This window comes from Rhinolophus hipposideros (genome assembly GCF_964194185.1).
Source record: "Rhinolophus hipposideros genome assembly, contig: HAP1_SCAFFOLD_55, whole genome shotgun sequence".
Lineage (NCBI taxonomy): Eukaryota > Metazoa > Chordata > Mammalia > Chiroptera > Rhinolophidae > Rhinolophus > Rhinolophus hipposideros.
This window is the reverse complement of record NW_027669331.1, coordinates 264-144,442: the sequence shown is the minus strand read 5'-3', so window position 1 is coordinate 144,442 and position 144,179 is coordinate 264. Positions and strand designations below refer to the sequence as shown.

General features: G+C 43.2%; 2 protein-coding genes across 2 annotated transcripts; both read left to right on the top strand.

Moving 5' to 3' along the window:
* Positions 1-43,207: 43,207 nt before the first annotated feature.
* LOC308495628 (uncharacterized protein) lies at positions 43,208-88,486 on the top strand. The gene is made up of 9 exons (XM_081080596.1): positions 43,208-43,578; positions 47,013-47,127; positions 47,289-47,462; positions 52,568-52,674; positions 53,989-54,126; positions 56,470-56,540; positions 64,914-64,947; positions 67,394-67,466; positions 86,268-88,486. The coding sequence occupies exons 1-9, from the start codon at positions 43,328-43,330 to the stop codon at positions 86,433-86,435; spliced, it is 1,131 nt and encodes a 376-aa protein (XP_080936722.1). The 5' UTR covers positions 43,208-43,327; the 3' UTR covers positions 86,436-88,486.
* Positions 87,643-126,831, top strand: LOC308495627 (ankyrin repeat domain-containing protein 26-like; the record flags this gene model as incomplete). Its single annotated transcript, XM_081080595.1, has 12 exons — positions 87,643-88,851; positions 90,513-90,689; positions 91,353-91,386; positions 93,918-93,990; positions 98,725-98,809; positions 99,137-99,198; positions 102,071-102,143; positions 118,447-118,517; positions 119,690-119,827; positions 121,248-122,177; positions 123,517-123,666; positions 126,761-126,831. Coding segments are annotated over exons 1-12 (1,892 nt in total), but the record flags the coding sequence as incomplete, so codon positions are not given.
* Positions 126,832-144,179: the final 17,348 nt, after the last annotated feature.

Sequence of the window (144,179 nt, the reverse complement as noted above, 5' to 3'; positions counted from 1 at the left end):
CAGATCTTAAATATCATTGCCTAATATATGCTTTGAGATGCTTTGGCTTCTTAATTGGTTTTAGTTGGAGATGATTCATAAAAATTTTAAAGTTTTGTGCATCCCAGTTTTTCTTCCCCTAAGCGTAAGTGAATGATGGACGGCCAAACACCTAACCACAAATGGATGTTTATTATTAAATGAAACAGATATCATCCTTTTTAATAATTCGGCAAACTTATAATAGTGAAAAAAGATTAGTCTCTGTTTTTATGGTTAAAGTTATCTTCTAACAAGAGAGTATATCCTTAATTTTTATTTTATTCGTAGCACTATCTATTTCAGTGTTTTAAAATGAGTTGCTTCACAGTTGTACATATTCTAAGTAGGGACATTAAGCAAATAATTGAATTTTTAAAATGAAGTTCACTTATGTCTATATGTCTTGACAGCATTTGGGTAATTGATGAATAAGGTGGCAGTGCTAGGGAGTCTTTAAATCACAACTGGTTTTCTTCGTGTGACGTGGTTGTTAAAAATACTCATTCTTGAGTTCTTGACCAGCAGGAGTTCTGTTCGGTTCTGTTTCATAGTTTCCATCTCTTTGATAAAGTTCTCCTCCGGGTCATTAATTTTACTCCTGAACTCATTGAACTGCCTTGTGAGTGTTGTTACATCTCAGTGACATTCTTCATGCTGTTACTTTGTTTTGTTTTACTCTCCAAAATGTTTATTACATTTAAGCAACATGGAGAATACAGGAAGGAAAGCACAAATCATCTGCTCGGGTCAATTGGTCTAATTTATATGCAGCATACAATATAGAAAATTAGTTTAAACGGTTAGTAGAGGTCAAATTGAAGAGGGCTTTAAGTGAGTTTGACTTTTTTTTCTCTAGGCAGCAATAGGCATAAAAAGGATAATGAAATAATAATTCTTTCATGGGGGAATATATAATATGTGGCAGAGAGTCTGTTATCTCCTTTGTATTTGAAAAATTAAGTGAAGTATAATGTATGTAGTTAGTTTCAGGTGAACAGTTTTTCCTGGTTCGTGCTAGTCTTTGACCCTGGAAGTAAACACTGTATGTCTTTTGACTATTGACATATAGTATTTTATATAATATAGTATATAATATACTCAGCTTCTTGCTTGGGCTACAGCTGAAAATAGCTCAGCCCTGTTTCTCTTCGGCCATGACTAGACTATATTGAACTGGGTTATTTTAAGCTGAGGCCCAGATTGCTGATTGACAGGTGTTATATATGTGGCTGAAAGTCATCAAAAGTGCTATTTTTTTTGTTTGTTTTACTGTGCAGAAACTAGTTCTGGGTGTCTTTTTTTTCAGTTAATGAGTTTTATTATTTTTAACTCTTTTTTATTATTAGTTTCAGGTGTACAAAACAATGTAATAGTTACACATTTATAATTTGTATGCCTCACATAATGATGACCCCTCTCCCCTCATCGACCCCTCTGACATCACATACAGTCATTACATTTCCACTGCCTCTATCCCTCAGGCTGTACTCTACTTCTTGTAAACATATATATACATACATGTATATGTGTGTGTGTATAACAATTGTAGTTAACATTAACATTCATTATTGTTCAGCTTCAGCTTCCAGTGTACAGTGCAGTTGTCAGGCATCTACATCATCTCTGAGGTGCTCTCCCTAATGAGACAAGTGTAATCAGATACCCTACAAAATCTTTACATTATTGATTACATTCACCAAATTGACTTTCGTATCCCCATGGCAATCTTGTGGTTATTGACTGTGCTTTCTAATCCCCTCACCTTCCCCCTTGTCCCCACCCCTCTCCCATCTAGCACCCTTCAGTTTTTCCTCTGTCTCTGAGACTGTTTCTGATTAGTTCACTCGTTTATTGTTTTCTTTAGATTCCATATTAAGTGAGATCATAAGGTATTTGTCTTTCTCTGTCTGACTTATTTCACTTAACATAATGTTCTCTAGGTCCATCCATATTGTTGCAAATGGTAAGATTTCCTTCTTCTTTATGGCTGCGTAATACTCCATTGTATAAATGTACCACAGTTTCTTAATCCAGTCATCTACCGATGGGCATTTTGGTTGTTTCCATGTCTTGGCTATTGTGAATCGTGATGCAATAAACATAGGGGTGCATACATTTTTTTGAATTAGAGTTTTGGATATTTCCTGATTGATACCTAGGAGTGGAATTCATGGGTCATAAGGTAGTTCCATTTTCAGATTTTTGAGATACCTCCATACTGTTTTCCATAGTGGCTGCACCAGTCTCCAATCCTACCAACAGTGCACAAGGGTTCCCTTTTCTCCACATCCTTGCCAACACTTGTTGTTTGTTGATTTATTGATGATAGCCATTTTGACTGGGGTGAGTTGATATCTCATTGTGGTTTTTATTTGTATTTCTCTAATGATTAGTGAGGTTGAGCATTTTTTCATATGTCTGTTTGCCCTCTGTATGTCCTCTTTAGAATAATGTCTCATGTCCTCTGGCCATTTTTTAATTGGGTTGTTTTTTTGGAGTTGAATGAGTTTTTAAATAAAGTTTGGATATATCAATGGCAGATATCTTCTCCCATTCAGTAGGATCCTTTTTTGTTTTAATGATGGTTTCCTTTACTGTGAAAAAAAATTTTTAGTTAGATGTAATCCCACATGTTTATTTTTTCTCTTACTTACCTTGCCCAAGGGGATATATCAGTGAAAATCTTACTCTGGGTAATATATGTAAAGTTTCTTCCTCTATTTTCTTCTAGGAGTTTTATGGAATCAGATCTTACATTTAAGTCTTTAACCCATTTTTAATTTATTCTTGTATGTGGTATAAGGAGCTGGTACAGCTTCATTTTTTTGCATGTGTCTGTCTAGGTTTCCCAGCACCATTTATTGAATAGACTGTCTTTTCCTCACTATAAATTCTTGCTTCCATTGTCGTAGATTAAATGACCATATAGGCGTGGATTTATTTTTGTTCCGCTTGTGTGTTCACTGTTAACTTGTCTTCAAAGTCGCTGATTCGACTCTCTGACTCATCTAACCCACTGGTAATTCCTTCAAGTGTGTTCTTTATTTCAGTTGTATTATCTAGTTCTAACTGGTTGTTCATTATGATTTCTCTATCCTTCTTTATGTCGTCACTAAGATCTTTAAACATTCTTATCATCAGTGTTCTGAACTCTGTCTCTGATAGGATGGTTACCTCTATTTCATTTGGTTCCAATTCTGGAGGTTTCTTCTGTTCTTTTTTTTTTAATTAAATTTATTGGGGTGACAATTGTTAGTAAATTTACATAGATTTCAGGTGTACAATTCTTTATTACATCATCTATAAATCCCATTGTGTGTTCACCACCCAGAGTCAGTTCTCCTTCCATCACCATATATTTGATCCCCTTTACTTTCATCACCCACTCCCCACCCCCTTACCCTCTGGTAACCACTAAATTATTGTCTGTGTCTATGAGTTTTTCTTTCTCATTTGTTTGTCTTGTTGTTTTGTTGTTTTTGGTTTATATACCACATATCAGGGAAATCATAGAGTTCTCTGCTTTTTCTGTCTGACTTATTTCACTTAGCAGTATACTCTCAAGATCCATCCATGTTGTCACAAATGCTCCTATATCATCTTTCCTTAATGCCGAATAGTATTCCACAACTTCTTTATCCATTCATCTATCGAAGGACATTTAGGTTGTTTCCATGTCTTCGCCACCGTAAACAAAGCTGCAATGAACATTGGAGTACACTTGTCTCTATAGAGAAATGCTTTCAGATTTTTTGGGTAGATACCCAGGAGAGCGATTGCTGGGTCATATGGTAATTCTATTCGTAATTTCTTGAGAAACCTCCACACTGCCTTCCATACCAGCTGCACCACTCTGCATTCCCACCAACAGTGTATGAGGGTTCCTTTTTCTCCACAGCCTCTCCAACACTTGTTACTATTTGTCTTGTTGATGAAAGACATTCTGACTGGGGTGAGGTGATATCTCATTGTGGTTTTCATTTGCATTTCTCTGATGATTAGCAATGTTGAGCATTTTTTCATATGTCTATTTGCCATTTGTATATCCTCTTTGGAGAAATGTCTCTTCAGGTCCTCTGTCCATTTTTCAATTGGGTTGTTTGTTTTTTTGTTGTTGAGTTTCATGAGTTCCTTGCATATTTTGGATATTAGCCCCTTATCAGAGGCACTGTTTGCGAAAATCTTCTCCCATTCAGTTGGTTGCCTCATTATTTTGTCAATAGTTTCTTTTGCTGTGCAGAAGCTTTTCAGTTTCATATAATCCCATTCATTTATTTTAGGTTTTACTTCCATTGCCTTTGGAGTCAAATTCATAAAATGCTCTTTGAACCCAAGGTCCATAAGTTTAGTACCTATGTTTTCTTCGATGCAGTTGAAAGAAATTGAAGAAGACACAAAGAAATGGAAAGACATTCCGTGCTCATGGATTGGAAGAATCAACATAGTTAAAATGGCCATATTACCCAAAGCCATATACAGATTTAATGCAATCCCCATAAAAATCCCAATGGCATTTTTTAAAGAAATAGAACAAAAAATCATCAGATTTGTTTGGAACCACAAAAGACCCTGAATAGCCAAAGCAATATTTTTAAAAAAAGAACAATACTGGAGGTATCACACTCCCTGATTTTTGCTTGTACTACAGGGCTACAATAATCTTCTGTTCTTTTATTTGGGACATGTTTTTTTGTGTCCCCATTCTGACTGACTCTCTGTGTTTGCTTCAATGGATTAAGTAGATCCCCTAGAGTTCTTGGTTTTTGCTGGGTTATCTTACGTAGTATGTGTCCTTTATATTTGACTTGTGCCACTTCCCTATTCTCCTGTGCGTGTGCTCCAAAGGTGACCCTGGTGTTGTGTATATTGTCCTGCGTAAATTGAACTTTCATTGCTTTTGGCTGGTCAGTAGTTGGGATTGACTCCTAGGGTGACTAGTTGTGAGACTTGGCTCTGCCCACCGCAGGGTATTCTGTTGTGTGAGGGTTCACCACTCCAATTAGGCTTGGCCCTTATGGGCTCTTGTGCCTGTAGACAATTTCCTCTGGGGGTGTCACTTGTAGGTCAAACCCAATAATACTCTGGTTGGGTCTGGAGTTGGTGTCTGGGGGTGTTGAATCTTGTGACTCTTGGGCTGCGCCCTGGTTTAGGGCAATTTGGGAACAAAGCCAATCACCAAACACAACAGCAACAACAAAGTAAAAACCAAATACACTACATGTGTGAAAACAACCAATAATCCACTGTGACGGGCCAGCCGCCACAAGTCGAAAGGTACCTGAAAGGGGGAGTGGAAATGAAAGAAAGAGGCACACACAAATGATGATGCGGCCGGTCTCCAGGGATGCTGGAGCCCTGATTTATTTTTCCTTCACCAATATATACCCTTTGGGTACCTGCAGTTTAACAATCACATGTGCGCATTACCTCACAGAAGGTAAATTTCTAACTTCAAAGAAACTACAGAGTCACTACAAGACTCCCCAAAGTAATTAACATACGAAAGAGACTACCATTTGCCCTGATAGCCATCAGTTATCTGTGTCCTGGGATAACCGGCAACTCCCACCTCATTTCTCTGCAACTTGCAAGCTCCCCAGGTGCTCTGCAGAGATAATGTTTTAGAAGCTAGACCACAAGACTCCTGAGAAACAAGAAATCATGGCTCCCCACAATCCACACTCAACACAGACAAAAATATCAAAGATCCAAAAACAAAACAAAACAAAAAAAGCAGCGCAAGTCTTGGCTTAAGCCCACCAAGTAATCTCCAGGTCGTCGTCCGCTGTACCAAAGAGTCCTCTGTGTATTGTTTAGGCAGAGCCGGTCACCTGGTGCCCAGAGTGACCCTGGGACGGTAGTTGTAGATGAGTGGGGCTATGGGGTCTGGATGGTAGTTTCCACAAAGTCAGTGCAATGTCTGTTCTTGTCTGCACATATGAGCACTGAGAGTAACACAACCAGCCCTGTGCCCAGGTCTCCTGAGTCTTAGGTCACTTCTTCCGTGTGTGTGTGCGTGCGTGCATGTGTGCGTGTGTGGTGAGAGATTTCTGAGCTGCTGAAAGCCCAGAGCTGCGACTGCTGCCTACTGCTAACCCCTGGGCATGTCTCCACAGTTGTAATTGCCCTGCCCTGGGCAGGTCAGAGAAGGTGGGGACTGGGGATGGAGGAGTCTTCTCTCTCCCAGCCCAGCAGTGTCACACACTTCCCAGCTTCTTCCCTGGGTCACAGTAGCTACAAACCGGGTCCTCCCAGATCCTGAGCACTATGGGTCCTCTGTAATCTGACACTACACCTCAGTTCAGGGGCCAGCTTGAGTCTCTGGAAGGGTGGGGGTAGGATTGGGAGAGTCGGGGGAGGTGCCCAGGTATGGTGCTTACTTCCTTTGTCCTACCTAGGGCCCAGCTGGAGGTCTCAGCAGAGGTTACTGCCTCAAACTCTGGATATGCTGCTCTCTGGGCAGGGAGATGAGCTGTGGGACACAGGGAAAGAGCCCACCTCCTGGCTCTTGTGGTCTCTGTTCTGTCCTGGGACCACCTGCACCTCCGCAGCCATGGATGCGGGCCACGTCTCCCTTCCCACTTCCCCTGCTCGCCCAGTTTGCCCACCTTCAAGTAATCCTCCTACAAGTCTCTTAGCTGTTCTGTGTGATGAGCAGAGAGCATGACTGCTGTTTTGAAATCTCGGTCACAGAGATCACAATCTTCCGTAACTTTGACTTGGTTTCTGGAGAAGTGTCATCTTCTCTCAGTGTTAACCATGTCACCTTGCTTCTTCATGCTGCTGAGTGGCTTGTTCCTCTACAGGCCCATTTGAAGTAGTGAATACTTTCTTATGTAGGTACATTTCAATTTGAACAATTAAACAGGTATATAATTAGGGGTCTTTCTTTTGTTTTCAGTAGATGGTACAAGAGTGTAGTTTCTGTTTTCTCCCATAGGTGCTCCTTGAGTATGGGAGGTCCAGGGGCGGGGGCTTAGCTGTGGGTGTGGGAGTCCAAGCCTGGGTGACCAGGGAGATGGGTGTTGCAACTGCATCCAGGTCTCCAGGGTCTCTGGTCACCACCACCACTCAGGTGGGGGAAGTGGGTGGTTGAGGGGAGCCTGTTCTTGTGCCCGCTGAGCTGCTACCTGGTTCCCTATGTCTACTGGTAGCACTGTGTGTGGTCGTGAGACTGGAGAATTGTTTCTGCTGTTGCTACTGGTCCCTGGTGGTGCCAGCACTGCTGCATCTGGAGAGGGGTGGGGGGATGCTGCTGCTGCCCCACTTAGCCTCCCCTGGGCAGTGATGTGGGAGCTGCACCCCGTCCCCTCCACCGCCACTGCCTTTGCTGGGGCTTCAGGCTCAGCCTTGTCCCCCTGGAACTGCAGCTGTGGGCTGTCCCTGTGCTTTCCTCCATCCTGCCTCCCTTTCACATCCAGTGCACCCTCCTTCCCTTTTACAGATGCGTGGTCTTTTAAGGAATCGTAGTGTGCTGAGCAGAAGATCCTTTCTTGGGCTATAGATGCCCGATGAGTTGTAGATATCGTGGAGATAGAAACGGGTTGTCTCTCTTGACATGATGTTTACATCATTCCAAAGAATATCCATTTTGATCAATGCAGGGTGGTTTGTGGTTTTGATGGTGTTTTGTGGCCTTCTTAATGCAGAGAAACATAGCACAGGCCTGTGCTAAATGGGGCTCCAACCTTGTGTTTTCATTTAGCTTCCCCTTAATAAATCATAGGAGAACAAAGCCAAGGATTTTCGGACAGCCCTTCGGCTAAATGGAGTCCAAGTCCTTCAAAGAGGTGAACCTGGAGGAAGGACTGGGTACAAAAAGAAAGTGAATGGCCAACGCTTCTGTAAATTCTTAAGCATGATGCACAATTAAAATGTTCTCAGTGGTTTCACCACAGAAATCAGAAGATGAAAGAGTGTAAAGGCAGGAGCAATGAGAGAGAATATGCTTGTGGACATTTTTCCTTTAATTATTTTTTGGTAGGAAAGAGGTGTTTAGTTTTCAGTATTTCCTCATAAATTGGAAAATTGTTTATGTTAAAGTCAATGCCCTCATTCCAAGGCCAACGTTGTTCCCTTGTGAGGCGTTGGGTTGCCCAATCATGCAAGGCTGAATAAGAGATGGAAAAGCCCCACTCTGTCAAGATCCAGAGATAAGTGTCCCAAATCACTAGGGAACACTGGAAAGACTGATGATGCAGTTGTGATGATGTGAGGTTGGACACAAGTGCACTAGATGGTAAAGAGAAATCTGTTTTGTGTTTCCCATTTCGCTATACTTAACCCCCACCATGAATAATACCTGTGTTGGTTTATATTGGTCAGCCAAATTTGATTCTGAGGAAAAGACAAGTCATTTTAAGGAAGAATTTCCTCAACTTGAGTTTGCTTTCTTTAACTCATGATTTTTTCCTTCAAGTTCCCTTTTCTGTGTTTAGAAATGTTTATGCTTTATAAATTGAGTGTGTTTGACTTCTGTTAATAGGACTTGTGATATTAATCTGTCTTTATTTTTATTAATGACTTTAAAGCTAATACTTGAGTTAGAAAGCTACTATTTTGTTTCTCATGCTTTAACATTATTGAGCTACATGACAAAGTTTTACATATTCATTTTCTTTGAGTTGTACTCAGAAATTGATGGAATTTTCCGGAATATGAGGTAGTAGCTGGCATAGCACGCTCGCCTCAGTAGGGAGACTTATCCCATTCCTGGCCCGCAGCTCCTTGGTTTGGTGACCTCAGGTGACCTATATAATCTCTGTGAGTCTTGGTTGCCTCTTATGCAAAATTAGGGACTTTCACTAAATCAGTGACTTTCAGACCTAAAAAATATTCTTTTTATCAAAGAATAGTACCGTTCTTTGAGAAAATTTGTTTTGTTTAATGACTGTGTTTACCCAAAAATAAGACCTAGCCGGACAAGCAGCTCTAATGTGTCTTTTGGAACAAAAATTAATGTAAGATCCGGTCACATCACGTCACATCATATCATATATCATACGCGGTCTTATATCATAGTAAAATAAGACTGGGTCTTAATTAATTTTTGTTCCAAAATGCATTAGAGCTGATTGTCTAGCTAGGTCTTATTTTCGGGGAAACACGGTATATAAAAACAGAGACCAAGGGTGGCCACATGCCTCAGTTGGTTAGAGTGCAAGTTCTTAACAACAAGGTTGTGGGTTCGATTCCCACATGAGCCAGTGAACTGCACCCTCCACCGCTAGATTGAAAACAATGGCTTGAACTTGGAGATGAACCATGGTGGGCAGCCGGTTGGCCCAGTGGTTGGAGCACTGTGCTCATAACACCAAGGTTGACAGTTCGATTCCCACATAGACCCGTGAGAAGCAATGGGTTGAGCTTGGAATTGGGCTGCTGGTGGGGAGCCTGTTGGCTCAGTGGTTGGAGCGAGGTGCCCATAACACCAAGGTAACCGGTTCAAGTCCCACATTGGCAAGTGACATGCACCATCCACAACTAGATTGAAAAAGAGAACAATTTGACATCCTGGAAAAGAAAACTGTTCCTCAGTAGTCCCCAATTAACACAAAACAAACCAAAGCAGAGATGTGTAGAGCTACCTAGCTGAAGGAGGGATGCAGACTCCTAAGCGGTGCTATCCCGTGGGTGTCCCCAGTGGAACCTGAGCTTTCTCCGAGACGTAGTCTAGTGAGAACTGCCAGTAATGAGAAAATCCTTCTAGTTGAAATCCTTTGAATTAAAGTTTGCTGATACATTTTTTGTGTGTATAATTTTCTCATTTTTCTATATATATGATAAATAGAAAAGTATAAATAAGACTGCAGATGTGTTGTCCTTATTAATGTTGGACTTCAAGCTACTTCCACCATCTAAACACACTCCTCACCTAGAAATAAACATACTGTGTTTCCCCGAAAATAAGACACAGCTGGACCAAAAGCTCTAATGTGTCTTTTGGAGCAAAAATTAGTATAAGACCTGGTCTGATATTATTGTATATTGCATAAGACCCGTTCTTATATTATGTTAAAATAAGACCGGGTCTTATATTAATTTTTGCTCCAAAAGTCGCATTAGAGCTGATGATCCAGCTACATCTTATTTTCGGGGAAACTCGGTAGAAAGTGATGAAGTAAATATTTAGGAAAAGAGCTGTTTTGGGGGAAAATAATAATAATGCTACATTGGTAGTTCATTAATTCAAATTGTGTAAAAATGTGATTTACATTTTATATTGTTGATTAACAATAACTTAAAACTGTTTCATGAAAGTCCTCTCCCTTCCTATGGTATTTAGTTATTGATTTTACACGGCCTGTCTGGTGATGTTGTTGTCACATTATTCACGTTATAAACCCTGTCTATCAAGCCATTCACAAAAAAAAGTGTTATGCAAATATTGGAAAACATGATGGCTAACAAATTTGTCTTCCCCCCTAAATTTGTACAGGGATTGGGTGTCACATTGTTGTCACCACAGTGTCTATTAGATTCTGGATGTTATTTTAAGCACTGCTTTGGACATTTTGTGAGAGTATAGCTTTCAGAAGAAAGGTTTAAGTAAGACCACTCTAGACTGGGTCACTTGTAATATAGTTTGAAATATTCCCATGTGGGAATATTTCATAATTAAATAGACTATAACTACACCTACTTGAGTGTTTCGAAAATTGGACCTGATTTCTAAGGAACAAAGTCACATTTAAAGAATTATATATTATTTTTTGTTTCTAACTCTACAAAGTCATAAATGAGAAAGTAAATTTGAAAACTGGCTCTAGGTCATACTTTATTCAAGCAGCTTTTCGGAAATCTTTCTGTCTACGAATACAGTAATGTTTCAGTCATAGATGGCAAAATCGTTTTGGTTATTGTTTCTGTCAGTAGAATTTCCACATGACGTCACAGTACCACTTTCATCATTTTATGTCTTTAAGGTTCTATGCCGAAAAATGAATAGCCTAGAATACACCTTAAGATTACTTTTCTAGAAGTGCAAGAATGGAAAGCTCATTTTAAGGAAAAGTCCATTAAAGTAAAAACAAAAAACAAGAAACATTTATAAAGGACAATTTTTCTAAAAATTGCAAAGTAATGCATTCAGTGTAAAATATGACTTAATTTGTTTAAACTTCTTTATACCAAACAAATCAAACGTCACGCCTTTTGAGATTATGTATCTTAGGTAGACCAATATCAATTGCACTGTTGGTCAGATTAATCTAAATAGCATCTCATATAGATGGTCTCTATTATGTAAAATCAAAACAACCAGTAATTTATGTTATTCATTTTTTAACTTTTTTGTATTTATATAATCCATACGTTAAGTCTGGTCTCTAAAGGTATTATTTAAAGAGCACATTTCATAAGATATATATCATTTCTAAAATGAAGTCTCTTGTTTACCTTAAATGCTATAATAAGATTTGATTTATTTCAGTTGCAGGAGTACCACGAAAAAATAACTAGAGAACAACAGAAAGACGGTATGTTGCCAAAATGTATTAATTCAAGTTAGATATCACTGATTTCTGGAATAAAATGTAAATAGTAAATGGCATCCCTTTCCATGTTCTGATAATACGTACTACATTAAATATTTTCTTGGGCATAGCAAATAAAAAAGGTGAAAGCATAAACATTCATAGTGAAGACAAGGTCATATGAGTAATATCTCAAGAGTCTATGTATCTCTTTTTATTTCTGGCCTGTCCCCTTCCTTTCTTCTGCCATCCCTATAGAACTGTCCACCTGCACTTTGAAAACGGGGCTTCATCAACTTCTCATGTTTTTGCCAGTGATATGAGGCCCAATAACCAGACTTATCTAGTGATACTTAGGCAATTACTGTTCATATATGGTGTTTCCCCGAAAATAAGACCTAACTGGAAAATAAGCCCTACTGTGTCTTTTGGAGCAAAAATTAATATAAGACCCGGTCTTATTTTCGGGGAAATACGGTACCTCCTGGGAGGGCCAAGCTACCATATTTCCCTGAAAATAAGACCAGGTCTTATATTAATTATAGCTCCAAAAGCCGCATTAGGGCTTAATTGCCGGTTAGTCTTATTTTTGGAGGAAACACTGTAGCTGTCACCTGATGGGTGACATTTAAATCTCCAGTCATTTACTTTGTCATTAGTTTACCATGTACCCTCAGGAGAAACTCCACATTGCTTTGCATGGAATGAAAACACCCAAATCAATGTAGTTCTCACCAAACATCTCAGCCTACATCTTGCTACCAACCCTCGTTTGCCCCTTTGCTCTAGCATCTAGCTAAACCAGACTACTTCTCGTTCCGTAGTGTTCTCCCCCACACTAGTCTTCGCATCTGCGTCTTCCCTCTCTCTGGCATCCTCTGTCCTTGTCCTTCAGGCATCAACGTCCATGTCACCTCCACCAGAGAGCAGACAATCAATACTGGGATGTCCCTTCTGTGGGTCCCACTCGCGTCCTGTTGTGCATTTGTATGGTATAGGGGCCTCTGAATGGAAATTGCCTGTTCATCTGTTCCTTCAGCTTATAGTAGATGATGGGTCAGGGCTGGACCGTGTCATCTTCATCTTGTAACTTCAGTGCTTGTCGTACGACCTTGTTTATAAATGAATGAAGGATGAGACAACCAGAAGCTCTGATACTTGGCCACAATAGCAGTCAAGTCAGTGTGCAGCCGTGGGCAAACTGTATTGAATATGATCTCCTGTTGTGAGCTGTGGCCTCATCTAGAGGTTTTCTCATTCTTCTTAACACTTATACTTAGTTGTATTTTAAAGAACATAATTCTGTTTTTTCTTTCCAGGTGCAGCTGAATTTGAATCTGAATGCAATCGAAAATTTCCTCCATCACCTATTAATGATCTACTTGAGAATATAAAACTAGAAATTGTCCACAATGTGAAAAAAAAGTATAAGCTCTAAAATATAAATAGTCCAAGTGTATTTACTGGGCTGTTTAAACAACATGTTAATTGTATCCCAAAATATATGGCATGTGAAATCCTTATTACAGGAAAATATTTTTGTATCATATGTTGTGGGGACAGAGCCCCAGAGAGCAGTTTCCAGGCTCTCGCCTCACGTGGAGGGGTGCTGGCTCAGGTAGTAGATGGCCATCAACTGTGGTTGGATGGCCGTCAGCTGTGGCTAGTTGGCCGTCAGCTGTAACCAGTGAGCCACTGGCCACTAATATAACTGCTGTGGCTACACTAACTGTCGGTGCCTGCCGACAAGACGAACAGTCCCTGCAGTGGGGAGTGAGGATTGAGAAAAAAGAAGAGAGACAAAGATGGGATCGGGAGGGCAGGCAATTCTAAGTAGACTGCTGCAGTTCTAAGTAGAATGCCTCAGCCTAAGTTTATTTTTGCAGCTTACATACTCTGGGCATCAAAAAGTAACAGAACTGTCTGCAATCTAGTAGTTACAATAAAGATAATACACAAGGGTGTGTTTTTTGGCCAGCTCCACACTTCCTGACCTTGTCTGGTTCTGTGTTCTCAGAGTAGCAAGTTTTGCCTTGCTGGGAGCACAAACCACTCAAGGAAGTCAAAGGTTCAACATTTCACAAAACAACACCTGCTAGCACTTCAGCACGGTTTCCCACAGGTCCCCCTTTTATATATAAAATTAACACAAGGGTTGCGCCTGGCTTAGGTGGTTGGTACAGATATGTCCATTTACCCGTCATAGGAGACCATCCCTCTAGCGAACGGTTCCTGTCTTAGGTTATGTACATTCTTACCAAATCCTTACCAATCTTTGGCTGCCGACCCATTGTAGGGGCTTTATACACGGGTGTCAATGACACGGTGGACCTGGGCAGATAATCTCAACTCATGAACCTTTGTTTGGAGATCGATGTAGCCCTTGAGTATTACCTTTCTGAGCAACGGAGTAAACCACATGAATAGAGGAACACCAACAAACATTATTACAAAAGGCAGTAGCAAATGGAACAGAGCTAGAAAGGAGGGGAATTCTCCTCTGAGGTCCGAGTACCAAGGACCTGAAATGTTAACAGGTACCAAAATGAAAGATGGTCAATGGAGAACTACAGCTCTACTTTTGTCATTTGACCAAGTGATGCTATTACTTAGGATACACTGTATACAAGTGTCATGCAGGGGACCCTGCTCGCTGCGCCATTTGTCGTGCAGGGTCTCAGCTCCCACTCCCCACCCAAGAACGCAGGACACGGTAAGTCCAAAAAGGAACACCCACGGAGCCATAGATAGGGGAGTCAAACCAATATATTCTCGCTGGCGGCTGGGCTGGAGACACAGGAAGCAGGATCTACATAATCTGCCTAACAGCAGTCCGCGCTTGCCAGCCACCATCTTCTTGCTAGCCCCCATTCCTTTTTCCTGCTAGCGTAGCCACAGCCGTTATATTAGTGGCCAATGGCCTACGGGTTACAGCTGAAGGCCAACTAGCCACAGCTGCTGGCATCTGATCACAGTTGATGGCCATTTACTACCCGAGCCAGCACCTTTCTATGTGAGGCCGAGAGCCTGGAAACTGATTTTTGGGGTTTTGTCCCCACAACAAGATACATTAAACTGGACCCCGTCAATAGGGGTGATGTTAGAATTACCAATCATAAGCACATACTGAGCCTTGACACAAGCAGTGGCATTGCCTTCTGCCTTGCCTCGTCCCTCGTCCATATTCACAGTCATTGTATCCAATGCTCCCACTAGTTTCCAAATATGTCGATGGGGCCGGGAGGTATACCATAATCTCACAACCACTCCAGCCTTAGTCCCTTGTTGGATATCAGCACCTGTGTCATGGCCTCCGGACCATCTATAACAGCTTGATTAAACCCAGGGACACTATATTCCCAGGGTTCTTTATAACATTGTCTCCAAAGGATGGATCCGTTGTTTTTCCTGTTCTCCTCACCGCAAGGTTCATGGGCTTGTGGTGGAGGGATAAAAACATTATCCCTGATGTTTTTCCATCCTGCTGGCTGATGGGATGTGACAGTCTGTCCTTGGTTGTCTCAGTGAATTGTCTGGCTGCCCACATGGAAACATCCAGTAACGTTGACATTCTTCACGAAGCATATGGGGAGTCCTATGCCCAAGCCTCTATGATTGAATCCAACAGCTTGTAGGACGGCAGGAGCGAATGGATGTCCTAACAGCCTAGTGTCATTTGTCCCAACAATGACTTCAGGCCCGTTCCACACAGTGGGGTGTAGCACGGGAGGGTCAGGAACATATGCCCAGTATGCTGAGGCATCTGCGCAACCAGCAGGATCTCGAAGACGCTCATCAGCAACCCGCACCAACCTCTCAGGCAGCCACCGCGCACCTCCAATGTCCTGTGAATAAACACAAACATGCCCTCGTCCCCAGATTAGGACTGGGTCCCGCCCACGCCATTGGTTAGTAAGTGGATCCCGCCATCTCACTTGGGCATAATCTTGTTTAGTGTTAGGATGCCACAAGCGATCTGCGGCAGATCTGTCACGCGCATCCAGGTTTAAAAAATTTAGAACAGAGTGTGATTAAGGATTGTATGTGGGGAGACGGGGTAGACTCTAACGCTGCTGCCACACATTTTTGACATAGAGTAGGGCTATTAGCCATACCTTGAGGCAGCACCAGCCATTGATATCTCTTCATAGGTTCTTGTAAGTTAGTTGAAGCAAACCTTTTACAGTCCTTGGTGCACAATGGTATGGTATAAAAACAATCCTTTAAAGCCAGGATTCTCTTATATGTGTTTTTGGGTATAGCAGAAGGATTAGGCAATCCCGGTTGTAAAGCCCCCGTGAGCTCCATAGTCTCATTTATTTTTCTCAAATCTTATAACAACCTCCATTTACCTGATTTTTTCTTAATTACAAATATGGAGAGTTCCATGGAGAGTTAGAAAGTGCTATATGTCCCTTATCAAGTTGCTCCTGTACCAGCAACCTTGCAGCCTGTATCTTTTCTGATGATAGGGGCCACTGTTCTACCCAAACAGGTGCATCGCTTTTCCAAGTGATAGCATCTGCATGGGGTACAGGAGGAGTAGTGACCCCCGTTAAAAATATCCCAAGCCAGCTCTTTGTGGTAAGGGCGAGGGAAAGATAGGCTCTTTTCTTCCTTGTGCAGAAGGACCTAAGCCATCTCTAGGCAGAAGTCCTTGATTGAACATCATCTTAGTGACCTGTTGATTAGGGCTGTACAGGTAACCTCCCATCTGACTCATGACATGTCTGCCCCATAGATTGACAGGCAATCCTGCCACTATGTATGGTTGAAAGGATCCTTCATGTCCCTCTTGAACTTTCCACAACAATATATCACTGCTCTGTTGTGGTGACTGAGATTGTCCTATGCCTTGTAACTGGGTTACTGTTTGCTGCTTTGGCCAGTGGCTAGGCCACTGATCTGCAGTTAAAACAGAGACATCGGCCCCCGTGTCTAAAAGGCCCATGAAGGAACGGCCATTAATGGATAGTGGTAATTCTGGCCTGGTGGTGAATGGCCTGGACCCAATAAGCATCTGATGAACCAAGGCCCGCGTCGCCTCGGGATTTACGGCCTGCTGTTTTACCCGGTTTGACATGTGGAATTAACAATGAGTGTGCTGTGCGTGGGCCCTTATCGATCACTGAAATGCCTCCAGGCGAATGTGTCATAATCTTGATCTCTCCTGTATAATCCATATCCACAACTCCCGGAGCAACCAATATCCCTTTCATGGTAATACTACTCCTTCCTAGGATGAGTCCCACAGTCTGTGGAGGCAGAGGCCCAAAGACCCCTGTAGGAATAGCTCGCATTCCCATCTCAGGTGTTAGTACTGTGTAGGCGGCGCTACTGAGGTCCAATCCTGCGCTGCCTGGGGTTGCTGGGAAGAGTTCCTGAATGGATTTCCCTGGTGGGGGACCAACTGCGGCAGCGCCCCATAGCATTGTTGCGGGGCCACAGTAAGCTGGGAAGGCGGCCAGGCCGCTGTGCCAGGTGAGTGGCCGCAATAAGACTGCCACAACCACGCGTGCACCTGCCGGGAGTCCTCGCGGGTGCTCAGCTGCGCGGGTTTCTCCCGCGGCGCCGTGGCCTCTGGCCTCCAGCGTCTCGCAGCCCGCCGGCTCGGGCAGCCCTGTTCCGGAGCTGGATATCGCATCCCCGCGCTTCACAGGCTCGCACTGTGGCTCCCACTCCTCGGCGGTGGCCGTCGTGGAGGCGAGGCCCGCGGCTCGTCCCAGGGATGCGGGGTGGCGGCAGGAGGGCCCGTCAGAGAAGTGACGGGCTCTTGGTCTCCTCCACCTTCGCCCCGCCCGGGACGGTGGCCTCGGGCCTCGTCCGGCCCCTCTGCCATCTTCTCAGTCCCACTCTGCTGTCTTGTCACTGCACCGTCTACCACCCTCACTGGCCCCTCCCCATCTAGGCCCTCCTCATCCTGGGGGTCCAGTCCGTTTAGCACACTTTTTAACATTTGAGTAAAAGACATTCTGCTGTTACCCTTCCCATGATTTTTTACTCCTGACCGTGGTATCTCACCGTACCCCTTACCTTATGCGACGCGTCTCAGCTCCGTGCGGTGTCCTTCACTTTATCCCCAGTATTCAGGTCCCTGTTCGGGCGCCACTTGTCGGTGCCTGCCCACGAGAGGAACAGTCCCTGAAGTGGGGAGTGAGGATTGAGAGAAAAGAAGAGAGACAAAGATGGGATCGGGAGGGCAGGCAATTCTAAGTAGACTGCCGCAGTTCTAAGTAGACTGCTGGAGTTCTAAGTAGAATGCCTCAGCCCAAGTTTATTTTTGCAGCTTGTATCCTCTGGGCATCAAAAAGTAACAGAACTGTCTGCAATCTAGTAGTTACAATGTTTGGATACACAAGGGCTTGTTTTTTGTCCAGCTCCACACTTCCTGACCTTGTCTGGTTCTGTGTTCTCAGAGTAGCAAGTTTTGCCTTGCTGGGGGCACAAACCACTCAAGGAAGTCAAAGGTTCAACATTTCACAAAGCAACACCTGCTAGCACTTCAGCACGGTTTCCTACAGGTTCGGATTGTCCACGTTTGAGTTCGAGTTCGGGTTCGAGTTCAGAGATCAAAAATTCACGACCAAAACCATTGTCATCCTATGGTGACTGTAGTTACATGCAAAGCTGCACCTCCTTGGGGAGTAACAATAGAGGCTTAACAGTGGGGGAGGAAAAATAGGCTTCAGGAAAGTAATGTAAACATGTACTGAACACGCAAATAAGCCAATAACAATAGCAATACATCAATAGCAGGTTAGACATTCATTTCAGGTACCCAAGGAACATTCTCTAGGATAGACATTGTGCTAGGCCATAAAAAAATTAAAATAAATTTAAAAGAAAAGAAATAACACAAATTATGTTTTCTGACAATATGGAATAAAAGCAGAACTAGCAGCAGAACAACACACTAATATATACTAATCGGTCAAAATATAAATCACAAATCCTAAAAATAAAAAATATTTTGAAATGAATAAAAATAAAGACAAAATAAATAAAGTTTTCTGATGCATCTAAAACAGTACTTAGAGGAAAATATACAGCTATAAAATATGTATATTAAGAAAAAGAAATATCTCAAGTCAATAATCTAACCTTTCATCCTCAAATGCTGAAAAGAGAGGAACAAACTAAACCTAAAGAAATTGTGAAGGAAATAATATATATTAGGGCAGAAATTAGTGTAAGAGAGAAGAGAAAAATAATAGAGAAAAATCAATAAAAATGTCAGCAAAATTGATAAACATTTAGCTATATTGATCAAGAGAAAAAGAGAGAAGACTCAATTCCAGAATCATAATCCAAAAAGGGGGCATTACCTTACAGAAATAAAAAGATAATAAAGGAATACTATGAAAAACTGTACACCAACAAATAAGATAACTTGATGAAATAATAATTCCTAGACAGACACAAACTAACAAAGTTGACTCAAGAAGAAATAAACCGATTAAGTAAAGATATGAATAGGTAACGAAAAATGAGTCACAAAGAAATGCCCAGAAGTTCTCACTACTGAATTCTACCAAAGGTTAAAGAATTAATGCCAATTCTTCACAAACTATTCCAAAAGGTAGACGAGGGAACGTATCTCAACTCATTTTATGAGACCAGTGTTACACTGATTCCAAACCAAACACATCAAAAGAAAATATACCTAAAGGCTAATATTTCTTATGAAAGTGGATGTAAAAATCCTCAGCAAAATACTAGCAAATCATATTCAGCAAAATACAGAAAAAAAGCATATTCCATGACCATGTGAGATATCCCTGAAATACAAAGTTGATTTAAAACTCAAACATCACTTAATGTAACACATCATATTAATTAAACAAAAAACACTATCATGATCATTGCTACAACTTCAGTAAAAGCATTTAACAAAATTCAATGCCTTTTCATGAAAAACAAAACAAACAAAAAACAAAAACAATCAACAACAACAAAAAAAAAATACCTCAACCAACTAAGCATGTGAGATAATTCTCTAAACCTGAAAAGAGCATCTATAGAACAGCTATAACTTGCATAATATTTAAGAGTGAAAGCCTGGATGCTTTCTTCCTAAGACAGTGAACTCGAAAGGATGACAACTGTGGCCAGTTCTATTCAATATTGTACTGAATATTTTATCCAGAGCAATTAGGTAAGACATGGAAATAAAAGCCATTCATATTGGAAAGACAGAAGCAAAATGCTCTCTCTTCACAGATTACATAACCTGTAGTATACGACATTATGAGAATTCCGCTTAAGAACTACAGTAAGTCCTCACTTAACATCATGGGTAAGTTTTACGCTTTAAGTGAAACCACATATAAGGAAACCAATTTTACCACAGGCTGACTGCTATAAACAAGAGGTGCATTCCTGCCACAACTCATGCAAGTTATAAGGAAACAACTCTGAACAAGGCCCAGCTGTATTTGCATGTATAAGTCAGCAGATTTGCAGGATTCAAGATCAATATATAAAAACCAGTTGCATTTCTGTATACTTCAACTCAATTTGCAACAGCATCAAAAATAATAGAATACTTAGGAATATATTTAACAAAATAAGAGCCAAACTTATTCTCTAAAAACTGCAAAACTGATGGAAATAAATTAAAGACAACCTAATTGGGAAAATATTCCACGATTTTGGTCTGAACACTGTTAACATGGCCATATTCCTCAACCTATTAGGTCAGATACGGGCATGGTCAAAAAGGCAGGGAGCAAAGTCATACCCCTCTGCCAAGTCAGACCCCTCCTCGCATGATGGAAACTGGGGCCCCTGGCATTTCCCAGAAGAGGCAGCAGACCTTGGTGCAATAAACAACTCCAGACACAGCCACTGGGGCCCTATCTGCACTGGGGGTGCAGGCTTGCTCATCTGCCACCTCACTCAGCCAACCCCCTCCCCCAAATCGCATATCTGCCTCCCTCCTCTGCCCTGGGAGCGACTTCACCAGCCCCATCTGCGGACCGCTGAACCTTGCCTGGGAGCGCAGAATAAAGCCCTCACTTTTCTCAAGCTGCCTGACTCTCTTAGCTTCACTATCTCGCCTCAAGCCTTACACAACCTAATCAACAAATTCAACAGGAATCTTTCAAAGAATCCCAGCTAATTGTTTGTGCAGCAATTGACAAGCTGCGTGGGGCCGGGGCAGCGAGATTGTAGTGCCGTGTGGCGCCACCCATTCCTCTCCCCCTGTCCTCCAGCCCCCACAGCACCACCCCTGGCGTGGGTTTATTAGGCGGGCTGGGCCACTCCCGAAGGACGAGGGCCCAGGCAGCCGCAAAAGTAGTGGCGGGCCGAAGCCGAAAGCACCTAGTATTCCTGGGCGGTCCCCCATCCAAGTACTAACCAGGCCCGACCCTGCTTAGCTTCCGAGATCAGAGGACATCGGGCGCATTCAAACTGCTGTGGCCATAGACGCTGGCAGCAGGCTCCAGGCGCCACAAGCACAGCGGACCGGCCTGCGTGGTGAGCGCGAACCAGGCTGCCGGGCTGCTCCCATCCGGAGCATCTCCCGCTGGCCGGCTCCGCCAGGGCCCCGCCTCCCGCCTGCTCCCCGCCTCCTGCAAACGTCGCCTGGGTGGACTGCCTTTTACTCCTTGCCCGCAGCGAGGCCCCTTAGCGCCATCTGTGGCTCCACGGGGCCGCTACCACTTCCCTGGAGGTGGCAGAAGACAGACAGACAGGGGTTGGGAGTTGGGGAGGAGGGGGGACGGACGCACTGGATTGGACACCGACTGGGACAGAGGCACTGAGGATGAGTTGAAGTGGCAGCTTCCCCACAGGAGTGCCGTTGTGCCCGGGGCTAGGCTCCGTTACGGATGCAGTGCCCGGGCGCTGTCAGTCACCGTGGGACCCCGGGGCAGGCCTCCAGGGTCCGCGGATTGCAGCCGGGCTCCGAGCCCCGGGGTCCCGAATGCGGGAGGAGAGGAGCAGTCCCAGACACCCTCCTTGTGTGGGTTGTGTGCATGCCCGCCTGCCTGCTTTTCCCTGTGGTGGTCTCTCCTGGAACCCGAGGGCACGTGTGCTCCCTATTTTCGCCGTTTTGTCCAGCTCTTTTGGTGCTGGGGGCGGGGCCACCGAGGCAGGCGGGAAGGGAGGGCGCCTGGTGCTCCTGGGAGATGAAAGGGGGGCGGGGAGGGGTCGCGGTGCTGTCCAGCGGAGACAGATCTTTCCGGTGGTGTGGGGCGGGTGGCCTTCCCCTTGGTCCGGTGTCCGGCGACACCCCGAGTCTCTGTCTCGGGGCCCAGGTGCAGGCAGAGCGATAGTCGTCCCCTGGGCTGGGTCCCGAGGTGCCAAGCACGTCCTTGGCTGGAGAAAGCCGCCCAAGGCCTAGGCAGGCCTGTGCCTGCAGACAGACCGGGGCTTGGGCGTTGGGGTGGGACGAAAGGCTGCTGGCAGAGGGCTTGCGGGAGGGAAGGGGACTAAGAAGGGGGTGCCGGAGGGCCGGGGAGCCCGGGCCGAAGGGCGTGGCCTGGGGCCGATGCAGCGAGATTGTAGTGCTGTGTGGCGCCACCCATTCCTCTCCCCCTAACCCTCCAGCCTCCCAAGCGCCACCCCTGGAGTGGGTTTATTAGGCGCGCTGGGCCACTCCCTAAGGACTAGGGACAGGGCGGCCGTAAAACGAGTGGCGGGCCAAAGCCTAGGGCACCCGGTATTCCGGGGCGGACCCCATCCAAGTACTAACCAGGCCCGACCCTGCTTCGCTTCCCAGATCAGAGGAGATCGGGCGCGTTCAAGCCGTTGTGGCCATAGACGCTGGGAGTAGGCTCCTGGCGCCACTAGATCGGCGGACCGCCCTGTATGGTGAGCGCGAACCAGGCTGCCAGGCTGCTCCGATCCGGAGCACCTCCCCGCTGGCCGGCTTCGCCAGGGCCCCGCCTCCCGCCTGCTCCCCGCCTCCTCCAAATGTCGCCTGGGTGGACTTCCTTTTACTCCTTGCCCGCAGCGAGGCCCCTTAGCGCCATCTGTGGCTCCACGGGCCGCTAACCCTTCCCTGGAGGTGGCAGAAGACAGACAGACAGGTGTTGGGAGTTGGGGAGGAGGGGAGACGGACGCACAGGATGGGACACCGACTGGGACAGAGGCACTGAGGATGAGTTGAAGTGGCAGCTTCCCCACAGGAGTGCCGTGGTGCCTGGGGCTGGGCTCCGTTGCGGATGCAGTGCCCGGGCGCTGTCAGTCACCGTGGGATCCCGGGGCAGGCCTCCAGGGTCCGCGGATTGCAGCCGGGCTCCGAGCCCCGGGGTCCTGAATGCGGGAGGAGAGGAGCAGTCCCAGACACCCTCCTTCTGTGGTTTGTGTGCATGCCCGCCTGCCTGCTTTTCCCTGTGGTGGTCTCTCCTGGAACCCGAGGGCACGTGCGCTCCCTATTTTCGCCGTTTTGTCCAGCTCTTTTGGTGCTGGGGGCGGGGCCACCGAGGCAGGCGGGAAGGGAGGGCGCCTGGAGCTCCTGGGAGATGAAAGGGGAGCGGGGAGGGGTCGCGGTGCTGTCCAGCGGAGACAGATCTTTCCGGTGGGGTGGGGCGGGTGGCCTTCCCCTTGGTCCGGTGTCCGGCGACACCCCGAGTCTCTGTCTCGGGGCCCAGGTGCAGGCAGAGCGATAGTCGTCCCCTGGGCTGGGTCCCGAGGTGCCAAGCACGTCCTTGGCTGGAGAAAGCTGCCCAAGGCCTAGGCAGGCCTGCGCCTGCAGGCAGACAGGTGCTTGGGCGTTGGGGTGGGACCAAAGGCTGCTGGCAGAGGGCTTGCGGGAGGGAAGGGGACTAAGAAGGGGGTGCGGGGAGGGGGGGAGCCCGGGCCGAAGGGCCTGGCGTGGGTCCCATGCAGCGAGATTGTAGTGCTGTGTGGCGCCACCCATTCCTCTCCCCCTAACCCGCCAGCCTCCCAAGCGACACCCCTGGCGTGGGTTTATTAGGCGCGCTGTGCCACTCCCGAAGGACGAGGGGCGGGGCGGCCGCCAAAGGAGTGGCGGGCCAAAGCCTAGGGCACCCGGTATTCCGGGGCGGACCCCATCCAAGTACTAACCAGGCCCGACACTGCTTCGCTTCCCAGATCAGAGGAGATCGGGCGCGTTCAAGCCGCTGTGGCCATAGACGCTGGGAGTAGGCTCCCGGCGCCACAAGATCGGCGGACCGCCCTGTATGGTGAGCGCGTACCAGGCTGCCGGGCTGCTCCCATCCGGAGCATCTCCCCACTGGCCGGCTCCGCCAGGGCCCCGCCTCCCGCCTGCTCCCCGCCTCCTGCAAACGTCGCCTGGGTGGATTTCCTTTTACTCGTTGCCCGCAGCGAGGCCCCTTAGCGCCATAGGTGGCTCCACGGGACCGCTACCACTTCCCAGGAGGTGGCAGAAGACAGACAGACAGGGGTTGGGAGTTGGGGAGGAGGGGGGACGGACGCACTGGATGGGACACCGACTGGGACAGACGCTCTGAGGCTGAGTTGAAGTGGCAGCTTCCCCACCGGAGTGCGGTGGTGCCCGGGGCTGGGCTCCGTTGCGGATGCAGTGCCCCGGCGATGTCAGTCACCGTGGGATACCGGGGCAGGCCTCCAGGGTCCGCGGATTGCAGCCGGGCTCCGAGCCCCGGGGTCCCGAATGCGGGAGGAGAGGAGCAGTCCCAGACACCCTCCTTGTGTGGGTTGTGTGCATGCCCGCCTGCCTGCTTTTCCCTGTGGTGGTCTCTCCTGGAACCCGAGGGCACGTGCGCTCCCTATTTTCGCAGTTTTGTCCAGCTCTTTTGGTGTTGGGGGCGGGGCCACCGAGGCAGGCGGGAAGGGAGGGCGCCTGGCGCTCCTGGGAGATGAAAGGGGGGCGGGGAGGGGTCGCGGTGCTGTCCAGCGGAGACAGATCTTTCCGGTGGGGTGGGGCGGGTGGCCTTCCCCTTGGTCCGGTGTCCGGCGACACCCCGAGTCTCTGTCTCGGGGCCCAGGTGCAGGCAGAGCGATAGTCGTCCCCTGGGCTGTGTCCCGAGGTGCCAAGCACGTCCTTGGCTGGAGAGAGCCGCCCAAGTCCGAGGCAGGCCTGCGCCTGGAGACAGACCTGGGCTTGGGCATTGGGGTGGGACGAAAGTCTGCTGGCAGAGTGCTTGCGGGAGGGAAGGGGACTAAGAACGGTGTGCGGGGGGGCGGGGGAGCCCGGGCCTAAGGGCCGACCTGGGGCTGATGCAGCGAGATTGTAGTGCTGTGTGGCGCCACCCATTCCTCTCCCCCTAACCCTCCAGCCTCCCAAGCGCCACCCCTGGCGTGGGTTTATTAGGCGGGCTGGGCCACTCCCGAAGGACGAGGGGCGGGGCGGCCGCAAAAGGAGTGGCGGGCCAAAGCCTAGGGCACCCGGTATTCCGGGGCGGACCCCATCCACGTACTAACCAGGCCCGACCCTGCTCCGCTTCCCAGATCAGAGGAGATCTGGCGCGTTCAAGCCGCTGTGGCCATAGACGCTGGGAGTAGGCTCCTGGCGCCACAAGATCGGCGGACCGCCCTGTATGGTGAGCGCGAACCAGGCTGCCAGGCTGCTCCCATCCAGAGCATCTCCCCGCTGGCCGGCTCCGCCAGGGCCCCGCCTCCCGACTGCTCCCCGCCTCCTCCAAATTTCGCCTGGGTGGACTTCCTTTTACTCCTTGCCCGCAGCGCAGCCCCTTAGCGCCATCTGTGGCTCCACGGGGCCGCTACCACTTCCCTGGAGGTGGCAGAAGACAGACAGACAGGGGTTGGGAGTTGGGGAGGAGGGGGGATGGACGCACTGGATGGGACACCGACTGGGACAGACGCTCTGAGGCTGAGTTGAAGTGGCAGCTTCCCCACAGGAGTGCCGTGGTGCCCGGGGCTGGGCTCCGTTGCGGATGCAGTGCCCGGGCGCTGTCAGTCACCGTGGGATCCCGGGACAGGCCTCCAGGGTCCGCGGATTGCCGCCGGGCTCCGAGCCCGCCCGAGGTCCCGCATGCGGGAGGAGAGGAGCAGTCTTAGACACCCTCCTTGTGTGGGTTGTGAGCATGCCCGCCTGCCTGCTTTTCCCTGTGGTGGACTCTCCTGGAACCCGAGGGCACGTGCGCTCCCTATTTTCGCCCTTTTGTCCAGCTCTTTTGGTGCTGGTGGCGGGGCCACCGAGGCAGGCGGGAAGGGAGGGCGCCTGGCGCTCCTGGGAGATGAAAGGGGGGCGGGGAGGGGTCGCGGTGCTGTCCAGCGGAGACAGATCTTTCCGGTGGGGTGGGGCGGGTGGCCTTCCCCTTGGTCCGGTGTCCGGCGACACCCCGACTCTCTGTCTCGGGGCCCAGGTGCAGGCAGAGCGATAGTCGTCCCCTGGGCTGGGTCCCGAGGTGCCAAGCACGTCCTTGGCTGGAGAAAGCCGCCCAAGGCCTAGGCAGGCTGCGCCTGCAGGCAGACAGGGGCTTGGGCGTTGGGGTGGGACCAAAGGCTGCTGGCAGAGGGCTTGCGGGAGGGAAGGGGACTAAGAAGGGGGTGCCGGAGGGCGGGGGAGCCCGGGCCGAAGGGCGTGGCCTGGGGCCCATGCAGCGAGATTGTAGTGCTGTGTGGCGCCACCCATTCCTCTCCCCCTAACCCTCCAGCCTCCCAAGCGCCACCCCTGGCGTGGGTTTATTAGGCGCGCTGGGCCACTCCCTAAGGACTAGGGACAGGGCGGCCGCCAAAGGAGTGGCGGGCCAAAGCTTAGGGCACCCATTATTCCGGGGCGGACCCCATCCACGTACTAACCAGGCCCGACCCTGCTTCGCTTCCCAGATCAGAGGAGATCAGGCGCGTTCAAGCCGCTGTGGCCATAGACGCTGGGAGCAGGCTCCTGGCGCCACAAGATCGGCGGACCGCCCTGTATGGTGAGCACGAACCAGGCTGCCGGGCTGCTCCCATCCGGAGCATCTCCCCACTGGCCGGCTCCGCCAGGGCCCCGCCTCCCGCCTGCTCCCCGCCTCCTCCAAATGTCGCCTGGGTGGACTTCCTTTTACTCCTTGCCCGCAGCGAGGCCCCTTAGCGCCATAGGTGGCTCCACGGGGCCGCTACCACTTCCCTGGAGGTGGCAGAAGACAGACAGACAGGGGTTGGGAGTTGGGGAGGAGGGGGGACGGACGCACTGGATGGGACACGGACTGGGACAGACGCTCTGAGGCTGAGTTGAAGTGGCAGCTTCCCCACCGGAGTGCCGTGGTGCCCGGGGCTGGGTTCCGTTACGGATGCAGTGCCCGGGCGCTGTCAGTCACCGTGGGACCCCGGGGCAGGCTTCCAGGGTCCGCGGATTGCAGCCGGGCTCCGATCCCCGGGGTCCCGAATGCGGGAGGAGAGGAGCAGTCCCAGACACCCTCCTTGTGTGGGTTGTGTGCATGCCCGCCTGCCTGCTTTTCCCTGTGGTGGTCTCTCCTGGAACCCGAGGGCACGTGCGCTCCCTATTTTCGCCGTTTTGTCCAGCTCTTTTGGTGCTGGGGACGGGGCCACCGAGGCAGGAGGGAAGGGAGGGCGCCTGTCGCTCCTGGGAGATGAAAGGGGGGCGGGGAGGGGTCGCGGTGCTGTCCAGCGGAGACAGATCTTTCCGGTGGGGTGGGGCGGGTGGCCTTTTCCTTGGTCCTGTGTCCGGCGACACCCCGAGTCTCTGTGTCGGGGCCCAGGTGCAGGCAGAGCGATAGTCGTCCCCTGGGCTGGGTCCCGAGGTGCCAAGGACGTCCTTGGCTGGAGAAAGCCGCCCAAGGCCTAGGCAGGCCTGCGCCTGCAGGCAGACAGGTGCTTGGGCGTTGGGGTGGGACGAAAGGCTGCTGGCAGAGGGCTTGCGGGAGGGAAGGGGACTAAGAAGGGGGTGCGGGGAGGGGGGGAGCCCGGGCCGAAGGGCCTGGAGTGGGGCCGATGCAGCGAGATTGTAGTGCTGTGTGGCGCCACCCATTCCTCTCCCCCTAACCCTCCAGCCTCTCAAGCGCCACCCCTGGCGTGGGTTTATTAGGCGGGCTGGGCCACTCCCGAAGGACGAGGGGCGGGGCGGCCGCAAAAGGAGTGGCGGGCCAAAGCCTAGGGCACCCGGTATTCCGGGGCGGACCCCATCCAAGTACTAACCAGGCCCGACACTGCTTCGCTTCCCAGATCAGAGGAGATCGGGCGCGTTCAAGCCGCTGTGGCCATAGACGCTGGGAGTAGGCTCCCGGCGCCACAAGATCGGCGGACCGCCCTGTATGGTGAGCGCGTACCAGGCTGCCGGGCTGCTCCCATCCGGAGCATCTCCCCACTGGCCGGCTCCGCCAGGGCCCCGCCTCCCGCCTGCTCCCCGCCTCCTGCAAACGTCGCCTGGGTGGATTTCCTTTTACTCGTTGCCCGCAGCGAGGCCCCTTAGCGCCATAGGTGGCTCCACGGGACCGCTACCACTTCCCAGGAGGTGGCAGAAGACAGACAGACAGGGGTTGGGAGTTGGGGAGGAGGGGGGACGGACGCACTGGATGGGACACCGACTGGGACAGACGCTCTGAGGCTGAGTTGAAGTGGCAGCTTCCCCACCGGAGTGCGGTGGTGCCCGGGGCTGGGCTCCGTTGCGGATGCAGTGCCCCGGCGATGTCAGTCACCGTGGGATACCGGGGCAGGCCTCCAGGGTCCGCGGATTGCAGCCGGGCTCCGAGCCCCGGGGTCCCGAATGCGGGAGGAGAGGAGCAGTCCCAGACACCCTCCTTGTGTGGGTTGTGTGCATGCCCGCCTGCCTGCTTTTCCCTGTGGTGGTCTCTCCTGGAACCCGAGGGCACGTGCGCTCCCTATTTTCGCAGTTTTGTCCAGCTCTTTTTGGGGCGGGGCCACCGAGGCAGGCGGGAAGGGAGGGCGCCTGGCGCTCCTGGGAGATGAAAGGGGGGCGGGGAGGGGTCGCGGTGCTGTCCAGCGGAGACAGATCTTTCCGGTGGGGTGGGGCGGGTGGCCTTCCCCTTGGTCCGGTGTCCGGCGACACCCCGAGTCTCTGTCTCGGGGCCCAGGTGCAGGCAGAGCGATAGTCGTCCCCTGGGCTGTGTCCCGAGGTGCCAAGCACGTCCTTGGCTGGAGAGAGCCGCCCAAGTCCGAGGCAGGCCTGCGCCTGGAGACAGACCTGGGCTTGGGCATTGGGGTGGGACGAAAGTCTGCTGGCAGAGTGCTTGCGGGAGGGAAGGGGACTAAGAACGGTGTGCGGGGGGGCGGGGGAGCCCGGGCCTAAGGGCCGACCTGGGGCTGATGCAGCGAGATTGTAGTGCTGTGTGGCGCCACCCATTCCTCTCCCCCTAACCCTCCAGCCTCCCAAGCGCCACCCCTGGCGTGGGTTTATTAGGCGGGCTGGGCCACTCCCGAAGGACGAGGGGCGGGGCGGCCGCAAAAGGAGTGGCGGGCCAAAGCCTAGGGCACCCGGTATTCCCGGGCGGACCCCATCCACGTACTAACCAGGCCCGACCCTGCTCCGCTTCCCAGATCAGAGGAGATCTGGCGCGTTCAAGCCGCTGTGGCCATAGACGCTGGGAGTAGGCTCCTGGCGCCACAAGATCGGCGGACCGCCCTGTATGGTGAGCGCGAACCAGGCTGCCAGGCTGCTCCCATCCAGAGCATCTCCCCGCTGGCCGGCTCCGCCAGGGCCCCGCCTCCCGACTGCTCCCCGCCTCCTCCAAATTTCGCCTGGGTGGACTTCCTTTTACTCCTTGCCCGCAGCGCGGCCCCTTAGCGCCATCTGTGGCTCCACGGGGCCGCTACCACTTCCCTGGAGGTGGCAGAAGACAGACAGACAGGGGTTGGGAGTTGGGGAGGAGGGGGGATGGACGCACTGGATGGGACACCGACTGGGACAGACGCTCTGAGGCTGAGTTGAAGTGGCAGCTTCCCCACAGGAGTGCCGTGGTGCCCGGGGCTGGGCTCCGTTGCGGATGCAGTGCCCGGGCGCTGTCAGTCACCGTGGGATCCCGGGACAGGCCTCCAGGGTCCGCGGATTGCCGCCGGGCTCCGAGCCCGCCCGAGGTCCCGCATGCGGGAGGAGAGGAGCAGTCTTAGACACCCTCCTTGTGTGGGTTGTGAGCATGCCCGCCTGCCTGCTTTTCCCTGTGGTGGACTCTCCTGGAACCCGAGGGCACGTGCGCTCCCTATTTTCGCCCTTTTGTCCAGCTCTTTTGGTGCTGGTGGCGGGGCCACCGAGGCAGGCGGGAAGGGAGGGCGCCTGGCGCTCCTGGGAGATGAAAGGGGGGCGGGGAGGGGTCGCGGTGCTGTCCAGCGGAGACAGATCTTTCCGGTGGGGTGGGGCGGGTGGCCTTCCCCTTGGTCCGGTGTCCGGCGACACCCCGACTCTCTGTCTCGGGGCCCAGGTGCAGGCAGAGCGATAGTCGTCCCCTGGGCTGGGTCCCGAGGTGCCAAGCACGTCCTTGGCTGGAGAAAGCCGCCCAAGGCCTAGGCAGGCTGCGCCTGCAGGCAGACAGGGGCTTGGGCGTTGGGGTGGGACCAAAGGCTGCTGGCAGAGGGCTTGCGGGAGGGAAGGGGACTAAGAAGGGGGTGCCGGAGGGCGGGGGAGCCCGGGCCGAAGGGCGTGGCCTGGGGCCCATGCAGCGAGATTGTAGTGCTGTGTGGCGCCACCCATTCCTCTCCCCCTAACCCTCCAGCCTCCCAAGCGCCACCCCTGGCGTGGGTTTATTAGGCGCGCTGGGCCACTCCCTAAGGACTAGGGACAGGGCGGCCGCCAAAGGAGTGGCGGGCCAAAGCTTAGGGCACCCATTATTCCGGGGCGGACCCCATCCACGTACTAACCAGGCCCGACCCTGCTTCGCTTCCCAGATCAGAGGAGATCAGGCGCGTTCAAGCCGCTGTGGCCATAGACGCTGGGAGCAGGCTCCTGGCGCCACAAGATCGGCGGACCGCCCTGTATGGTGAGCACGAACCAGGCTGCCGGGCTGCTCCCATCCGGAGCATCTCCCCACTGGCCGGCTCCGCCAGGGCCCCGCCTCCCGCCTGCTCCCCGCCTCCTCCAAATGTCGCCTGGGTGGACTTCCTTTTACTCCTTGCCCGCAGCGAGGCCCCTTAGCGCCATAGGTGGCTCCACGGGGCCGCTACCACTTCCCTGGAGGTGGCAGAAGACAGACAGACAGGGGTTGGGAGTTGGGGAGGAGGGGGGACGGACGCACTGGATGGGACACGGACTGGGACAGACGCTCTGAGGCTGAGTTGAAGTGGCAGCTTCCCCACCGGAGTGCCGTGGTGCCCGGGGCTGGGTTCCGTTACGGATGCAGTGCCCGGGCGCTGTCAGTCACCGTGGGACCCCGGGGCAGGCTTCCAGGGTCCGCGGATTGCAGCCGGGCTCCGATCCCCGGGGTCCCGAATGCGGGAGGAGAGGAGCAGTCCCAGACACCCTCCTTGTGTGGGTTGTGTGCATGCCCGCCTGCCTGCTTTTCCCTGTGGTGGTCTCTCCTGGAACCCGAGGGCACGTGCGCTCCCTATTTTCGCCGTTTTGTCCAGCTCTTTTGGTGCTGGGGACGGGGCCACCGAGGCAGGAGGGAAGGGAGGGCGCCTGTCGCTCCTGGGAGATGAAAGGGGGGCGGGGAGGGGTCGCGGTGCTGTCCAGCGGAGACAGATCTTTCCGGTGGGGTGGGGCGGGTGGCCTTTTCCTTGGTCCTGTGTCCGGCGACACCCCGAGTCTCTGTGTCGGGGCCCAGGTGCAGGCAGAGCGATAGTCGTCCCCTGGGCTGGGTCCCGAGGTGCCAAGGACGTCCTTGGCTGGAGAAAGCCGCCCAAGGCCTAGGCAGGCCTGCGCCTGCAGGCAGACAGGTGCTTGGGCGTTGGGGTGGGACGAAAGGCTGCTGGCAGAGGGCTTGCGGGAGGGAAGGGGACTAAGAAGGGGGTGCGGGGAGGGGGGGAGCCCGGGCCGAAGGGCCTGGAGTGGGGCCGATGCAGCGAGATTGTAGTGCTGTGTGGCGCCACCCATTCCTCTCCCCCTAACCCTCCAGCCTCTCAAGCGCCACCCCTGGCGTGGGTTTATTAGGCGGGCTGGGCCACTCCCGAAGGACGAGGGGCGGGGCGGCCGCAAAAGGAGTGGCGGGCCAAAGCCTAGGGCACCCGGTATTCCGGGGCGGACCCCATCCAAGTATTAACCAGGCCCGACCCTGCTTCGCTTCCCAGATCAGAGGAGATCTGGCGCGTTCAAGCCGCTGTGGCCATAGACGCTGGGAGCAGGCTCCTGGCGCCACAAGATCGGCGGACCGCCCTGTATGGTGAGCGCGAACCAGGCTGCCGGGCTGCTCCCATCCGGAGCATCTCCCCGCTGGCCGGCTCCGCCAGGGCCCCGCCTCTCGACTGCTCCCCGCCTCCTGCAAACGTTGCCTAGGTGGACTTCCTTTTACTCCTTGCCCGCAGCGCGGCCCCTTAGCGCCATCTGTGGCTCCACGGGGCCTCTACCACTTCCCTGGAGGAGGCAGAAGACAGACAGACAGGTGTTGGGAGTTGGGGAGGAGGGGGGACGGACGCACAGGATGGGACACCGACTGGGACAGACGCTCTGAGGCTGAGTTGAAGTGGCAGCTTCCCCACAGGAGTGCCGTGGTGCCTGGGGCTGGGCTCTGTTGCGGATGCAGTGCCCGGGCGCTGTCAGTCACCGTGGGATCCCGGGGCAGGCCTCCAGGGTCCGGGGATTGCCGCCGGGCTCCGAGCCCGCCCGGGGTCCCGCATGCGGGAGGAGAGGGGCAGTCCCAGGCACCCTCCTGGTGTGGGTTGTGTGCATGCCCGCCTGCCTGCTTTTCCCTGTGGTGGTCTCTCCTGGAACCCGAGGGCACGTGCGCTCCCTATTTTCGCCGTTTTGTCCAGCTCTTTTGGTGCTGGGGGCGGGGCCACCGAGGCAGGCGGGAAGGGAGGGCGCCTGGCGCTCCTGGGAGATGAAAGGGGGGCGGGGAGGGGTCGCGGTGCTGTCCAGCGGAGACAGATCTTTCCGGTGGGGTGGGGCGGGTGGCCTTCCCCTTGGTCCGGTGTCCGGCGACACCCCGAGTCTCTGTCTCGGGGCCCAGGTGCAGGCAGAGCGATAGTCGTCCCCTGGGCTGGGTCCCGAGGTGCCAAGCACGTCCTTGGCTGGAGAAAGCCGCCCAAGGCCTAGGCAGGCCTGCGCCTGCAGGCAGACAGGTGCTTGGGCGTTGGGGTGGGACCAAAGGCTGCTGGCAGAGGGCTTGCGGGAGGGAAGGGGACTAAGAAGGGGGTGCGGGGAGGGGGGGAGCCCGGGCCGAAGGGCCTGGCGTGGGTCCGATGCAGCGAGATTGTAGTGCTGTGTGGCGCCACCCATTCCTCTCCCCCTAACCCTCCAGCCTCCCAAGCGACACCCCTGGCGTGGGTTTATTAGGCGCGCTGGGCCACTCCCGAAGGACGAGGGGCGGGGCGGCCGCCAAAGGAGTGGCGGGCCAAAGCCTAGGGCACCCGGTATTCCGGGGCGGACGCCATCCAAGTACTAACCAGGCCCGACACTGCTTCGCTTCCCAGATCAGAGGAGATCGGGCGCGTTCAAGCCGCTGTGGCCATAGACGCTGGGAGTAGGCTCCCGGCGCCACAAGATCGGCGGACCGCCCTGTATGGTGAGCGCGAACCAGGCTGCCGGGCTGCTCCCATCCGGAGCATCTCCCCGCTGGCCGGCTCCGCCAGGACCCCGCCTCCCGCCTGCTCCCCGCCTCCTCCAAATGTCGCCTGGGTGGACTTTCTTTTACTCCTTGCCAGCAGCGAGGCCCCTTAGCGCCATCTGTGGCTCCACGGGGCCTCTACCACTTCCCTGGAGGAGGCAGAAGACAGACAGACAGGGGTTGGGAGTTGGAGAGGAGGGGAGACGGACGCACAGGATGGGACACCGACTGGGACAGAGGCACTGAGGCTGAGTTGAAGTGGCAGCTTCCCCACCGGAGTGCGGTGGTGCCCGGGGCTGGGCTCCGTTGCGGATGCAGTGCCCGGGCGCTGTCCGGTGCTCCAGGGTCCGCGGATTGCAGCCGGCTCCGAGCCCCGGGGTCCCGAATGCGGGAGGAGAGGAGCAGTCCCAGACACCCTCCTTGTGTGGGTTGTGTGCATGCCCGCCTGCCTGCTTTTCCCTGTGGTGGTCTCTCCTGGAACCCGAGGGCACGTGCGCTCCCTATTTTCGCCGTTTTGTCCAGCTCTTTTGGTGCTGGGGGCGGGGCCACCGAGGCCGGCGGGAAGGGAGGGCGCCTGGCGCTCCTGGGAGATGAAAGGGGGGCGGGGAGGGGTCGCGGTGCTGTCCAGCGGAGACAGATCTTTCCGGTGGGGTGGGGCGGGTGGCCTTCCCCTTGGTCCGGTGTCCGGCGACACCCCGAGTCTCTGTCTCGGGGCCCAGGTGCAGGCAGAGCGATAGTCGTCCCCTGGGCTGGGTCCCGAAGTGCCAAGGCCGTCCTTGGCTGGAGAGAGCCGCCCAAGGCCTAAGCAGGCCTGTGCCTGCAGACACACCGGGGCTTGGGCGTTGGGGGCGGGACGAAAGGCTGCTGGCAGAGGGCTTGAGGGAGGGAAGGGGACTAAGAACGTGGTGCCGGAGGGCGGGGGAGCCCGGGCCGAAGGGCGTGGCCTGGGGCCCATGCAGGAGATTGTAGTGCTGTGTGGCGCCACCCATTCCTCTCCCCCTAACCCTCCAGCCTCCCAAGCGCCACCCCTGGCGTGAGTTTATTAGGCGCGCTGGGCCACTCCCTAAGGACTAGGGACAGGGCGGCCGCCAAAGGAGTGGCGGGCCAAAGCCTAGGGCACCCGGTATTCCGGGGCGGACCCCATCCACGTACTAACCAGGCCCGACCCTGCTTCGCTTCCCAGATCAGAGGAGATCGGGCGCGTTCAAGCCGCTGTGGCCATAGACGCTGGGAGCAGGCTCCTGGCGCCACAAGATCGGCGGACCACCCTGTATGGTGAGCGCGAACCAGGCTGCCGGGCTGCTCCCATCCGGAGCATCTCCCCGCTGGCCGGCTCCGCCAGGGCCCCGCCTCCCGCCTGCTCCCCGCCTCCTCCAAATGTCGCCTGGGTGGACTTTCTTTTACTCCTTGCCAGCAGCGAGGCCCCTTAGCGCCATCTGTGGCTCCACGGGGCCGCTATCCCTTCCCTCGAGGTGGCAGAAGACAGACAGACAGGTGTTGGGAGTTGGGTAGGAGGGGGGACGGACGCACAGGATGGGACACCGACTGGGACAGACGCTCTGAGGCTGAGTTGAAGTGGCAGCTTCCCCACAGGAGTGCCGTGGTGCCTGGGGCTGGGCTCCGTTGCGGATGCAGTGCTCGGGCGCTGTCAGTCACCGTGGGACCCCGGGGCAGGCCTCCAGGGTCCGCGGATTGCAGCCGGGCTCCGAGCCCCGGGGTCCCGAATGCGGGAGGAGAGGAGCAGTCCCAGACACCCTCCTTCTGTGGTTTGTGTGCATGCCCGCCTGCCTGCTTTTCCCTGTGGTGGTCTCTCCTGGAACCCGAGGGCACGTGCGCTCCCTATTTTCGCCGTTTTGTCCAGCTCTTTTGGTGCTGGGGGCGGGGCCACCGAGGCAGGCGGGAAGGGAGGGCGCCTGGCGCTCCTGGGAGATGAAAGGGGGGCGGGGAGGGGTCGCGGTGCTGTCCAGCGGAGACAGATCTTTCCGGTGGGGTGGGGCGGGTGGCCTTCCCCTTGGTCCGGTGTCCGGCGACACCCCGAGTCTCTGTCTCGGGGCCCAGGTGCAGGCAGAGCGATAGTCGTCCCCTGGGCTGGGTCCCGAGGTGCCAAGCACGTCCTTGGCTGGAGAAAGCCGCACAAGGCCTAGGCAGGCCTGCGCCTGCAGGCAGACAGGTGCTTGGGCGTTGGGGTGGGACCAAAGGCTGCTGGCAGAGGGCTTGCGGGAGGGAAGGGGACTAAGAAGGGGGTGCGGGGAGGGGGGGAGCCCGGGCCGAAGGGCCTGGCGTGGGTCCGATGCAGCGAGATTGTAGTGCTGTGTGGCGCCACCCATTCCTCTCCCCCTAACCCTCCAGCCTCCCAAGCGACACCCCTGGCGTGGGTTTATTAGGCGCGCTGGGCCACTCCCGAAGGACGAGGGGCGGGGCGGCCGCAAAAGGAGTGGCGGGCCAAAGCCTAGGGCACCCGGTATTCCGGGGCGGACCCCATCCACGTACTAACCAGGCCCGACCCTGCTCCGCTTCCCAGATCAGAGGAGATCTGGCGCGTTCAAGCCGCTGTGGCCATAGACGCTGGGAGTAGGCTCCTGGCGCCACAAGATCGGCGGACCGCCCTGTATGGTGAGCGCGAACCAGGCTGCCGGGCTGCTCCCATCCGGAGCATCTCCCCGCTGGCCGGCTCCGCCAGGGCCCCGCCTCCCGACTGCTCCCCGCCTCCTCCAAATGTCGCCTGGGTAGACTTCCTTTTACTCCTTGCCCGCAGCGCGGCCCCTTAGCGCCATCTGTGGCTCCACGGGGCCGCTACCACTTCCCTGGAGGTGGCAGAAGACAGACAGACAGGGGTTGGGAGTTGGGGAGGAGGGGGGATGGACGCACTGGATGGGAGACCGACTGGGACAGACGCTCTGAGGCTGAGTTGAAGTGGCAGCTTCCCCACAGGAGTGCCGTGGTGCCCGGGGCTGGGCTCCGTTGCGGATGCAGTGCCCGGGCGCTGTCAGTCACCGTGGGATCCCGGGACAGGCCTCCAGGGTCCGCGGATTGCCGCCGGGCTCCGAGCCCGCCCGGGGTCCCGCATGCGGGAGGAGAGGAGCAGTCTTAGACACCCTCCTTGTGTGGGTTGTGAGCATGCCCGCCTGCCTGCTTTTCCCTGTGGTGGACTCTCCTGGAACCCGAGGGCACGTGCGCTCCCTATTTTCGCCCTTTTGTCCAGCTCTTTTGGTGCTGGTGGCGGGGCCACCGAGGCAGGCGGGAAGGGAGGGCGCCTGGCGCTCCTGGGAGATGAAAGGGGGGCGGGGAGGGGTCGCGGTGCTGTCCAGCGGAGACAGATCTTTCCGGTGGGGTGGGGCGGGTGGCCTTCCCCTTGGTCCGGTGTCCGGCGACACCCCGAGTCTCTGTCTCGGGGCCCAGGTGCAGGCAGAGCGATAGTCGTCCCCTGGGCTGGGTCCCGAGGTGCCAAGCACGTCATTGGCTGGAGAAAGCCGCCCAAGGCCTAGGCAGGCCTGCGCCTGCAGGCAGACAGGGGCTTGGGCGTTGGGGTGGGACCAAAGGCTGCTGGCAGAGGGCTTGCGGGAGGGAAGGGGACTAAGAAGGGGGTGCGGGGAGGGGGGGAGCCCGGGCCGAAGGGCCTGGCGTGGGGCCGATGCAGCGAGATTGTAGTGCTGTGTGGCGCCACCCATTCCTCTCCCCCTAACCCTCCAGCCTCTCAAGCGCCACCCCTGGCGTGGGTTTATTAGGCGGGCTGGGCCACTCCCGAAGGACGAGGGGCGGGGCGGCCGCAAAAGGAGTGGCGGGCCAAAGCCTAGGGCACGCGGTATTCCGGGGCGGACCCCATCCAAGTACTAACCAGGCCCGACCCTGCTCCGCTTCCCAGATCAGAGGAGATCGGGCGCGTTCAAGCCGCTGTGGCCATAGACGCTGGGAGTAGGCTCCTGGCGCCACAAGATCGGCGGACCGCCCTGCATGGTGAGCGCGAACCAGGCTGCCGGGCTGCTCCCATTCGGAGCATCTCCCCGCTGGCCGGCTTCCCCAGGGCCCCGCCTCTCGACTGCTCCCCGCCTCCTGCAAACGTCGCCTGGGTGGACTTCCTTTTACTCCTTGCCCGCAGCGAGGCCCATTAGCGCCATCTGTGGCTCCACGAGGCCTCTACCACTTCCCTGGAGGAGGCAGAAGACAGACAGACAGGAGTTGGGAGTTGGAGAGGAGGGGAGATAGACGCACAGGATGGGACACCGACTGGGACAGAGGCACTGAGGCTGAGTTGAAGTGGCAGCTTCCCCACAGGAGTGCCGTGGTGGCCGGGGCTGGGCTCCGTTGCGGATGCAGTGCCCGGGCGCTGTCAGTCACCGTGGGATCCCGGGGCAGGCCTCCAGGGTCCGGGGATTGCCGCCGGGCTCCGAGCCCGCCCGGGGTCCCGCATGCGGGAGGAGAGGGGCAGCCCCAGGCACCCTCCTGGTGTGGGTTGTGTGCATGCCCGCCTGCCTGCTTTTCCCTGTGGTGGTCTCTCCTGGAACCCGAGGGCACGTGCGCTCCCTATTTTCGCCGTTTTGTCCAGCTCTTTTGGTGCTGGGGGCGGGGCCACCGAGGCAGGCGGGAAGGGAGGGCGCCTGGCGCTCCTGGGAGATGAAAGGGGGGCGGGGAGGGGTCGCGGTGCTGTCCAGCGGAGACAGATCTTTCCGGTGGGGTGGGGCGGGTGGCCTTCCCCTTGGTCCGGTGTCCGGCGACATCCCGAGTCTCTGACTCGGGGCCCAGGTGCAGGCAGAGCGATAGTCGTCCCCTGGGCTGGGTCCCGAGGTGCCAAGCACGTCCTTGGCTGGAGAAAGCCGCCCAAGGCCTAGGCAGGCCTGCGCCTGCCGACAGACCTTGGCTTGGGCGTTGGGGTGGGACGAAAGGCTGCTGGCAGAGGGCTTGCGGGAGGGAAGGGGACTAAGACGGGGGTGCGTGGAGGGGGGGAGCCCGGGCCGAAGGGCCTGGAGTGGGGCCCATGCAGCGAGATTGTAGTGCTGTGTGGCGCCACCCATTCCTCTCCCCCTAACCCTCCAGCCTCTCAAGCGCCACCCCTGGCGTGGGTTTATTAGGCGGGCTGGGCCACTCCCGAAGGACGAGAGGCGGGGCGGCCGCAAAAGGAGTGGCGGGCCAAAGCCTAGGGCACGCGGTATTCCGGGGCGGACCCCATCCAAGTACTAACCAGGCCCGACCCTGCTTCGCTTCCCAGATCAGAGGAGATCGGGCGCGTTCAAGCCGCTGTGGCCATAGACGCTGGGAGTAGGCTCCTGGCACCACAAGATCGGCGGACCGCCCTGCATGGTGAGCGCGAACCAGGCTGCCGGGCTGCTCCCATTCGGAGCATCTCCCCGCTGGCCGGCTCCGCCAGGGCCCCGTCTCTCGACTGCTCCCCGCCTCCTGCAAACGTCGCCTGGGTGGACTTCCTTTTACTCCTTGCCCGCAGCGCGGCCCCTTAGCGCCATCTGTGGCTCCACGGGGCCGCTACCACTTCCCTGGAGGTGGCAGAAGACAGACAGACAGGTGTTGGGAGTTGGGGAGGAGGGGAGACGGACGCACAGGATGAGACACCGACTGGGACAGAGGCACTGAGGCTGAGTTGAAGTGGCAGCTTCCCCACAGGAGTGCCGTGGTGCCTGGGGCTGGGCTCCGTTACGGATGCAGTGCCCGGGCGCTGTCAGTCACCGTGGGACCCCGGGGCAGGCCTCCAGGGTCCGCGGATTGCCGCCGGGCTCCGAGCCCCGGGGTCCCGCATGCGGGAGGAGAGGAGCAGTCCCAGGCACCCTCCTTGTGTGGGTTGTGTGCATGCCCGCCTGCCTGCTTTTCCCTGTGGTGGTCTCTCCTGGAACCCGAGGGCACGTGCGCTCCCTATTTTCGCCGTTTTGTCCAGCTCTTTTGGTGCTGGGGGCGGGGCCACCGAGGCAGGCGGGAAGGGAGGGCGCCTGGCGCTCCTGGGAGATGAAAGGGGGGCGGGGAGGGGTCGCGGTGCTGTCCAGCGGAGACAGATCTTTCCGGTGGGGTGGGGCGGGTGGCCTTCCCCTTGGTCCGGTGTCCCGCGACACCCCGAGTCTCTGTCTCGGGGCCCAGGTGCAGGCAGAGAGATAGTCGTCCCCTGGGCTGTGTCCCGAGGTGCCAAGAACGTCCTTGGATGGAGAGAGCCGCCCAAGGCCTAAGCAGGCCTGCGCCTGCAGACACACCGGGGCTTGGGCGTTGGGGGCGGGACGAAAGGCTGCTGGCAGAGGGCTTGCGGGAGGGAAGGGGACTAAGAAGGGGGTGCGGGGAGGGGGTAGCCCGGGCCGAAGGGCCTGGCGTGGGGCCGATGCAGCGAGATTGTAGTGCTGTGTGGCGCCACCCATTCCTCTCCCCCTAACCCTCCAGCCTCTCAAGCGCCACCCCTGGCGTGGGTTTATTAGGCGGGCTGGGCCACTCCCGAAGGACGAGGGGCGGGGCGGCCGCAAAAGGAGTGGCGGGCCAAAGCCTAGGGCACGCGGTATTCCGGGGCGGACCCCATCCAAGTACTAACCAGGCCCGACCCTGCTCCGCTTCCCAGATCAGAGGAGATCGGGCGCGTTCAAGCCGCTGTGGCCATAGACGCTGGGAGTAGGCTCCTGGCGCCACAAGATCGGCGGACCGCCCTGCATGGTGAGCGCGAACCAGGCTGCCGGGCTGCTCCCATTCGGAGCATCTCCCCGCTGGCCGGCTTCCCCAGGGCCCCGCCTCTCGACTGCTCCCCGCCTCCTGCAAACGTCGCCTGGGTGGACTTCCTTTTACTCCTTGCCCGCAGCGAGGCCCATTAGCGCCATCTGTGGCTCCACGAGGCCTCTACCACTTCCCTGGAGGAGGCAGAAGACAGACAGACAGGAGTTGGGAGTTGGAGAGGAGGGGAGATAGACGCACAGGATGGGACACCGACTGGGACAGAGGCACTGAGGCTGTGTTGAAGTGGCAGCTTCCCCACAGGAGTGCCGTGGGGCCCGGGGCTGGGCTCCGTTGCGGATGCAGTGCCCGGGCGCTGTCAGTCACCGTGGGACCCCGGGGCAGGCCTCCAGGGTCCGCGGATTGCAGCCGGGCTCCGAGCCCCGGGGTCCCGAATGCGGGAGGAGAGGAGCAGTCCCAGACACCCTCCTTGTGTGGGTTGTGTGCATGCCCGCCTGCCTGCTTTTCCCTGTGGTGGTCTCTCCTGGAACCCGAGGGCACGTGCGCTCCCTATTTTCGCCGTTTTGTCCAGCTCTTTTGGTGCTGGGGGCGGGGCCACCGAGGCAGGCGGGAAGGTCGGGCGCCTGGCGCTCCTGGGAGATGAAAGGGGGGCGGGGAGGGGTCGCGGTGCTGTCCAGCGGAGACAGATCTTTCCGGTGGGGTGGGGCGGGTGGCCTTCCCCTTGGTCCGGTGTCCGGCGACACCCCGAGTCTCTGTCTCGGGGCCCAGGTGCAGGCAGAGCGATAGTCGTCCCCTGGGCTGGGTCCCGAGGTGCCAAGGACGTCCTTGGCTGGAGAAAGCCGCCCAAGGCCTAGGCAGGCCTGAGCCTGCAGACAGACCGGGGCTTGGGCGTTGGGGGCTGGAGGAAAGGCTGCTGGCAGAGGGCTTGCGGGAGGGAAGGGGACTAAGAAGGGGGTACGGGATGTTTCTCAGAATGCCTAATCATGTCTAAGTTTAATAATTGTATTATGTCTGTATGATCTGTGCTTCTGGGTGTTGGTAAATTCATTTTTATATTTCCCACTCAGTTTTATAATGACAAAAAATGATTAAATACTCAAATATTGGCAAAATAATTGTACAGACAAGTGTGTAGACACTGCCAAAAAATGAACAGTCAGTAGTGTGGTTAGTTATGAACTGATTAACTTAATGCAAACTCACCTTTGGAAAGACAACTGAAGGATTTAAGTGACAAATTTAAGGTGGGTTTTTAAAAAGGTGTTTGAAAATCAAACCGGCTATAATAATACTGGTCCAGTTGTCACAAATTGACAAGTGAATATAATACCAACTAAAGAAAGGATTGGAAATGTGGATCTTTTTTGGCCATTCTAGACTGAATAAATTGGTGAAATCCTGAGGCAAAACAGCAAATTTCCTTTCTTTCTTAACATATATACTGAAAAGAGAAAGAGATTTCTAGTTTCACAGGCCTTATTCAAAAAGCAGATAAGTACAAAGGATACTCCAATTTTTAAAGAAGATTTTTGGGTCTAAGGTGATAGATATTGAGGTTGAAAATAAAACGTTTCAAAATACAAGAGTTTCCCTCACAAAGTGATAAGCCCCCAATGTACTACCCCTGTGGCAGTGTTCATAGCTGTTACAGTACCACTGACTATTCCCTATGCTGTACTCCACATCCTGTGGCTATATATGTGTTAAATTGTGGTTGACATTCAGTATTGTTCAGCCTCGGGTGTACACTGCAGGGGTCGGGCGTCTACACCGTCCGTGGGGCGGTCTGTCTGATGGGACGGGTGCCCGTCTGACGCTTGCAGGGTTTTCACGGCATTGTTGATTACATTCCCCAAAGTGTCTTTCGTATGTATCCCCGTGGCAATGTTGTGGCTACTGATTTGCACTTTCTGGTCCCCTCGGCTTCTCCCCCACCCCCACCCCCCAGCATCTGGCAACCCTCGGTTTTTCCTCTATATCTCTGAGACTGTTTCTGTTTAGTTTGCTCATTTAGGTTGCCCACTCTAATGATCATTTGAAAACGGAAGTGGCGGGGGATTTCATTGGTTTGTCACGGTGAACGCCGCTGGGGAAAGTGCAGTTGGCGGCGGGCAGGCCGTCCCGCGGGTCCTCGGCCGAGGCCACAGGGGGCCCTGTCGCGTCTCCCGAGGAAGGCCGCGCCCAGGCTTCGCAGAGAGGTCCCTGCCCGCGGCCCCGCCCGCGGCCCCGCCTCACGTGTGTGCCCTCTTCTTGCGCCCGCAGAGCCCCCCGGCGCGGACCCGGACACGCTGCGAGCCGGCGCGCGGGGCTTCACCGGCTGCCTCTCCGCCGTGCGCTTCGGCCCCGCCACCCCGCTGAAGGCGGCGCTGCTCCCCGGCCGCCCGGGCCCAGTCGCCGTCCGCGGACAGGTGGCCGCGTCCCGCTGTGCCCCGGGGGCGGGGCCCGGAGCCCCGGCGCGCGCGGCGACCCGGCCGCCCGCAGGTGGCGCAGGTGCGTGGCCCTCCGCCCGCGGCCTGCCAGCCGCTCTGCGTCCGGAGGCTCCCCGAAGTCCTCTGTGGGTCCGCCTTCCCCTTCTCTGCCCTTTCCAGTCTCAGTGCCTCGGCTCTTGTTCATTTCTATGGCTGCGATTGTCTGCTTTCAACTGTTTGTGGATTTTCAAAAGTCCGCCTTTCCACCCCCCCTGTCGTTCTGCCTTTTTCTACTGTAGGTCGTTCTGGACCGATAGATGGGGGCGAGCCCTGGGTCAGAGCGGACGGACATGGCTCCGCGGTCATTGGAGGTAACAGGCCCGCGAAGGGCACCCTCGGAGGTGCTGTCGCTGTCAGCGGGATCCCCACGGGAGAACCGCGCCACGGAGGCCTCAGAGGCAGGCCACACCCCTGTGACGTGTGGTGCACAGGTGGCCCCCGTGCGGCACGGCTGCCAGGGCCCTAAAACTGCCGTGTTATGCGAAACAAGAGCTCCTACAAAAAAGGTTAGGCTCCAAAAATCAAAAACACAAAGTATCATATTTTTATAATTCAGTGAAATATCTTGATTAAAGCAATTTTCACCCCAAAAAAAAGAAAAAAAATACAAGAGTTTTCTCTGGGAAATCAAGCTTTTAAATGCTTTTGTGTTTTATAAATCGAAATTAATACATTTCAGTTTTAGGGTACATAAAGGTATTTTTTCTTCTCTCATTTATGGTTTTTGCTTCCCCCAAGTTCTCTGCCTGTTACATACCTGTTTTCTTAATTCAGGAAATGAAATTTCCTATTTCATTTTGCTCAGACGACCCAGCAGAAGCCTGGGCCAGCGCCCACCGAGGTCCGAATGGAACTCAGCGCTGCCCACAGGCCACCTCTGAAGCTTGAGGCGCCTGGGCCTTGCACGTGGGCTCCGGGTGCCCTTGACCTTGGCCACGGGGCTCTGTGCGCACGCGCAGCCCTCGGCCTCTGCCCCGTGCACCGTTGCTTGGCGACGGCCGTTCTGGGCGGAGAGATTCCAAACCGCCTTGCTGTCCTGCGGGGATACTGTGGCGACTGGAGTTGGCTGCTCTAGAGGCTACTGTTGGCTGGGCGCGGAGAAAACAGGCGTGAGAAGTGCGGAGGAGGTTCTGAAGCCCGTGGCTTGGCCATGAGGAGGTTCATTGGCTTAGGGATTCTGAAGGTCAGGTCCGGCTTGGGTTTCCGAAGGAGACCCCAGAGCGATGGTGGTGGCTGGCAGCCTGAGACCGGAGGTGGGGTCACCTCGGAGTCCGGGTACTGCATCCGAGACAAAGATCTCCAAAAAATCCACAGAGCTGCCTCCAGGGGCGACGTGGCCGGAGTGCAGAAGCTGCTCTCGCTCCATCCAGAGAGACTGAACGACAGAGACCGGCAGAAGAGGTGAGCGGGCCTGGGGGGCCGCTGGGCACGGGCCGGAGGCGGCGGGGGCCTGGGAGAGGGGCCCACCTGCCGGCTCCCCCGGGAGGAGCGCAGCCTGGGCGGGGCCCTTACCTGGGGGCCAGGGCCCAGGCCCACGTGGTGAGCACCAGGACAAACTCTCAAGGTCCCGTCACTCATAATTCCCCTTATAAAGCACTTTACTGACAATGTTAAACCAATTTAACTAAATATCAGTAATAGAAATGAAAAGAAGTATATGCAGCATTTTACTTTTGATGTGCACAGTTTTAGACCACATTGTTAAACACTATAGAAAAGTCCGTAATGAGAAAACTAATTCCCATAATAGAGCGACTTGTGGGCTAAAAGTTCTTCAGCTAAAACCCAGTATCCGTTTTACATCAGTGTCCACCCATGTATGTATGGTGTTTATTGAGGGGCCTTAGAAGGGAAGCTTCCAGTGGAAGATGCCTGTGGTCTTGGCTAGGAAGACTCGTTTTCTCACCGTGTGTGCTCTTCCTCTAGTTATCAGTTTTCCATAAGCCAACTAAACTCTCAGGGTTTTAAAAGTTTTGGGTTGCACATGCTCTTTGATTGTAGTGATAAAATTAAGAATCATTCTGTATAGTAGACGAAGATTTGCCCTTCTAGGTGTCAACGGGTGCTGTATTGCCACAATTTCTTTACTAAGAGCTGAAAAGAGAGATAAATGATTGGAATATAGCAGAAAATGCCCAAACACCCTAATATATGCAGGATGTTAGAGCTTCATAGTGATGACATTTAGGGTTAGTAGAAAATATGAATTACTCATGAATGATGGAAAAATACCTGTTAAGTATTTGGAGAAAATTCGTTAGATTTTCATATCACAAAAATAAGATCCAGATGTACTGTAGATTAAAAACTATAAATACACGAAATGAGGAAAGTACCAGAAGAAAACAGAAATTCCTATTTATACATTTTTTTATGTTGGCGAAGACTTCAAAAAAACCAAGAGTTCAGAAGGTTGGTTGAGCAATATAAGAAATCAATAGTCTCTGTATATCAGATAATAATACTAACAAAGCACAAGAAAAGGTACTTGTAAATTATGTACAGCATACACATATCAGGGAAAAGTGTATCTTTGTTTTATAGAGAAGTGTCTGAAATCAACAGAAAAAAAGCAGTCGAATTTTGAATTTGACCAAGTTCTTTCTGTGTATCTATAAGTGACCAATACTTAGTGTCCTAGGTAAAAAAAAAAAAGGAATTAAAGTTGCAAAAGAAATGAAAACTTCTTTTCCATCCTCAAAGGTTGAGAAGATGAGGAACCATGGTACTTGTACAGCTGCTTCAAATTTAAGTTGCTTCTGACTTTTCAAAGAGGCAGTTTGGTGATAAGTACCACATTTAAAAATGTATATTCCCTTTACCCATCAATTTCAAGCACTAAAATATCTTTATGAAATAATTAGATAAATCACATACAATTTGCTTTTCTCAGCACTGCTTACAATATCAATGTCTTGTGAAAAATTCACATCAGCGGATTTCGTAAATAAATTGCAGTGCGTCTGTAGGGTGGAATTACCTGAGACCATTGAAGGTGGTATGGATAATACATACATGTTTACATGCAAAGATGTACTTTGGTAGATTGGAAAAGGAGAAAGCATTCCTTTGATTATATAGACACACACAGACTATGATGTTATTTTAGCCAAAAATATGTGCAAACTTGATATCTGAGTGTTTGTACTGTGACATTTTCTTTTTTAAAAAATCTGATCTCTACACTGAACATATACAGGAATTCTAGTAACAGCTTGTTATTAATAAAGTAATCCCAGGTAATATTTCATTATTCCCAGGAATATGCATCTTGTACAGATTAAAACAATTTCTCACTTCTATGTCCAAATTTTTTTTTTAAAGATTGGTATTTTCTGGCAACTTTTAGCCTCTTCAAAAGTAAAGGCAGTCTTTTTATCTGTGCTGGTAGAAGTTCATGTATCTATATTTCTGTACACACTTATTTTTTTATTATATAGAGCTTCACTACCTATAATATTAAATGATTTTTGATTCATCATTTTGGTTCTGTCTTTATGGAAATCAAAAATAGCACATATAAGTGATTATTACTATTGCAGAAGTACTGCATTACTATAAACATTTTGTTTAAAAACATTGAACTCTCCAGCTGTAGTTATCCCTTCTTTCAATGCATTTATTCATCAGATATACACTGAATACCTGTTATGGAGCAGACACAGTCTACTCGGGACTCTCAGAATCTATCTCTCAGGCCCTCTTCATCCTTAAAAACTTTATGTTGCCCAGTAGGAGCGAAATGAAAAATTGTAAATGGAAGTATTAGTACCTAATATCCATTGAAGCTTTTCCTCCCTCGTTTCAAACAAAAGGATTTCTCCAGTTAGGACATTGTGAACAGTGACCAAACTTGCTGTTTAGCTAGTGTACAATAGTATTAAATACGAGTATCGATCACTGGAAATCATCCGATTTTCATGTAATCTATGAATCAAAACAGTCAATGAAAGGAGCCATCCCTAGTCACTTGAATGCTGAGTCTCTTTTGGCTTCAGGTTTCTTGAAAATCAAAACAAGAATTTCTTGGTGATGTTAGTCCTCTTTCCCCATGATGCTCTTAAGAATGAACATTTATTTAGATGCCAACTTATGATGAGAACTACGGAGGAAGGTCTGGTGTGTTTCCATTATTTCACTTCACGTTAGGGTGGTAGGATGCCCGTTCTTGTAAATACCAGTAAGAAATTATTTAAATGCTCCAACTATACTTTCAAGGCATTCTGAATTATACATTGCCTTCCAGAGTCAGAGGTGTTAAAATATGAGAAAAGAAGCATCTTAGAATCACTGAAATACAGTGTTCTTTCTTAATCCTTAAAACACAGCTGCAAAGTAGGTGGAATGATATCATTTTACTTAATTGAAATGTTGTCTTTTAAAGTAGTAGTGATGGTAATGATTCTGATAATATTACCAAAGAGTTATTGAGCTGTGTGTTTTGTGCTAGGAACCTAAGTAAACACTTTGCATAGATTCCCATGTAAGCCCACAACAGTGTCCTGTGATGTTAACTACAGTTTTTATCCCCATTTTGTTGATGAGGAAATGGAGGCACACAAAGGCTAAGGGACAGCTAATAAGTGGTCGAGTTAAATTAGGATCAGACCCGAGTTGAGCTGATTCCCCAGGGCATGCTCTCTGTAGTCACATAGGCTGCTCTGTCCTTAGTGTGGCGAGTAACAAGAGCTCGTGAATATTGTACTTTGTGCAGAAGAAAACTCCATGTTGGTTCTGAAGGCATTGGAGTGGCGCGTCATGTTTACAATTGCGTGCAGAGCTGCATGTTTGAGACAGTGCCCTGTAATGTCCTAAATGTCCTCTCACCCTCATAGGACTGCTCTCCATTTGGCCTGCGCCTTTGGCCATGAGGAAGTGGTGACTCTTCTAGCAGAGAAAAAATGCCAGATGAATTTCGGTGACAACAGAAACAAGACAGCTCTAATAAAGGTATGTGGTAGCCAGGTCTGTCAACAGGAGATGGATTTTATTTAACTATTTAGAATAAAAATGAAATAGTTTCAATCAACTATAACTAATTGTGGAAACTTGTGGAATGCTTACTTTGAATTCCCATAATTTACCGTTCATTTAATGACGTATCCTGACAGGCCGTGGAGTGCCAGGAAGAGGAGTGTGCAACAATCCTACTACAGCATGGAGCGGATCCACATGTGAAGGACTTCCGTGACAACACGGCTCTCCACTACGCGGCCATGGGGCACAACACCGCGATAGCTGAACTGCTGCTGCAACACCAGGCAGACATGGAAGCAACCAATGAGGTATAGATCCACAGACTGTATTTACACAATATTTGTAATACATGTGTTTCAGCCACAAGCATTTTATTTCTAGTCGATATATACAGCATGCTGTACACCTGGCCCTGTCGCCATAGAAACAAGTCCAAAGCCAAGTCAGGAAGGGGAAATGGGGTGGCCACAGAAAGGGCCCAGTTCTGTCCTGTAAGAGTCCTGTTACTGCTTAGGAGTCGGTGCCAGGTTCACTCACACCAAGGACTGAAGACCCCGGGGGAGGGAAGTATGTGGGGGTGGCTGCTGCAGGGCAGGGCCTAAGAGATGGGTGTTCCTGGGGGTGGGTGGGAGGAGGAGTGGAGCCTGGGTCCCGCCAGGGAGCTGGGGGTGTGCAGGTAGGGAGGGGAAGCAGCAGGACACTGGCCCTGAGCACCCCAGGCCTCGGGGATTCTGAAGATTAGGGCAGGAAGGCCAGTCACGTTTGGACATCCAGCAAGGGCATCCACCTGCGTTCCTAGCCACTCTGCCAGCCACGGCCCCCCTTGAGGTCTCCACCTCGGAGTGGGGCTCCTGCTCAGCCTTGTGGAGGTGCTGGGCAGGTTTTAGGTGTACAGAGGGAGCAGGTGATGGGGACGCGTTCACCCCTTTTTGTTCCTGGACGTACATCACTGCTCGCCACTGCAACCCCAGCAGGAATGCCCTTGGTTGACAGAGGAAGGGTCAATTTTACATTTTTGGAAGCTCAAGCGTTCCCTGAATGCAAACAGTTGGAACTTAATTTTCTAAAATTTTACTTTACGTGATGATACCTCTAAAGTAGCAGTAGAGGGCACAGCTCTCTTTTATGCACTTACGACAAATTACGTGTGAAAACAAAACTTGTTACAGGCAACACTTCCTTTTTTAAGTGTTTTTTCACGTCCGAGTTGTTTTCCAATTAATGCAAAACAATGTAGGAAGGCAAAATTTGCCTTTGAAATTGGCTTTACCTTAAAACTCAAACAAACAAAAAAGCATTTTACAATATCATAGAAATCTTCCCGCTGTTGACAATTTTTTTTTTTTTTATAAACAAACGATTTATATAAAGCTATTTAGTACTCATTGGCTAAAGCCTAAGAGGGAAAAAGGAAAGGGAAAGGAAATAACCATCAGAAATATGCAGGGCAATTTGGAAATTTGGCTATTGAAGGGAAATAACAAGAAGAGGTTTTTCAAAACCTCATGGACACAGACAGCAGTTCAATATTTGCCAGAGGGTAAAGGGGGGAGGGGAGATAGATGAGGAAAAAGGGGTCAAACATATGGTGGTGGAAGGAGAACTGACTCTGGTGGTGAGCACACAATGCGACATACAGATGCTGTATCATAGAAATGACACTTGTAACCAACGTAATTTTACTAACCAGTGTCACCCCAATAAGTTTAATTAATAAAAAGAGGCTTTTTATTTTTGTTTTTCTTCAGTTTATGTGCTTAGTCAAGGTCCTCTTCAGTTTTGGGGGATAATAATCCTTAGTTTTGAGAGAGAGTTAGTGAGTTTTAAACTTCCCTGAGACCACATCTGGGAAGGCTCCGAATCCACCAGATTGCAGTGAACAGGCGGCAATTAAGTGGGAAAGGAGGGAAGGACAGACAATTAAGTGACATGTCATCTGTTCTGGCAGAAAGAGCCACCTAGGGAAGAGTCTAAACTCTGCTGTGAAATGTAGACTGTCCCATGAGAAGTAAGGGGTTTAGCAATAATGAAATCAAGTTGCATTTTAATTGTTAATCCCGTTTCCACTCCTACCCAGGAAATTAAGTGTGGTTTTCATAAGTGACATGTCTCTTCCACTTTTATTTGGCCTAATCCTCAATGTCAGAGGAAATTGGTGACTTAGGCTAGAGAAGAGACCGAAGGGATCGTCTCCCGGACTACTTCTCGGCTAGAATTCTGCTGGCGAATCACAGTCACCCTAGGAACTTGGAAACCATTTACAAGCTAGGCTCTTCCTGAAGGTTTTGACTATGGAAAGCTAATAAGGCCTGGACATGTGTTGTTTAGAAATATCTCCCTGAGATTCTGATACAACTCTTGGTTAAGAACTACTAGTGCAATGTATCAATTCGCAGATCTCAAATACTTAAGAAATCTCTAGAAGAGGTGGAGTGTGAGAGGTGATTCTCCTTCAGCTCTCTCCTTCCCAACACTCTTCGCCTGACTTTTGAACTGTCTGTACCTCTGGGCTCGAGAAGTGGAAGGAAATATCATTGGCGGTACCTGCTGGCTTAAAGAAGAAAACCTTTTTCCTTTCAGCCATCAGTCATTCACTGGTGCTCAGAGAATCTTTAGAAATTTGCTGATGGGTGGTCTCCTAATGCATAGAATCGGGCCCTTTAAGAGTTTTGCATGTTTGTTTGTGCTCAGGTTGTTAGATCAACAAATGCTTACTGCACGCAGGGTTTTCCTGCAGTAATAGGAAATTGTGAACCTACTTTTTTTGCCTGTTGTTCTGTAAATCTCCAGTTTTCTTTTCTTTGTTTTTAATTAAATTTATTGGGATGACAATGGTTATTGTATTTAAATGGGTTTCAAGTGTACATTTCTATAATGCGTCATCTGTATGTCATAGTATGTGCTCACCATCCAGAGTCAGTTCTCCTGCCTTCACTGTATGTTTGACCCCCCCTTACCCTTCTCTACTATCCACCGTCCCCCCCTTACGTTCTGGTCACCACTGAACTGTTGTCTGTGTCTATCAGTTTTTGTTTCCTTGTCTTGTTCGTCTGTTGCTTTCAGTTTAATATCCCTCATATGAGTGAAGTCGGATGGTCCTCGACTTTTTCTGTCCGATTTGTGTTGCATAGCATAATAATGTCATGGTCCATCCGTGTTGTCCCAAAGGGCAGCATTTTATTTTTTCTATGGCAGAGTAGTATGCCATTGTGTATGCATACCACATCTTTTTTATCCAATCATCTGTTGAAGGACAGTTTGGTTGTCTCCACTCCTTGGCCACCGTAAATGATGCTGCAATGATCGAAAGTGTGTGATAAATTCTCTCAGTATGTCTGTGAAATTCATAGAGCCGTGGCATAATCACGATGGTAGGTTTAAACATGAAATCCCATGAAGTTAGTAGCAATACAGATGGGAAGTGTCAATAATTTAGTGTCAGCAGTCCTATAATGTAATTGTCCATTGGATTAACAATCTGAAAAATGAATACAAATAGATTATGGTTTGAATAAGAATGGGAAAAATTCTTGAAGTGGGTGTAATGAGTCTAAATGACAGTTTTATTGCATGTTGGGGCCCAGTTTTTTAATGAAGCATATGATACTAAAAAACAGAAAGATTTTACATACAAATATTCACATTATACACAAACGTTTGGAAACAGCAGATAAAACATCCCAAGTGGGCCACGGACTAATTATGGCTCCTTGATATGTTTAGTTTACCTCCATATGTTGAGTGAACATCGAAAGTTTTGGAGACTCATGAAGAAATAAGGATGTCAAGCTTCTCCTAAAGAATCAAGCCTGGTCCCCTTGAGCCCTGACTACAGATGGGTGTCCTGTGGCGAGGCTGCGCCTCTTATATGAGACATGTGTTCCCTAGTGTGCTACTGTCCCCACCTGGCTTCTTCACTTACTTGGGTCACCTTCTTTGCCTCCGTAAGCACTGGAGTGTGCGATTCCTGTTTTATAGAATATTTTGATAAACGCTTCAAGATTTTCAAGACAGTCTATATTGATTTATTATACGTATTCTGTATTAATCACCTTAGAATGAGACTGAGTTTTTCAAGCTAGAATTCCTAAGTTGTTTTTCTTTTAAAAAAAACAAAAAACAAAACACTTCCTTTATCATTATACGTCCTATAAATAATCATACCCATTGAAATGTCTTTAAGTCTTATGAGGTCAATGATGGTTATAGTTGTAGATGTTATGCATAGTCCAGGCAGTATTCTATCATCCTCCTCAACGTGGTTCCTTAAAAATGCAAGTGATTTAGTCACTTTCATGATGCTAAAAATCATCCATATAGATCAGTATTAAAACGTTAACTGATAAGCCATGATGTTTTATTTCGGAGTTATATTTTGCCTGAGCTATAAAATAATTTTAAGTAGCAATTAAAATAGAAACAGAATAAAAAACAGATTTTTTCAAAAAGTAGATAGGCATTGGGGTCCCAAGATTATCCTTGCAACTGAGAATAAAATTTCACATTGAGCTTACCAACAGCCAAGATAAAATCCCATCGTCTTATAATGGGAGAAAACCCATGGACCATTTAGTGATAAGCAATCAAAGGTCATTTGAAGCCTAACTCTTTTTAATTTAGAGTCCATTTCCTTAGTGACCCTTTTGGAGCAGGAGAGCCTGAAGTTGACATCTGGGATCCTGAGAACATGGATAGAAGAGAAGCAAGCAAGTTTGTATAAACTGCAGAAAACCTTCACTTCTGTTGGAAAGCTCTCCAAACTGTATCCCTGAAATTCTATGATACTTCAGATGTTAATGTTTGCCACAGAAAAGTATTGTCAAATCGGGATTAAGCGACCTGAAACACTTCTTTAGTAATAGCCATATAAAGCACAGTTTTATATTTCTCAAATACCGGTGATCTTTCTGGAATATTCCTACTGGGGCACAGTAATTAATTTCTGCTAAAGTACATATTCTTTGGAATATAATGTAACAAACTCTACCCCAGAAATAATTATTTAGGTTATCAATTCAATAAAACGACTTAAAGCATTTACGTCTATGTTTTCGAACTTGGAGATACAGGGATGAAGAATAGCCCCTGCCCTCAGAAAGCTCTGGGTTCAGGTGGGGAACGATAAAATAACTGCAGTATAGTGCGATAGAGATTGTGATGGGAGCAAAGTTCTTGGCACCAGGACTGTCAGTGTTTGAAGGGAGTTCTGGAGAATGAGGTGGAAGTCCATCTGTTAGAGAGGAAGGAGGAGGATATTTTAAAGGGAAGGAGCAGCAGATGACAACACAGAGGGCTACTTTTTATTTACTTTCTCTAGTGTATGTTCAAGTTTAGAGGATCTTTTATGAGTTTTCAAATTCAATTTAGAACTATCTAGCTTTTTAAGCTATAAATTGTTTTCTCTGTTTTACAGTTTGATTTTACACCACTTTTATTTGCTGTGTATAAGGACCGCTGGAAAATGGTGGAATTTTTACTCGAGAGACATGCAAACATACATGCAGTTGATAAGTGGAAAAGGTACATTTGTTTGTTCTTTTTTTTTAACTTAGAACTGTTTTAGAGCGGTAACAGTTACTCAAGTCAGAAAGATTAAATTAAGAAGAAGAGGATTAACCTATAATTTCAAAGTGAAAAATATCAGCACATCGTCAGTTAGGTAGAAAAGCAATTATTCTGCCTGGTGAACAGGAAGAACCGTAGCCTACAGGATTCATATTCATTTATGATATCGACTGATGTCATTTGTCATTGCAGTTTTTGGTCACATGGTATTATATTAGCTAAAGGGTTTTCACAGTAACTTTACTAGTTTTGTATAGTATGGACTCTAACTTAGTTTATGATACAATATTGGATTTAGTCTCTCTGACAGTTTTTTTTAACCTCTACTGTGTATTCAGGTTTCCTTAAAAGATGCACGTTAAACGTAAATAGGAGTTGATTTTGTTGTTTGGATGACTGCTTTAAATTGTTTTCTTCAAGGAATACTGATGTTATAGGGTTTGCCCTAAGTGACTGTGTATTACTACTACCAGATATTCCTCAGTTTTTATCCTTTTTCGTTTCTAGTCTATTTTGATGGTTTTTTTTATCATTTTTAATTGGTATGGGTAGAAGGGAGAAAGACAGCATTAACTGAATAAACTTCTTCTTTAATGAAACAAGTCATGGATGGGTGATTAAAAAAGAGATGGGCTTTCAGTTCACTCAAGACTGGCTTCAATGCTCAGCTTTCCTATGTGTCACGTGTGTGACCATGGGAACATTACTGTCATCACCAAACATGTTTCCCGATGTGGAAACGAGGGAAATAATATCTCCTTCAAGTATGGTCGTGTGTCTTGACCTGGCATGTGATTCAGTGCCCAGCACATGCTTATGAGCACCGTTAACTCAATGATGACAATGTTTACTAGAATTAGTACTAATATTATTGTTTTGAGCCTGCCAAGTAGCTTTAACTTGCCTGACTTCTAGCTGACTTTGGATGTACCATATATAAGACTAAGGAAGAAATGGGAAATTCTTTATTGAAATCTTCACCTACTTCAGATAAGTGACCTCAGCAGAGTTACTTGTCTATTAGAGAACTTTAAATTAGCACCTTCTAGGTAATACCCAAGTGGAGCAAGAGGCTTTTTTTTTGTTGTTGTTTTTATGTCCCTTCATTTTAGACACAATTTGGACATAATTTACAAAGATGAACACTTAAGCATGTAAATGGTCAATTCTATACAGATAAGCAATATATTGAACTTGGTAAAGTCTCTCAATGTTGCTGTTTACGTAATTTAAGTTCCTAAGGGTGAAGTTGTCTCTCCGTTATTTCAGAACAGCCCTCATGCTTGCTGCAAAGAATAAGTCCTCAAATACAGTCCGGCTTCTGCTTCAGGCAGGTGCAGATGTCTTTGCTCAAGATGACATTGGAAGGACTGCTGAAGAATATGCTTTATCTAAGGGTTTGACGGAGTAAGTGTGTACATTGAAATGGTAGTTATCAACAAACTGGGCTTCCAGACACTTTCACTGTTACTTCTTAGGGAACAGGTGAGACGTCCTAACTGGGGTCAGGCAGGGGGGGGATGGCAGTGAGTTAGTAGACATCCTCAGCCAGAAAACAAACAGTCAGACGTGTGAGACGTAGCGAAGGGACAGATTCCTTATCCCAGAACTTTGAAGACCTTTATCTTTAGGGATCCCCACGTTCTCCATTTCATTCCAAGCATAACCCCTGTGTTTCAGGTACCAATAATGTCTCTTCTCTGACTTTTCCAACTAGTTATTTGGGGGTGTAAATTGTACAGTTTAGCAGGAAATTCTCTATTTTCTGGAGGCTATTGGCTATGCTCCCCTCTTGAATTTTTCAAGAAGCCAGAGTGTTCCCTAAGTCCAAGGGGGACCATCCTCTTTCACAAGTTAGATGGAGAGGGAAGGAAGGTCATTCTGGTCATTCATTGGTTTCCATCGATTGTGTTGCTGCACGGTTGCTATAGAAACGGTCCTGTCGTCATGACTCCCTATGCTCCAAGGTTCCCTTGCTGATCCCGAGTCCTCTGTGTCCATGGTTTTCCACACTTGGACTTCAAAGTGGCGATATTTTTAACTTGACATGCAGATGCTCGCTTACATCCTTAGCTCCTATTCCAGAGCACCAGCTCCCTGTCCCGGGAGTCTGGACTTCTAGCTTTAGCCACACACAGCCTTCCCCAACACTGAAAAACTATGCGGGGCCCACATCTTAGCCCAAACCTCATAATGACTTACCCTTTTGAGTGTCTTGTTGTGTCTTCTGCCGGCACATGTTAGTTGGAACTTTCTGAGCTGTCAGAGAGGTGCCAGTAATGCTGCAGGAAAAGATCAGACTTTCCTTTCTCCTGTTACCAGATCTGTACCCCAAGGCCACTTGCTATCCCATGGAGTATCTTTCCTTAGGTCCTGGAAGGTCCCATACGCCTTTCCCAGAGTAGTAGACACTAAGTTGCCTGTGATTCCTTAGTTAAGATGAGGCTCAGTGATCTGTTTTCCAAAATAATGAAAATCTGGCCAGTGACTTGACTCTCCCTCAGGTTTCAGAGTATTTAAAGTTTTGCCTGACACGGAAGCCAGTAAACAGAAAGCTCTGGATCTAAAGGAGGTTACTTGGTGTTAGAATAGCTGCACCCCTTCCACGCCTCATGAGTGTGCATGTGTTCTATCTTCCAAGTCAACTGGGGATGCCTAGGAAGGTTAGAAAGATCTGAGAGGTCAGAGTTTCAGGAGGTAGACATGAGACGGAAGTAGTCCAAGCCAGGTCTTGACTTCTGTGACTTTTCTGCCACTGGTGTGATTAGCTACGATAATAGGGGCAGTTATGTTATCTACCTTATTGAGGTAACATATTTCTAAACGCATTTAATTACAAATTACATAATAGCTGAGATGTACTGAATTACAAACCACAAAGAGAGTAGCTGATAACCAAAATTAAAAACATTTTCTGTAAACTGCAACATTTGAATGTTAAATAGAACCTATGAAAAGCACACATTAGGTTTATTTGGAATTCCAAAATAATTTCAAAAACTAAAGCTCAAAAATACTTATTCCATTGCCTTACCATTTTGCTGTATTACCTATTTGATCCTCTGACAACCTGTAAAATAAGGCAGTGAGATGCTTGGTTTGTAGAGGAAAGCTCTGAGCCTAACAGCGGTGACTTCCCCGAAAACGGATCTTGTGGGCTATAGAACTAGGATTTCTGAGTTCTCAACTCTCGCCCCTGCTAATTCTAATTAACTGACTGAACTATGCTGCCCTCAGCATGACTGGTTCACCTTGCTCTTTTGTCTTCTTTAATCACATGCTTAAGAAACATTTTGTGCAACTTACTATGGGTTTTTTTAACTTAAATTTACAGGGGTGACATAGGGGTTTAACTTAAATTTATAGGGGTGACATAGGGGTGACAATAGGGGTAAAATTACATAGGTTTCAAACGTACAATTCTTTAATATATTGTCTATATATCACATTGTGTGTTGACCACCCAGAGTCAGTTCTCCTTCTGTCACCATATGTTTGACCCCCTTTACCCTTTTCTACTATCCCCTCTTCCACTTACTCTCTGACAACCACTGAACTGTTGTCTGTGTCTATGAGTTTTTGTTTCTTTATTTGTTTGTCTTTAGAACTTACAAAATTGAAGCGTATGGGATAATTCAAGTTTTTATATTAGCTCAGACATTACCTGAAATACTCTAAGAATTCCATGTTTTGATAAATGTTTTCCTGTCAGTATTAAAACAGTAATATTCTCACCTCTTTTATACATAGCAACGCCCAACTAATTTCTGATTATAAAAAGGAAAGGAGATGTAAAACGTCTTCTGACAGTAACAGTCGAGGTAAGACTCTTAATGGTGAAGTATTCTTTGTGGTCCTACCAGACATACAGTAAGACTAAGAAAGTTTTGCTATTGAAAGAGCTGTTAAAAAAATGTGTATATTGCATGTATATTTTTTCTTTGTTAGTTAATGTCTTTCTTCATAGTCTAGTATTCAGAATTATTATAAAAGTTAATTGTAGGTAATTTAAAATCTGAGAGAAAAGAAACTCATTTATCTAGTCATGACCCCTACAATCCCATATGATATTTATGTAAATAAGAAAAATGATTTTTAAATTAGTATGTTGTATGTTGCTTCTATAATCACCTTATAAGTTGGTCAATAAGTTGGACTTGTAAAAATAAATATTTGTTTAAATTTTACAGCAAATGGATTACATGTAGTGATTGAATTCTTGTTATTACATTGTGGTTTGTCTCACCATAATGTAACTAAAACTAGGAACTCAACAATACCTTCCTAGTCCCACAAACAAATGGCAAACAATAAGAGCTGCAAAACTTAGCCAGTGTGAAGGAATCGCAGTGAGACTGTTTTTAAAACGTATCTACTGATACAAGTCAGTAAAGCTGTGCCTTGTTGAGAAGCATGGGTTATTTTCCATGTGGATATGCCAACAAGGTCTCACTATTATCACCTTTTTTCCTCATAAGTCAAAACAGAGTGAGACATGTTGACCTCATTAGAAGATGTTTTCTTCTGTTAGTTGGATAGTTGTCATGACAGTGTAATTTCTCTAGAACAATATGCTCTGTAGCCACTAGTCAAAAGATAATCATAATAAATGTTCCCATAGCCTAACTTAGGACTCAAAAGATTATAATAAAAGTACAGAAAAGTTTCACAATGACAAAAACGCTATTCTACTCACTGAATGTGGCACCTTGTGCACTGTGCAATCTGAAATGCCCGAGGACCCCTTTAACTTAGTAGACCTCTATCAAAGCACTTGTGTCGGTGGTTTTGCAAGTTATAGGAAACACAGAGATGAAACGGAATTTGATCTTTAATGTGCCCCTAAGACTTTAGAGCTGTCCCTGGTTTATTTCTATGGTTTCTTAAAACAGAATTTTCAAGGGCGATCTTTTCATTTATTTATTTATTTGCCTCTGCAGCCATTTGCTGTGTAACCATCAGGTGTCTTTTAGGCACTAAGTGTTATTTTGATGTTGTAGAAGACAAGCATTTTAAAACCACAGTCCCTACCTCCAAGGGCGTGTTCTTATTATTGTCATTTTTATTATTTATTATACTTTACACAGTGCTTACTAGGTGCCAGAGCCCACTGAGAGCTTATAATTATCATTATTGTTTGTTATTCGGTGTGTAGTATCAGATCTGACAATTAAGTTTGAGAACTTGCCACCGTGCGCTTACATTGGCAGCACTGTACAAACAGCTCAGTAAGGTTTCATAACCTTGGTATATCAGTGTCTCAGAGTTGTGTTTGTGTTGATGTGTGGCTGTGTCTTGCTGAGTGGCAGTGTCTTGCTCGTTGTTGTTGCATGTTTTTGTGTGCCATTGCGAGGCTGTCTGAGCTTGAATCAGAGCTATGATCAAACATTAAATTTCTTGTTAAACTTGGCAAGAGTGGAAGTGAAATCAGGAACATGTTAGTCCAGGTTCATGGGGATAATGTCATGAAGAAAACGGCCATGAACAAATGGATTAAACATTTTTCTGAGGGGAAAGATTGTGTCACTGATGAAGAGACGTCATGGTGGCCAGAATTGACCAGAACTGAGGAAAACATTGCAAAAATTCATTGAATTGTGAGTCAAAATCATTGGCTGACTGTGAGAAGCATAGCAGACCAAGTAAACATCGATACAGAAACAGTTAGGAAAATTTTAACTGAAAATCTTGGCATGAGAAAGGTGTGTGCAAAAATAGATCCAAAGGGGCTCACCGATGAACAAAAGCAAAGGAGAGTCAAAGGTTGCCAAGACCTTTTGGAGAGGCAAGACAATGTTTTGAGCCGTGTTTTCACTGGTGATGAAACCTGGGTATACCAATACGATTCTAAAATAAAGCATCAAAGTGCACAATGGACGTCAGCCAATTCTCCATGACCAAAAAAGTTCTTCCAGTCCAAATCAAGAATCAAAACAATTTTGCTAACCTGTTTTGATATCAGAGAGATTATTCATTATAAATTTGTACCAACTGGACAAACAGTTAAGCATGTTTAGTTTTTGGAAGTTCTGAAAAGACTGCATGAAAATGTTAGAAGAAAACAACCTCAACCTTTGGCCCACTATTCATGGCTGTTGCATCACGACAATGCACCAGCTCACACGGCGCTGTCTGTGAGGGAGTGTTTAGCCAGTAAACAAATAACTGTATTGATATACTCACCCTACTCACCTGATCTGGTCCCCAATGACTTCTTTCTTTACCCGAAGATAAAGGAAATACTGAAAGAAAGACATTTTGATGACATTCGGGACATCAAGAGTAATACAACAACAGCTCTGATGGCCATTCCAGAAAAAGAGTTCCAAAATTGCTTTGAAGGGTGGACTAGGCACTAGCATCGGTGCACAGCTTCCCAAGGGCAGTACTTAGAATGTGACCATAGTGATATTCAGCAATGAGGTATGCAGCACTTTTTCTAGGATGACTTCGTGAACCTAATTGTCAGATCTCGTGGGCCAGACACTTTATGTCCATGATGATGATTTCGGTTGTAAAAACCTGGGTAGGATTTAAGGGAAGTATGCAGTGTGAGTGGGAGTTGGCCAGATAAAGAGGCAGGACCGTGTTGGGCAGGGGAAACAATAATCAAGATTACAGGTTTGGCAGAAGGAACTGCAGACATAGGCTAAGATACACAGTGAACTTCGCAGGATTTACAAGCAGTTCAGTTTTGATGGTATAAAAAGCGTGCTGTGGGAATGGTTGAGAAGGTGGTGAACACCTAGGTAAGGCGAGCTTAAGAAAGTCTTTAGTTCTAGAGAAAGGAGTTGCTCTTATCCTGTAGGCCTTGGGAAATATATCAGTTAGAATAGTTTAGCTGCAGGTAATAGGTGACCTAATTAACAGTGGTTACAACAGGAGGCACCAGGATGGTTTTGGTGGTTCTGTGATGCCATGAGTTGCCTGTTGTTGTCCCTGTTTCAGTTGTGAGGTTGTCAGTGTTTTGTTTAAGTCTCATTTGCTGGCTGGTTAATTAGCAACGGCTCCAAGCATCATATTCTCACAGGACAATATCCAAAGGCTGAAGGACTGCGTTTCTGTGGTATATAGTTGGCATACCACATTATATCAGTTCAGGTGTACAACATAGTGATTTGACACTGATATACCTTGCGAGGTTATCACCACAATATGTCTAGTAAGCATCTATCACCCTTCAAAGTGACTGTAATATTATTGATATTTTCCCTGTGCTGTTAACTACATCCCTGTGGCTTAGATATTTCATCACTGGAAGTTTGTACTTCTCATTCACTTTCTTTTTCGTTCATCTCTTCAACTCCCTTTCATCTGGGAAAAATCAAGTTGCTTTTTTGTAGCTATGGGTCTGTTTCTGTTTTGTTTGTTTTGCTTTTCTAGGTTCCACATATAAATGAGATCATAAGGTATTTGTCTTTTTCTGTCTTCTTTCACTTAACATAATACCTCTAGGAACTTCCACATTGTTACAAAGGGCAAGATTTCATCTTTTATGGATGAGTTATTATTATATCAGTTATATTAAGGATGAGTTAATTATTCTAATATCAGTTATAGTATTACTGTATACACACACACACACACACACACACCTCACACACATATCAAATCCTCTTTATGCATTCATCTATCGAAGGACGCCTATGTTGCTTCCATATCCTGGCTATTATATATACTGCTGCAGTGAACATAGAGGTGCAGATGTCTTTTCAAATTACTGTTTTGTTTTTTGTTGGACAAATACCCAGAAGTAGAATTGCAAGATCTCATGGCAGTTCTATTTCTGATATTTTGAGGAATCTCCATACTGTTTCCCCCAGTGAATATAACAATTTACAAATCCAAAAACAGTGCAGGCTCTGTTTTTCCTTTCCTCCACTTCCTTGCCGACATTTGTTATATGGTGCCATTTTGATGGTAGCCATCTGAGAGTAATGAGGTGGTATTGCTCTGTGGTTTTGATATCTGTTTCCCTGATAAACGGTGATGTTCAGCTATGTGATTCTTTTAAATAGGAAGAAGACTGAGAGGCTGCCAGTATATCCCTTAACATTTCCAGGCTAGGGTACAGCACATGCTGGTTCCCACAGCAGTTAGGGGTAAAGCAGTCACTGTGATTAGCTTAGTATAATCATTTTTCTTTGTGGAGCTGGAGAGAGGCCATGTTCTTTGTGTATTGGGACAGTAAATATCCACACAGCATTGTGGTTCTCCAGTGAGAATGAAGATGAAGAAATGGCAAGTGGGCAGGGACTCAGCAATGGTTACTGCAGGGATCATGGGAGAGTTTTGAGCAGACTAGGAACAAGATGAGACGGCATTCGGACACTCTGGTTGTGGTATAAAGCAGGGACCAGCAAGCTTATTCTGTAAAGGGCCTGATTTTAGGCCATGTGGTCTCTGTCATACCTACTCAAATCTGCCATCATGGTGTGAAAGCAGTCGTGGGCCAACTGAATAGGCAAGACTGTGCTACAGTAAAGCTTTATTTACAAAAATTGATGGCAGGTTGGAGTTTGCTGGCCCCTCACATAGAGGATAGATTGAAGAAAAGCACATGAAAATAAGTGGCAGACAAAGGAAGCTTTTACTTCCTTGGACTAGTATCAGTCCATTGTGATATTTTTCACCCATCCATTTTGAAAGAAAAAAAAGTCAGGAAGGTTAATTTATTCAATTTAACATGTTGGTCTTTGCTGGCTAATGTCTTTCTCATTTGTTTTGCTGAAAATAAATCCTATTCATTTAGGAAGCAACAATAAGAGTCGGTGGTGTTTCATTTCTTCCCCCTGTGAAAGCCATCTGCTAAGAGCCCCTGTTTGACTAGGGCAGTGGCTGTGGAAAAATAAAGCAGAGCCTGGAGAGTGTTATGGTTAATACAATTTAGTGATGATTGAATGTAAAAAGTTAGTGGGGAGTGAGAAAACTAAGATGATTCCTAGGTTTCCAGAATGTGCACTAGCATTTCAATGGGACATGAGAAGAGTGACTAGGACATTATCAGATGGAGAGAGAAGAACAGCAGGTCAATAGGGAAGACACGTTTTTTTCCTCTGAATGTTGAGTTTCTTGGTATATCCATGGGTAACTCATCCTACATGGATATAATTTTTTGTTTCCTTTTCACATATTCTGTTAACCACTGCTTTTTCATACTAGAGCTATGTTTTTAGTTTTATAAGCAATAAAGAGGTTTAGAAAGCAAAGGAACTCTATAATCAGTGTACATTATTATACTACAAGTGATAGTTATATGTTTTTCTGTAATTATCCCAGTTACTTGATTGATTCATAACTCTTATAAAAAGGACATAAACCCTACCTAGTTGTAGAAAATTGACAGTGTGATCTCTTCATTTGCTATATAGGAACTGATAGAACATGTTGTCATTAGGATGTTTTATTTTTTATTCTGATTAAAATAGGATGGTTGCTTGTTTTACAGTATTTTCTGACATCATTTCATTTATCCTCTTTATGCCTTTATTCAAATATATCTAGCTCTACAGGAATCTGCAAAAGAAGAATAAAAAAAAAACAAATTTAATGATAGGTAATCTGCAAAATCACCTTCTGACCTTAATCATGTAGAAAGCATCAACCCAAAGAATGAAAATTTCATATAATGCCATTTATTAGAGATTCTTAACACCACCCCTAGGTTTGGTTATTCACTAGAGCACTTTACAAGACTCAGCCTATAGCTGTACTAATGCCTGTGATTTATTACAGTGAGAGCAAAATCAGCAAAGAGAAAAGGTGTATGTGACAGTGTCTGACAGGAGGGAACCAGGCGCAAGTTTCTAAGACGCATGTCCTGTGGAGTTAGCAGGATGTGCTTAATTCCCCACTGTTAAATTCTGGCACCACATGTGAAATGCTGTCTAGTGGTACCGGAGTCTCATTAGACTCAGTGCCTTCATGGAGTGCTTTCATGGCACGCCAGTCACATAGGCAGCGTCCCCCTAGCAGGTGCTAACATTCCTGATTCCCAGAAGGAAAGCGAGTGTCCAGCATGAACCACCTTGTTCGTACAAGCATTTCAGGCACGGTGAGCCACACTTAGTTAGGGAATGGTGGGAACCCTCCCCATATGCAGGTTTCCAGATACCAGCCAAGGGCCAGCCATTCAAGCAGGACTTTCAAAGGATAGCAGTCAGGCCTGCTGTATGAAATCTTTTCTGCACAGCAGTTATAGGCATGACTTAATTTTTGGTGTAGCTTAAAATTTTATTTTAATAGCAAGTAATATGGTGACGTGCCTTGGTACTGGTTTTGGTTGTATCATCCATTAAAAATTGCAGTGCTGGTTACTTTTTTGCCTTTTCGTGAGTATTTCAAAGGTATTGTACATACATTACTATGGCAATAACCATGGCAATTACAATCTTTTTGTGTGATTAATGTTTCAATATAGCTTTTGAATAAAATCAGCACAATGATTTTTGATTTACAATGAGAATCAAAGTTGTCCTGTAAGTACAGGGACGATTCCATTTTGATTCACTTGGCATCCCTATTCAGCATGCTAATGCGAGATGTTCAGTCACGTTTATCAGTGATTTTCTTGTGTAAGTATTCCAAAAATCACTTGCTTTGTTTATGGCTTTTCATATGCTTCATTCGGTTGGGTGAATAATCATATTCTGATACTGGATCTTTATATTCATTTTCAAGGTGACTGTATTTTGAAAATAGCATTAATGTGTTCATATCTGGTAATAGCAGGTTCAGTGGAAAACTTTTTTTTTTTTTAATTAGTAAGCCTTCGTTTTTAGAGCAGGTTTAGGTTCAGGGCAAAATTGAGTGGAGAGTAGAGAAAGTTCCCTCAAAACCCATGTCCCCGTCCACACAGAGCCTCCCTCACTGTTGACACCCTGCCCGCGGGTGGTACATTCACGACGACCCATGAACTGCACTGACTCAGCATGACCACTCACAGCACACACTTGACGTTAGAGTTCACTCTTGCTGTGGTCCAATCTGTGGGGTTTGACAAACGTATAATGACAGGTCTCCCCCCTTCCAGTCTCACCCAGACTAGATCCACTACTAGATACCCTCTGTGGCGTTTCCTCAGCCCTCCCTTCTCCCTAACCTCCGGAAGCCACACGTCTTTCTACTGCTTCATAGTTTTGTTTTTTTCTGAATATCATATAGTTGGAATCATACAGTGGCCATCTTTTTGACTGTTTAAAAACTTAAAACTCCAGGGTCATTGAAGGTAGTTATTCAAGATAACCTCTTTGTCTTTTTGGGGGGGGGTGTTTGTTTGTTTGCTGTTATTCATCGGCTTAGGATTTGATGACATATGACTTACAAGGTAAAAAACCATGATTTCTATACACATTTGCCACTATGGGGAGGGATGAGAAAAATGGCATCACACGCTGCTGTACAGCAATAACTCTTTGGACCTTCCTGCTCTATGAGGTGAGCCGGATAGATTCTCCAGCAATGGAGGGAAACAGTCTCAGGGGTTAGACTTGATAAAACTGGAATCGCAAAGTCTTTCATACTTATCCTGCACTGGAGAGAGGGCCAGAAAGAGTCTGTTTCCTGTGTTTTGCCGTGCTGCAAAGCAGACTGCCTTTGACTAAGCTGCTAATGACAGGGTGTTTCATCCTAAACTGAACACCCTTGACTGAAGAGCGGCACAGCGGTACTGTGTCAGAGCAAAACAAGTGGACTCTCTTCTAACTGCTCTTCATGACAGAAGTGCAGAAAAATCATGCTATTTAAATTGGACCGTGTTAGTTTATGATAGTGATTTTACTACTGATACCATTTTCGTTCACTCCGATGGGTTTGGTAAGGATTACAATCATTGTAAGTAGCACTTGACTTGTAGCTATCAAATGATTGCACATCACGTTTATTTTTCTCTCATTAGATATAAATGTATAATACATACAAACATGCATAAGTACATGCATGTACATACATATGTGTACGTATATATGTATGAATATATAAATATGAATATATATACACACATATATATAGGAGAGGAAGTAAAAGTTCTTCATGTATTAATTGCCCACCAGTTGTATCAGTAACATTCACTCTACTATAGTCTTCAGGGGTGTTCCCAAAGAAATATTTTTTCATCACTTCAGTCTGATGCTTTCAAAGTTCTGTGTTTTTCTATTGTGTATTTACAATGTATTTGAATTTTTTTCTTTTAACAGTGGATGAGTGTTCTCAATGCGACCATGCAAGCAGGTAGGATTTTATGGATTTCTAAAATTGCATGTTAACTAAGAGACTGCGGAGAGAAGCTAGTAAGCTTTAATGAGTGTTCTGCTCTGGGCTAGACCCTATACTATGTGCCTAACATTGGTTATCCCAGGTCGTCGGCACAGTAGATTTGCAAAGTAGCTGTGCCGTTCGGCCGTTTTTATTCATTAGAGGAGTATGGTTCCAGGAGGTGGATTAATTTAACCCTGATTCCATAGTTACCAAGTGGCTGACATGTGATGTGACCTTCAGCCTGCTTGGTTTCCCAAGTCCGTTCTCTTGTCCCTCAGCCTATACTGAGAAGTGCCTGGACAGGACTGGATTCAAGATTCAGGTACAAGTCAGGTGGCCTCAGAGAGTCCCGTTTAGTGATGCCTTAGTGCTGATTTAGAAGTTTCCTATCAAGCCCAGTTAGCCCAAGCTCTGTCTTAATGTACTTGACAATTGCAGCAGTCACGAGAACCTTGTTTTCACCATCAGTGTTGAGGGCAGATGTCAGTTCGCTGTGGCCACAGAACCACAGGTTGTACATAAGCAAGACCTAATCAGATAAATGTTTTCAGGGATAATGCGATGTACCCTTCTTGGGACGAATCGTTGTTCTGTAAGTGAAGATCATCTATGTATACACTGTTGTGTTAATTCAGCACAAATTGAGAGGATATTTTTCATTGATTTTTCTACTTACTGACTCCCATTACTGTGTTTCCATTTAAGCTAGTACGCTTCCCTCATTCTAGGAAGTTTTTTCTTTTTTTCTAGTCTTTCTTCCTTCTTCCATGACTTTTCTTGATTTTTTACCTTTTTCTCTGCTTTACTCGGGGTAGTTTTGTTGCTGTTATTTTTTTCCACTTCTGCCAGCTAAGTATTCTCCATTTTTATAGACAGAACCAAAAATTCATAGAATTCCAGGTGTTGAAGGAATGTTATCAATTAATTATTGCAAACACCCCTAGTACTTCATGCTGCCATTAATGTTTTGGTCAAGTGGTTGATCACATGAGGAGTTTGAACTCCCAGAGATTGAAGTGACTTATTTGACTACAGTGAGTGATGAAATGAGATTAGTATAGGTTTCTAAGCCCAGTACACTTCCTTCTTTATCATCCTTTGGGTGAGTGTTTTAATTATGGAAAGGTCTAGTGAATGCAATGGAAGAGGCTAAGAATGGAATTAGCAGGGGAATCCACGTTTCAATAGGAACAACACAGGTTGGGATAGGAATAAGGCTCTTAGAGCAGAGATTAGACATCAGATGAGGGAAAAGAGATCAGAATGGTAGGGTATGACAAGGTAAAGAGAAATTACAGGAAGGAAGGACACAGGATGTTGGTAGTTGTCTAAGTAGTTTTGCTTGTTGAATTGGAGGAACCAGGAAAATTTAAGGTTTGTGTGAAAACATATTAAACCTTTGAGCCTTTGGAAACACTCTCTTTATAGCAAGTAGGAATGTGGTATCTTCCACCTGCACCCGGAATTACAGAGGGGGTCCCCTTGAGTCCAAAGGCACTGGAGATTGCTGAACTACATAGATCTATGGCCCACAGCAGGTGTCTCGTCACCTCCACCTCTTTGCCCAACGCGCTGATGTCCTTCCCATGGAGATGGAGGGTTGGGCATTACTGTGAAAACAGTAATGGAGTTGGGTAGGTGGTAACATGCCTGTGTTGGGAGTGGATGACTGAGGCTCCATTTAGCTTGTTTTCCAGGAACAGCGAAATAGAGAACTCCTACTGTGGGTCATTTGAGCCCAACCTTGTTTCAGGAGTCTATGCCTTCGTAGGCTGAAGTTTTCAAGTTTGGAGATTGCCAGCAAGCTGTGCGGACAAGTGATCTGGGAGTGGGGAGGCTAACAACGTACATATTTGTTCTTTGACTTTTGTACATGTAAGCTGCAAACATTTCATGCATTTCAGGGACCTCACTGTAGTGTTTTTGAGTGAAAACAAGGAATGGGGTAAGTTTAGTAACTGCTTTCTATGTTAAAGAAGCAAGACTGCCGTTTTTGACCCACACAGATTAATCTTTGAACCAGGGACAGACCATGGAGAAGGGTTAGTGTATCGTTCTACCTTGATTTAGGTCATTGCTTTTGTCCCAGTTCACGTTCCTATTGTCAGCTATTAATTGCGTTTTCAATTCAGCCTTCAGGACTTTTGGTGAAAACAAGGTACTCTCAGGTGTTGCCAACATGTTTGCTGTCATTCTTTGTTATGGAAACTTAGAGTGTCTCTTCATTAAATATTGCACGAGTTGGGAGTGGTGGAGGCAGCAATAGATAACTGATAGCTTTTCTAGAACATCGTCTAAATTTTAATCATATCAAGAAACTTCATTTCCTATGCAGATAGCTGAATTTTGCTCCCTTTGTGTTTGTTGTTTTTGTAAAGGAATGCACTCACTGTTTTTGTTGTGTATTTTTACCCTAAAGTCTTTCCTGGAAACCTGGCAGGAATGATTCACGGGCTATATCAGACGATGGACTCTTGGATGTTGGTACCAAGGTAAAAGGCTCCTGTGTGAAATTAACTTTTTTACTCTGAATTTAGTTTTGTGTAGCACTTGTAAAATTTAATAGTGTTCCCCCTACCATTGTTTTATGTTTGTAATGGAAAATGTGTCACTGTGAACCATTTTATAATATATCACCACTTGAGGGTTTTTTTCCTTTAAATTAAAGTTTATTGGGGTGCAATTGTTAATAAAGTGACATGGATTTCAGGTGTACAATTCTGTAATATATTATCTATATCTCACATTGTGTGGTCACCAGCCAGCCAGTTCTCTTTCCATCACCCCATTAGACCCCATTTAGCAATAGTCCTATTTCATCTTTACTTACCACCGAATACTATTCCATTATTTATATGTACCACAACTTCTTTATCCATTCATCTATCGAAGGACGTTTTGGTTGTTTCCGTTGTCTTACCCACCGTAAGTAAAGCTGCAATGAACATTGGAGCACACTTGTCTTTATGATTCAAAGTTTTCAGATTATTTGAGTAGATACCCAGGAGAGAGATTGCTGGGTCATGTGGTAATTCTATTTGTAATTTCTTGAGGAACCTCCACACTGCCTTCCATAGCGGCTGCACCAGCCAGCATTCCCCCCAACAGTGTATGAGGGTTCCTTTTTCTCCACAGCCTCTCCAACACTTGTTACTATTTGTCTTGTTGATGATAGCCATTCTGAATGGGGTGAGGTGATATCTCATTGTGGTTTTTATTTGCATTTCTCTGATGATTAGTAATGTGGAGCATTTTTTCATATGTCTATTTGCCATTTGTAAGTCCTCTTTGGAGAAATGTCTCTTCAGGTCCTCTGCCCATTTTTCAATTGGGTTGTTTGTTTTTTTGTGTGTTGAGTTGCATGAGTTCCTTGTATATTTTGGATATTAGCCCCTTATCGGAGGCACTGTTTGCAAACTTTTTCACCCATTCAGTTGGTTGTCTCTTTATTTTATCGATGGTTTCTTTTGCTGTGCAGAAGCTTTTAAGTTTCATATAGTCCCATTCATTTATTTTAGCATTTACTTCCATTGCCTTTGGAGTCATAAAATTCATAAAATGCTCTTTGAACCCAAGGTCCATAAGTTTAGTAACTATGTTTTCTTCTATGCAGTTTATTATTTCAGGTTTTATGCTTAAGTCTTTGATCCATTTTGAATTAATTTTGGTACACGGTGACAGATTTCAGCCCTGTTTCATTCTTTTGCATGTGGTTTTCCAATTCTACCAGCACCATTTATCGAAGGAGCTGTCTTTTCTCCATTGTATGCTTTTTGCTTCTTTGTCAAAAATTGTCTGTCCATATTTATGTGGGTTTATTTCTGGGATCTCAATTCTATTCCATTGGTCTATGTGTCTGTTTTTCTGCCCATACCATGTTGTTTTGATTATTATTGCCCTTTAGTACAAGCTAAAGTCAGGGAGTGTGATACCTCCAGCATTGTTCTTTTTGCTTAGGATTCCTTTGGCTGTTGATGTCTTTTGTGGTTCGATACAAATCTGATGATTTTTTTGTTCTATTTTTTAAAATGTGCTATTGGGATTTTGATGGAGATTGCATTAAATCTGTATATTGTTTTGGTAATACGGGCATTTTAACTATGTAGCTTGTTCCAATCCATGAGCATGGAATGTCTATCCATTTCTTTGTGTCTTCTTCAATTTCTTTTAAAAATGTCTTATAGTTTTCAGCGTATAAATCCTTCACATCCTTGGTTAAGTTTAATCCTAGGTGTTTTATACTTTTTCTTGCAATTGCAAAAGGAATTGTTCTTTTGCTTTCTTTTTCTGAGATTTCATTGTTAGTATATAGGAATACAATGGACTTTTGTACATTGATTTTGTAGCCGGCAACTTTACTGTATTTGTCGATTGTTTTCAATGGCTTTTTGGTGGAGTTTTAGGGTTTTCTATATATAGCATCATGTCATCTGCAAAGAGTGACAATTTAATTTCTTCATTCCCAATTTGGATGCCTTTTACTTATTTGTCTTGCCTGATTGCTCTGGCGAGGACTTCCAACACTATGCTTAAAAGCAGAGGTGATAGGGGACAGCCCTGCGGTGTTCCTGAACGTAGAGAAAAGGGCTTCAGTTTTTCATCATGAATTATGAGATTAGCTGAGGGTTTGTCATATATGCCCTTTATTATGTTCAAGTATTTTACTTCTATACCTATTTTATTAAGTGATCCAATCATAAATGGATGTTGTATCTTGTCAAATGCTTTTTCTGCATCAATTGATATAATCATATGATTTTTGTCCTTTATTTTGTTTATGGGATGAATCACATTGATGGATTTCTGAATGTTGAGCCATCCTTGTGCACCTGGGATGAATCTGCTTGGTCATGATGAATAATCTTTTTAGCATATTGTTGCATTCGATTTGTTAGCATTTTTCTTAGGATTTTTGCATCTGCATTCATCAGAGATAATAGTCTGTAGTTTTCTTTTTTTGTGTTATCCTTACCAGGTTTTGGTATCGGTAATGTTGGCCTCATAAAATGATTTAGGGAGTATTGTCTCTTCTTCAATTTTTTGGAAGAGTTTGAGTAGGACAGGTATTATATCCTCTTTGTAGATTTGGTGGAATTCACTAGTGAAGCCATCTGGTCGTGGACTTTTGCTTCTGGGAAGGTTTTGGATGACTGATTCAATTTCCTTAGTGGTGATCGATCTATTTAGATTTTCCAGTTCTTTATGATTCAGCCTAGGAAGGCTATATGTTTCCAAGGACCTGTCCATTTCTTCTAGGTTATTGAATTTGGTGGCATGTAGTCCCTCATAGTATTCCTGGATGATGCTTTGTGTTTCGGTGGCGTCCGTGATAACTTCCCTTCTCATTTCTGATTTTATTAGTCTTTTTTTATCTTACTGAGTCTACCAAGGATTTGTCAATTGTATTAATCTTTTCAAAGAACCAGCTCTTTGTCACATTAATTTTTTCTATTCTCTTTTTGTTCTCTGTTTCATTTAGTTCTGCTCTGATTTTTATTGTTTTCTTTCTGCTGCTGACATTCAGTTTCATTTGTTCTTCTTTTTCTAGCTCCATAAGATGTAAAGATGAGGTTATCTATTTGGGATTTTTCTTATTTCTTGAGATAGGCCTGTAATGATATAAATTTCCCTCTTAAAACTGCTTTCGCTGCATCCCCAAAATTTTGGTAGGATGTATTTTCATTTTCCTTTGTTTCTATGTATCTTTTTTTTCTTCTGTAAGATAGTTTTTGTTTTTTTATTTTTTTTTTGAAGCTTTTCATTGTTCCCTTTCCAGTTTACTGTTTTTTTTCTGTTTTTCACATTCTTTTATTCGTTTCCGGTGCACAAAACAATGTAATAGCTAGACATGTATCATTTATATCCCTCACACAGTCATAACCCCCTCCCCCCTCCACTGCCTCTCTGACATCTCACACAGCCATTACATTTCCACTGTCTCTATTCCTAATGCTGTACTCCGCTTCTTGTAACTATATGTAATATATATGTAATATATATATTTATATAAGATATATATATATAGTATGTATATATATATTTTTATATAAAATATGTATATGTATTATATGTACATGTAAATTGTACTTGACATTCATTATTCAGCTTCAGGTGTACAGTGCAGTGATCAGCCATCTACATCATCCCTGAGGTGGTCTCCCTAATGAGACAAGTATCCATTGGATACCCTACAAAATCTTTACGAAATTATTGATTACATTCCCCAAATTGACTCTCGTATCCCCGTGGCACTCTTGTGGTTACCAACTGTTCATTCTGATCCCGTGACTTTCCCCCTTATCCCCACCCCCTCATCTAGCAACCCTCAGTTTTTCCTCTGTGTCTTTGAGACTGTTTCTGATTAGTTCATTCATTTATTATTTTCTTTAGATTCCCCATATGAGATCATATGGTATTTGTCTTTCTCTGTCTGACTTATTTCACTTAATATAATGTTCTCTACGTCCATCCATATTGTTGCATGGTAAGATTTCATTCTTCTTCGTGGCTGTGAAATACTCCATTGTATAACTGTAACGGTTTCTTAATCCAATCGTTTACCAATGGGCATTTCGGTTGTTTCCATGTTTTGGCTATTGTGTATAGTGCTGCAATAAAGATAGGGGTGTATAAATTTTTTTGAATTAGAGTTTTGGATTTCTCCTGATAGATACCTAGGAGTGGAATTGCTGGGTCATAGGGTAGTTCCATTCTCAGATTTTTGAGATACCTCCATACTGTTTTCCATAGTGGCTGCACCAATCTGCAATCCCACCAACAGTGCATAAGCGTTCCCTTTTCTCCACATCCAGGCCAGCACTTGTTGTTTGTTGATTTGTTGATGAAAGCCATTTTGACTTGGGTGAGGTTGTATCTCATTGCGGTTTTTATTTGCATTTCTCTAATGATTAGTGAAGTTGAGCATTTTTTCATATGTCTGTTTCCCATCTGTATGTCCTTTTTAAAAAAATTACTCTCCATGTCCTCTGCACATTTTTTAATTGGGTTGTTTGTTATTTTGGAGTTGAGTTGACTGAGACATTTTATAAATATGGGATATTAACCCCTTATCAGATATATCATTGGCAAATATCTTCTCCATTCAGTAGGATCCCTTTTTGTTTTATTTTTTTTTATTTTTTTATAGTTTTATTTTATTTTATTTTATTTTTACATCCCTCACACCGTGAACCCCCCTCCCCCCATCCACCACCACCCCGACCTCACACCGAGCCATCACATTATACACATAAAATTATAGTTGGCATTCATTAATGTCCAGTCTCTGGTGTACAATGCCATGACCAGGCATCCACAGCATCCCTGAGGTGGTCTCCCAAACAGGACACATGTCCATCGGACACCCAACAAAATCCCCAAACACTATTGAATAAGTTCCCCAAAGTAATTCTCAAAAAACCCTGAGGCCATCCTGTGGTCACCAGCCGCCCCCCAATCCCTTCACCCTTCCCCCCATCCCCAACCCCCTCCCCCCTGCCCATCTAACAACTCTCGGTTTTTTGTGTCCCCAAAACTGTTTCTGATTAGTTCATACACATATTCTTTTCTTTAGATTCTGCATATAAGTGAGATCATATGGTACTTGTCTTTCTCTTTCTGACTTATTTCACTTAACATAATGTTCTCTAGATCCATCCATGTTGTTGCAAATGATAAGATTTCTTTTTTCTTTATGGCTGCGTAGTACTCCATTGTATAAATGTACCACAGCTTCTTAATCCAGTCATCGACCGATGGGCATTTCGGTTGTTTCTGTATCTTGGCTATTGTGTAAAGTGCTGCAATAAACATAGGAGTGCATACAGATTTTTGAATTGGAGCTTTGGATTTCTCCGGGTAGATGCCTAGGAGTGGGATTACTGGATCATAGGGTAGTTCTATCTTCAGATTCCTGAGATACCTCCATACTGTTTTCCATAGTGGCTGCACTAATCTGCAATCCCACCAACAGTGCACTAGCGTTCCCTTTTCTCCACATCCCCGCCCGCATTTGTTGTTTGTTGATTTATTGATGATAGCCATTTTGACTGGGGTGAGGTGGTATCTCATTGTGGTTTTTATTTGCATTTCTCTGATGATTAGTGAGGTTGAGCATTTCTTCATATGTCTTCTTGCCTTCTGTATGTCCTTTTTAGAAAAATGTCTCCTCAAGTCCTCTGCCCATTTTTTAATTGGGTTGTTTGTTTTTTTGGAGTTGAGTTGAGTAAGTTTTTTATAGATTTGTGATATTAATCCCTTATCAGATATATCATTGGCAAATATCTTTTCCCATACAGTAGGATCCCTTTTTGTTTTATTGATGGTTTCCTTTGCTGTGAAAAAACTTTTTAGTTTGATGTGATCCCACATGATTATTTTTTCTCTTACTTCTCTTGGCTGAGAGGATGTATCAGTAAAAATCTTACTCCAGGTAATGTCTATAAAGTTTCTTCCTATATTTTCTTCTAGAAATTTTATGGTTTCAGATCTTACACTTATGTCTTTAATGCATTTTGAATTTATTCTTGTATATCGTGTAAGGAAGTGGTCCAGCTTCATTCTTTTGCATGTGTCTGTCCAGGTTTCGCCAACACCATTTGTTGAATAGACTGTCTTTACCCCACCATAAATTCTTGCTTCCATTGTCATAGATTGAATGACAATATAGGCATGGATTTATTGCTGGGCTCTCTATTGTGTTCCATTGATCAATGTATCTGTTTTTATACCAGTATCGTGGTGTTTTGATTACTGTAGCCTTGTAGTATAATTTGATGTCAGGTATCGTTATACCTCCCACTTTATTCCTATTTCTCAAGATTGCCGAGGCCAACCAGGATCTTTTATGGTTCCATATAAATTTCAGGATTATACGTTCTATTCTTGTGAAAACCATCCTTGGTAATATGATAGAAATTGCGTTGAATTCGTATGTTGCCTTAGGCAGTATGGACATTTTCACTCTATTAATTCTTCTTATCCATGAGCATATTATGTGCTTCCATCTATTTGTATCCTCTTTAATTTCTTTCTTCAGTGTCTTATAATTTTCTGAGTATAGATGTTTTACTTCTTTCATTAAATTTATTCCCAGGTATTTTATAGTCTTTGAAGCAATTGTAAATGGGATTCTTTTCTTAATTTCTCCTGATACTTTATTATTGGTATATACACATGCAACTGATTTCTGAATATTAATTTTGTATCCTGCTACTTTACTAAATACATTTATCAGTTCTAATGGTTTTTTGGTGGAGTCTTTAGGGTTCTCTCTATATAGTATCATGTCATCTGCATATAATAACTATTTTACTTCCTCCTTACCAATTTGGATGCCTTTTATTTATTTTTCTCGTCTGATTGCTGTGGCTAGAAGTTCCAGCACTATGTTGAATAGAAGTGGAGAAAGTGGGAAACCTTGCCTTGTTCCTGATCTTAAGGGGACTATTTTAGCTTTTCCCCGTTGAGTGTGATGTTAGCTGTGGGTTTATCATATATGGTCTCTATTATGTTGAGATATGGTCTCTCTATTCCCATTTTCTTAAGAGTTTTTATCATAAATGGCTGCTGGATTTTGTCCAATGCTTTTTCTGCATCTAATTGATATGATCATATGATTTTTATTTTTTATTTTGTTAATGTGGTGTATCATGTTAATTGATTTGCGGATGTTGAACCACCCTTGCATACCAGGAATGAATCCCCCTTGATCATAGTGTATGATTTTTTTAATGTATTGCATAATTGTGTTCAGTAATATTTTGTTGAGGGTTTTTGCATCTATGTTCTTTAGAGATACAGGCCTATAGTTTTTTGTTTGTTTGTGTGTTTTTTGTAGTGTCTTTGTCTGATTTGGGGATCAGAGTGATAGTGGCCTCGTAAAAAGGTTTTGGGAGCCTTCCCTCCTTCTGAATTTTTTGGAATAGCTTGAGGAGAATAGGTGATAATTCTTTTTTGAATGTTTTGTAAAATTCACCTGTAAAGCCATCTGGTCCAGCACTTTTGTTTGTTGGGAACTTGTTGATTACTGATTCAACTTCCCTGGTGGTAATCAGTCTATTCAGGTTTTCCGTTTCTTCTTGAGTTAGCCTTGGAAGGATGTATGCTTCTAGAAAATTTTCCATTTCTTCCAGATTGTCTAATTTGTTGGCATATAGATGCTGATAGTAATTTCTTAAATATTTTTGTATTTCTGTGGTGTCTGTTGTCACTTCTCCTCTTTCATTTCTGATTTTATTAATTTGGGTCCTCTCTCTCTCTCTTTTTGATAAGTCTGGCTAAAGGTTTGTTGACTTTGTTTATTTTGTCTAAAAAACAACTCTTGGATTCATTGATGTTTTTTATTGTTTTTCTGGTTTCTATTTCATTTATTTCCGCTCTGACCTTTATTATGTCCCTCTTTGTACTCCCTTTGCGGTTATTTTGCTGTTCTTTGTCCTGATCCCTTAAGTGTGAAAATAAACTGTTGATTAGTGATTTTTTTGTTTCTTTAGGTAGGCCTGCAATGCTGTGAATTTCCCTCCTAGGACTGTTTTCGCTGCATCCCATAGATTTGGTTTGTCATGGTTTGATTTTCATTTGTCTCGAGACATGTTTTGATTTCTTCCTTGATCTCATTGTTGATCCATTCGTTATTTAGTAACATGTTATTCAGGCTCCATGAATTTGTCTGTCTTCCAGTTTTTTTCCTGTAGTTGATTTCTGATTTTATAGCGCTGTGGTCAGAGAAGACAATTGGTATGATTTCAATTTTCTTACATTAATCAAGACTTGTTTTCTGGCCTAACACGTGGTGTACCTTGGAAAATGTCCCGTGTGTGCTTGAGAAGAACGTGTATTCTGCAGCTTTGGGGTGAAATTCTCTGAAAATGTTGATTAAATACAAATGGTCCAATGTGTCATTTAAGGCCATTGTTTCCATATTGATTTTCTGTCTGGAATACCTGTCCCTTGTCAGAGGTGTGTTGAAGTCCCCTACTATGATAATATTACTGTTGAGTTCTGTCACTATGTCAGTAAATATCTGTTTTATATATTTAGGTGCTCCTATGTTGGGTGCATAGATGTTTACTAGGGTTATGTACTCTTGTCGGACCAATTCCTTTATTATGTATAGTGCCCATCTTTGTCTTTTAATATATTCTTCAGTTTAAAGTCTATTTTGTCAGATATAAGTATTGCAACTCCAGCTTTTTTCTCATTTCTGTTTGCATGAAATATCTTACTCCAAGCCGTCACTTTCAGCCTGTGTGTGTCTTTTGATCTGAGGTGAGTCTCTTGTATACAGCATATACAAGGGTCTTGCTTTCTTATCCACTCAGCCACCCTATGTCTCTTGATTGGAGCATATAATCCGTTTGCATTTAAAGTGATTATTGATAGGTACATAGTTATTGCCATTTTTAAATTTGTCGTTAGATTGTTTTCATCTTTCTTCTGTTTACAGAAGCCCTTTTAATATTTCCTGCGATGCTGCCTTAGTGGTAATAAATTCCTTTAGCTTATTCTTTTCTGGGAAGCTCTTTATCTCTCCTTCAATTTTAAATGATAGCCTTGCTGGATAAAGCAATCTAGGTTGTAGGCCCTTGTTTTTCATCATTGTGAGTACCTCCTGCCCCTCCCTCCTGGCCTGCAATGTTTCTGTAGAAAAGTCATTTGATAGTCTTACAGGAGTTCCCTTGTATTTAACTTGCTATCTTTCTCTTGCTGCTTTTAGGATTCTGTCTTTGTCTTTAATCTTTACTGTGTTAACTGTAATGTGTCTTGGTGTGGGCCTGTTTGGGTTTATCCTGGTTGGAACTCTCTGCACTTCCTGGAGTTATACGTCGGTTTCCTTCACCAGGTTAGGGAAGTTTTCAGACATTATAACTTCAAATATGTTCTCGATCCCTTGCTTCCTTTCTTCACCTTCTGGTATTCCTGTGATGCGCATGTTGTTGCGCTTGATGTTATCCCAGAGGACTCTTAAGCCATTTTCGTTGTTTTTTACTCTTTTTTCTTTTTGTTGTTCCATGTGGGTGATCTCTGCTGACTTGTCTTCATGTCGCTGATTCGATCCTCTGCTTCATCTAGCCTGCTGTAATTCCTTCAAATGGGTTCTTTATTTCAGTTATTGTATTCCTTAGTTCTAACTGGTTGTTCATTATGATTTCTCCATCCTTCTTTATGTCGTCACTAAACCCCTTCAGTATTCTTATCATCAGTGTTCTGAACTCTGTCTCTGACAGGTTGGTTACCTGTATTTCATTTGGTTCCAATTCTGGAGGTTTCTTCTGTTCTTTTATTTGGGACATGTTTCTTTGTTTCCCCATTCTGGCTGACTCTCTGTGTTTGCTTTGATGTATTAGGTAGGTCCCTTATGGGTCTTTGTTTTTATTGGTTATCTTACGTAGTATGCGTCCTTTATATTTGACTTGCATGACTTCCTTCTTCTCCTCTGCGTGTGCACCAAAGGTGACTCTCGTTTTGTGTATATTGTCCTGTTAAAGTTGATCTTTAATTGCTTTTGGCTGGTCAGTAGGTGGGATTGACTCCTAGGCTGCCTAGTTGTGAATCTTGGCTCTGCCCACAGTGGTAGTTCTGCTGAGTGAGGGTTGACTGCTCACATGAGGCTTGGCCCCTATGGGCTCTTGTGCCTGTAGAGAATTCCTTCTGGGTGTGTCACTTGTAGGTCAAACCCGATAATACTCTAACTTGGTCTGGAGTCGGCCTCAGGGTGTTTTGAATCTTGTGCCTCTTGAGCTGGGCCCTGGTATAGAGCAATTTCAGAACAAAGCAAATCACCCAGCACAACAGCAACACCAACAGCAAAGAAAAAACAAATACACCCATGTAAAAACAACTGATAACCCACACTCAACACCGGCAAAAATATCAAAAATACACAAACAAAACAAAACAAAAAAAGCAGCGTCAGTCTTTGCTTAAGCCTACCAAGTAATCTCCAGGTTGTCCTCTCCTGTACCAAAGAGTCCTCTGCGTCTTGGGCAGGCAGAGACGCTCACCTGGTGCCCAGAGTGACCCTGGGACGGCAGTTTTAGATGTGTGGTGCCATAAATTCTGGATGTCAGTTTTTACAAAGTCAGTGCATTTTCCTCTCTTGCCTGCACATATGCGCACTGAGAGTAACACAGCCAGCCCTGTGCCCAGGTCTCCTGAGTCTTAGGGTACTTCTTCCCTATGTGTGTGTGGAGGGCAGGAGATTTCTGAGTTGATGAAAGCCCAGAGCTGCGTCTGCCGCCTACTGCTGATCCCTGGGAGTGCCTCCGCAGTTGTAATTGCCCTGCCCTAGGCAGGCCAGAAAAGGTGAGAGCTGGAGATGGAGGAGTCTTCTCTCTCCCAACCCAGTAGCGTCACACTCTTCCCAGCCTCTTCCCTGAGTCAGAGCTGCAAACCGGGTCCTCCCAGATCCTGAGTGCTCTGACTCCTCTGTAAACTGACACTGCTCTTCAGCTCAGGGGCCAGCGTGAGTCTCTGGAAAGGCAGGGGTAGGATTGGGAGAGTGGGCGGAGGGGCCCAGGTGTGTTGATCATGTCCTTTGTCCGACCTAGGGCCCAGCTGGAGGTCTCAGCTGAGGTGACTGCCTCAAATGCTGGATATGCTGCTCTCTTGGCAGGAGAGATCAGCTGTGGGATGCAGGGAAAGAGCCTATGTCTTGGCTCTTGTGGTCTCTGTTCTGTCCTGGGATCCTCTGTGTCTCCACAGCCGCAGATGCGGGCTGAGGTCGCCACTCCGCCCCCTTCTGTCTTCCCCTGCTCGCCCAATTTGCCCACCTTCAAGTAATCCTCGAACGAGTCTCTTACCTTTTCTGTGTGATGAGCAGAGTCCATTGACCTGGTCAAAGAAGAAATAAGAGGATAGATCAAAAGATACATAGAAGAGTGCTGCCATTCCTATGATGTCACTCTTCGCTGCTGCCATTCCTATGATGTCACTCTTCGCTGCTGCCATTCCTATGATGTCACTCTTCTGTGTATCTTTTGATCTATCCTCTTATTTCTTCTTTGACCAGGTCGTTCTTTAAAAGTATGTTGTTTAATCTCTATGTATTAGTGGTTTTTCCTGCTTTCTTTTTGCAGTTGATATCCAATTTCAAAGCCTTGTGATCAGAGAATATGTTTGGTATGATTTCAGTCTTCTTAAATTTGCTGAGGCTAGTTTTATGTCCCAATAGATGATTTATCTTTGAGAATGTTCCATGTACACTCGAAAAGAATGTTTAGTCTGATGTTTTAGGATGAAGTGCTCTATAAATGTCAATTATGTCTAGTTCATCTAATGTGTCATTTAGGGCTGCTATTTATTTATTTATTTTGTTTGAATGATCTATCCATAGCTGTCAATGATGTATTTAAGTCCCCTAGTATAATTGTGTTTTGGTCAATTTCTCCCTTTAGTTCTGTTAGTAGTTTCTTGGTATATCTTGGTGCTCCCTGATTGGGGGCAGAAATATTGATGACTGTTATGTCTTCTTGTTGTATAGTCCCCTTCATCACTATGAAATGTCCATCTTTGTCTCTTGTTACCTTTTTTATCCTGAAGTCTGTTTCATCTGATATCAATCAGTATGGTTACACCTGACTTTCTCTGGATACCATTTGCTTGGAGTGTCAATTTCCATCCTTTCACGTTGAGTCTATGTTTGTCCTTGTAGCTGAGATGTGCCTCTTGGAGGCAGCATATGGTTGGGTTTCGTTTTTTGATCCAATCAGCTACTCTGTGCCTTTCTATTGGTGAGTTCAATCCATTTACATTTGGGGTGATTATTGATATGTGAGGATTTCCTATCATTCTATCTTTTCTTTTCTGGTAAGACTGTGTCTCCATTGTTTCTTTGCCTTTTCGTTGTTGTCTCTTATTTCTATGTGGTGGTATTCTATGATTTTTCCCTCTGTTTCTTCTTTTATTACATTATGTATTTCAGTTCTGGATTTTTTTTGAGTGGTTACCATTAAGTTTATGTAAAAGAAAGTTTGATATTTAGAGTATTCCATTTTCTTCAGCATGCTTACTTTCTCCATTCCCATTTTCCGGTTCAGACCTTTACTCTCCCCACTTTTATGTTTTGGTTGCCACAAATTGTCCCTGTTGATGGTGGTCGAATAGCCTCCTTCAGCATTTCTTGTAGTGTAGGTCGTGTATTAGAAAATTCTCTCAGCTTCTGTATGTCTGGAAAGGTCTTTATTTCTCCTTCATATCTAAAAGATGTTTTTGCTGGATATATTATTCTTGGCTCATCATTTCTCTCTTTCAATAGTTTGAATATTTGGTTCCACTCCCTCCTGCCTCGTAGAGTTTCTGCTAAAGAAATCTGATGACAATCTAATGGGCTTTCCTTTGTAGGTTACCATCTTCTTTTCCCTGGCTGCCTTGAGGATTCTTTCTTTGTCATTGATTTTTGACAGCTTCAATATAATGTGCCTTGGAGAAGGCCTGTTGGGGTTGAGATAATTAGGTGTTCCATTTGTTTGTTGGATTTAAGGATCCAGTTCTTTCCATAAGTTTGGGAAGTTCTTATCGACTACTTGTTCGCATATATTCTCTGTTCCCTTCTCTCTTTCTTCCCCTTCTGGTATGCCCATTATTCTTATATTGCTCTTTCTGATGGAGTCAGAAAGTTCTTGTAGAGTTCTTTCATTTCTTTTAAGTCTCAAGTCTCTTTCTTCTTCCATCCCTGTGATTTCCAGATTTCTAGCTTCGATGTCACCGATTCTTTCCTCCATCTGGTCAACTCTACGACCTAAACTGGCTGTTTCATTTGTCATTTCTTTTGATTTCTTAATCTCCAGAAATTCTATTTGGTTCTTTTTTAAAATTTCAGTCTCTTTTGTAAAATACTCATTTTGTTCTTGATTATGTTTCTGAATTCATTAAACTGCCTGTCTGTGTTTTCTTGCATCTCATTGAGTTTTTTCAGAACTGTAATCTTGAATTCTCTGTCATTTAAGTCACATATTTCCATATCTTTAAGTTTATTTTCTGGAGACTTTTCAATTTCTTTCTGAGCTGTGTTGTTGCCATGGCTATTCATGGCAATTGATGATTTATTATTTCTCTTCCTAGACATCTATAGGAGTGGGTTGTGCAACAGGTTGATAGAAAGAGGTCTTTCTTTTGCTTTCCAGTAGGTTTTGGGATAATGTTTTATTTTCTGTGCGACTGCAGCCGTTTGTTCTGTCTCACACTGTAGTGTTATGTTTTCTGTGCGCTATTCCGGCTTCTCACACAGTGGTGGGATTCCCTGGAAGGCGGGCGTCTCCTCTGTGAACAGTTCGCTGGGGTCACAAGGCCCTGCCTCCGTGGGGAAATGCGGAGAACTTCTGAAGTTCCAAAGCTCTTCCTGCACCAGATTCAGAGCCCCTGCATTTCAGCAGTTCTGTTTATTCCTGCAGGGGTCCACCCAGATAGGTGGGGACAGGGGTGGCACCGGTGGGTTGTGAGAGATGGCCCAGAGCAATGGTGGTGACAACCACCTCAGCGGGTCCTGCTTCCACAGCTCCCTCCTCTTTGCTGGAAGTACTTGGGCTGTGAGTCCTTGACTGCAGACCACAGTTCTCAGAACTGCAAATATTCTGTTCTTTTGATCTGACACTGCTACTGTTCTGCTTCTAGCACTGGGCAGGTGGGGGCGGGTCGAGCTCTGGGAGGGTTGGGAGGGGGCAGCTAGTCTCAGTGTCTGAGTCTTCCATTCTTTACTCTGCAGTGAGGGCTTACCACTGTTTTCATCCTTCTTCCCTCAGTCTTTGCTCTGAGGTCTCTGCCATTAACGTTGGGTTCAGCTGTGTTATATGCTGTCCTCTCAGCCCTGTGGGCCATAAGCGGAGCCCTAGTAGCACGAGTTCTTTCCTCTTCTGTAGCTGTACTAGTTCCGGGACTCAGGGAGCTCGGAGCACTAAGCTAGGTCTGGGTCCTGAGCCTGCATGGCCCCGTCTCCGCACTTCTCCCTTCTCTCCTCCACCGCTCGAGCAATTTGTCCACCTGTAGGCTATTGCAGTAGTACGCCCCTTAGTCTAGCCGGTCTGCTGCACAGGGAGTCCTTTGTGGAGTGATAGTTGTTCAACTTGTTGTAAATTCCAGGGAAGATTTCAAGAGGCACACCTCACACTGCCATTTTCACGACATCACTCTTTCTTTTTTCCCCTTAACTTTAGGAAGTATTGAACATGGTGACTGAAAAAAAGAAGGGGCTGGGAAATACATAGTGATAGTTAAATTTTATTGGGAGGTTTCCCACAGTGATGGAGCTATGCAATTTGGTTAAGGGTAAGGAATCTTAATGTGACTTTTACATTACATCAGTGGGTCTTTTATAATACTCGTGCCTACGTGAAATCTGTAATGGATTCATTTACTTATTGTAATAGTCATGAAATCTTCCTGATACATTTCAGTTTTTAAAACTATGTAGCATGTAATATATAGTTTTTATTTTATTACACTTTGTATTTTGGTATCACATAGTTGGTAGGCGTGAGTGTTTTCTCTATGTTTTTTTTTTCTTTTTTTAAGTTATATTCAGTTGACATTCAATATTATTTTATATTAGTTTCAGGTATTCTGGGTTCATCATTTAGACTAAAATAATAGAAACTTTGAAAATTTAGAACTCAAGTTCTCTATCTCAAAACCCATATTACAAAGGGATTCCACTATGTCCTCAATCATTACATTATGAATATATTTAACTGTCTTCATCTAATTGAAGAGTACATGTTTTGCTTAAAATAATAACTAATTTTAGAAGCAGAGGTTCTTAAACCATATACTAAAATGTCAAATTTCAGAAGGTTTTTAGTTTCGCTTCTTAAATGTAAAATTTTTCATTTCTGTTATAGTTGACATTCCATGATGTCAGCCTCAAGTATACAGCATAGTGGGTAGGCATTTATATAATGTGTAAACTGGTACCCCGATTAGTGTGGTATCCCTGACACCGTACTTAGTTATTACAATGTTATTTACTGTATTCTCTGTGCTGTGCTTGACATCTTCATGACTATTTTATAACTGCCACTTTGTACTTCTTAATCCTTTTTCCATTTCAAGCATTCCCCCAACAATTCTCGAACCGGGCAACGATCAGTTAGTTCTCTGCATCTATAAGTTTGTTTCTCTTTTCTATGTTCATTTATTTTTTATTTTTTGCATATCACCAATACGTGAAATCAGGTGGTATTTGTCTTTCTCTATCTGACTTTTATCACTTAGAATAATACCCTCTAGGCCCACACATGTCACAAACGATAAGTACTTATTGTTTATTACAGACAAGTAGTATTTTGTTATATATATGTCCCACTTCTTCTTTATCCAAGATGATGGATCCTTTGGTTACTTTCTTATCTGGACTATTGAAAATAATGCGGCAACAACCATAGAAATGCATATTGCTTTTCAAATTAGTGTTTTGTGTTTCTGTGGAGGAAAACCCAGAAGAGGGACTGCTGTGCCACATGGTACTTCTATTTCTAAATTTTTGAGGAACTTCCATATTGTTTTCCATTGTCTGCTTGGATTTGCAGTCTCACCAACAGTGCACAAGGACTCTTTTCTTCACATCCTCAACAACACTTGTTGCTTGTTGATTCATGGATGATGGCCATTCTGACAGTTGTGAGGTGGTAGCTCATTGTGTTTTTAATTTGCATTGCTCTGATGATTAGTGACACGGAGCATGTTTTCGTATGTTTCTTGGCTATCTGTGTGACCTCTTTGGAGAAAAGTCTATTCAGGTACTCTTCTCATTTTGTAATCGCATTGTTTGTCTTTTGGTGTTAAGGTTTATGAGTTCCTTATATGTTTTGGATGTCAACCCTTTATCAAATATATCATTGGCAAATATCTTCTCCATTCACCCGCTCGTGACTTCATGTTGTTGTTGGTTTCCTTTGCTGTGCAGAAATTTTGTAGTTTGATTGTCGTGTATATGGGTCTTGCATTCTTAACCATTCAGCTACCTTATGTCCTTTCTGGAGCATTTAATCTATTTACATTTAAAGTAATTATTTGTAGGTACATAGTTATTGGCATTTTATTATTCACTTTTCTTCTCCTCCTCCTGCTCTTCCTCCTGCTCTTTTTCCGTCTTCTCCTCCTTCTCTTCCTCCTCCTCCTCCTACTTCTCCTCCTCCTTTTTTTTCTAGTCGTGGTTTTACATTTCTTGTAATAGTGGTTTCCTGGGGCTGAACTGCATCACCTCCTTTTTCTCTGGCAAGCTCTTTACCTCTCGTTTGATTCTAAATGAGAGCCTTGCCGGATACAGTGCTCTTGGTTGTAAATTATTGCGTTTCATCACATTTCTATATTTCTTGCCCATTCCTCTGGCCTTCAGATTTACTTTTGAGAGATCACCTGACAGTCTTATGCGAGCTCCCTTGTATATAACTAACTGCTTTTCTCTTGCTGGTTTTAATATTCTCTCTGTGTCTTTACCTTTTGGCGTTTTAATTCTGGTATGTCTTGGTGTGGGCCTGTTTGACTTTATTTTGTTTGGAACTCTCTGTGTTTCCTACACTTGTGTTTCCTTCAACACGTTAGGGAAGATTTCCGTCATTATTTACTCAAATAGGTTTTCAATTCCTTTCTGTCTCTCTCTTCTCCTTTTGATAGCCCTACGAGTTCTGTTACACTTTATCTTGTCCCAGAAGTCCCTTAAAGTATTCTCTCTCTCTTTTTTTTTTACTCATAATCATTTTTCATATCTTTTTCTTCTGTTCTGATTGTGTGTTTTCTGCTATCTTGTCTTCCAAATCACTGATTTGAACGTCTGCCTCAACCAAATCTGGTGCCGATTCCATCTATTAATTACTCTTTTCAGATGTTGTATTTTTCATAGTTGAGTTTTGTTAATGATTTCCATGTCCATTTTTTATGTTTGCTGTCTCGGTTGAAGTGTTACAACGTTTATCTATTTTTCCCCAAAGTTCACTGAGCGTCCTTAGAAGTAGTATTTTGAACTCTGTGTCTGGTAGATAGCTTGTGTCCATTAGTTCTTGTGTTTAGTTCTTTCTCTAGAGTTTTTTCCTGGTCTTTCGTTAGAGAAATGTTTCTTTCTGTCTTCTTTTTTCACTGCATCTTTATTGTTGTTTCTCTGTATTCTGTAGATTGCTAATTCTCCTCATCTTGACAGTATTGCCTTACATACCAGGTGTCGCATGGGGCCCAGTGGTACAGTCTCCCCGGTCACCTGAGCCGGGTGCTCCAGAAGCTCGTGTGGGTGGTGTGTGCCCTCCTGTTGTACTTGAGCCTTATTGCTGTTGGCACATCTGGGTGTGGAATTGACCCTCAGGACGACTGGCTGTGACTACAGTAGATGAACCTTTGTGTGTGGGCTGACCCCACAGAGTGAGATCGGCTGTAGCAGGGCTCCGGTGTCTGCTCAGTCCATGGCTTGGGCGTGTCATTTGTGAAGCTAATTTGGTGATGTTCTGGTGTCACTTGAAGCTGGTCCAAGGTGTGTTGGATTTGGGGCCTCTTGGGAGGGGCTGTGGGGCAGGCCCAGGTCAGCTGCTGCTTGTGCCCAACCGGGAGCCACCTAGGGGAAGCTACAAAGTGACCTGCTATGGATAGCTGCGTTTGTGAGTTTGTAGGCACCTGCGAGGCGCTATGTTGTGAAGCAAGACAGGCTGATGGATAGGATCCTAGAAAGAAACGGAAGTCCTCAATATCATAAATTGCAGCCCGAGTGGCTGTTGTAAACTAGAATTGTGATGATGCAACACCTCTGCTTCCTGAGTGACTCCCCATTACGTGAGTGTAGAATTCATCTGCTAGCATGACATGCGCCTTCTTTGATTTGGTTCTGATTCTGCAGTTGTCTCTCCATCCCTTTCTCAGAGTTCCAGGCTAACCCCATTCTTCTTCTGCCCTCACCTACAATATGTTATTTTATACGCAGGCTTTTGCGCCCGCTGCCCTTTCTGGACTCTCCTTCATGGTTTCCCTCAGTACCTCGTATGTCTTTCAAGATGCTGCCCTATTTTTGCAGCATCTGGTACAACTGATTGTTGTTTCTTTTGTGCCCGTACTCTACTTTCTTCATCTGAGGTGTAGAACTGGAGAGTGGTACTTTCCTTTCTGATTGTTTTCACGAATTGTAATATATCGACCCCTACTAGAATATAGGACAAAATCTTTCATTTCTATTTCCAGCTTCCCCTGGGTCTATGCCTATGATTCGATGGCTACGATAGCGGTTTGTTGTCTTACTGACAGAAGGACTGAGTGAGCGAGTGAACGAGTAAATGAATATGATGTTTGCTGAAGTTGGGTTTTTCTTTTCTTTTTTTTAATAGAAAGAAGCAACCAAGCCGGCAACTGGAAAAAGAGAAAATGGTGTGGATATTATTGAAAGTGCTCCACAAGAGCAAACAAAAACTGATATCTTGACTTGTGTTGATGGAGCATACCAAAATAATACAAGTGATAATTTAGTGACTATCTATGAATTCTTTCTAGCTTAAGTGCTGCTATACACAAATCTAACACGTGTAGATCCAACTGTGATTTTCATTTCTTATAAGCATTTCTTCCTATCTTTTTTGCAAAAGTATCCCCACTACTAACAACTGCTTCTTCTTGCAAATGCTTCGGCCCCCCGAAATTCTTTTCTGCTATTACTTTTATGGAAATATTTTTGAATGTGTATTTAAAATTCGTAGTGATATATGTTCATATTAATGTTCTGTGACTACATTTTATAGTTAAAATATCAGCATTAAGATTCGGAAAAGGAGCTGTGAAATCATGTTGGGATTCTGAGGTACTGTCATTTTTTATCATTATTATTTTAAATATCACCATTCAGTGATGTTAAAACGTAAAAGGTATGCTTTGACTATACTTTCTCACCTCTGCATTTCCCCACCTAAATTATTTTCTTATGGTTTAGCCTATAATTAATAAAATACATATGTGCTTAATATAATGAGACAGCGTAGTACAATTCTGCTAACTTGCAAGGTTCACTTAAGGCGGTCGGTGTAGAATAGTATAAAACAAGAAGGCTTCCAAGTCATAAGGAATCAGTTGGGTTCTGAAGTTAAGTTCACCTAAAAGCTAAAGCATTATTCCAGCTTGAAGTATGTCCAAATGCATGATTCTGTGGTTTTTATGGTTGTGTAAATGTCCTAATGAGATTCAGAAAGAAAGAATTTGGAATTTAGGGTTTTTTATACCTTGGAACTTGAAAAGATAATGCCTGCTATATGCAAGTATTATTGTATTTGTATTCTGCAATAGATCTGCAAGGAACTTTTCCAGGGAAGGAAGAGCATTGTTAATAGTAATACTATGTAGGATCATACTAACAACAATCGGCCGAGTGCTGCTTTAATACACAACAACTGCCCTGTTCAGTTAAAATAGCATGCATTGAGTATCTTGATGGCAACCATGCTTGTAGTAATAGAAGTACAAAGTAATGATGAGCCAATGTGAGATGACAGCTGTGAAAAGAGAGAGGAGGAGTGTGATCTTCTGATATAGGCAACTGCTGCCTACTGGTGTAGACACTGTGTTTGAAGATAAGAACACACTAGAACCCTGGATAGGTCACTTACTAGCTGTGGGATCTGGGGGAAACTTCTTTTTAATCTGTTGGATGTCAGTGACCTCATTCATCATAAAGGTACTTATGCCTACCTTTCAGGGTGTGAAATGAACTAATGTGGTAACAAATGTGAAAACACTTTGCGAAGTGTAAAGGGAGCTATAGAAATGTAAAATCAATGATCACAGTGGGCGGTAGTGACTTACCAAATGGTGGGGACACTTTTTGTAAACCTGAAGGACAATCAAATGGCAGTAGTGTCAAGAATAGAGTGGAAAAGTTAGAAGGGGCATGTGGATTTCTAATCTGGGGGATGCTAAACTTCAGGAGACTGTGATAGGCGATACCCTGTTGATGTGTAGTGTTTCGGTACTTGAGGCTCTGTTGGTGTGAGCTCAGTGTTTTGACCTGAAGTAAATGTCTGTGTGGGATACTGCCACGTGAAGCATGAGAAGGAGCCAGTCATTTGAAGGTCTAGGAGCGAAACCTGCTGGGCAGGGACAGCAATGGATCGTGTGGGTTCATCATTTTATTCTAGTGTCTTGGAATGGTCAGGAAGCAGGAAGAGGGCTAACCAGCATCAAACCATTTTTATATTTGTTGTTTGTGTGGAAAAGAAATAAACTGTGCATGGCAGATGCCCGGTATATTTGAGATGGTTAGTAAATAAATGTTCTTATCTTTTCCTGATTAGAATTTATTAAACTTTTTTGAAAAGTTGCATAACTATATATAATGTTTTTCCTATTGTTTATTTAAATATAATTTAACAAAAAGCTTTTCTTACAACTTTGTCATTCTATTTAATCATTTTTCCTATCAAAATTTTTATCAAATAAGAGTTTGGTTTTTCCAAGCTCTTGTTGACCTAGATGAAGTAGGTTCTAAAATGTTCTGTTTACACTCAACAGGACATACACCAAGGTTTCTTACCATGTCAAGCAAGTATCTTGTTTTAACACTAAAAAAACAAACAAACAAAAAGAATGTATCATTAGAAATATTTCAAGTTATAGGAAATACACTTTTCAAGGTATTAGTTCGGTGCAAGAGTAATTGCGGTTTACAACGTTTAAAAAAAATTGCACAAACTGCACTATCACTTGTACCAAACTAATATTTGCTTAAATACATATTTTTCAAAAAGTCCTTTTCTTGGAGATTATAACATTAATATTGTTATCCTGAATTGTTAACTAGAGATTGCATGAAGTGTCCATTAGTTACTAATCATGTTGTTTCCTAACCCCTTCAGCCGAGCATTGAAGTGGAAGATCCTGTTCCGTACAAACCTATAGGAATGGACGATGTGCAACCCTTCAGACCAGGTACACTTTGTAATACCAATTTAATTTTGGGAAGGAGTACGCAAGGACATGTGACATGCTTGCAGTCTTCTCTTCCTCATTCCTTTTTTTTTGTTACAAATTTAATGGAAGGATTTGACATAAATAACGTGATGTCATTGTTAGTATCGGTGTTTGATGAAAAGGTATTCACAGGAATAAGAAAATGAGATTTTAAAACGGTGACTTCACTAAGATAGTTCTCCGTTTGTTCGATACCCTAAATGTCCCAGTTTGGAATCCCTGTACTTAATACGGGTTACCAATGATCACACTGGAAGATTTTTCCAGCGTTTTCAAATGGTCATTTGAATTTTAACATTTACCCAAGTAATCTCCAGTTGCTACCATGACAATTCTTTTTAACTTTACTTCCTCTTAGTGTTGTAACACTGATGGTCTTAAAACCAGATGTTCTGCTGAGCAGACACTGGCTATGTGTGTACGTGCGCCTATGGTGTCTTCGATTATTAAAAATGGGAGAAGTAATTAATGGTAATGAATATTTGGTAGACACAATCTTTGAAAATAACAATTCTGAAGCTTTTGTGCCTTGGGATGCTTTTATGCTATTAAAAATTATTGAGAATTCCAAAGAATATTTTTAAGTCGGTAGTCTCCATAGATAGTTACAATATTGGAAATAAAAACTGAACAATTTAAAATAGGAGCACACACAGTCATGCATTCCGTGAGCCATTGGAGCTACGACCCAGTAACCATAGAGCTATGATGTCACCATCAGAGCTGTGATATCACGGCTGTGGAAAGCTCTACTGTACACTTAGAAGAGAATGAGAGTGAAAATGGCAAATGACATTCAGTCTTTCTGTGAAAATAGCTTTGACCTTTTCGGGCCCCTCGACTGACAGACCTTGGGACTTCACGGATTCTCACATGACATTGGAAACCACCGTTTTAAATGATGTACGGGCTTCCTGGATGTGAAGTGATAAAAGAGGCTTTAAAGCTTCACTTCTACAATTGTGTTTTTCTTTCACTTGTCTTAAAAAGTTTTAAGCTGAGAATATTGTTTAAAAAAACAAAAGGAAAATACTTTTGTTATATATTCATTTTCTGTCTCATGGTACCCTGTACTCTTTGGAGCTCATGGGGACCTCGTTTGATCCCATTTTTCCTTGTAAACAATAAGGTCGCCCAGGACTGTAATTTGTCATGTGAATATCTGTTTATCTAAGGCTTAAAAATGAATTCTGAAGATATTGGGGTATTTAGAAAAGACCATTTTCTTGTAATAAGTAGTTTCTTATTTGGAATTGTACCATTCAATGAAAGTTTTTTAAATCCATGTTTGTCACACATATTTAAAATTAAGATAAGCGGTTAGACATAACTTTTGATAATGACAAAAAATGTCACACACAGCACCATGTTAAGTAATAAGAAGAAAAGCTTTAATTGGAACCACATTATATAACAGAAATTGCTGAGTGACAATAGTTAATTCAACTTAACTTACGTGAATGGCAAGTATAGGACACCTAAAATAAAATGAGCTCTGAAGGAGTAGAGTGTTTGGGAGAAAGGAGGACGTGGGACTGCTTCTCTGAAGAAGGAAGTTTTACAATATGGTCAACTTTGTGTTATTTTTACCTCCTCATAAACGAAAATTTTATTTTCAGATTTTTCCAGCTGGGATTCTACTTCTTTGACTTTCAATCATGGAACTTGTCAAATATCCGGGGATTCGAAATTTGGTGATAAAAGGCCATTTGCCACACACTCAATGAGACCTCTGTCAGCACCCACAGAGTTTGGACAGATGCCCGTAATAGACAAACGAAAGACGCAGGTTGTAGGTGTGTTCCTCTTACATAATTCTTCCCTCCATGAATTGTGTGAATCACAGCTACAAGAAAACAGAGAAAGCAAAGAAGGAAATAAAAAAAACAGAAAGAGTTCAACCCTAGCCCACCTCTGTGTAGGTTGATCGTAGTTATGAATTTCCTATAGTCATTTTGTAGCAAAATCTGCTTTATGTTTACGCAACTCACAGCCAAATGGAATAAGTTTTAGCAAGACATTGGCATTCTTCCTCAATCAGAGTAACATAAGGAAATAAGAAAGGGAATAAGGAGAAAGGGTGAATCCATTTAGACTAGTATTTCACGTACCCTGGGGAGTATATATGCATACATGCACACATATATAGGTACATATGTATATATGTGTATATATATATATATATATATATATATATATATCTGTGTATATGTGTATGTATATAAATATATAAATATAAATATACACACACACACACACACACAGATATACAGCAGAGGAAGTAAAAGTTCTTCATGTATTAATTGCCCACCAGTTGTATCAGTAACATTCACTCTACTATAGTCTTCAGGGGTGTTCCCAAACAAATATTTTTACATCACTTGAATCTGACGCTTTCAAAGTTCTGTGTTTTTCTATTGTGTATTTACAATGTATTTGAATTTTTTTTCTTTTAACAGTGGATGAGTGTTCTCAATGCGACCCTGCAAGCAGGTAGGATTTTATGGATTTCTAAAATTGCATGTTAACTAAGAGACTGCGGAGAGAAGCCAGTAAGCTTTAATGAGTGTTCTGCTCTGGGCTAGACCCTATACTATGTGCCTAACATTGGTTATCCCAGGTCGTCGGCACAGTAGATTTGCAAAGTAGCTGTGCTGTTCGGCCGTTTTTATTCATTAGAGGAGTGTGGTTCCAGGAGGTGGATTAATTGACACTTGGTTCCATAGTTACCAAGTGGCTGACCCGTGATGTGACCTTCAGCCTGCTTGGCTTCCCAAGTCCGTTCTCTTGTCCCTCAGCCTGTACTGAGAAGTGCCTGGACAGGTCTGGATTCAAGATTCAGGTGCACGTCAGGTGGCCTCAGAGAGTCCCGTTTAGTGATGCCTTAATGCTGATTTAGAAGTTTCCTATCAAGCCCAGTTAGCCCAAGCTTTTGTCTTAATGTACTTGACAATTGCAGCAGTCACGAGAACCTTGTTTTCACCATCAGTGTTGAGGGCAGATGTCAGTTCGCTGTGGCCACAGAACCACAGGTTGTACATAAGCAAGACCTAATCAGATAAATGTTTTCAGGTATAATGCGATGTACCCTTCTTGGGACGAATTGTTGTTCTGTAAGTGAAGATCATCTATGTATAGACTGTTGTGCTAATTCAGCACAAATTGAGAGGATATTTCTAATTGACTTCTCTACTTACTGACTCCTCAGACTGTGTTTTCCTTCTGGCTAATACCTTTACCTTGTTCTAGGAAGTTTTTTCTCTTTTTCCAGAGTCTTTCTTCCTTCTTCCATGACTTTTCTTGATTTTTTACCTTTTTCTCTGCTTTACTCGGGGTAGTTTTGTTGCTGTTGTTGTGTTATTTTTTTCCACTTCTGCCAGCTAAGTATTCTCCATTTTTCTTGACAGAATCAAAAGTACATAGAATTCCAGGTGTTGAATGAATGTTATCAATTAATTATTCAAAACACCCCCTAGTACTTCATGCTGCCATTAATGTTTTGGTCAAGTGGTTGATCACATGAGGAGTTTGAACTGTAAGAGATTGAAGTGACTTCTTTGAGTACAGTGAGTGATGAAATGAGATTAGTATAGGTTTCTAAGCCCAGTACACTTCCTTCTTTATCATCCTTTGGGTGAGTGTTTTAATTATGGAAAGCTCTAGTGAATGCAATGGAAGAGGCTAAGAATGGAATTAGCAGGGGAATCTACATTTCAAGAGGAACAACACAGGTTGGGATAGGAATAAGGCTCTTAGAGCAGAGATTAGATAGAGATCAGATGAGGGAAAAGAGATCAGAATGGGAGGGTATGACAAGGTAAAGAGAAATTACAGGAAGGAAGGACACAGGATGTTGGTAGTTGTCTAAAAAAGCAGATTAAAATAAGGGGCTCAAGGGCGTCCTGCCTGAACAGGTTGCTGCTGTTTTGTTTGTTGAATTGGAGGAACCAGCAAAATTTAAGGTTTGTATGAAAACATATTAAACCTTTGAGCCTCTGGAAACATTCTCTTTATAGCAAGTAGGAATGTGGTATCATCCACCTGCACCCGAAATTACAGAGGGGGTCCCCTTGAGTCCAAAGGCACTGGAGATTGCTGAACTACATAGATCTATGGCCCACGGCAGGTGTCTAGTCACCTCTACCTCTTTGCCCAACGCGCTGATGTCCTTCCCATGGAGATGGAGGGTTGGGCAGAGGGAGGACTGATTGTGAAACCAGTAATGGAGTTGGATAGGTGGTAACATGCCTCTGTTGGGAGTGGATGACTGAGGCTCCATTTAGCTTGTTTTCCAGGAACAGGGAAATAGAGAACTCCTACTGTGGGTCATTTGAGCCCAACCTTGTTTCAGGAGTCTATGCCTTCGTAGGCTGAAGTTTTCAAGGTTGGAGATTGCCAGGAAGCTTTGCGGACAAGTGATCTGGGAGTGGGGAGGCTAACAACGTACATATTTGTTCTTTGACTTTTGTACATGTAAGTTGCAAACATTTCATGCATTTCAGAGACCTCACTGTAGTGTTTTTGAGTGAAAACAAGGAATGGGGTAAGTTTAGTAACTGCTTTCTATGTTAAAGAAGCAAGACTGCCGTTTTTGACCCACACAGATTAATCTTTGAACCAGGGACAGACCGTGGAGAAGGCTCAGTGTATCGTTCTACCTTGATTTAGGTCATTGCTTTTGTCCCAGTTCAGGTTCCTATTGTCAGCTATTAATTGCAATTTCAATTCAGCCTTCAGGACTTTTGGTGAAAACAAGGTACTCTCAGGTGTTGCCAACATGTTTGCTGTCATTCTTTGTTATGGAAACTTAGAGTGTCTCTTCATTAAATATTGCACGAGTTGGGAGTGGTGGAGGCAGCAATAGATAACTGATAGCTTTTCTAGAACATCCTCTAAATTTTAATCATATCAAGAAACTTCATTTCATATGCAGATAGCTGAATTGTACTTTTTTTGTTGTTGTTGTTGCTGCCTTTGTAAAGAAATGAACTCACTTGTGTCTGTTGTGTATCTTTCCCCGGAAGTCTTTCCTGGAAACCTGGCAGTGATGATTCATGGTCTACGTCAGACGATGGACTCTTCGATGTTGGTACCAAGGTAAAAGGCTCCTGTGTGAAATTAACTGTTGTGCTCTTAATATAGTTTTGTGTAGCGCCGAGTTGTAAAATTTAGTAGTGCTCCACCTATCATTGTTTTATGTTTGTTATGGAAAATTGGTCAAGGTGAACCATTTGATAACATATGACCATTTGATGCTTCGTTGTTTTGTTGTTGTTCTTTTAACTTTAGTAAGTATCGAAGTTGGGAGCTGAAAGAAGAAGGGTCTGGGAAATGTATAGTGATAGTAAAATTCTATAGGGAGTTTTCCCACAGTGACGGAGATATGCAATTTGGTTAAAGGTAAGGATTCTTAATGTGACTTTTACGTTATACCAGCCTGACTTTTATCATACTCGTCCCGAAATGAAATCTTTAATGGATCAGGTACTCATTGTAACAGTCATGAATTCTTCCTGATACCTTTCAGTTTTAAAACTATATAGCATATGACATATAGTTTTATTTTTTTACGCTTTGTATGTTGGTAGGGTATACTTGTTAGGAGGGAGTGTTTTCTCCATTATTTTTTCACTTACATCCCGTGGACATTCCATATTATTTTATATTAGTTTCCCATATACCAGGTTCATCATTTAGACTTAAAATAATAGTAGAAGTTTTGAAAGTTTAGAATTCATGTTGTCTATCTCAAAACCCATATTACAAAGGGATTCCACTATGTTCTAAATCATTGCATTGTGAATATTTTAAATGTCTTTATCTAATTGAAGAGTATATGTTTTGTATAAAATAATAACCAATTTGAAAAGCAGAGATTCTTTTTTTTTTCAAGTTTAGTGTTTTAATGGCGTGTTTGATTACATGGTTTTTGATGCGTGGGCCCCTGCGCCCGTATAAGCAAGAGCGACACAGATTTTCATTTAACTGATATGCTGAAATACTCCATAGTCAAATCAACACTTGTTCTGTACCTATTCTGTAACAAGCATGATCTGATTTAATCCTCAGAATAGCTTTGTCAAGGAAGGGAATCCTCATGTTCAGAGATAAGGAAATGGAGTCCAAGGCAATCTAGGCAGCATGTCTTGCAGTAGCCAGGTTTTGATGCAAAATCCACTTGGCTCCAAAGCTGATGATGCTCTTAGCTGCTCCCTATAAAAACATGTCCGTGAGATTTTATGCCCATTGACCATGATGCATTGACCAAAGTAAAGAAAGGAGCCGTGTCTGCAAAAGACAGGATCCTTTCTTTACTCTGGTGAAAAGCAGTGATTCTTAAAAACTACATAATAAAATATCAAATTTCAGAAAGTTTTTAGTTTAAATGTAAAATTTTTCATTTCTGTTACAGTTGACATTCAATGATGTCAGCCTCAGGTGTACAGCATAGTGGTTAGGCATTTCTATAATGTGTAAAGTGGTACCCTGATTAGTGTGGTATACCTGACACCATACTTAGTTATTACAGTGTTATTTACTATATCTTTGTGCTGTACTTGACATCTACATGACTATTTTATAACTGCCAATTTGTACTTCTTAACCCTTTAACCTTTTCAGTTTGTTCCCCGATACTCTTCCCTCTGAGCAACGATCAGTTAGTTCTCTGCACCTATGAGTTTGTTTCTTTTTTCTATGTTCATTTATTTTTTTTTACATATCACCAATAGGTGAAATCATGTGGTGTTTGCCTTTCTCTATCTGACTTTTTTCACTTCGAATAATACCCTCTAGGTCCACGCACATTGTCGCAAATGGTAAGATTTTGTTCTTTGTTTACAGCCAAGTAGTATGTTGTTGTGTATATGTACCACTTCTTCTTTATCCACTACGATGGATACTTCAGTTATTTCTTTATCTGGAGTATTGTAAATTATGTAAATATAACCATACAGATGCATACATGTTTCAAATCAGTGTTTGGGATTTCTGCGGAGAAAAACCCAGAAGTGGGATTGCTATGCCACCTGGTAGTTCTGTTTTCAAATTTTTGAGGAGCTTCCATATTGTTTTCCATTGTGTCTGGTCAGATTTGCAGTCCCACCAACAGTGCACGGGGCTTCCCTTCACATCCTCATCAACATTGGTTGTTTGTTGATTTATTGATGACGGCCATTCGGACAGGTGTGAGGTGGTAGCTCATTGTGCTTTTAATTTGCATCGCTCTGATGATTAGTGGCACTGAGCATGTTTTCGTATGTCTCTTGGCTATCTGTGTGACCTCTTTGGAGAAAAGTCTATTCAAGTACTCTTCTCATTTTGTAATTGCATTGTCTTTTGGTGTTACGAGTGGTGTTATGAGTTCCTTATGTGTTTTGGATATCTTCTCCCATTCATCTGGTCGTGTTTTCATTTTGTTGATGGTTTCTATTACTGTGCAAAAATTTTTGAGTTTGATGTCATATATATGGCTCTTGTAGTCCTATCCATTCTGCCACCTTATGTCTTGACTGAAACATTTAACCTATTTACATTTAAAGTAATTTTTATACGTATGTAATTATTGCCATTTTATTATTCATATTTCTTCTCCTCCTCCTCCTCCTCCTCCTCCTCCTCCTCCTCCTCCTCTTCCTCCTCCTCTTCCTCTTTCTACTTCTACTTCTTTTTTCAAGTCCTCGTTTCACATTTCTTGATACTGGTTTGTTGGTGCTGATGCAATCATCTTTTTCTCTGGCAAGTCTTTACCTCTCCTTTGATTCGAAATGAGAGCCTGGCCGGATGCAGTAATAGTAATCTTGGTTGTAGATTATTGCTTTTCATCACTTTCAATATTTCTTGCCAATCTCTTCTGACCTGCAAATTTTCTCTTGAGAGATCACCTGACAGTCTTATGAGATCTCCACTGTACGTGACTAACTACTTTTCTCTTGATGGTTTTAATATTCTCTCCATGTCCTAACCCTTTGGAATTTTAATTATGATATGTTTTGGTGTGGACCTGTTTGGGTTCATTTTGTTTGGAACTCTTTGTGTTTCCTACGCTTGTGTGTCTATCTCCTTCTCCAGGTTAGGAAAGGTTTCCATCATTGTGTATTCCAATAGGTTTTCAATTCCTGCTCTCTCTCTCTCTTCTCCTTTAGATAGCCTTACGGATGTTGTTACACCTGATATTGTCCCAGACATCCCTTAAAGCACTTTCTGTTTTATTTATTTATTTTTATTTATATTCATTTTTTTTCTGTTCTGATTGGGTGTTTGTGCTACCTTGTCTACCAAATCACTATTGAACCTCTGCTTCACCAAATGTGGTGCTGATTCCATCTATAAATTATTCATTTCAGATATTGTATTTTTCATTTCAGACTTTTTTTAAACGATTTCTATGTCCTTTTTATGTTTGCTGTCTCTCCGTTGAAGTTTTACTTACTTTGTCTATTCTTCCCCTAATTTCATCTGGCATCCCTATAACCAGTATTTTGAACTCTGTATCTGGTATATTGCTTGTCTCCGTTTGGTTTACCTCTTTTTCTAGAGTTTTATCCTGTTCTTTCATTAGAGAAATGTTTCTTTCTCTCTTCTTTTTTCACTGCCTCTCTGTGTTTGTTTTCCTGTATTCTGTAGATCTGCTAATTCTCCTCGTCTTGACAGTATTGCCTTACATACCAGGTGTCGTGTGGGGCCCAGTGGTACAGTCTCCCCGGTCACCTGAGCCGGGTGCTCCAGAAGCTCGTGTGGGTGGTGTGTGCCCTCCTGTTGTACTTGAGCCTTATTGCTGTTGGCACATCTGGGTGTGGAATTGACCCTCAGGACGACTGGCTGTGACTACAGTAGATGAACCCCTGTGTGTGGGCTGACCCCACAGAGTGAGATCGGCTGTAGCAGGGCTCCGGTGTCTGCTCAGTCCATGGCTTGGGCGTGTCATTATGGAGCTATTTTGGTGATGTTCTGGTGTTGCTGAAACTGATCCCCAGGTGTGTTGGATTTGGGGCCTCTTGGGAGGGGCTGTGGGGCAGGCCCAAGCCAGCTGCTGCTTGTGCCCAACCGGGAGCCACCTAGGGGAAGCTACAAAGTGACCTATTGTTGGCAGCTGCCTTTGTGGTTTTGGAGGCACCGGGGAGAGGCTATGCTGTGACACAAGACAGGCTGATGGATAGGATCCTAGAAAGAAACGGAAGTCCTCAATATCATAAATTGCAGCCCGAGTGGCTGTTGTAAACTAGAATTGTGAAGATGCAACACCTCTGCTTCCTGAGTGACTCCCCATTACGTGAGGGTAGAATTCATCTGCTAGCATGACATGTGCCTTCTTTGATTTGGTTCTGATTCTGCAGTTGTCTCTATCCCATTCTCAGAGTTCCAGGCTTACCTCATTCCTTTGCTGCCCTCACTTACAACATGTTGTTTCACACCTCAGGCTTTTGCTCCTGCTGCCCTTGTGGAATCCCCTTCATGCCTTCCCTCAGCACCTTGTATAACTTTCAAGATGCAGCCCTATCTTTGCAGTATCTGCTGAGCTTCCCTGATAAAACCGATTGTCGTCTCTTTTGTGCCCTTACTATACTTTATTCACTTCAGGTGTGGAAGTGGAGAGCGGTACTTTTCTGTTGTTATTTTTCATGTATTATAATATCTCTACTCCTACTAGAATGTAGGACAAAATGTTTCATTTCTATTTCCAGCTTCCCCTGGGTCTGGCTATGACGGCTACAGTAAAGTTTTCTTGTCTTACCTACGGATTGACTGAGTGAGTGAGTCAATGAGTAAATGAATAGGATGTTTTCTGAAGTTGGGTTTTTCTTTTCTTTTTTTTCTTTCTTTTTTTAATAGAAAGAAGCAACCAAGCCAGCAATTCGAAAAAGAGAAAATCGTGTGGATATTATTGAAAGTGCTCCACAAGACCAAGCAAACAATGGTAATTTGACTTGTGTTGATGGAGCACACCAGAATAATATAAGTGGTAATTTAGTGACTATCTATGAATTCTTTCTAGCTTAAGCTCTGCTATAAAGAAATCTAACATGTGTCGATCCAAATGTGATATTCATTTCTTTTAAGCATTTTTTCCTATCTTTTGGGCAAAAGTATCCCCACTACTAACAGCTGCTTCTTCTTGCAAATGCTTCGTTCCCCTGAATTCTTTTCTGCTATTACTTTTATGGAAATAAGCACGACTGAATGTGTACTTAAAATGCATAGTAATATATGTTCACATTAATGTACCTGTGACTACATTTTATAGTTATAAAGTCATCATTAGGATTAGGACAAGATGAAGATGAAGAATCACCTTGGGATTCTGAGGTACTGTCTTACACTATTATTATTATCATTACTATTTTAAATATCACCATTGAGTGATGTTAAAATGAAAAAGGTATGCTTTGACTTTACTTTCTCGCCTCTGCATTTCCTCATACAAATCATTTTTTATGGTTTATCCTATAATGAATAAACTAGCTATGTGCGTAATATAATAAGACAGCGTAGTACAATTCTGCTAACTTGCAAGTGTCACTTAAGGAAGTCAGTGTGGAAAAGCATAAAACACTAAGGCTTCCAAGTCATAAGGAATCAGTTTGGGTTGTGAAGTTAAGTTCACCTAAAAGCTAAAGAATTATTCCCAGTCAACCTATGCCCAAATGCATGACTCTGTGGTTTTTGTAGATGTGCAAATGTCCTAATGAGTCAGAAAGAAAGAAATTGGTTTGTAGGGTGTTTTTTTTTTAATAATTTGGAACTTGAAAAGATAATGCCTGGGACATCAAAGTATTATTATATTTGTAATGTCGAATAGATCTGCAAGAAACCGTTCCAATGAAAAAAGACCATAGTGAATAGTAATAATACGTAGGATTATACTAACAGTAATCAGCTGAGCGCTGTTTTAATACAGGACAACTGTCTTGTTCAGTTAAAATAGCATGCATTGAGTGTCTTGATGGCAACCATACTTGTAGTAATAGAAGTACAAAGTAATGATGAGCTGATGCGAGGTGACAGCTGTGGAAAGAGATAAGAAAGGTGTGATCTTCTGATACAGGCAACTGCAGCCTACTGGTCTAGACACTGTGTTTGAGGAAAGAACAGAATGGAATCCTGGATGGGTAACTCAATAGCTACAGAATCTTGGGAATAGTATAAAACACGTAGGCTTCCAAGTCATAAGGAACCGGTTTGGGTTGTGAAGTTAACTTTACCTAAAAATTAAAGTTATTCCAGTTCGAACTATGCCCAAATGCATGACTTTGTGGTTTTTGTGGATGTGTAAATATCCTAATGAAATTCAGAAAGAATTTGGATAGTAGGGTTTGTTTGTAACTTGGAACTAGGAAACATAATGTCTGGGATATCAAAGTATCATTATATTTGTATTGTCAAATAGGTCCGCAAGGACATTTTCTACAGTAGGAAAAGCCTGGTGAATACTAATAATATGTTGGATTACACTAACAACAATTTGGCTGAGTGCTGCTTTAATATGTAACAACTGTCGTGTTCAGTTAAAATAGGAAGCATTGAGTAACTTGATGGCGACCGTACTCGTAGTACTAGAAGTACAATGTAATGATGAGCCAATGTGAGATGACAGCTGTTGAAAGATATAAGAAAGGTGTGATCCTCTGATATAGGCAACTGCAGCCTACTGGTGTAGGCACTGTGTTTGACGATAAGAACACACTAGAATCCTGGATCGGTCACTTACTAGCTGTGGGATCTTGGGGAAACTTCTTTTTAACCTGTCGGATGTCAGTGACCTCATTTGTCGTAATGGTACTTATGCCTACCTTTCAGTATGTGGAATGAACTAATGTGGTAACAAATGTGAAAACACTTTGTGAAGTGTAAAGGGAGCTATAGAAATATAAAATCAATGATCACAGTGGGCCGTAGTGACTTACTAAATGGTGAGGACACTTTCTGTAAACCTGAAGGACAATCAAATGGCAGTAGTGTTAAGAACAGAGTGGAAAAGTCAGAAGCATGTGAATTTCTAATCTGGGGGATGCTAAACTTCAGGAGACTGTGATAGGCGATACCCTGTAGATGTGTAGTGTTTCGGTACTTGAGGCTCTGTTGGTGCGAGCTCAGTGTTTCACCTTGAGTAAATTTCTAGTTAGATACCAGCTTTGTGCTGGGCAGTTAGACAATGAATAGGGAAGTTCAGGGGTTCAGCTGTAGCTGTAGGAGCAGAAAAACAAGTGAACAACAGTCCATTGTAAGTCACTATATCTGGGTCATTTAAAGAGAATGGAGAATGCTGGGTTAGAGAATATTGTCATGGGGGGGGCATGGTTGTAGTTGGAATAGGAGTGGGAGTGCAGTTTCGGTGGTCAGGAAAGATCTTTCTGAGGGTGACAAAAACGGCCAAGTGAAGCATGAGAAGGAGCCAGTCATGTGAAGATCTAGGAGCAAAACCTGCTGGGCATGAACAACAATGGATCACATCTGTTCATCATTTCATTCTAATGTCTTGGAATGGCCACCAAGCAGGAAGTGGGGTAACCATCATCAAACTGTTTTCATATTTGTTGTTTTGGGTGGAAAAGAAATAAAATGTGCATAGTAAGTGTCTGGTACATTTCAGATGACTATAATAAATAAATGTTCTTATTTTTCCCTGATTAGAAATTATTATACTTTTTTGAAAAGTTGCATAACTATATATAACATTTTTCCTATCATTTATTGAAACACAATTTAATGAAAAGTTTTTCTTATCTCTTTGCCACTTGGTTCAATCATGTTTTTCTATCAAATTTTTTGTCCAATAAGAGTTCGGTTTTTCCTAGCTCTTGTTGACATAGATGAAGTAGGTTCTAAAATGTTCTGTCTAAACTCAACTGGACATACACCAAGGGTTCTTACCATGTCAAGCAAGTATCTTGTTTTAACACTAAAAAACAAATCTGTCATTAGAAATATTTAACAGTTATATCAAGTACACTTATCAAAGTATTAGGTTGTTGTGAAAGTAATTGAGGTTTAAAAGGTTAAAAAAAATTGCAAATCTGCAATTACGTTTGCACGAACCTAATATATGCTTAAACACATATTTTTCAAAAAATCCTTTTCTTGGAGGTGATAACTTTAACATTTTCATCCTGAATTATTAACTAGAGATGGTGTGAAGTGTCCATTAATTACTAATCATCTTGTTTCCTAACCCCTTCAGCCGAGCATTGAAGTGGAAGATCCTGTTCCTAACAGAGCTGTAGGAATGGACGATGTGCAACCCTTCAGACCAGGTACACTGTGTAATACCAATTTAATTTTGGGAAGGAGTACGCAAGGACATTTGACGTGCTCACAGTCTTCTATTCAGACTTACTTTCCTTTGTTACAAATTTAATTGAAGTATTTCACATAAACAACGTGATGTCATTGTTGGTATCGATGTTTGAGAAAAAAGACATCGACAGGAATAAGAAAACAAGATTTTAAAAGGGTGACTTCACTAAAATGTTTCTCCTCTTGTTTCGATATCCTAAATGTCCCAGTTTGGAACCCCTGTACTTAATAGGGGTTCTCAGAGGTTAATAATCAAACTGGAAGATACTTCCAGCGTTTCAAATGGTCATTTGAATTTTGACGTTTACCCAAGTAAGCCTCAGTTGCTACCATGTCATTTGTGTTTTAACTTTACTTCCTCTTAGTGTTGTGACACTGATGGTCTTAAGCCAACCAGATGTTCTGCTGAGCAGACACTGGCTATGTGTGTACGTGCGCCTATGGTGTCTTCGATTATTAAAAATGGGAGAAGTAATTAATGATAATGAATATTTGGTAGACACAATCTTTGAAAAAAGGAATTCTGAAGCTTTTGTGCCTTGGGATGCTTTTATGCTATTAAAAATTATTGAGAATTCCAAAGAATATTTTTAAGTCGGTAGTCTCCATAGATAGTTACAATATTAGAAATAAAAACTGAACAATTTAAAATACGAGCACACACTGTCATGCATTCCGTGAGCCATTGGAGCTACGACCCAGTAACCATAGAGCTATGATGTCACCATCAGAGCTGTGATATCACGGCTGTGGAAAGCTCTACTGTACACTTAGAAGAGAATGAGAGTGAAAATGGCAAATGACATTCAGTCTTTCTGTGAAAATAGCTTTGACCTTTTCGGGCCCCTCGACTGACAGACCTTGGGACTTCACGGATTCTCACATGACATTGGAAACCACCGTTTTAAATGATGTACGGGCTTCCTGGATGTGAAGTGATAAAAGAGGCTTTAAAGCTTCACTTCTACAATTGTGTTTTTCTTTCACTTGTCTTAAAAAGTTTTAAGCTGAGAATATTGTTTAAAAAAACAAAAGGAAAATACTTTTGTTATATATTCATTTTCTGTCTCATGGTACCCTGTACTCTTTGGAGCTCATGGGGACCTCGTTTGATCCCATTTTTCTTTGTAAACAATAAGGTCGCCCAGGACTGTAATTTGTCATGTGAATATCTGTTTATCTAAGGCTTAAAAATGAATTCTGAAGATATTGGGGCATTTAGAAAAGACCATTTTCTTGTAATAAGTAGTTTCTTATTTGGAATTGTACCATTCAATGAAAGTTTTTTAAATCCATGTTTGTCACACATATTTAAAATTAAGATAAGCGGTTAGACATAACTTTTGATAATGACAAAAAATGTCACACACAGCACCATGTTAAGTAATAAGAAGAAAAGCTTTAATTGGAACCACATTATATAACAGAAATTGCTGAGTGACAATAGTTAATTCAACTTAACTTACGTGAATGGCAAGTATAGGACACCTAAAATAAAATGAGCTCTGAAGGAGTAGAGTGTTTGGGAGAAAGGAGGACGTGGGACTGCTTCTCTGAAGAAGGAAGTTTTACAATATGGTCAACTTTGTGTTATTTTTACCTCCTCATAAACGAAAATTTTATTTTCAGATTTTTCCAGCTGGGATTCTACTTCTTTGACTTTCAATCATGGAACTTGTCAAATATCCGGGGATTCGAAATTTGGTGATAAAAGGCCATTTGCCACACACTCAATGAGACCTCTGTCAGCACCCACAGAGTTTGGACAGATGCCCGTAATAGACAAACGAAAGACGCAGGTTGTAGGTGTGTTCCTCTTACATAATTCTTCCCTCCATGAATTGTGTGAATCACAGCTACAAGAAAACAGAGAAAGCAAAGAAGGAAATAAAAAAAAACAGAAAGAGTTCAACCCTAGCCCACCTCTGTGTAGGTTGATCGTAGTTATGAATTTCCTATAGTCATTTTGTAGCAAAATCTGCTTTATGTTTACGCAACTCACAGCCAAATGGAATAAGTTTTAGCAAGACATTGGCATTCTTCCTCAATCAGAGTAACATAAGGAAATAAGAAAGGGAATAAGGAGAAAGGGTGAATCCATTTAGACTAGTATTTCACGTACCCTGGGGAGTATATATGCATACATGCACACATATATAGGTACATATGTATATATGTATATATATATATATATATATATATATATATATATATATATCTGTGTATATGTGTATGTATATAAATATATAAATATAAATATATACACACACACACACAGATATACAGCAGAGGAAGTAAAAGTTCTTCATGTATTAATTGCCCACCAGTTGTATCAGTAACATTCACTCTACTATAGTCTTCAGGGGTGTTCCCAAACAAATATTTTTACATCACTTGAATCTGACGCTTTCAAAGTTCTGTGTTTTTCTATTGTGTATTTACAATGTATTTGAATTTTTTTTCTTTTAACAGTGGATGAGTGTTCTCAATGCGACCCTGCAAGCAGGTAGGATTTTATGGATTTCTAAAATTGCATGTTAACTAAGAGACTGCGGAGAGAAGCCAGTAAGCTTTAATGAGTGTTCTGCTCTGGGCTAGACCCTATACTATGTGCCTACCATTGGTTATCCCAGGTCATCGGCACAGTTGATTTGCAAAGTAGCTGTGCTGTTCGGCTGTTTTTATTCATTAGAGGAGTGTGGTTCCAGGAGGTGGATTAATTGACACTTGGTTCCATAGTTACCAAGTGGCTAACCCGTGATGTGACCTTCAGCCTGCTTGGCTTCCCAAGTCCGTTCTCTTGTCCCTCAGCCTGTACTGAGAAGTGCCTGGACAGGTCTGGATTCAAGATTCAGGTGCACGTCAGGTGGCCTCAGAGAGTCCCGTTTAGTGATGCCTTAATGCTGATTTAGAAGTTTCCTATCAAGCCCAGTTAGCCCAAGCTTTTGTCTTAATGTACTTGACAATTGCAGCAGTCACGAGAACCTTGTTTTCACCATCAGTGTTGAGGGCAGATGTCAGTTCGCTGTGGCCACAGAACCACAGGTTGTACATAAGCAAGACCTAATCAGATAAATGTTTTCAGGTATAATGCGATGTACCCTTCTTGGGACGAATTGTTGTTCTGTAAGTGAAGATCATCTATGTATAGACTGTTGTGCTAATTCAGCACAAATTGAGAGGATATTTCTAATTGACTTCTCTACTTACTGACTCCTCAGACTGTGTTTTCCTTCTGGCTAATACCTTTACCTTGTTCTAGGAAGTTTTTTCTCTTTTTCCAGAGTCTTTCTTCCTTCTTCCATGACTTTTCTTGATTTTTTACCTTTTTCTCTGCTTTACTCGGGGTAGTTTTGTTGCTGTTGTTGTGTTATTTTTTTCCACTTCTGCCAGCTAAGTATTCTCCATTTTTCTTGACAGAATCAAAAGTACATAGAATTCCAGGTGTTGAATGAATGTTATCAATTAATTATTCAAAACACCCCCTAGTATTTCATGCTGCCATTAATGTTTTGGTCAAGTGGTTGATCACATGAGGAGTTTGAACTGTAAGAGATTGAAGTGACTTCTTTGAGTACAGTGAGTGATGAAATGAGATTAGTATAGGTTTCTAAGCCCAGTACACTTCCTTCTTTATCATCCTTTGGGTGAGTGTTTTAATTATGGAAAGGTCTAGTGAATGCAATGGAAGAGGCTAAGAATGGAATTAGCAGGGGAATCCACGTTTCAAGAGGAACAACACAGGTTGGGATAGGAATAAGGCTCTTAGAGCAGAGATTAGATAGAGATCAGATGAGGGAAAAGAGATCAGAATGTTAGGGTATGACAAGGTAAAGAGAAATTACAGGAAGGAAGGACACAGGATGTTGGTAGTTGTCTAAAAAAGCAGATTAAAATAAGGGGCTCAAGGGCGTCCTGCCTGAACAGGTTGCTGCTGTTTTGTTTGTTGAATTGGAGGAACCAGCAAAATTTAAGGTTTGTATGAAAACATATTAAACCTTTGAGCCTCTGGAAACATTCTCTTTATAGCAAGTAGGAATGTGGTATCATCCACCTGCACCCGAAATTACAGAGGGGGTCCCCTTGAGTCCAAAGGCACTGGAGATTGCTGAACTACATAGATCAGCACAAGACACCACGGCAGGTGTCTTGTCACCTCTACCTCTTTGCCCAACGCGCTGATGTCCTTCCCATGGAGATGGAGGGTTGGGCAGAGGGAGGACTGATTGTGAAACCAGTAATGGAGTTGGGTAGGTGGTAACGTGCCTGTGTTGGGAGTGGATGACTGAGGCTCCATTTAGCTTGTTTTCCAGGAACAGGGAAATAGAGAACTCCTACTGTGGGTCATTTGAGCCCAACCTTGTTTCAGGAGTCTATGCCTTCGTAGGCTGAAGTTTTCAAGGTTGGAGATTGCCAGGAAGCTTTGCGGACAAGTGATCTGGGAGTGGGGAGGCTAACAACGTACATATTTGTTCTTTGACTTTTGTACATGTAAGTTGCAAACATTTCATGCATTTCAGGGACCTCACTGTAGTGTTTTTGAGTGAAAACAAGGAATGGGATAAGTTTAGTAACTGCTTTCTATGTTAAAGAAGCAAGACTGCCGTTTTTGACCCACACAGATTAATCTTTGAACCAGGGACAGACCGTGGAGAAGGCTCAGTGTATCATTCTATCTTGATTTAGGTCATTGCTTTTGTCCCAGTTCAGGTTCCTATTGTCAGCTATTAATTGCGTTTTCAATTCAGCCTTCAGGACTTTGGTGAAAACAAGGTACTCTCAGGTGTTGCCAACATGTTTGCTGTCGTTTTTTGTTATGGAAACTTAGAGTGTATCTTCATTAAATATTGCACGAGTTGGGAGTGGTGGAGGCAGCAATAGATAACTGATAGCTTTTCTAGAACATCATCTAAATTTTAATCGTATCAAGAAACTTCATTTCATATGCAGATAGCTGAATTGTACTCCTTTTGTTGTTGTTGTTGCTGCCTTTGTAAAGAAATGAACTCACTTGTGTCTGTTGTGTATCTTTCCCCGGAAGTCTTTCCTGGAAACCTGGCAGTGATGATTCATGGTCTACGTCAGACGATGGACTCTTCGATGTTGGTACCAAGGTAAAAGGCTCCTGTGTGAAATTAACTGTTGTGCTCTTAATTTAGTTTTGTGTAGCGCCGAGTTGTAAAATTTAGTAGTGCTCCACCTATCATTGTTTTATGTTTGTTATGGAAAATTGGTCAAGGTGAACCATTTGATAACATATGACCATTTGATGCTTCGTTGTTTTGTTGTTGTTCTTTTAACTTTAGTAAGTATCGAAGTTGGGAGCTGAGAAAAGAAGGGTCTGGGAAATGTATTGTGATAGTAAAATTCTATAGGGAGTTTTCCCACAGTGACGGAGATATGCAATTTGGTTAAAGGTAAGGATTCTTAATGTGACTTTTACGTTATACCAGCCTGACTTTTATCATACTCGTGCCTAAATGGAATCTTTAATGGATCAGGTACTCATTGTAACAGTCATGAATTCTTCCTGATACCTTTCAGTTTTAAAACTATATAGCATATGACATATAGTTTTATTTTTTTACGCTATGTATGTTGGTATGGTATACTTGTTAGGAGGGAGTGTTTTCTCCATTATTTTTTCACTTACATCCCGTGGACATTCCATATTATTTTATATTAGTTTCCGGTATACCAGGTTCATCATTTAGACTTAAAATAATAGTAGAAGTTTTGAAAGTTTAGAATTCATGTTGTCTATCTCAAAACCCATATTACAAAGGGATTCCACTATGTTCTAAATCATTGCATTGTGAATATTTTAAATGTCTTTATCTAATTGAAGAGTATATGTTTTGTATAAAATAATAACCAATTTGAAAAGCAGAGATTCTTTTTTTTTTTTTCAAGTTTAGTGTTTTAATGGCGTGTTTGATTACATGGTTTTTGATGCGTGGGCCCCTGTGCCCGTATAAGCAAGAGCGACACAGATTTTCATTTAACTGATATGCTGAAATACTCCATAGTAAAATCAACACTTGTTCTGTACCTATTCTGTAACAAGCATGATCTGATTTAATCCTCAGAATAGCTTTGTCAAGGAAGGGAATCCTCATGTTCAGAGATAAGGAAATGGAGTCCAAGGCAATCTAGGCAGCATGTCTTGCAGTAGCCAGGGAGAAGTTTGAGGGTTTGATGCAAAATCCACTTGGCTCCAAAGCTGATGATGCTCTTAGCTGCTCCCTATAAAAACATGTCCGTGAGATTTTATGCCCATTGACCATGATGCATTGACCAAAGTAAAGAAAGGAGCCGTGTCTGCAAAAGACAGGATCCTTTCTTTACTCTGGTGAAAAGCAGAGATTCTTAAAAACTACATAATAAAATATCAAATTTCAGAAAGTTTTTAGTTTAAATGTAAAATTTTTCATTTCTGTTATAGTTGACATTCAATGATGTCAGCCTCAGGTGTACAGCATAGTAGTTAGGCATTTCTATAATGTGTAAAGTGGTACCCTGATTAGTGTGGTATACCTGACACCATACTTAGTTATTACAGTGTTATTTACTATATCTTTGTGCTGTACTTGACATCTACATGACTATTTTATAACTGCCAATTTGTACTTCTTAACCCTTTAACCTTTTCAGTTTGTTCCCCAATACTCTTCCCTCTGAGCAACGATCAGTTAGTTCTCTGCACCTATGAGTTTGTTTCTTTTTTCTATGTTCATTTATTTTTTTTTTACATATCACCAATAGGTGAAATCATGTGGTGTTTGCCTTTCTCTATCTGACTTTTTTCACTTCGAATAATACCCTCTAGGTCCACGCACATTGTCGCAAATGGTAAGATTTTGTTCTTTGTTTACAGCCAAGTAGTATGTTGTTGTGTATATGTACCACTTCTTCTTTATCCACTACGATGGATACTTCAGTTATTTCTTTATCTGGAGTATTGTAAATTATGTAAATATAACCATACAGATGCATACATGTTTCAAATCAGTGTTTGGGATTTCTGCGGAGAAAAACTCAGAAGTGGGATTGCTATGCCACCTGGTAGTTCTATTTTCAAATTTTTGAGGAGCTTCCATATTGTTTTCCATTGTGTCTGGTCAGATTTGCAGTCCCACCAACAGTGCACGGGGCTTCCCTTCACATCCTCATCAACATTGGTTGTTTGTTGATTTATTGATGACGGCCATTCTGACAGGTGTGAGGTGGTAGCTCATTGTGCTTTTAATTTGCATCGCTCTGATGATTAGTGGCACTGAGCGTGTTTTCGTATGTCTCTTGGCTATCTGTGTGACCTCTTTGGAGAAAAGTCTATTCAAGTACTCTTCTCATTTTGTAATTGCATTGTCTTTTGGTGTTACGTTTTATGAGTTCCTTATGTGTTTTGGATACCTTCTCCCATTCATCTGGTTGTGTTTTCATTTTGTTGATGGTTTCTATTACTGTGCAAAAATTTTTGAGTTTGATGTCATATATATGGCTCTTGTAGTCCTATCCATTCTGCCACCTTATGTCTTGACTGAAACATTTAACCTATTTACATTTAAAGTAATTTTTATACGTATGTAATTATTGCCATTTTATTATTCATATTTCTCCTCCTCCTCCTCCTCCTCCTCCTCCTCCTCTTCCTCCTCCTCCTCCTCTTCCTCTTTCTACTTCTACTTCTTTTTTCAAGTCCTCGTTTCACATTTCTTGATACTGGTTTGTTGGTGCTGATGCCATCATCTTTTTCTCTGGCAAGTCTTTACCTCTCCTTTGATTCGAAATGAGAGCCTGGCCGGATGCAGTAATAGTAATCTTGGTTGTAGATTATTGCTTTTCATCACTTTCAATATTTCTTGCCAATCTCTTCTGACCTGCAAATTTTCTCTTGAGAGATCACCTGACAGTCTTATGAGATCTCCATTGTACGTGACTAACTACTTTTCTCTTGATGGTTTTAATATTCTCTCCATGTCCTAACCCTTTGGAGTTTTAATTATGATATGTTTTGGTGTGGACCTGTTTGGGTTCATTTTGTTTGGAACTCTTTGTGTTTCCTACGCTTGTGTGTCTATCTCCTTCTCCAGGTTAGGAAAGGTTTCCATCATTGTGTATTCCAATAGGTTTTCAATTCCTGCTCTCTCTCTCTCTTCTCCTTTAGATAGCCTTACGTATGTTGTTACACCTGATATTGTCTCAGACATCCCTTAAAGCACTTTCTGTTTTATTTATATTTTTATATTCATTTTTTCTCTGTTCTGATTGGGTGTTTGTGCTACCTTGTCTACCAAATCACTATTGAACCTCTGCTTCACCAAATGTGGTGCTGATTCCATCTATAAATTATTCATTTCAGATATTGTATTTTTCATTTCAGACTTTTTTTAAACGATTTCTGTGTCCTTTTTATGTTTGCTGTCTCTCCGTTGAAGTTTTACTTACTTTGTCTATTCTTCCCCTAATTTCATCTAGCATCCCTATAATCAGTATTTTGAACTCTGTATCTGGTATATTGCTTGTCTCCGTTTGGTTTACCTCTTTTTCTAGAGTTTTATCCTGTTCTTTCATTAGAGAAATGTTTCTTTCTCTCCTTTTTTCACTGCCTCTCTGTGTTTGTTTCTCTGTATTCTGTAGATCTGCTAATTCTCCTCGTCTTGACAGTATTGCCTTACATACCAGGTGTCGTGTGGGGCCCAGTGGTACAGTCTCCCCGGTCACCTGAGCCGGGTGCTCCAGAAGCTCGTGTGGGTGGTGTGTGCCCTCCTGTTGTACTTGAGCCTTATTGCTGTTGGCACATCTGGGTGTGGAATTGACCCTCAGGACGACTGGCTGTGACTACAGTAGATGAACCCCTGTGTGTGGGCTGACCCCACAGAGTGAGATCGGCTGTAGCAGGGCTCCCGTGTCTGCTCAGTCCATGGATTGGGCGTGTCATTATGGAGCTATTTTGGTGATGTTCTGGTGTTGCTGAAACTGATCCCCAGGTGTGTTGGATTTGGGGCCTCTTGGGAGGGGCTGTGGGGCAGGCCCAAGTCAGCTGCTGTTGTGCCCAACCAGGAGCCACCTAGGGGAAGCTACAAAGTGACCTATTGTTGGCAGCTGCCTTTGTGGGTTTGGAGGCACCGGGGAGAGGCTATGCTGTGACACAAGACAGGCTGATGGATAGGATCCTAGAAAGAAACGGAAGTCCTCAATATCATAAATTGCAGCCCGAGTGGCTGTTGTAAACTAGAATTGTGATGATGCAACACCTCTGCTTCCTGAGTGACTCCCCATTACGTGAGGGTAGAATTCATCTGCTAGCATAACATGTGCCTTCTTTGATTTGGTTCTGATTCTGCAGTTGTCTCTCCATCCCTTTCTCAGAGTTCCAGGCTTACCTCATTCCTTTGCTGCCCTCACTTACAATATGTTGTTTCACACCTCCGGCTTTTGCTCCTGCTGCCCTTCTGGAATCCCCTTCATGCCTTCCCTCAGCACCTTGTATAACTTTCAAGATGCAGCCCTATCTTTGCAGTATCTGCTGAGCTTCCCTTATACAACGGATTGTCGTCTCTTTTGTGCCCTTACTATACTTTATTCACGTCAGGTGTCGAAGTGGAGAGCGGTACTTTTCTGTTGTTATTTTTCATGTATTATACTCCTACTAGAATGTAGGACAAAATGTTTCATTTCTATTTCCAGCTTCCCCTGGGTCTGTGCCTATGACGGCTACAGTAAAGTTTTCTTGTCTTACCTACGGATGGACTGAGTGAGTGAGTCAATGAGTAAATGAATAGGATGTTTTCTGAAGTTGGGTTTTTCTTTTCTTTTTTCTTTCTTTTTTTAATAGAAAGAAGCAACCAAGCCAGCCATTCGAAAAAGAGAAAATCGTGTGGATATTATTGAAAGTGCTCCACAAGACCAAGCAAACAATGGTAATTTGACTTGTGTTGATGGAGCACACCAGAATAATATAAGTGGTAATTTAGTGACTATCTATGAATTCTTTCTAGCTTAAGCTCTGCTATAAAGAAATCTAACATGTGTCGATCCAAATGTGATATTCATTTCTTTTAAGCATTTTTTCCTATCTTTTGGGCAAAAGTATCCCCACTACTAACAACTGCTTCTTCTTGCAAATGCTTCGTTCCCCTGAATTCTTTTCTGCTATTACTTTTATGGAAATAAGCACGACTGAATGTGTACTTAAAATGCATAGTAATATATGTTCACATTAATGTACCTGTGACTACATTTTATAGTTATAAAGTCATCATTAGGATTAGGACAAGATGAAGATGAAGAATCACCTTGGGATTCTGAGGTACTGTCTTACACTATTATTATTATCATTACTATTTTAAATATCACCATTGAGTGATGTTAAAATGAAAAAGGTATGCTTTGACTTTACTTTCTCGCCTCTGCATTTCCTCATACAAATCATTTTTTATGGTTTATCCTATAATGAATAAACTAGCTATGTGCGTAATATAATAAGACAGCGTAGTACAATTCTGCTAACTTGCAAGTGTCACTTAAGAAAGTCAGTGTGGAATAGCATAAAACACTAAGGCTTCCAAGTCATAAGGAATCAGTTTGGGTTGTGAAGTTAAGTTCACCTAAAAGCTAAAGAATTATTCCCGGTCAACCTATGCCCAAATGCATGACTCTGTGGTTTTTGTAGATGCGCAAATGTCCTAATGAGTCAGAAAGAAAGATTTTGGATTGTAGGGTGTTTATTTTTTAATAATTTGGAACTTGAAAAGATAATGCCTGGGACATCAAAGTATTATTATATTTGTAATGTCGAATAGATCTGCAAGAAACCGTTCCAATGAAAAAAGACCATAGTGAATAGTAATAATACGTAGGATTATACTAACAGTAATCAGCTGAGCGCTGTTTTAATACAGGACAACTGTCTTGTTCAGTTAAAATAGCATGCATTGAGTGTCTTGATGGCAACCATACTTGTAGTAATAGAAGTACAAAGTAATGATGAGCTGATGCGAGGTGACAGCTGTGGAAAGAGATAAGAAAGGTGTGATCTTCTGATACAGGCAACTGCAGCCTACTGGTCTAGACACTGTGTTTGAGGAAAGAACAGAATGGAATCCTGGATGGGTAACTCAATAGCTACAGAATCCTGGGAATAGTATAAAACACGTAGGCTTCCAAGTCATAAGGAATCGGTTTGGGTTGTGAAGTTAACTTTACCTAAAAATTAAAGTTATTCCAGTTCGAACTATGCCCAAATGCATGACTTTGTGGTTTTTGTGGATGTGTAAATATCCTAATGAAATTCAGAAAGAATTTGGATAGTAGGGTTTGTTTGTAACTTGGAACTAGGAAACATAATGTCTGGGATATCAAAGTATCATTATATTTGTATTGTCAAATAGGTCCGCAAGGACATTTTCTACAGTAGGAAAAGCCTGGTGAATACTAATAATATGTTGGATTACACTAACAACAATTTGGCTGAGTGCTGCTTTAATATGTAACAACTGTCGTGTTCAGTTAAAATAGCAAGCATTGAGTAACTTGATGGCGACCGTACTCGTAGTACTAGAAGTACAATGTAATGATGAGCCAATGTGAGATGACAGCTGTTGAAAGATATAAGAAAGGTGTGATCCTCTGATATAGGCAACTGCAGCCTACTGGTGTAGGCACTGTGTTTGACGATAAGAACACACTAGAATCCTGGATCGGTCACTTACTAGCTGTGGGATCTTGGGGAAACTTCTTTTTAACCTGTCGGATGTCAGTGACCTCATTTGTCGTAATGGTACTTATGCCTACCTTTCAGTATGTGGAATGAACTAATGTGGTAACAAATGTGAAAACACTTTGCGAAGTGTAAAGGGAGCTATAGAAATATAAAATCAATGATCACAGTGGGCCGTAGTGACTTACTAAATGGTGAGGACACTTTCTGTAAACCTGAAGGACAATCAAATGGCAGTAGTGTCAAGAATAGAGTGGAAAAGTTAGAAGGGGCATGTGGATTTCTAATCTGGGGGATGCTAAACTTCAGGAGACTGTGATAGGCGATACCCTGTAGATGTGTAGTGTTTCGGTACTTGAGGCTCTGTTGGTGCGAGCTCAGTGTTTCACCTTGAGTAAATTTCTAGTTAGATACCAGCTTTGTGCTGGGCAGTTAGACACTGAATGGGGAAGTTCAGGGGTTCAGCTGTAGCTGTAGGAGCAGAAAAACAAATGAACAGTCCATTGTAAGTCACTATATCTGGGTCATTTAAAGAGAATGGAGAATGCTGGGTTAGAGAATATTGTCATGGGGGGGGGCACGGTTGTAGTTGGAATAGGAGTGGGAGTGCAGTTTCGGTGGTCAGGAAAGATCTTTCTGAGGGTGACAAAAACGGCCAAGTGAAGCATGAGAAGGAGCCAGTCATGTGAAGATCTAGGAGCAAAACCTGCTGGGCAGAGACAACAATGGATCACATCTGTTCATCATTTCATTCTAATGTCTTGGAATGGCCACCAAGCAGGAAGTGGGGTAACCATCATCAAACTGTTTTCATATTTGTTGTTTTGGGTGGAAAAGAAATAAAATGTGCATAGTAAGTGTCTGGTACATTTCAGATGACTATAATAAATAAATGTTCTTATTTTTCCCTGATTAGAAATTATTATACTTTTTTGAAAAGTTGCATAACTATATATAACATTTTCCCTATCATTTATTGAAACACAATTTAATGAAAAGTTTTTCTTATCTCTTTGCCACTTGGTTCAATCATGTTTTTCTATCAAATTTTTTGTCCAATAAGAGTTCGGTTTTTCCTAGCTCTTGTTGACATAGATGAAGTAGGTTCTAAAATGTTCTGTCTAAACTCAACTGGACATACACCAAGGGTTCTTACCATGTCAAGCAAGTATCTTGTTTTAACACTAAAAAACAAATCTGTCATTAGAAATATTTAACAGTTATATCAAGTACACTTATCAAAGTATTAGGTTGTTGTGAAAGTAATTGAGGTTTAAAAGGTTAAAAAAAATTGCAAATCTGCAATTACGTTTGCACGAACCTAATATATGCTTAAACACATATTTTTCAAAAAATCCTTTTCTTGGAGGTGATAACTTTAACATTTTCATCCTGAATTATTAACTAGAGATGGTGTGAAGTGTCCATTAATTACTAATCATCTTGTTTCCTAACCCCTTCAGCCGAGCATTGAAGTGGAAGATCCTGTTCCTAACAGAGCTGTAGGAATGGACGATGTGCAACCCTTCAGACCAGGTACACTGTGTAATACCAATTTAATTTTGGGAAGGAGTACGCAAGGACATTTGACGTGCTCACAGTCTTCTATTCAGACTTACTTTCCTTTGTTACAAATTTAATTGAAGTATTTCACATAAACAACGTGATGTCATTGTTGGTATCGATGTTTGAGAAAAAAGACATCGACAGGAATAAGAAAACAAGATTTTAAAAGGGTGACTTCACTAAAATGTTTCTCCTCTTGTTTCGATATCCTAAATGTCCCAGTTTGGAACCCCTGTACTTAATAGGGGTTCTCAGAGGTTAATAATCAAACTGGAAGATACTTCCAGCGTTTCAAATGGTCATTTGAATTTTGACGTTTACCCAAGTAAGCCTCAGTTGCTACCATGTCATTTGTGTTTTAACTTTACTTCCTCTTAGTGTTGTGACACTGATGGTCTTAAGCCAACCAGATGTTCTGCTGAGCAGACACTGGCTATGTGTGTACGTGCGCCTATGGTGTCTTCGATTATTAAAAATGGGAGAAGTAATTAATGATAATGAATATTTGGTAGACACAATCTTTGAAAAAAGGCATTCTGAAGCTTTTGTGCCTTGGGATGCTTTTATGCTATTAAAAATTATTGAGAATTCCAAAGAATATTTTTAAGTCGGTAGTCTCCATAGAAAGTTACAATATTAGAAATAAAAACTGAACAATTTAAAATACGAGCACACACAGTCATGCATTGCGTGAGCCATTGGAGCTACGACCCAGTAACCATAGAGCTATGATGTCACCATCAGAGCTGTGATATCACGGCTGTGGAAAACTCTACTGTACACTTAGAAGAGAATGAGAGTGAAAATGGCAAATGACATTCAGTCTTTCTGTGAAAATAGCTTTGACCTTTTCGGGCCCCTCGACTGACAGACCTTGGGACTTCACGGATTCTCACATGACATTGGAAACCACCGTTTTAAATGATGTACGGGCTTCCTGGATGTGAAGTGATAAAAGAGGCTTTAAAGCTTCACTTCTACAGTTGTTGTGGTTTTCTTTCACTTGTCTCATAGATTTAAGCTGAGATTGTGTTTAAAAAGCAAAAGGAAAATGTTTTGTTATGTATTTGTTTTCTGTCTCATGGTGCCCTGTACTCTTTGGAGCTCATGGGGACCCAGTTTGATCCCATTTTTCCTTGGAAACAATAAGGTCGCCCAGGACTGTAATTTGTCATATGAATATCTATTTATCTAAGGTTTAAAAACGAATTCTGAAGATATTGGAGCATTTAGAAAAGACCATTTTCTTATAATAAATAGTTTTTTATTTGAAGTAGTACGATTCATTAAAAGTTTTTGTAAACCCATGTTTGTCATGCATATTTAAACTTAAGTGGTTACACATAACTTTTGACAGTAACAAAAAAAAGCATACCCTGCACCATCTTAACTATTAAGAAGGAAATATTTAATTGGAAACACATTATGTAATAGAAATTGCTGCGTGACAATAGTTAATTAAACTTACCTATGTAAATGGCAAGTGTAGGACACCTAAAATAAAATGTATTCTGAAGGAATAGTGTGTTTGGGGGAAAAGAGGACGTGTGACTGCTTCTCTGAAAAAGGAAGTTTTACAAGATAGTCAACTTTGTGTTATTTTTACATCCTGATAAATGAAAACTTAATCCCAGAATTCAGATTGGGATTCTACTTCTTTGACCTCCAATCATGAAACTGGTCAAAGATGCAGGGATTGGAAAGTTGGTGATAAAAGGCCATTTGCATCACACTCCATGAGCAAAACTCTGTCAGCATCCACAGAGTTTGGACAGATGACCGTAATAGATAAACTAGAGACTCAGATTGTAGGTGTGTTTCTGTTATGTAATTATAGGCTCCATGACTTGAGTGAATCACAGCTACCAGAAAACAGAGAAAGCAAAGAAGGAAATAAAGAAACAGAAAGTGTTCAACTCTAGCCCACCTCTATGTAGGTTGATCGTAGTTCTGACTTTCCAATAGTCATTTTGTGGCAAAATCTACTTCATGTTTACTCTGTTTATGGAACTTAACAGCCAAACAGAATGACTTTTAGCAAGACATTGGCATTCTTCCTGAACCACAATAACATATGGAAATAAGAAAGAGAATGAGGTGAAAGCGTGATTTCCTTTAGGCTAGTATTTAGCATACTCTGGGGAGTGGGCAGCAGAATTATACTTAGAACATTAGGACCAGATGGGAAAACTTCATAAAGATCTAAAGGTTGCCTAGTGAAACAAAACATAGTTTCTTAGCTTTAGTTTTATATTCTGAATTCAAAAGTATCAGTTAAAACTGTATGTATTGTAAATGAAAAAGCACCTTCCGAAACCAACAATCAAATATTTCTTGGATTTTCTATGGCTTTATATATTTTAGAATTGACTTTCCCAGCAGTGATGGGAATCTCAGCTGTGTCCGCAGTCTGTCTCCTCTTCTCTGTCTTCTTCCTTAAACCCCAGTGCTGAATCCTCAAAGGTGAAAAGAAATTTTCAGAATAGTAGAGGAAAACATTTCAGATATAAGGAAGGGTGTACACTGATAAATGCATCAGAAGTAAGTCATTCCGGAAACAATGAATGACATTGCAGTTGAATCTTAGGGTGTTGTTCAAAAGGTATATTACGAGGTAGAGAACAGAGTATATAGTGCAACTCGATGTGTTTGTACTGCATTTCTAAATTGTAGGGTTTTTTTCTGATTGTTTTTCTATCGATGTTCATTGAATGAATTTGTGGATGAATTTTTGACATGTTTGTATGCCTTTCACTTTGTGACATCTCATATTTCCCAAATGGTTTGTTAGCTAATTAGAAGTGTTAGCTAATTAGAAGTATTTCTTAAGTAAAGTAAATATTCAGGAAAAGATGACGCTTAATTTGAAGTCTCAGTTGATAAGATGTTATTTTCTGTATTTATAAAGATTATAGCTTTTATCTAATTGTTCTAAGTAGTTCGTTTTAACTAATACATAGATTTGTCAGCAGGACAACACCTAGGAATGACATCAGAGGAAGGACAAGCGAGGCTTGATGGAAACGAAAAGAACTACACACATGTATGTGAAATTTAATTTTAAATTTCTAGTATAATATGGTTTTCTGTGCTTTAATAATATAATAGAGTCCAATTGAAATTACCTTCCATGCTAGCCTTTTAGAGTCAAAAGGTCATAACTGAATGATATTTATAACATTTGAACTAGTTACAAAACTTAAAATGTTGTTAGAATCTATAGATATTCATAGCTCAACTTTATCTTTGGATTGAGGCAAAAAAAATAATAATAAAGTCCTGAATGTTGTTTGCTCCTTTAATTTTTATAACTCCCTTAAATAAAAAAGAAAGTAACATCAAATACTGAATCACATGATGAGACAGTTGAAATTATGAACCATGTAAAAATGATGGCCACTGATTCAGGCTCACGTGAAAGGAGTCATGATTTTCAGGGGTTCAAAATGTGCAGTTCCGTATGGCTGGTCACTAAGGCCAAGGTTAGAGATGGATTCTTCCTTGTGACCTCTGTGTAATGGACTCTGCGTCTACATTCAGGGAGAGAATGGGGTCATGCACTCAACTCAACTGCTTTTTAAGAGAATCACATCTTCTCAGGATGGGACCTTTGGTTGTTAGGACACAAACAGTAACTTTCTAATATCTTTTCTTTCAGTGTAGGAAATCAGTAAATATGATTTAATTTTTTGTCTGCTCTTACTAGTGGGTATTGAATAAGTTAGAATTGGATGCAACAGATAATTATATCAATGTATAACACGATGTGTAACACTCATAGTGTATAATGTGAATTAATATTTAGGAATTTACTTCTCTTACTGATTGATGTTAATGATGTGGGCTTCTAATTAAAGTTTGCCTATTCTCCAGTTATTAATCTTTAAAAGATATTCTTAAATTCACTGTAGGGGCTCACTATTTAAGACATGGTGAGGTGAACTATTTTAAATGAGAAAGCCTCTGTGACATTAAAAATCATCTACTGTTTCATTTTTTGGGTGGATTTAACATATAACCAATTGTTTAGTTCAAACAGTGACAAAATTAGTTTTGCGGATTCATGTTTTTCTTCTAATTTAGACTAAGGCAAGTTATTTTTCACTTTCTAATTAAAGTCCGATAATTTGGGAGTAAGTAAACGTAGATTAAGATTTTTAACAGTTAAATTTTAGTTATATTCTAATTTTTCTTTGTTCATATTCGATTCTCTAGGTTGTACAAGAGGAAAACAACACTCAGAGGCCACTTTCCCGAGAACAGGACAACAAAATATTACATGACACAGTTCTGACCAATTGCCTTCAACAACAAAAGGAGACAGAAATAAATCTTAAGAAAATGAATTCTGAGGTATTTTGTTTAGTCATTTTCAAATATGTGTGTATGTACATATTTTAAAAACCAATGTTGTACATATGGGAATTGTAGAGGATTTTAAAAGTGTGTGTGTGTGTGTGTGTGTGTGTGTGTGTGTGTGTGTGTGTATTTTAGGGAGAGTGACATTTTTGGTCCATTGCAATAAATGATATTCTTGATTGAAATCCTTTTATGTCCAACAGTCAAGTAGTGACGTTCCCAATGTGTCATCTAAAGGGGAGGTTTTCAATACTTTTTACAGGGATCGATGAGCTTTCTACAATCTCAAAACTATTGTTACTAATAACAGAAGTTTCAATTTGAGGCAGTGATTTCATCCCCTTGCTGTATTAGTAGAGAGGTCAGTTTTCACTTCCGCTGTTTTTAAGGAGTAGAAGTATAGCCAGTGCAGAGACCATCTTTTAGATCTCATTCTCCTACTTTTGAGAAAAGGAACAATTTGTTCCAAGTAGAGTCCTATTTCAGTGCTAGGAACTTTTGAAGAAAATTGTATGCCATGATGCATACTTAGTGATAATTTATTGGTGAGTGTTTTATTCAAAGAAGTCAGTGTGTTTTCCCCTATTTCTCATTTATTTCTCCTTTAAACATTATGAAAAGGAAACAACACTTAAGCAGCAGCAAATATTTTCTAACAATAATTTTCTATTTTCTAAGAAGAGCTCTATAATTTTTAGCCTATTTACCCTGAGTTTTTTTTGAAATCTAAGGCTTCTTTTGAATTTATATATTTACACTAGAAGAGCAGCAAGCACCCTATTGTAGAGTCCAAAGTCCTGGGAAAAAATCCTGAACTTGCTCATCTTTGTAATCATTCTATTTGAAATTGTGATAACGAAGAGTTCATTGATGTATAAAGAAGTGCTTAGCGTAATGCCTAGATTTATCAGTGATTAGTAGATTTCATCTTACAACTGACTCTGAAAATATTAGAAAAGTAGAATATCTTTTGAGTATTCTTGGGAAAAAAAATTCTAGGAAATGTAATCAGTCCAAATGTATGCAGAGTGAATACTCTTACTGTGGGATAGGTGTATATTCACACGGTGACCTCTATTTTAAAATGTAGTCAGACTTCTTAATCTTCTATTTGATGCCTTCTGGGTTTGCTGCCTTTCCAGTTCTGAGACTCTTAAAATTCTCTGATGATTTTAAAATTCTCTTTTTCACTTTCATGGATTCAGCATCTTATATTATTATTTTTTTAACTTTGGGGAATTTATGCTCGTATAAAGTTGGAGGTTTGGATTCAGCATTGTATTTTTACAGTGGGATATCCACGTACTGCAACCTTTTCATTATATAAACACTTAGGTTCTTCTTTAATTTCAGAGGATATCATGATATGTCATTTCATTGAGTGCTAGCTACAAGTCTCCTTTGTTTTACTTAGGATTCTGAGAGTTACGAAAAAGCAAAAGACATGTTGCATGAAAATCACGTGTTGCAGGATGAAATCGCCATACTAAGACTACAAAGGGACACACTCATAACTCAGAAGCAGGAAATGGAAAAAAAATACTTTGAGGACACTGCAAATGTAAAAGAAAAGAAGGACCGTCTTCAAAAGACAATAAAACAGAATGACGAAACGCTAACAGAAACAGTATTTGAATATAACAGACAGCTTAATGTCCCAACAGCTGAGAATACAATGCTGAACTCTCAACTGGAGAATGAAAGACAAAGCAAAGAAAGATTGAAAACAGAAGCGGAATCCGACCATCATCATGAGTTTAGTAAGCAATTAAGACCCCTACAAAATTCTTTCCAGGAATTAAGAGATAAATGCTTGCATTTCGTGGACAACATCGGGTTTGCTATGTGTAACCTAAAAGAAAACAGTGAGATTCATTCTCAGCAACTTCCTAAAGCTGGAAGTAAATCCAATAGCTTAGACACTGAGCTCCCTCACGCAAGATATGATGTCAGAGAAAGGACATTGGTTTCTGAACCTGTACTGAAAGACCTAAACCAAACTCAGTGTCAAGAGGAGGAAATTGAACACATGAATCAAAGGGAACCAGAAAAATTGAACCCGTATACTGGAAAGCTGGAATCCCTAAAGGAGGAAAGATCTGACCTACAGAGTGGAAACATGCTTCTTCGAAGGCAACTGGATGATGCATTCCACAAAAGTGACAATAATGAAAAGTCAGGAATGAATATTGAAGAGCAGCTTCAGGGGCTTAGAACAGTGCGTCAAGCTGAATGTGAAAAACAAGATCCAGTGGTGAAAGAGAGCCCTAAGGAGTTAGTCAGCAAATTGAATCACTTGAAAGGAAGAATGTGCCAGTATGAAAACGATAAATCAGAAAGAGAGGTAAGTATCCAGAAAGATAGTTTTCACATTTCCTGAAAGAAAATTCAATGTTCAAATATTTGATGATGGCTAAATGTTGAATCTAGCAGAATATTAAAAATATATAGATTACAAATGTATTTGCTCTAACAGCTTAAAAGCATACATTGTATCCAGCAAACAAAACTTAGACCTGTGAGGTGCTTTACTTTGAGTAAAGGCATTGTGTTGACTATGAAATTTTAAGGTATAAATTGTTATTAGATACATATTGATATGAATGATTTAGTCTTATACTGCTACAATAATAATTTTCATCTTTCTGTTACCACATTGTAATACCATTATGAAGCAGATAAATGGAAATGCTCCTATGCAAACTGAGTTTTTAGAGATAGAGGTTCAATTAAGTGGATTACCTAGAGAGTTAATTCTAGATTTCCCACATGAACTGAAGTGTAGATGCTGTCCCTTTCCCTCAGTAGTTTCTTCCACATTTTAGTTGGTATAATTTTGTTTTTATTCATGTCAATTTGATATAAATTGGAACTATTTCAGTCTCAAATAATGTATTCTTAGGACCTGTGACCTCTTTAAAGGCAGCTAATTTTTCATTAAATCATAATTTGGGACAAATGTGAGGAGTTTTATCAAAACTCTACTTGATTTAATCTTCCCATTGCTATCTATAATTGTCCTTGAATATTTTTACAAATTCATTTTTCTCATCGCAAGGCCCATTTACTATCATTTGGACATAAGTTTGTCCATTTCAAAGAGAATTTAGCAGTCTCTGATTTATTAATTTGGCACTGGGTCTCCATTTTCAGACGAGTGAGGGGAGGCAGGATTCATGTGTAGCAGGAAGGGAGGTCCAGGCCATGAAGACCACTGGAATGAGTTTGCTTTTCTTCTAAGATACAGGAATCTGTTGGAAGGTTGTGAGCAGTGGACTGCATATGTGAGGACCTGTGAAGTCAATTTAAGCCTGTGATAAAAAAAGGGGGAAAACATTCCACAATGTATACTTGACGACCGCTAGTCCCACCGACATACCAATTTCCCCTTGAGATGTCAGTAGATTGTTAAGCTCTGCGGCTTCATCAGGGGAAGTGGAGAGTGGGGCTGAATCTGTTGTTCAAGTAACCTTCGTAATAGTGAGTGGGCAGCAGGATAACACCTTCTGTGTCTTACCCAGATTCAGTAGACAGAATTGTGTCCAAAAGAAGAAAACAAGGTGAACTGATGCATGGGGTGATCTTTTTCGAGTTACATATTATATTAATATGTTAGAGTTAGCAAATTTTAACATAATTTAATAGATGTGATTATAAGATCACTAACAGAATCATCTTTCTAGATGCTTGGGAGACGATTTCAACAAGAGCTACCTGACTCCACAAAAAAACTGTCTATGTCAGAGGCTTCACTGGAGGATAGATCACGTTACCGTATGAATTCAGAAGCTGAGACACAGGATTTCAAGACATTAGAGCATATCAGGAGTCAGGTATGTGTGAAATGTAACCTGTCAACAGTTCATCTATAGTTGATTAATATAAAGTGTTTTAAGACCCTGATTTTCAAGGGCAGCTTTCTTTTGTGTTTTCGGTGTAATTAATTTATTATAATTTTATTATCTTTATAATGCACTTCTTCCTTAAACTCTGGCTTCCATCCTGCTATTTGCAACGTATGTTTTTTCTTATATCTATACCCTTGGTAACGTTGAGAAATAGGCAGCATTCCTCATAGAAATCGAGAGACTTTCTTCCTACTAAACAATATTTTGTAGTGATATCTCCATTACCAGGATGAAGCAGCCATTTAAAATCAGAAGATAATGCTTACTAGAACGATTCAGAAATTTGTCTTATTTCTTATCATCACTTTTGTAAATGGTTACAGCATTGGTATATATTTCATGGACTTCAAACTAACTTGTACAGAAAGTTCAGTATACAAACCAGTTGAAGTAGGCATTTCCTTCATTTTGTTTTCATTTTTGAAATATTGTAAAAGTGTAGAAATATGTTGATCATTATAGTATGCACACCCACAATAGAGAATTAAGAAAATAATCCAGATTCACTATATTTGTGTGTTTTTTAATCTTCATTGGGATGCAATCCCCATATCATATTTCACCATTTAAAATATACAATTCAATATCTCTTGTTACATTCAGAGAGATGTGGAACTATCACCACAATTATAGAACATTTCCATTACCCCCAAAAGAAACCCCACATCCCTTAGCTGTCACCCTATCTTCCTGTCTCTCCCAGCCTCAGGCAACCACCAATCTACTTTCTGTCTCTGTAGATTTGCCTACTTTGGATATTTCATGTAAATGGAATCACACGATGTGAGGTCCCTTGTGACTCGCTTCTTTCACGTAACATCACGTTTCCAGGGTTCCACCGTGTTGTAGCACACATCAGTTGTGAGCTATTTCTTCCTATTGCCCAATGTTGCTTCACCTTGTGGACAAAATACTTACCCATTCATCAGCTGATGGAACTTTGTGTTGTTTCCACTTTTTGGCTGTTAATAATTCTGCTATGAACACGAGTTTACAAGTTATGGTGGGAGCCAGTGTTTTGATTTCCCTGCCCCCGGATTTCTGGCTCCCAATCTGGCCTCTCCATGAAGCTTTCTCTGACTGTTTGAACTCTCATTGAACCCGTGTTCCTCAGCACTTGTCGGATAGTCTGTGCAGAGCAATCAAGCCCTAAATTTGACATAGTTTCAATTTTTCATGAGAGAGAATTCTGTCTTTCTAAGTATAAGTTTGTCTAAGGGGAAATAGTATTTGATGTGATGGCACCTATCCTTGCATAAATTGAAAATGTTTTCTTCAACAGTTGTTAGGATAAAATTAAATATTTTATACCAAACCAATACTTCCCCTTGGAGACATTGATATAATTAAACTTTTATTCTGAAAATATTTCTCACAATTATATATAAAACTGAAAGCACATCTCCAATAGAAAATTGTTCAGTGAAATGCTCATGTTCCCCCTGTCCATAAAAATAAAAAACTAAAATAAAAGGGAGCCAGCCCTTCCTGTCTGCAGCCAGCCAGGGTGTACAGGTCGATAGCACATTCTAACTACAGCTCGGAGGACGGCTTTTCTGATCTGCCAGAGCGTGCTGCTTCCATCTGCTCCTCTGAGTTCTGACACATCCCCACAGAACCAGTTGCTGGGAAGGAATTGATTTGGAAAGTTGGCTTTAGCACTAGAGTCCGTTATTTCCATATCAGTGGCTTTACCCTGCCTCTCACGGTCATATAAATTGTATGCTCAATCCAGGAGGTGGTATTTGCATTGTAGTCCATACTCATTATGGACTACACTGAGTGTACATAGGAACGTATACATTATTACAAGCAGAGAAAATGTACTGTTGGCTCTTGGAATTGGTAAAAGGATTTTAGTACTGGGGTTATATTCTGGGCTTAATGCTCCCCATTTTTTGACATTGCTGATAGTTTGATGAATGATTTCAGTGTAACTGGTGTAAGAGACCACTTCCATTCGCATCCCATCTGTGTAAAATATCAAATTTTATTAGAACCTAAAATACAGCAACAATAATGCTAACTGCAAACCCTTTGATTTTACTGTGTGCCATGTCCTTTTCTATTACATATGTTCCCTAATTTAATCTTCCCAATATCCCAGTGAGGTAGATGCCACTATTGTCTCATTTTATACATGAAGAAACTGAGACCCAAAAAATTTAAGTATTTTGCTCAAGGTCACCCAGCTAATAACTGGTGGACTTGGGATAAAAACCCAGGCATTTGGGCTCTTATTTAGTTACTGCCCCTCAAACTATTCCATGACTATCTGACTGCCCCCAAGAGTAGCCTGTTAACTTTCATAATCACTGGACTAGCCTGGTAATTCACTTATGTGAATATTTAAAATTAGAGTTGATGGGATGCTTGGAATACAGTATGTTTGATTTCTTGGGTATTTGTACCACAAGGTATGATAATTGTGAGAACTCATTCAAGAAAAAGTGCTCCATACCTCGTTGCTGACTATCACTGCGGTCACAAAGCTCCCTTTGGGAAGCTCTGCACCAATGCCACCGCCTAGTTCACAGTTCAAAGCATTTCTGGAACTCTTTTTCTGGAATGGCCATCATTGCTGTCATCATATTACCCTTGATGTCCTGAATGTCATCAAATAGTCTTCCTTTCCATATTTTCTTTATCTTTGGATAATGACATATTTAGTCACTGGGGACCAGATCAGGTGAGTAGGGAGGGTATTGCAATACAGTTATTTGTTTACAGGCTAAAAACTCCCTCAGACACAGTGCCCTGTGAGCTGGTGCATTGTCGTGATGCAAGAGCAATGAGTCGTTGGCTAAAAGTTCAGGTCGTCTTAACTTTTTCACACAATCTTTTAAGCAATTCCAAAGAGTAAACTTGGTTAACTGTGTGTCCAGTTGGTAGAAATTCATAATGAACAGTCCCTCACATATATATAAAAAAAGGGGAGCAACATCATTGCAACAGGTTTGCGAACTTAATTGTCAGATGTCATAGATCATCAGTAAACATAACTTTTTCTTTATTTTAGCTGCAAGAAGCAGGAGCTCGACATCCAGAGGATGCACGATGCACTGAGAAGATGCAAGATCACGTGCAAAAGTATAAGTTAAAGCAGCACAGAAAATAACTTGAGTATTTATAAAGCAGATGTGTAGTGTAGTATGACCATTAGATCAGTTATAACAATAAACACATGAGTGTGAAGCTGGGTCAAAATGTCAGCTTTGAGCTACCTTGAAAAGAATAATTTGTGTACATTATCTCTAATTTTGCACATTATGCAAAATTCACAACTAGAAAAATAGCACAATTGCCAAATCATGCGCTTTTCAAATTGTAAGATTTTATGTAGTTGCACCATAGATATTTGTTCAGTGATTATGTGGTATGCTTTAAAGTCAATGTGTGAGAATAATTATGTCAAAATATTCACTTTAGGCTTGAAGCTGAAAATACTGACCTAATACTGATAATTCAAAAGCTAATGGGCATAATCGAACAACTTCACAGGCACCTGTCAGGTACAAGTTTGGTAAGTGAATCTCTTCATTTCTGTCATACTGCAAAGGAATTTCTATGTCTGTCATAGTACCATATAAGGATATTTTAGACAATAAGAACAGTCTCATTAATAAAAGTACTGTATTCATGTTGATACTACTTGCTGGGAGTAACGTAATTCCTCTCCACAGAGAAAGAAATCTCAGTTCATAAAATTAATGATTTTTGTAGTAAGATTTTTATAGAAAAAGATTGTGATAGTCTAAAGGCAACATTTGACATACACCATGTTTCAATTATCCTTTCGTTTGTCCAACATTTGGGTTTTTCCAACTGTTGGCTATTGCTATTTATGCTGCCACAAACATCGGACTACAAATATCTGTTTGAGTCCAGGCATTTGAGTAATGATTTGATCCAGAATTCTAAATTTCCCTTGAAATCTAAACCCTTTAGTGAGATTTGGAGAATGAATTACTTTTAATGTTCTAATTTGTTTTCTTCATCATTAACGAATACTGGGTCATTAGGCAAATGTTTCCTGAAAAGAATATACTTTTCTCCTTGTTGGATTTTGAAAAAGAAAAGAGATGCCAGTGTAAAAGTAGAAATGAATGCCCAATCAAGTCCTTACATAGTAACATAGTGCTTCTAGCTTTGCAAGTTTAGAAACTAATCTTTTTCCACTCACTTGAGTTAATCATACGCTTTTAAAGATTGAACAGTTCGATGTCAGAAAAGATTGATGTGTCATCCAGGATGACAATTTCCTGATGGACAGTGAAAAACGTGTCACTATCTTTCCTAAGCAGAGCAACATTCCTCTGCCATCCTCCTGTCCTCTGTAGGAGAGGCTCCCTAGGATTTCTCATCATAAGATCGCATTGTGACCCCTGAGGTGGACCAATGACATAGATGTACCTTCCAGCTGGTGTCTTTCAGTCACAGTAGCCAGGTCTAAGCAATTTCATTAGACAGTCATGCCCATCAAGGGAAACAGAAGATTGTTCTGATGGTCCTTCTTGTGGCCAAAGAAACTTTGAAAAAAAATTTTTGTCTAGACTTCTTGTCAATTAAGTCACATTATGTTGCTAACATACTTTTCATATGAGTGACATGATAATGTGTTGATAAGGAGTCTTACATGAATGTGAGTTCCATGAGTTGTCACATCACAGCTTTATAGAGAAATCTATTATATTAAGGCATCAAAAATTGAAAAATTGGGGATTTGTGGTCAAGATAGCAGAGTAGGTAAATGCCATGCTTGCCTCCTCTCACGACCACATCAAAATTACAACTAAACTACAGAACAATCATCACTGAGCATCACCTGAAGTCTAGCTCAACCAAAGTCGTCCTACCTCTAGGGACATACAGAAGAAGTCACCTCGAGACTGGTAGGAGGAGCAGAAAAACAGAACGAGCTGATGCCAGACCCTTGTGCGACTGTCAGAAGTCTAGAGGGATATCTTGCTTGTCGAGGTCCACTAGGGGTGTGAGACGTCCCAGCTCCACACCAGGCATCCTAGCCCAGGATTCCAATGCTAGAGAGAGATGTCCCCATAGCTTCTGGCTGTGGAAACCACTGGTCATTCTGGTTGGGTGAGATGAAAAGGGTGGCTAGAGTCCCAGTTGATTCTTTTATAGGGCTTGGAATGGGCTTACTAACTGACAGATTCATTTGCCCTGAACTCTAACACTGGGCAGTAGTTCAGGGATATAAGGGGAGGAACTAAGTTTTTTGCCTTTAGGGTGATGGCTGGAGGGGAGCTTCTTCCCACACAGAGGTGCTTGTGGAATCCATTGTTTCTGTACTGATCCATCACCTGTTGCAGTGTGAGACATAGACGGCCTCCATCTCTTGAGTCTACATCAACCTGGCTAACACTGTCCACCCACCCTGGTGATTCCCTGAGAACCTGCCCCACCTAACTTGAGAGCCAACCCAAGCTTCTTCCAGTGACTTTTCCAAAAAAAAAAACATCCTGTCTTGGCTCATGCTGCAGACTTGCCTAAAATCTCTCAAAGGTTCACAAAACCTAAACAAGCGTTATGTGGCCTCAGCTGTCCTTTACTTCTTGCTGTGTAGACCCAAGATGGCACTAATGGAAGCTGGCTATGGTTCATAACTGGAACTCTTGAGGCACCTCCAAAGCCGGTGCAGGTGGCGCCATCTGCATCCTGCTTTGTGGTCAAGCTAGGTGGCCCTCTGCAGGACATAGGCTGCGGCTGAACTAGGCCTGGGGGTGGGCCACTTCTAGGAGTCCCTAGGGCTGACATACCTGGTGGCCATCTTTGGACAGAGCAGGAGCATCACCGCTCTGGTGCCTCCCAGAAAGACACAACCAAAGTGTACACAGGGCAGACACCAGTGCCCTGCTAAAGCAAATCCTGCTCTATAGGGGCAGCCCCTGCAAAAACAGCTCCTCCACTGTAGTCGTGGTCAGTCCTCACAACCACACAGTCTGAGCATCAATCCCTCCCATTGACATGCAAACAGCAGCCAAGGCTGCACTACAACAGGAGAGCACAGAGAACTCACACAAGGGGCAGAGCTGCCGCCCCCGGCTCTGGGTAACAAGGAGGCTGTGCCGCACGGCCCCACAGGACACCTACTATATAAGGCCACTCAGATAGGCCTGGGAGACACAGCAGTCCTACCTCATACACAGAAACATTCAGAAGGAGGGAGCCAACATGGGGAGTCAAAGAAACATGCCAACTAAAAGAACAGAAGAAACCGCCAGAAAAATACTGAGCAAGATAGAGACAAGCAATCTATCAGATGCAGAGTTCAAAACACTGGTTATTAGGATGCTCAGGGACCTCAAGAAGAACTTCCACTAAGACATAGGAAACATAAAAATGAAGATAGAAAACATAAAAATGAACCAGTCATAAGTAAAGAATAAAATAACTGAAAAAGCGAATGTCTTAGAGGGAATGAAAACTGACTAGATGAAGCAGAGAATCGAATGAGTGATTTAGAAGATACGGTAGCAGAGAATACCCAGTCAGAACAGCAAAAAGAATCCAAAATATGAGGACAGTTTAAGGGACCTCTGAGAATGTCAAGCATACCAACATTATCATATGGGGTACTACGAGAAGAAGAAATGAAGGAATTCGAAATGTACTTGATAATGACTGAGAACTTCCCTAACTTGGTAAAGGAAATGGACATATAAGCCCAGAATTTCAAAGAAGATGAGCCCAAACAGGCCCATACCAAGATACGTCATAATTAAATGCCAAAGTTTATAGGCAAATAAAGACTTTTTAAAACAGCAAGAAAAAAGCGGTTAGTAACCTGTAAAGGAGCACCCATAAGACTAGCAGGTGATTTCTCAAGAGCAACTTTGTAGGCCAGAAGGGATTGGCACAAAATATTCAAAGTGATGAAAGACATGCCTACAACTAAGATTTCTTTACCCAGCAAAGCTATAATTTAGTATCATAGGACAGATCAAGAGCTTTCTGGAGGAAAAAAAAAAAAAAACTGAAGGAGTTCATCAGTACCAAACCAGTATTACAAGGAATATTAGAGGGACTTCTTTAAAAGTAACAAAAAAGGAAGAACAAAAATATCAATCATAAAATAGCAGTAACTACATATCTATGCACAATTACTTTATGTGTAAATAGATTAAATTCTCCAATCAAAACACAGGGTGGCTGAAAGGATAAGAAAATAAGATCCTTACATATGCTCCCTACAACAGACTTGCTTCAGATCAAAAGACACAGAGACTGAAAATAAAGGGATATTTCATGAAAACAAAATAAAATTTAAAAAGCCGAGGGAGCAATACTTGTATCACACAATATAGACTTTTAAACAAAGGCTATCACAAGAGTTGAAGAATGACCCAGATATCCCACTTCAGAGAATTTATCCAAAGAAACCGAAAAATGCCAATTCGAGGCGATGTGTACATCAATATGTTCACTGCAGGATTCTTTACAATGGCCAAGATGGGCATGCAGCCTATCAATGGATGAATGGATAAAGAAGAGATGATACATGTATGCAATGGAATATTGCTTGGCCACAGAAGGAAATGGGCTCTGGCCATCTGTGGCGGTGTGGATGGACCTGGAGGGTACAGTGCTGAGTGGAGTGTGTCAGACCGAGAAAGATGCACTGTGACTGTGCTTCTAAGTGGAATTGAAGAACAGAACAAACAAACAGAAAAAAGTTCATACATACAAAGAACATTTTGTTGGTTGCCAGCTGGAAGGGGGTTTGTGAAGTGGGTTAAAAGGGGAGAGATTAAAAAGTACAAATTGGTTGTTACAAAGTAGTCATGGGGATCCAGGGTATAGTACAAGGAATGTATTAATGATATTGCAATAACAACACATGGCATCAGATGAGTACTAGGTAATTTAGGGTGATAGGTGGGAGAGGAGTTAGGAGCAGGGTGGAAAAGGTGAAGGGGTTAAAAAGTACAAATTGGTAGTTACTAAATAGTCACGGGGATGTAATGTAAAGCATAGGGAATATAGTTAATACTATGACAATAACTATGTATAGTGCCAGGTGGGTACTGGATGAGTCAGGGGAATCAATTTGTTAAATTACTTAAATTCTAACCACTATGCTGTACACCTAAAATTAATATAAAATAATATTGAATGTCAAAAAATTGAAAAATTTGTAAGCACACCCAAAACTGATGAAGCTTATACCAAAATAATGAGGGACGATAGGTTCCTAGGGGAAGTAATTAGGATCTCGACAGAATTATCAGCCACCATAAGGTCTACCCTGTAAATCAAAAGTTTAATTACGACAGGTTTCAACGAATTCGATCAATAGCCCCCCAGGTGAGATAGTACCTGGGTTAAGATATTTGATTCACACAATGTGAGAGGAAGCATCTGGACTGGGAAGAAAGGATAGCTCCAACTGACTTAAGCCTTCAAACAAGATGGTGGAGTGTACTTGCGAAAGGAATTTCAGAACACTTCCATAGGTCAGGTCAGGTCCCAAGGAATAGGAAGTTATTCAATAGAGCAAACAAAAATGGAAAGGCGAATAGTAGATAATGTGAACCTTATGAAAAACGTATGCATTCTGAGAGAAAAACAGGACAAAGTATGCTGGTCAACATCCTAAGGGTGAGGAGCTGCCAAGATCTGAAAATAACGCTATGTTCACAGTCACAGTGATAAGAATCCCCATGAAATGTACCAGATGAGCTGATCCACAGCAAGTCATGGTGTATGAGTGTGTGGTTGAGGGACACTGTCTATGAGGAGCTCCAGGGGAAAAAGGAAAGTACAGATGACCTCAGTAAAGGGGTCAAGGCTGCCACTGTAGATGAGGGAATGTGGTTTGAAGCACTGGGATGTAAGGAACTGAGAGCATTTAAAAAGAGGAAGAGAAAAGGGTCAAGGCCTGACCACCAGGACTGCTGTTTAGAGATGAGTTGGGCTGAGAAGACTATAGAAAGGGTGTGGGCATCCTTATCAGTTGCTGCTGAGAAGTAAAGCAGGACAAGGACTAAAAGAGATGACCCTGAAAAATGTTTTCGCGCAATTATAAGGACAGAAAGTCAGGCTCTCATGTAAAAGAAGAGATTAAGTGGCGAAAATATGGACCTGGGGATGAGACCACATATTAAAGAGGGTTAGAGTCTAAGGAGAAAAACAGGATGACAGAAAAAGTTACAGGAATCAAGAAAAAGTTATGTTTTTACATAATATAGAGAAGATAAACTTTAAAGAGAAAAATATTTACTAGAAAAGGAGAAATTGAAACCTATGGAAGAACGCTTACAGAGAATGAGAGTCTTCATCTGATGCTCATGTCAGATTATCACAATGTAAGGGGGACTGCACAGGAAGTTTTCAAAGATTATCATACGAAAATGTGATTCCATAAACCCTGTAAAATCTTGAAATGTTGATGAAAATGTCTCTGGGAGCATTTCTTGAAACTAAAATGTAAAGAGAACCACTATTTAAATCTATTCTTTAACACTTAGTATTTTTACATGTAAAAGCCTCTGTTTTTAAGAAAGTTTGGCAATTTAAATTCCAGGAAACCAATGATGACACTGTAAAATCCATTTCAGCTGCTTTAAGAAATGTCATTGTTTTTGAACTCTGTCCTTATTGGCATCAGGTCTACAACTACATTTTATACACCTGTGTACACATATTACTCATGAGCTCATGAGGAATCATATTTTAAAGAAAGAAGAGTGAGTCTCTAGATTTTTAAAATTAACTTTCTTTAAAAATGTTTTTCAAAGTCTGAGGATGAAAAGGAACAATTAAAGTACTATGAGAAGTTAGAATCTCTGCAATATAATATGAATCAACAAAAGAAGAAAAATGATGAATTAGAGACAGAGGTTACCAGGTAAGGTTTTAATATTTCAGATCATGTCAACCATTAATTACTATTTCATTATAATTCTTACTTTATGAAAACCTAAGTACAAATGTATTTCATACCTGTAATTTTCATAATTAAACAAGTTATCCTACTTACGAATTTACATCAGAAACTCACAGCACAAACTTGTGTGAATGCCAAAATATTATACCTACTCTTGAATGATTCCTAAAACTATAATGACCGTGTCTTTTGCATATACTGTCAACTGCACTCTTCCTGGTCTCCCTTGAATCTTTATTTCTGCAGGATGTCTGTGCTCTCTTTGGTGATCTTTCCTTCTTTTGGTAGTGTTCTTCCCTTCAGCATTCTAACAGTTTAATGTCTAAAAACCTATCTGTGGTATTGTTTAACAACATCAGAATTGTTATTGATTTGGCTTCTATGTTCTTTCTACTTTTTTTTCAGTTATAAAATATGTCATACATACCAAACCATATGTATGACTTAAAAAAGAATGAGATGAGTAATCATCTCACTCAGATAATAATGGAATCTTTCCCAACGTCTGGGAAGCCCGCACGTGGCTTGCTTTCTGTTTACTTGCTGCTTACTGAATGAAGTTTTTTCTCTGATTCTCCTCAGTGTTTTTTCTCCCATGTCACTGTCTTTCTCTGCATTGTTTTGTATTCTTCTCATTTTGTTAACTTTGTGCTAGCAAAGATCTCTTCGTAAAACAGACTCGAAGAGACTGTGACACATTATCTCTCCAATTTCCTTTCTTCTAAAGCCCTGCCCCTTTCCTTTCCCCTCCACTCAGACTTCAGATTTTTCTTTCCGATTTCTCTTTCTATTTTGAATGATCTCTTGTTGGTACGTACTTTCTTTTCTTCTGGTAGACTGTGGTCAGTAGGCACCGAATGGTATTTTGGTGTCTTTTCAAAACATCCACATATATTATACTTTTCTTCTTCACCTTGGATACTAATCTCTGGTTTATAGCTGATATTTAATATGTTTGATACTAACAATCTTAAGTGGATATTAATAATACTTTAATTATAAGAGCCTTACATTTTTACAATATGAAGTCTGTATCATATGTATCACAATTGTTTTATGTTACTTACCTAAGATTATAATTTAATTAGTATGCTTTCAAACTCTTATACTGGAACAAATAGGAGAGGATCATAATTTATAGATTTGTTTATTTTGTATGATAGACATATCATCTCTTTAAATAATTACTAAACATTTACTCTTAAAGAATTTGACTTACTCGTTTTCTACAATTCTGCAGACTGAAGACCCTCTTTCAGAATACAAGGATGCTACATGACAGTCAAAATGGACAGGTTAGTTTCCTTGGAGATTTAGAACCCAATCAATCTGAAATGGCTATTCAGATGACTAGGTTAAAACAGAAGGTAATTTGTAATCCGTTTGGGACCCAGAAATCACTTAATTTGGGGAAATATAAACCACTCAATGCTTTGAGCAGTACAATATTGATTTCTCTCTTAATTGTACAGACTCAAGCAGTGAAAAATATAGCTTATTTTCTATATCATTTTTCTATAAAAGGGCATACTGTTACCACTCCTATGTCTCAACCCTGGCTAGTGATCTAAAGCCAAGAAGGACACCGTTGCATGACCCCAAAGCACTGGCTCCAATCTTCATTGAGATATAATGAACATAGCATGCAGTTCCATCATTTAAAGTATGCAGTGCAGTGACTTTTAGTGTATTCAAAGCTTTATGCAGTCATCATCACAATCAGTTTTACAACATTTTCATCACCCTGGAAAGTATCTGTGTGCTGTTAGCCTTCACCGTGTGCCAGTCTGCCCTTCCCACTCTTCTTAGCCCTAGGGAACCACTAGTGAACTCGCTGCTCCATATTGTGGTTTTGATGTAGTTTTTTCTGATGACTAATGATGCTGAGCAATCTTTTCCCATGCTTATTATCCATTTGTATAACTTCTTTGAAAAACTGTTGTTTCGATTCCTTTGCCCTTTTAAAATTGCACTGTCTCTTTCTTGTTGAATTGTAAGAGTTCTTTATATATCCTGGATACAAATCGCTTATGAGATATAGGATTTTCAAATATTTCTCCCTTTCATTAGCTTGCCTTTTTAGTCTTTCAATGGTATCCTTTAAAGCACAGAAACATTTTATTTTAATGGAGTCCAGTTAATCTATTTTTTTAAACACTCAATTACGAACTCTTTCATGAAGACATATACCTATGCTTTCTTCTAAGCTTTTATAATTTTAGCTTTTACATTTTGAGATAATTTTTATATCTGGTATGATGTAGAGCTCTAATTTTTTCTTTTGCATGTGGATATCCAGTTGACCCAGTATCATTTGCTCAAAAGACTATTCACATCCAATTGGATTTTTTAGCACCCTTGTCAAAAATCACTCGGCTCTACATATGAGGTTAATTTTCGGATCCTTAATTTTGATTCATTGATCTATAGATCTGTCCTTACGCCATTACCAAATCAAATGTTATGAGAACACTTCCCCAGTCATCTTGCATATTACCAGATGCCTTATGGAATAATAAAATGTCAATGTAGGGGACTACCTTTAATTCCACTTCTGTGGAGATGTTTTGCTTCTGGATGGAGCCTGTGGCCCGCAGACCTTGGTGACCTTATGACATGATGGGATATTAGGCTTACAAAGTCGACTCATTTCTTTTGTTTTCTTCATTCAAAACATTAATCTTTAACCCAGTGCCTCCCTTTCACTCCCATTTCCATCAAATGTCGGTAATAGGATCTGATACTTGGTGGACAACTTTCTTCATTTTGTCTATCTCCTAATCCATAGCCTCTTCCATAGATTTCACTGTCTAGGAAGGAGAAGATGAAACCTGGACCATCTGCTTTCCTTCTTAGAAATCTCTCTAATCCATCATCTTGCAATTGAAAAGTAGATTCTGTTTGACCCGGTTCTTTTCTGAAACACTGGTGCCAATCTTGTTCTTGGCATAGATCCTACATTCTCAGAAACACATTGAGATGCATAGTTGTACCTTTAGCTTCATATATAATTAATGGAATAAATATTTCATCCCATCCAAAGAAAACATTTCAAGAGTACAGCTGTTAAAATTCAGGAAGTAATTAATCAGAAACAAATAATAGATTCGTGATGTGAATTATGAAATGTCAAAGCCTTTTTGTGTGATACGGAGAAGCATTTCGGTATAAGATACAGAAGACATGGTCTTCCCTTCCCATACAAACAAGCTTGAAGTACGGTAAAGGAGAGATTGTATTTAAATAGTGCCAGAGGACACTATGATTGTTTTACTACTGAGATTAAAAATGATTCCATACTGCACTCCATTTCCTCAGCGAGGAAAAGGAAGTGAAGATTGAGTACTAGATTGATGAATAAATATTGAAAGCTGCCTATCTCTTTTAGAATTTTAGGGAATGGAAATCAGGAAAAAGGTTTGATTTTGGTTATTAACTGGCTATTTCTAGTTTTACAACTATCATACTAGAAATCATATGTCTCCTTGCCAGTCTTCCTAATCCTGTACGTTGAGGGAAGCTTCTAAAGATGCCTACCTGCCTAGCTGTCATTGAAGGGAACCCTTGAGAAACTTCTTATGCCTTTCTTGTATTCACTGCTTCTTCTCTTTAGCATTGTGTGTCATTAATAAGTCAATCTCCACATTACTTAGATTCCACTATAAAGGAGACTAAAGGCATACCTCGGAGATATTGCAGATTTGGTTCCAACCACAGCAATACACTAGTAACCCAATAAAGTGAATCACAAGAATTGTGCATATAAATTTATTTTACACTAGTCTGTAGTCTATTAAGTGTGTGGTAACATTATGTCTAAATAAACAGTGTACATACCTTAATTAAAAAGTACTTCATTGCTAAACTGCCAAACGTAATCCTACTTTGTCGGAAAAGTGGTATTCATACACTTGCTAAATGCATGATTGTCCAAAGCTTTCAATTTGTAAAACATAGTTGCAAAATACAATACAGCAAAGTGCAATAAAAGAAGATATCTGTAATTAATAACTTAAAAGTTACTTTTACTATTATCTCTTTTTTTAATCCAGAAGGTGTGCCTATTTTTTCCTTAACTCTCCAATGGAGTGGTTGAAATAAACAACAGTTATTTGACTCACAGATCCATACTTAAGAAGAGTGTGGCCAGGGCCATCTGTCTCCGTTCCCCTCAGCTCCAATTGGGGCAGCTCGATGGCTGGAGGCTGGAATCATTTGAAAGTTTGTACAGCAATGTATCCGGTAGTTGGTGCCTACTGTTGGTCGGCTCTCTAGCTGGAGCAGACGGCAGGAACACCTACACCTGAACACCCGGCTCGCATTGTGGCCCGAGCCTCCCCACAACACGGGGCTGGATTCCAAGGTTCAGATCCTCAGAGACATAACCAACAGGAGCTGTGTTGCCCTTTGTGAAGGAGTCTTGGAATTCACACGGAATGTCTTTCAACATATTCTGTTCATTAGGAGCAAGTCACTAATGTTGACCCATATTCTAGTGGTTTTATGCAATGAATATTTCAAAATTTACGGACACATTTAAAAACCACCTTGATCTTTCCACTGGCCACAATTTTTTATATTCCCCCCACATGGAAAATACACTCATCCCTACACAATACTCGCCACAAGTCTCAATTTAATGGCGTCAGGCTCAGGTCCGAATCTAAGATTTTACCATCTTAGTCTGGTGCAAATGGGGATGAAGGGCCTGGGTTTTCGTTTCTAGGATAAAGCCCCTTGAGGACAATTCCTTTCAATATGAAAACATGAGAAAGGAAGAGACAAGTTATCTACCACCCACACACCCAACATTCTGCTCGACTGCTGAAGTTTCCCCTGCAGAAATAGAAAGTGGAAGGCACGTTGGTCCATAGCAATTCTGAAATACAGCCTGATGTGTGCTGTCCGTTCTTTGATTAGGACTTAGTCCTAATCATGCCAATGCTTCTCCATGGCCCTTTGCTGTCCCCTGTGAGCTCTTTGTTCTGTCCTTTTCATAAGAAATGACCTGTGCTTGCAGCTCTTCCCTCAGCGTCATTCCTCCACCCAAATGCCTAAGACCCACAGGCCTCCTCTTATTTTTCACTCTCTTGGTTTTTATTAGTCCAAGGTAACAAGGTGGTTTTTTGCTACTTGATTATCCTAAAAACTTGGAGTTGCGTGAGAGTTTATTGGGGTTCGTGCCATTAGAAAAGCCACCGTCATACATTGTTTTGAGATAAGCTCTTGGGCTTCCTGTAGCTGTTGTAGGACCATGCCTTTAAAATTCTTTTCCTCTGAAGAGCCTTCCAGGAATTTAAGGCCCCACCTTAACACTTTCGAAGTCTTGAGGAAGGCTTTACAGTCTTGTCCTCATCCGTAGATCATGTCTTCCTGGGAGCACAGCGAATTTGATCTTCACTCAGAAGCCATTTCTTTATTTTAGCATGATTTGACAACAGGGCATGTGGGAGAGGCTGTAAATGGGAAACACATTTGAACACAATAAGTCCTGGTTCCTTTACAGTTCAAAGTCTTTCGTTAGCTCATGTATCTCATGGATTTTACTTGGTTACTTCACAGCAAGAGTCCCCTTTCATCCGGATGTCAGACCCATTTTCTTCACTAGCTGAGAAGTCTTTGTGGCCAGCCTCTTTAGGGGCCCGCAAGCCCCCAATAACCGTCTCTTGGAGGCTCTTGTGGGTGTCGTTCTCATTCTTCTCCACATCCTTTCGGGTTCCACCTACCTCCTGGTGGAAAGGCACTCCTACAGGTTTTAGATTGCTTTTCTTTGTGGCCTCACAGCATTTTGAATATCAGTATCAATGCCAATTGTTCATTGCTGCTCAAGAAACCAACTCAAAAGCTAGTGGCTCAAAACAGCATCTGTTTTGTTCATCAGTAATGCAGTTGAGTGAAGCTCAGTGAGACTAGCTTATTTCTGTTCCACTTGGCATCAGCTGCGTTGCCATGAAGCTGCGAATGAGAATCATCTAAAGGCTGTTACACACACGTGTAGCAGTTGAAGCGGGGTTTTGGCCGGGACGCCCACTGGGGCCGTCTCAGCGCGAACATCTGTAGGAGGCCTCACTGTGTGTCCTGGGCTTCTTCATCTGCACAACATGCTGGCTGGGTTCTCAGGGCGAGCTTCCCGAGAGAAAGTCAGATGGAAGCTGTATCACATTTTCTGCCGCAGGCATAGCATTCTCACAGCAGTTCTGCCCTATTCCATGCACTAGAATCCAGTTACTTCCTAAGGCCAGCACATATTAAAAGGGAGGAAATTTCATGGAGAAATGTCAAGAATTTGTAGCCATGTTTTAAAAACACTACATCCATCCACTCTCCTCATCTTACCAAATAAGCATTGTATCTACAGGAAAGTAGTTCTACCCAACTCAGTATCACTGCAATCCCAGCAGATTTGTTGTTATTATTGCTGTTTAGGATGTTCTTGTATATTGTGGAAAGAGAGGATTACAAGATAGCATTATCGAATTAAGACACTTTTTTGTTGTTGAAAAAAATGTAGCGATCATCTCACTAAACATTCACAGTGTGAGATGTGATTTCTCCTTAACCTTGGGAATCATTTCTTCTTGAAAGCAATTCAAATTACCATGAAACTTTTGTAGCTGACGGAGGCCTAACTATCTCAAGATGAGTTACTTGTAACTCCCTACAACTTCGTAAGAAATTATGGAGAGTTAAAATGGGGAACAGGTGAGAGACTATCAACTCAGAGGTGACTTACAGTCATTTTATAGAAGAAAAACATGAACCAATCATTCAGGAAATCGTAGAAAATCAAGTACAGATGTTGTGTGGCAAAGTCGATGACAATAAAGGATACATTTTTGAGTCTCCTGGTGCTTTTCTCTTTGTTCTTCATTCTGAGTAATTCAAGTTTCCACAATCTAAGGATCTACTACAGTATCGATGACATTTTATGGCAACTGAGTTTATTTCACAAGTTGATACTGGTTTGGGGTTAGACTATTCTCAGTCAACTTCCTTCGTAACGAAATCATACTATCTTACTCATTCAGAATGATGCTCTCAAAGCAAAACTGGAAACTGCATCTTCAGAATGTCTCCATCTGTGGGGTGGCCAGTTGGCTCCATGGTTAGAGCATCGTGCTGGTCATATTCAGTCATATTGTTCAATTTTTAAAATTTAATATTGATTCTCTTATTGGAATAGTTAGATGAGATGATTCAAAATATTTTCATGATTCAGATTTATTTTATTCCGTATTGATGATAAATATTTTAAACTTCAGCTTTTTTCACATTTAAATTGCCGTCCAAATCATTGACTTAAAACTAAAGAATACAAATAGACTGTAATTATTCAGTTTATAATTATTTTTAAAATGTATCCTTTCCGTTGGCTTTAGGAACCAGCAGCATCTCAAAAAAACCTACACCCGTTAAATGACCATGTTGGCGCTTCCATAAGTGACATGGAACTCAGAATTAAACGTCTGGAATCTGAACTCTTCAAAGTGAAAACTTCTTGTAAAATAGAATTGGAAGAATGTAAACACCTCTACCTAGAAGAATTAAAACTTATAACATCATTGGAAAACAAACTAAACAAGTAAGTCCAGAGTCAGAGAAAATCAATCGAGCTCATTAATTTGCCTCTAAAGTATAATTTTTGTCCAGGCAGATTCCTGAGATTGATAGGAAATGAAAGCTTACTAAATAGTATAATTTTGGAAAATGATGTTAGTGAATAAATTACTTTTAAAATGTTAGTTAGTTCAGGACATTTGCATCTCTCTCCATTTTTGGTTTTACATGATTGTATTTTTCCTTCTCGCGGTTTTCATAGAGTTAATCTGATCTACCAGTCTTTAAGCAAAGTGTTTTTGAAGCTTTATGATTTAGACAACGCTATTTATTATAAAATTGCTTGTCAGAATTCCCCTAAATAGTTTTTAATGAGGTAACTATTTATTATAAGATAACAACTTAAACCCAAAGGGTTAAGTACTCTGCATATTCTGGCACTTGGTACATGTACTGTCTCCATTGTGCTCTGTGTTATTATCTCTAGAGGTCGCTTTCAGACAAGCTCTTCTTTCTAGTCTTTCTGATGTCCACAAAGGCATATTTGTGAAATATAGCAGAGGGTTAACAACGTAGGGGTGAGGGTAGTATAACCCAAGAAGTGGCTAAAAAGATAATGTGGTGAGCCTGAGGGGGTGTGTGGAAGACAGAAAGGGCAGAGCCCACGCCCAGCGCCTTGGTCACAGTGTTATATTCTAAGCTACATGCCTGCGGAGAGGTTTCATTCAGTAGGATCACCAACCAGGCTCCCTCCTTCTCCCCCAGAGGCTGTTGTTCTACATGACACCTCAGTCCTCAGGGTAATGAGCGCATTACACAAGGGCGGTGACTGCAAAGGCTTGAAAATATCTTGGTGGGATTTTTAAAAAATTCTAAACTCGTTTGCTATGTATGTCTCATGGCAATCCTCAAGAATCTTATTGGTTCAGCCATTGCAGAAGGCAGCAAGTATTATCTGTGAAGCCGTGGATGTCACTGATAGCCCGTGTCCTCCCCTCCCTACTTTGAATTTCTTCTTAGTCTGGCATCCCCATAGAAACACATGTGCTTGTTTAGGATAATTTGAAAGCTATCCTTGTGCATGGTAGGTCTGCCCTGACGCATTTTCAATGTTAAAATGCTGTTTAATGGGAAATTTATTTACTATTTATTATGGCAACTTGAAAAAAATGCAAGTCATTCAGGAAAAATAAAATACTAAGCCTTTGTTCTTACAATCTTCACAGTGCTAATGATACGCTGGCAGAGATGAGAACCCAGCTTCTCATGAAGACACCACGGAACACTTTACTCAGCCGCGCTCCTGGGAGGCCTGTCCTGCTGCCACCTTGTATTGGAAGGATAAGTGATGGGTTCCTACCTCGAGGAAATCTCGCTCCAAGAGAACAGTCAGTGATTCCTAGGTCAACCCCACAGACTTCTAATAATAATGACACGTTCACCTACTTCATGAAGGTTAGTTATCTTCTTTCCTTTGGGTTTCAGTTGTCCGATATAATTCTTGTTCTTAACTTGGTGAGATTCTGAGTTGTTTCATTGACTAATGCACACAATGTGAAAGGCATAATTATGTGTGCTAATGTAGGAAGGAGACAGAAATTTTACAATCTTTTGTAAGTCCCTGCATCTCCCATGTTTTAAGAGCTAACTGTCATTAACTGTATTCAATAAATGTAATTGACTGACACATTTTAAATTTCTGGAAAAGCTGCTTTTCAATTAGATTTTACAAATGAAATGTTATTGCCTAACAACGAATGGTATGCTTTGAGATGCTTTGGCTTACTTCTGCATTGGTTTTAATTTGGCGATGGTTTATAACAATTTTAGTTGTCCTACAGCCCAGTTTTGCCACCCCTAAGCGTAAGTGAATGATTGACATTCACTCACTATATGTTGATGTTTCTTATTTCCATGAAACCGAGGTAAATCCTTGTTATGAATTCTGCAAACTTGTAACACTGAAAAGATTAATTTGTTCTTTCTAAGTTAAAAGTTGTTCTCTTTGTACATAATAGTACATCCTTAATTTCTATTTTACTTATAGCATTTTTTATTTTGATGAGTTAAACTGTTTTGCTTAAAAAGTAATAATAAAATAAAATATCTTGCTAAGCAACAGTACATTTTCTAAAGAGGTAAATTGAGCAAATATTTGAATTTTTAAAATGAAGTTCACTTATATCTGTACATCTTTTCTTTTAAATGGAGATTTAAGGAGATTAAAAAGAAATGGAAGTTGTAGCTCTAGAATTTAATTTAATTAGTTTCAGGTGCACAAGACAAGGTAATACTTAGACGTTCATCATTTATATCCCTCACACTGTGAACCCCCCCTCCCCCATTTCCCCTTTCACTATCCCTCCGACCTTGCACTGAGCCTTCACATTATATATATAAAATTATAGTTGGCATTCATTATTGTTCCGCTTTGGGTGTACAGTAGTACATTGATCAAGCATCTACATCTTCCCTGAGGTGGTCTCCCAGATGGGACCTGTGTCCATCAGATACCCTACAAAATCTTTACAACATTATTGATTACGTTCCCGAAATTATTTTTCAAAAACCCTGAGGCCATTTTGTGGTTACCGACTGTTTTCTAATCTCCTCACCTTCCCCCTTATCCCCACCCCCCCCACCCATCTAACAACCTTCAGCTTTTTCCTCTTTGTCCCCAGAACTGTTTCTGATTAGTTCATTCACTTATTCTTTTCTTTACATTCCGCATATAAGTGAGATCATATGGTACTTGTCTTTCTCTTTCTGACTTATTTCGCTTAACATAATGTTCTCTAGATCCATCCATGTTGTTGCAGATGGTAAGATTTCTTTTTTCTTTATGGCTGCGTAATACTCCAATATCTACATTTTGGCATCACTTGAATAATTGATGACTGAGGTGGCAATGATATGGCATCTTTAATAGCAACTTGTTTTCTTTGTGTAATATTGTTATTAAAATGTCCATTTT

Excerpts from the sequence above, each read along its gene's own strand:
- LOC308495628 (XM_081080596.1), top strand. The coding sequence starts at position 43,328 with ATGAGGAGGTTCATTGGCTTAGGGATTCTGAAGGTCAGGTCCGGCTTG. Across the intron at positions 52,675-53,988 it reads GCAGTTGATAAGTGGAAAAG|AACAGCCCTCATGCTTGCTG; the intron begins GTACATTTGTTT and ends CCGTTATTTCAG. Across the intron at positions 64,948-67,393 it reads CAATGCGACCATGCAAGCAG|TCTTTCCTGGAAACCTGGCA; the intron begins GTAGGATTTTAT and ends TTTACCCTAAAG.